The 144,001-nt window shown below is 45.3% G+C and overlaps 2 protein-coding genes across 24 annotated transcripts; one reads left to right on the top strand and one right to left on the bottom strand.

Moving 5' to 3' along the window:
- Window positions 1-5,467: 5,467 nt before the first annotated feature.
- Mx1 (MX dynamin like GTPase 1) lies at window positions 5,468-31,221 on the top strand. Of its 22 annotated transcripts, none has more exons than XR_015632583.1 (15): window positions 5,557-5,703; window positions 7,328-7,398; window positions 9,398-9,581; window positions 16,437-16,629; window positions 18,348-18,485; window positions 19,293-19,447; window positions 19,703-19,841; window positions 21,229-21,427; window positions 22,446-22,524; window positions 23,496-23,592; window positions 23,962-24,103; window positions 25,334-25,498; window positions 26,843-26,919; window positions 27,770-28,009; window positions 29,949-31,221. XR_015632583.1 is itself a non-coding variant. In XM_087575423.1 (15 exons), the coding sequence occupies exons 3-15, from the start codon at window positions 9,504-9,506 to the stop codon at window positions 30,177-30,179; spliced, it is 1,959 nt and encodes a 652-aa protein (XP_087431549.1). In that variant the 5' UTR covers window positions 5,560-5,730; window positions 7,328-7,398; window positions 9,398-9,503; the 3' UTR covers window positions 30,180-31,221.
- Window positions 31,222-35,109: 3,888 nt separating this feature from the next.
- On the bottom strand, window positions 35,110-123,306 carry Bace2 (beta-secretase 2). 2 transcript variants are annotated; one of them, NM_001002802.2, is given in 9 exon segments: window positions 41,402-41,868; window positions 54,023-54,191; window positions 57,335-57,484; window positions 63,188-63,289; window positions 64,389-64,523; window positions 65,716-65,844; window positions 68,972-69,188; window positions 76,073-76,161; window positions 122,981-123,306. In NM_001002802.2, coding segments are annotated over 9 exon segments (1,545 nt in total). In that variant the 5' UTR covers window positions 123,281-123,306; the 3' UTR covers window positions 41,402-41,614.
- Between the last annotated feature and the right edge of the window lie 20,695 nt (window positions 123,307-144,001).

Here is a 144,001-nt window from a genome sequence, read left to right as displayed (position 1 = left end):
CCCAAGTAAGGGAGTGATTTCAAATGCCAGCAGAATGACTTCAAAGCCAGGGCAGCCTGAGCTGGGAAATGGTCTAGTGAATAAAATGCTTGAGCACTGACTGCTTTTTCAAAGGTCCTGAGTTCCATTCCCAGCAACCACATGGTGGCTCACAATCATCTGTGATCTTGGTGCCCTCTTCTGGCGTCCAGGCATATATGCAGGCAGAACACTATACAAAATAAATAAATCTTAAAAAAAAAAAAAAAAAAGGCTGGACATGGTAACACACACATGTAAACCCCACATGGGAGGAGGAACAGGGATTTCCCAGGAGAACACAGGCCAGCTAGTCTAGAAGCAAGCTTTAGTCTCAGTTAAGAAACTTTATCTCAAAAAAATAGGGCTAAGCAGATGGAAACTACTTCCTGTACTGTATAAGCACAACCAGAGTTCAGGTCCCCAGGACCATGTACAGTCCAGTTATGGTGCCATGTATTCCCAGTTATGGTGGGAAGGCAGAGAGCAATGGCATGATAGCTAGCCGGCCTAACTGAAACAGGGAGCTTTGGGCCAGTGTGAGATCCTTTAAAAAAAAAAAACAAAAACAAAAACAAAAAACCTGGAAAGTTATAGAGGAAGACACTAACTTCTGGCCTCCACACATGCACATTTAGATTAATATGCCTATACACCTGTCTCTATACACGAACATAACCAAATACACAAATGTTGGGTGAAGAGGGTTGGAAGAAGATACTTGCCTTCAACATTGGCCTTGCCACATTACACACGTACACACACACACACACACACACACACACACACACACACACACACACACACACAGCGGCAATAAATATAATTGGGAACACCTGGTACCCAGCATACTTGCCACATCAATCTATTCCAATCTCTTGGCAAACAGGTGTATTGATCTCTCCTTGTGATACCAGTATCCAGCTGCCTGGACCCTTCCTATCCAGTGAAGACACAGGAGAGAGCAAAAATTCAGAAGCTCTCTGCCCTGCTCCTGCCTGGATATGTGTTGCCACCCACCCTTCTCCCTCCCTATGCCTCCCTACCTTAAGACTTACCTGGCCAGCTCCACATAGGATACACCAGCTCTCTGCAAGGACACAGTAAGCTGCATGGTCACGGCAGGGAGATGAGTCTCTGTTACCACAGAGGCTGGTGAACATTTAGGAACTACAATGACCCAGTGACCACTGCACATCAAGCAGTCCTCTGGCCCAGGAAAAAACACAGGAGTTTCAGAGATAGACTCCTCAGGGTATCTAGTCTCTACATTGGTTCTTGCAGATCACAGGTAGGATCCTGACCCAGGCTTGACTATAGGCTCTGTTGCTTTCCCCCAAATTCCTATGCTGATGTTCAGTGCCTCAGAATGTGATCTTCCTGCAAGTAGGACTATAGCAGACATGATTAGTTAGGACTTGGCTCTGCTGCAGTACGGCCAGTCCTTCCTGCCTGGCTACTGGCCTCATAAGCAGGGACAGTTCGGGCACAGACCTGTGTGTTAGTACCGTGTGAAGACAGGCAGAGATCCACCGATGCTTCTGTAAGAAGGGGATACCTATGGGTGCCCGTGGGAGAGCCCTGGGCCTGGATCTAGCCTCAGGATGTCAGTAAGAGCCCAGCTCTGCTGTGCTCAGTCTTGGGCATATCTTACTGTGAATCCCAAATCTCTTGGGCACAAATAAGCCCCAAGCACAATTGGACAGACCCCTTTGGGCATTGGTACCTGTATTAGTGAATTGTCTCATTACAACTAAATAACTAACAAGAGCAACGTAAGAGTTTGGCTCTCAGTTTTAGGAATTCAGTCCATCGTGACAAGGAAGTCAGGACCATGGGAGGTGGCTGGTCATATTGCATCTATAGTCAGGAAGCAGAGGGATGGCCACTAGTGCCCCCTCTCAGCCCAAGGAAAGGTATCTCTCATATTCTAGGTGTGCCTTCCTTCCTCAGTTTACTTCATCTAAACACTCCTTTACAGACATGCCCAGAGGCTTGCCCCTTAGCTGATTACAGGTCTAACCAAGATGGTAGTCATTGTTAATCACTGAGTACCCTTTTTTGCCTTCTGGGTAAGAAAGGAGGAAATGGATTTCCATCATATCTCATGATATGACATGTTGACCCCTCCGATTGTCAGGCAACAGGCTCAGGGCATTCCTAGCCAGGCAGGCTTCAGGTCTTTGGCTTGAGGATGCCCAGTCTTTTATCCCACTCTGTGGCAACTCTTTCCACCCTCTGTTGTTCGCTACACAGCACACTGTGGGGAGGAAACTGCAGCATTGACTGTGCAGTCACCACATAAGGTGGTGCCTGGCTCTCAGCTGCATTTGTGTCTGGCCTCAGCACTGAACAGGGGCCCTTGTGTCTTCGGGGGTTCCTGCTCTTACAACAGTTTCTGCTGTGCTTGGAACCCCTCCAGAGGACAAAGAACTAGGCCACACCTTTGCAGCCTCAGCTAGATTCTTTTCTTCACATTTATATCTGATGCTTGTATTTGGTTTTATTCTACTGACTAAAACTGAGAGTTATAGACAGCACATCTACTGTGCTTTTGCCTGATTTCCCATTTCAGGCCTGGACTTACTGGCTATGGCTTGTGTCTGCCTGCAGCATATTTTAGCAGCTTCTATCATTTGCTTCTTAATCATCCCCTTAAGGCCCATGTAGTGGAAACTTGTTCCCAGAGTGACAGTAATGGGAGCTTATAGAACTCCTAGGAGGTAGGCCTAGCAAGAGTTAGTCAGGATATTGGGAATGTCCCCTTGAAGGGGACTGTAGGACTAGGGCCCGGCCCAGTTTCTCGTTGGCCTTGAGGTGAGTGGATTTGCTCTGCCACAGTCTCCCTCTGTGATTCAGAACCATATCACAGGCCCAACCAATGATGCATAGTAGAAAATATTAAAAATCCCGGCTGGAGGTTTCTTCCCTGCCTTTGACCATTTATGTTCTCGGATGAAAGACGCACACAGCCTTTATATTTTTAATATGCCCTAGGCAGCCCAGTATCTGGGTAACTGCCTACCCTCCATGCTATTAGAATCTACCTTCCTATCCATAACCCAAGTTATTGCTATGTTTCATCTGGGCTGCTCTTTCCTCCAGTTGAATGATAACTGGAGCTGGGAAAAGCCAGGTAGGTGGGCAGCGGCCCTGCCTATCTGGTCACTCAGCACATTGGAACAGAGCCCCAGAGGATGCTCAGCTCTCCCTGAGAGTCAACACAGGACAGGCTGATTCATGACAGCTTTCTTGCTACAGCCAGAGCCTGGGGATTCATTCTTAATGTTTGTTGGTGATAGGATTCACATACCAAACAGGAAAAGTGGAAAGAAAGCATTGCCTGGTCCAGTCCTCCAGGTACTCAGGAGGAGGCGGCCCGCAGGAGCCAGCTGGCCTACTGACACCTTGTGCTCTTGGGGCAGCGTCCATTTTATAACATACGAGGCAGGAGGCAGACCGTATAGCTTTAACCTGTGTTTGTTCATCATGTTAAGATTCTGGCTACAGTGGTCCACACAAGAGGAGACCTCTAAATGCCCCCTAGTACTGAGGGCTCTCACCTAGAATTTGATTTTCAATTAAATTCTGCTCTGATATGACCCTCTGGGAGTCCTCAGAGTCCTGACAAACGGAGCTCAACTATGCAATGTAATGCGGACTAATACTTGCATGTCGTTAGCAAAGAATCCTTTGTCATATGTCCTTTCATGGGTCTGCTTTAGCAGAACATCCTCTCTCCTGTGTCTGCTTCAGTGAAATGTTCCTTCATGAGTCTACCTTAGTCTTTCACCTGTGTCCTCTTCGGCAAAACACTCCTTCATGTGTTCACCCCAGAAAAACCCCATCCAACACAACTGACTTTCCAAAGAGCCCTTAAGTTTTCACTTCAGTGTTTACTCTCTGTTGTTGCAGCTTTCAAGAGGCACTGTGCACATGATACTAGAACTCAAGCAAATGAAGACAGAGATGTGAGATGTGTCCATGACCCCATAGACGTACACTGCTAGGATTGTTTGTGGATCTTCCCAAGGGGCAGATGGCCTTAAAGGTGGCTGCTGTGGAGACCCTCACATCAATTACCCTTTCTGAATGTTTGGGTTTTCTTCACCTTGGCAGCTCCTGGTTGCAGGGAACCATGTACTTTTGTCCTCTGCGTGGTGGAGAGAGCTGGAGATTCAGTTCCCGGCCTGGGACCTAGTCTTATCTTATTTAGTTTTCTACTGCCCTGATAACACACCATGACCAAGACAATGTATAAAAGAAAGTGTTTAATTTGGCCTCTGGTTTCAGGCCATGATGGCAGAGTAAAGGAACAGTTGAGAGCTCGTAGCTTCATCCATGAGCACGAGGCAGAGAGTGAGCTAACTCGGAAGCCGAGACGGGAAGATTGCAGTGAGTTTGAGGCCAGCTTGGTCTGCATTGTGAACTCCAAGCCAGCATGAGCTATACTGTGAGACCCTGACTTGAGGAGGACTAGGAACTGAGGGTAGGCATCTTAATTCACCCTCGCTGTCCCTACCTGGTGCTGTTTCCCGGTCTCTTGTACTTGGCAGTCATCGGCTTAAGGACCTTTTTTGTCCTATGTCTAGGGATAGACAAGGGGCATGTGTGAGAAAAGATTTTGGGAGACTGCTTTGTCCTTCCACTGTTAGCATTTTGTCTAAGCTCCGCCCCACAGTTACCTGGCAACAGCCAGGTGTGCCTGACTCACTACAAAAGGGGCTGCTTGCCCCCTCCTCTCTCTCTTGCTTTCTTGATCCCACTCTGTCTTCTCACCCCTTCCATCCTCTTTCCCCATTCCCCTCCCCTCCTCTATGTGCTCATGGCCAACCTTTACTCCTCTCTTCCTCTACTCCCTGCCTCCTCTGCCTTTCTCTGCCTCTACTACCTCTTAACTTCCCTCCCCCATCCCCTGAATAAACTCTATTCTATATTACTGAAGTGGCACCTGTTTTCAGATGCAGCATCCCAGACCTGGACAACACAATGGTCTGCATAGGAGAAGCAGAAAGAAAGGAAGGAAAAACTGATTAGGAACTCTGAAGAGTGGAGCAGATTGGTCAGAGTGGGCACCACTCTCTCCCAGATGGAAGACCCATCTCTACTGACTCTCAGAACCAACTCCAGCTCGCCTGTTAGCATTCTGTCTAAGCTCTGCCCCATAGTTACCTGTCAACAGCCAGACATGGCTGACACTGTAAAAGGGACTGCTCCCCCACCCCTGCTCTCCTGCTCTCTTGCTTCTCTCTTGTTCTTCCCTTCCTGCCCCCCCCCACTCTCTCCCCATTCCCCTCCCCATCTCCATGTGCTCATAGCTGGCCTCTATGTCTCTCTCTCTCTCTCTCTCTCTCTCTCTCTCTCTCTCTCCTTCTCTCTCTTCCTTTCTCTGCCCCTACTACCCTTTTAACTCCCCTCCCCATGCCCTGAATAAATTCTATCCTATACTATACTGAGTGGTTGGTCCCTCAAGGGGGAAGGGATGCCTCAGCATGGGCCCGCAGAGGCACCCACTTCCTCCCTACCCCACCACACCTCGCCACACCTCCATAGAACACATCCCCCACTCCCTTCATCTTTTTATAAACACATCGCCAAGACTCTGATTTTGAAACTCCGTTGTTTGCATCCACCCTGCTATCACATGGAGATCTAATGCTCAGCAGCCTAAACTTCGGAGGATTGGTAAGCCCTCTTCCCCCGCTGGTCAGGGTAAGTGTCCCCACAGTCCCAAAGGAAAAGGTCCTAGAATCAGGGTCAGTGAAAAGCTCCATCCTCAAGGGCAGCACAGGGGTAGCTCTGAGCTCAAGACTCTCTCCTGATGAGTTCTTGAGCTCAATCTCTCTCTTTAACATTCTATAAACACATCAGTACCTCCTGGTGATACCAGTAACCAGGGCTTGGGCCCACCTCTCTTTTGCGCCATGTGTATCCTGGTCTCTTACCCTGGAGCTGGGGTTTAGGTCAGGTCTTGTAACATGCTCCCAATACTGTGGTACATCAGCACGGTCTAAGACTGAGCTTCCAAAGGTGAGCTTGGGGCTACTCTGTAGTTCTTTCAGGCTAGGAATCGGTAAAAAGGCCACCACCCAGCTGGTCCCAGTCCAGCCCAGTCCTTTCCCTAATATGCAGGGTTCCTTTTCCTTGACACATGCCTTCCTGATCCTCCTTCCAGCACTGCTTTCTGGTCACTCATCTGCCCCTCACTCCATTGCTACCTTTCTAAGCTACTACCCCCGATCCTAGATCTATGTCCCTGACTTTTCTTTTCTTTTTTCTTTTTTTCTTTTCTTTTCTTTTTTTTTTTTGACCTGAGTCCTGCAAGATGTTCTCTTTCTCAGCATAGACTGAATTGAATTTCTAAGACCTAAAGAGAAATGAAACTGAAACCAGAGTCTGAAGTGACAGGGAAATGCAAAAGGGAGGGCTAAAAGAGGAAGGAGGGGAAGCAAAGGGCCATTCAAAATAATAGCACAGTACTGGGAGATGTGTGAGGTCACCAAACCTGCCTTCCCCATTCTCCATGCCTTCTTGAGCCGCAGAAACTATGTTTGGTTCTACTCGAAAAAGCCAGCAGCATAGACACAGCACTGGGCACAGGCAGCCTTAGGGCAGAGGTCAAGACCCTGTGACAGGGTCAAAAGAGGACCCTATGACATGGTCTATTCTAAGAGGAGCCTAGTGTCTGTCCTGCCAGTTCCCAGGACAGGCAGCCCAGGGAAAGGGCTGCAGCAAGCCAGTCCAAGGGCTCTGAAAAGGAGAGACTCTTACTTTCCTGAGCTGGGAGAATGTTCTCTCAGGGCTCTTCTCTGGAGAGTAGGGCAAGGTGTAGCAGGCCCCTGGAGGCCAGCACCTGTCACCCTCACCAGCCCTGCAGCAGCACTGTGCTCAGCCCTCTAAACCTATGGTCACAAGGGACCCAGAAGTAGTGGCAGGGTTCCTCAAAGATTCCTGGTATGATTTGTCTCTGACCCTTCCTAGTGCAGCTGGAATAATCCAGTGAAAAGAGAAAGTTAGTGTAGGTTGTGTTAAAACTGAGAGGAGGTCTGGCTGAAGGTGCAGCTCAGAGCTGGGAGGATCCTGAGGGAAAAGAGGCAGCCATCTGAGCTGGTGTCCATATAGACTGTGTTGGTAGGTTGAAACTACAGTATCAATTTCCAGTGCTCAGGACCAAGCCATGGTCCCCTGAGGGTGAGTTTCATTTCTGAGCTCCGTTTCTGTTTCATTTCTGGACTCCATATGTGTATATGGGGTGCGGGTGGGCAGCAAGCTCAGGCCTTTTCACTAAGTTTCTATTCTCCTCTGAAAGGGGCGGAGCCAGCACTGTTTAAAGAGCTCTGAGCTCTGGCAGCTGCACACTCAGTCACCAACCCAGGAGCTGTGAGTATTGCACTGGATTCTGTGGGAGGATAGAGGATACCTTGTAAGGCTCCTTTGCAGACATTGGTGAGCACTGCAGGGCATTTGTTGGTGCTGTTACAATAATGAGGTCAGTGACTGTGTATGATGTGGTGATGGGAAGGCAGTGAGCTCAGGCAATCTCTCTGTTTCAATTCTTGCTGGGGTGGGGTATAGGCAGCTGTTTAAAGACACTGCAGCCAGAAAGCCAAGCATTCTGTCACTAAGCAGGAGACTGGTGAGTATCTAGGGGACACCCTTTAGCTCAGGGCAAGGATGCTTCTGGGTTCCTTGTGGATCCTGGGGGGAACTGTGGGACATTTCTTGTTGCTGTTAAGGTAAGGGGGTCAGTGACAGCACAGGTGGAGCTTCTGGGCTAGACACAGAGCCCCACCCAGCTGCTGATTCTTGGGGAAATTTGAAATAGCTCCCCAAACTGCAATCATCTCTGCCAGGAGGCAGCAGGAGAGGGCGGGTCCCAGGTTCTCCAAGGGTCTGGGGCTAAGACCTAAATGAGAAGTTCCAGATCCCCTGCTGCATGGGCCAGGAGTCTGTGAGAAATCGGGTGGAGGTCTCTTGTTAAGGGTGGGAGGAAGGCAGGTGACCCAGGGGCAGGCTGCTGCAAAGGCTGACAGAGGATCTTCATGGAGAAATGCATCTGTCTACGGTCTTCCCAGTCCATAGACAGGAAGGACCTGCTCTGGGTGAGCTGAAGCCCTACTTCTGCTAAGTGCAGGTGTCCCTCAGATCTCTGATTCTCAAAGGCTCAACTGCAGGGAACATGGAGGGCAGAAATCTTGGAGACGAAAGGGTTCTGTGTCCACTTTAACACCTTGATAGGTCCAGGAAGGCTCCCACTCTTAACATCTTAGAATTGTTCTAGACAGGTATGGTAGTACTGTCTAGGGGTGGCTAGGGGGTCTGACAGAGAAAGGAGCTGGATTCTACCCCCATGCTGTTCCTGCTTCCAACTGGGCTGAGGATATATCCCCAACAAGGGAGCCCTTCCACAGGGAACTTTGTCCAGAATACATGGTATATGGCACAAGAGGACCATTGGCAAATGACCATTGTCTACTATAGAGTGGAAGCAGAGCCAACAACCCCAAGTACAGCAGGAATGGCCACAGGTCTGCCTGGCTAGCCATGCTTAGAACCCAGCATACTTGTGATGCACCTGACCCTGACCTTCCTACGAGGCAGGAACCTCCGTGAAATGTTGTGGGGCTGCCCTGATGGAGTCTATGCAATGGGATCTGCAGAGGGAAAGAGTTAGGAGAAGGCGCAGAAGTGCAGACCCTGTGCATTCACCACTAATAGGGTGGTGCTGAATCCAGGGCCTCTTCCCCTTAACTGGAACAAAATCTAGGTGGGCAGATGAGTTCACTTTAGACTGAAAGTGCAGCTGGTTTCCCTGGGCACTGAGAGGGCAGAAGTAGGTATGACCCCTGAGTTGTTTTGATTCTGGGATCCATCAAGTTCCAAAGGTGACTCAGCAGAGAGTCACCCTCACTTGTAGTTTGTAGACAGAACCCAGTGTATACATAGCAGAGAAGCAAAAACACACAAGATGCCCCAAAATCCTGTTGAAGACTGGTCACATGTAACCCTTTTTCATGGGACACAGGCCCTGGGGACCTGATGGTGTCATAAGACAAACTAGAGCAGCCATGGAACAACAGATGAGGGTCAAGGCACTCTTGATTCTAAAACCTGAGATGCTCTGGAAATAGGAGGCATTTCAAAAACAGGGAAGTAAAAGTTGTGTCTGTGTCTAAAAAATTTCTAGATGGACAGACTCTGTGAGTGGCTTTAGAATCATTCCTCTTTTGTGATTGCCTTCCTAATGTACACACAGAATGCATTCACCTCTTCTAGAAGAGGAAATGATGGATGCCTCAGGGAGCACAGACACCTGTGATGGACAGAGAAGGCTGGGCAGTTTCAGATAGCAATATCTTCCATGTGTTTCTCATTCAAGTGCCTGACCCCAGTGGCAAGGCTTCCAGATTCTTCTGAATCAAACCCTTTATGTCCAACCGAATCCACCTGGAAAACACGCAAGAGTGAGTTCCTAGAACGTCAAAATGAAGGAGCGGACCTCTGCATGCCGTCACGGGACACCACAGAAACATCCTGATACCTCTGAAGAGAGCCAGGCAATGGTGAGCTGCTATTGAAAGCCACTCTCCATCTTTTTTGTTGTTATTGAAGACCAACCTTAGTCCATGGTGATCTAATAGGATGCATGGGATTATTTCTATTGTCTTGTATCTGTTGAGGCCTGTTTTGTGACTGATTATATGGTCAGTTTTGGAGAATGTACCATGAGTTGCTGAGAAGAAGGTATATTCTTTTGTTTTAGGATGAAATGTTCTATAGATATCTCTTAAATCCATTTGGTTCATAACTTCTGTTAGTTTCATCATTTCTCCATTTAGTTTCTATTTCCATTGATGAGAGCGGGGTGTTGAAGTCACATGCTATTATTGTGTGAGGCATAATGTGTGCTTTGAGCTTTAGTAAATTTTCTTTTATGAATGTGGGTCCCCTTGCATTTGGAGCATAGATATTCAGAATTGAGAGTTAATTTTGGTGGATTTTTCCTTTGACGAGTATGAAGTTTCCTGCCTTATCCTTTTTGATAACTTTTGGGTGAAAGTCAATTTTATTTGATATTAGAATGACTACTCCATTCTTGGGACCATTTGCTTGGAAAAATTTTTCCCACTCTTTAACTCTGAGGAAGTGTCTGTCTTTGTCACTGAGGTGCATTTCCTGCATGCAGCAAAATCCTGGGCCCTTTTTATGTATCCGGTCTGTTAGTCTGTGTCTTTTTATTGGGGAATCGAGTCCACTGATGCTGAGAGATATTAGGGACCAATGATTGCTGTTTCCTGTTATTTTTGTTGTTAGAGGTGGAATTATGTTTGTGTGACTATCTTCTTTTGGGTTAGTTGAAGAAAAGATTCCTTTCTTGCTTTTTCTAGGGTATAGTTTCCCACTTTGTGTTGGAGTTTTCTGTCTATTCTCCTTCGTAGAGGTGATTTGTGGAAAGATATTGTGTAAATTTGGTTTTGTCATGGAATATCTTGGTTTCTCCACATACACATGGAAGCTAAACAATGCTCTACTAAATGATAACTTGATCAAGAGAGAGAAATAAATAAAGAAAAACTTTTTAGAATTTAATGAAAATGAAGGCACAACATACCCAAACTAATGGGACACAATGAAAGCTGTGCTAAGAGGAAAACTCATAGCTCTTTAGTGTCTCCAAAAAGAAACTGGAGAAAGCATACACTAGCAGCTTGACAGCGCACCCGAAAGCTCTAGAACAAAAAGAAGCAAATACACCCAAGAGGAGTAGACAGCAGGAATTAATCAAACTCAAGGCTGAAGCCAACTGAGTAGAAACAAAAAGAACTATACAAAGAATCAACAAAACTGGTAGTTGGTTCTTTGAGAAAAGCAACAAGATAGATAAACCCTTAGCCAGACTAGCCAACTGGCACAGAAAGTGTATCCAAATTAACAAAATCAGAAATGAAAAGGGAGACATAACAACAGAAACTGAGGAAGTAAAAAAAAAATCATCAGATCCTACTACAAAAGCCTATACTCAAAAAAACTGGAAAATCTGGGTGAAATGGACAATTTTCTAGACAGATATCAAGTACCAAAGTTAAATTAGGATTAGATAAACCATCTAAACAGTCCCATAACTCTTAAAGAAATAGAAGCAGACATTAAAAGTCTCCCAACACCCCCCCCCCAAAAAAAAGCCCAAGACCAGATGGGTTTAGTGCTGAATTCTATTAGACCTTCATAGAAGACCTGATACCAATACTGTCCAAACTATTCCACTAAATAGAAACAGAAGGAACACTACCCAATTCGTTCTATAAAGCCATGATTACACTTATACCTAAACCACACAAAGACCCAACAAAGAAAGTGAACTTCAGGCCAATTTCCCTTATGAAAATACTCAAGACTCTCACAAACTGAATCCAAGAACACATCAAAAAGATCATCCATCATGATCAAGTAGGCTTCATTCCAGGGATGCAGGGGTGGTTCAATATACAGAAATCCATCAACATAATCCACTATATAAACAAACTCAAGGAAAAAAAAAGGCCACATGATCATCGCAGTAGCTGCTGAGAAAGCATTTGCCAAATTCAACACCCCTTCATGATAAAAGTCTTAGAAAAATCAGGAATTTAAAGCCCATATGTAAACATAGTAAAAGCAATATTCAGCAAACCAGTAGCCAACATCAAATTAAATGGAGAGAAACTTGAAGCAATCCCACTAAAATCAGGAACTAGACAAGGCTGCCCACTCTCTCCCTACCTATTTAATATACTACTTGAGCCAGAGCAATTAGACAACAAAAAGAGGTCAAAGGGATAAAAATTGGAAAAGAAGAAGTCAAAATATCACTATTTGCAGATGATATGGTAGTATACTTAAGTGATCCAAAAAATTCTGCTAGAGAACTCCTATATCTGATAAACAACTTCAGCAAAATGTCTGGGTATAAAATTAACTAAAAAAATCAGTAGCCTGTTTCTACTTAAAGGATAGACAGGCAGAGAAAGAAATTAGTGAAATGATACCCTTTGCAATAGTCACAGATAATATAAAATACTTTGGTGTGACTCTAACCAAGCAAGTGAAAGATCTGTATGACAAGAACTTCAAATCTCTAAAGAAAAATTGAAGAAGATCTCAGAAGATGGAAAGATCTCCCATGCTCATGGATTGGCAGGATTAATATTGTAAAAATGGTCATCTTGCCAAAAGCAATCTACAGTTTCAATGCAATTCCCATCAAAATTCCAACTCAATTCTTTGCAGAGTTAGAAAGAGCAATTTGCAAATTCAGTTGGAATAACAAAAACCCAGGATAGTGAAAACTATTCTCAACAATAAAAGAACTTCCAGGGGAATCACCATCCCTAACCTTCAGCTGTATTACAGAGCAATAGTGATAAAAAGTGTATGGTATTGGTACAGAGACAGGTAGATCAATGGAATAGAATTGAAGACCCAGTAATGAACCCACATATCTATGGTCACTTGATCTTTGACAAAGGCGTGAAAATCATCCAGTGGAAAAAATGACAACATTTTCCATGACAAATGGTTCTGGTTCAACTGTAGATCAGCATGTAGAAGAATGTAAAATGATCCATTCTTATCGCCTTGTACAAAGTTCAAGTCCAAGTGGATCAAAGACCTCCACATAAAACCAGATACACTGAAACTAATAGAAGAGAAAATGGTAAGAGTCTCAAACATATGGGCACAGGGGGAAATTTCCTGAACAGAACACTAATGGCTTATGCTCTAAGATCAAGAATTGACAAATGGGATTTGCAAAGCTTCTGTAAGGCAAACGACACTGTCAATAGGACAAAACAGCAACCAACATTTGGGAAAAGATATTTACCAATCCTACATCCTATTGGGGGTTAATATCCAATATTTACAAAGAACTCAAGAAGTTAGACTCCAGAGAGCCAAATAACTTTTTTAAAAAAATGGGTTACAGAGCTAAACAAAGAATTCTTTTTTTTTTTTTTTTTGTTCTTTTTTTCGGAGCTGGGGACCGAACCCAGGGCCTTGCGCTTCCTAGGCAAGCACTCTACCACTGAGCTAAATCCCCAACCCCTAAACAAAGAATTCTTAACTGAGGAATATCGAATAGCCGAGAAGCACCTGAAGAAATGTTCAATATCCTTAGTCATCGAGGAAATGCAAATCAAAACAACTCAGATTATAAACCTCACACCAGTCAGAATGGGTAAGATCAAACCTCAGGTGACAGCAGATGCTGGTGAGGATGTGGAGAAAGAGAAACACTCCATTGTTGATGGGATTGCAAGCTGGTACAACTACTCTGGAAATCAGTCTGGAGGTTCCTCAGAAAATTGGACATAGTACTATCTGAGGACCCAGCTATAACTCCCCCGGGCATATACCCAAAAGATGCTCTAACATATAACAAAGACACATGCTACACTATATTCATAGCAGCCTTATTTATAATAGCCAGAAGCTGGAAAGAACCCAGATGTCCTTTAACAGAGGAATGGGTACATTTACACAATGGAATATTACTCAGCTACTAAAAACAATGACTTCATGAAATTCTTAGCCAAATGGATGGAACAAGAAAATATCTTCCCGAGTGAGCTAACCCAATCACAAACGAACACACATGGTATGCATTCACTGATAAGTGGATATTAGCCCAAAAGCTTGGACTACCCAAAATACAATTCACAAACTACATGAAGCTCAAGAAGAACTGCATATGTAGCAGAGGATGGCCTTGTTGGGCATCAATGGGAGGCGAGGCCCTTGATCCTGTGAAGACTCAATGCCCCAGTGTAGGTGAATGCCAGGGCAGGGAGGTGGGAAGGAGTGGGTGGGTGGGTGAGGGAGAATCCACACAGAAGCAGGAAGAGTGGAAGGGATAGTGAGTTTCTGGAGGGGAAACCAGGAAAGGGGATAATGTTTAAAATGTAAATAAAAAAATTGAATGAATGAGAAAGTAAGTAGCAAAAAAGAAAGAGAGAAAGAGAAAGGAAGAGAGAGAGAGAGAGAGAGAGAGAGAGAGAGAAAGAGAGAGGAAGGAGGAAGAAAGAAAGAAAGAGAGAGAGAGAGAGAGAGAGAGAGAGAGAGAGAGAGAGAGAGAGAAAGAAAGAAAGAAAGCCACTCTCCATAGCTCATGAGCTGTGTTCACCTGAGAAGAGGGTTCAGCCTGCAGTTATGCCTACATGTGGGAAGCTATAAAGGAGTAAAGGCTGCTGCTTCCCTGATGGATGCATTGTCTTTCTGAGGCAAGATGGAGATCTTGATCAGCTGATTACTTTGCTTGGGCCAAGATGAGAACAACAACCCATCTTTCTCCTTCACTGAATGTTGTTAGTTGGAAACCAGGGGGTTATTAGGGGCTGGCAGAATATTGAGTCCTGGGTGTGATATATTGTACCTGCCTTACAGCCTCCAGCCTTCCCTGAGTTCTTATTGTGATATTTCCTCCCTGGAGAAGCTATGTGGTAGATTTTCATTATTGTTGATTTTTGAGAGGTTTTTAATATATTCAGGTACAAATCTTTGCTCAGATAGATGCTTTATATATATTTTCTCTCTATGACTTGTCTCTGGATTTTTTCAAGCAAGTGTTTAGTTCTCATAAAATTGTGTTTATTAGTAAGTTCTTTTATTAATTTCGCCTTTGCGATTGTATCCTTGAAAGTAGGGCTGTGCTAGCTAATTTGAAGTCAACTTGACCCCAGCTAGAAGCATCTGAGAAGAGGGAACCTCAACTGAGAAAATGCCCTATCAGAGAAGCTGTGGACAAGCTTGCGGTGAACTTTTTAAATTGATGACCGATATGGGAGAGACCAGCTCTCTGTGGGCAATGCAACCCTTTGGGCTAATGGTCCAGGTTTTTGTAAGAAAGAAGGTGAACAAGCCATGGGGAACAATCTAGTAAGCAGCCTACATGGCCTCTGCTTCAGTTTCTGCCTCAAAGTTCCTGCCTTGAGGTCCTGTCCCGCTTAGTGATGGAATGTGAGCTGAGAGTTGAAAGCCTCAGTAACGCCCTTCCTCTCCAAGTTGATTTTGGTTGGTGTTTTATCATTGTAATAACTAAGACAGTTTTTTAACTTTTCCACTAAGGTCTGTGATTAATCATGAGTTTATTTTTATGAGTTAGAGGTGTAAGTCTTTTCTCTTAAGTATATGACAGTTTTGCCGAGCAAAAAGTCCTCCCTTCCCTCACATTACCTTTGCACATTGTCTACACTAGTTTCATGTGGTGACTCTGAGGGTTGTGTGGTCTGATCCACAAATGGCCTGTTCTTTTCTGTGAAACAACAGACCTTCTTGCTGTAGTTTTTCAACATCTTGCGACCAGAGGCTGCCATCCTCCCTCTTTGTGTGTGTTTTTTTTTTTTTTTTCAAAACCATTTTGCTTGTTGGAGCAGAATTTAAGCCATTTATATTTAATATGATATGCTGCTGTCGGTTGAGAACACAGTGTTGTTGTTTTCTTTCTCTGTTAAGTTTCTGTTTCACCTTTTTATTAAACAATATCTATCTATCTATCTATCTATCTATCTATCTATCTATCTATCTATCTATAGTTTGTTTGCTTGTTTTTGATACTGTGTAGCCCTGACTGTCCTGGAATTCACTCTGTAGACCAGGGTGGCCTTAAACCCAGAGAGGTCTACCTGCCTTTGCCTTCTGAGTGCTGTGGTTGGGATTAAAGGGATGTGCCACCACTGACACCACCACACAGCCTAAACACTATATTTTGTGAATGCAGTTTATGCTCTCTGTTTATCGTTTGCTTTTTTGATGTTTATAGCGTACATTTTTAATTTGATAGGCATATGGCACCTCTAAATGATACAATACCACTTAATATGTAGGAGGTATAATTAATAGGAATATGGTTCCATGTGTTCTCAGCTTCCATCCTGTCATGGTCTTTCTTTTCTATTAACCGAACCCCCCACAATGCACTGCTGTTGTCTGTGCTTCGGTATCACTTAAGGATGGTAAATTCAGAAGAAACTAAAGCAGTCACCCTATGTGGAATCCAGTGTTCAGGACTCTTCTCCTGTCATGTTTCCCTTTACACACAGAATGCCTTTCACAGTTCCTGTGGTGCTGGTGTGCTGGGGCTGAATTTGTTAGGGTTTGGATAGCTGAAAAAAACTGTGTATATTTAGTCACTATATGTGTGACTTCATGAAAGCAGCACAGGAGAGAAAAATTAAGAGAAGGCAATAGGTTGTCTCGTTTGGATCCCAAACTAGCCGTCACATTTTGGCTTTGTTACTCAACTCTCCAACTCTCTGTTCTCTCATATGTGTTGTTGTGCTTCATAACAACAGTGGCATCTGTTTAAGTGCTCTATCAGGGGAATGAACTCAGTGGTTATTACTTCCTGCGGAACACGACCTCACCCTTGCTTTCCCCTCTAGGAGTCTGTGGATAACCTCTGCAGTCAGTATGAGGAGAAGGTGCGGCCCTGCATTGACCTCATCGACTCCCTGCGAGCTCTGGGTGTGGAGCAAGACCTGGCCCTGCCTGCCATCGCTGTCATTGGGGACCAGAGTTCAGGGAAGAGCTCTGTGCTGGAAGCACTGTCTGGAGTGGCCCTCCCCAGAGGCAGTGGTGAGAGCTCAGTGACTATTGCTCTGCTAGGCTGTGGGCCCTGGGACTTCAGGGGTAGAAACAGGTCCCCTTCCAGTTCTGGGTACACAGCAAGATGAAGTTTAAGGTGTGGCTTTTCATGGGGTCTTCCTCTTAGGTTTGTGGGCAGACTTTCCTCTGTGCAGTCTTATAGTTTCTTCCTCCTCTCACCAGGGTGCCAGTCTTAGTTGCTAGGACTTCACCCACGGAGCTTCTCAAGCCCATCATCAACCTAAGTTACCTCCTTTCAGGCTCTGTATCCAACAGAGTCACTGTTGATGTCATGGCCGAGCATGTGGAGTAGGGCTTTGAGTTCCTCTCACCAACTCACTGTACATTTGTGGATTGTGTAGAATCTCAGTTTGTAGATGTGACCAAGTATCTGGAAGCATGTGCGTTATGATCTCTTTTCTGAGATCCATCATCCCCAAGGTGCAAAAATGTTGGTGTTCAGGTTAGGGTTGCTCTTTGAGCTTCAAGGCCCAGGAGATCAGTGATGATGCAGGTAAGATGTGACACGCAGGCAGAATCTGCAGAGATTTCTAATAGGGGACTATAAAGCAGCCTGTAAGACATAATAAGTAGGTATGTAAGGGGCTAGTGGGAGATACTTGCATATGAATGGGGATAACATTAAAATGTAAATTAAAAACTCAATAAATGAGAAAGTAAGTAGCAAAAAAGAAAGAAACAAAGGAAGGAAGGAAGGAAAGAAGGAAGGAAGGAAGGGAGGAAGGAAGGGAGGAAGGGAGGAAGGAAGGGAGGAAGGAAAGAAGATGCAGTCTGATGCCTCCTGGGCTCGGGTGTCCTAGTTCGCTTTCTTTTTTTTTTTTTAATTTTTTATTGATATATTTCTTTACATACATTTCAAATGTTATTCCCTTTCCCGGTTTCCTGTCCACAAGCTCCCAGCCACTCCCCCATATGGGTATTTTCCCCATACATCCCCCCTCACTCCCCTCCCCCCATATTCCCCTGCACTGGGGGTCCAACCTTGGCAGGACCAAAGGCTTCCCCTTCCACTGGTGTCCCAACAAGGCTATTCTCTGCTACATATGCAGTTGGAGCCCTGGGTTCGCTTTCTGTTACTGTGACAAAGACCATGACCAAAAGCAACTTGGGAAGAAAAGGGTTTATTTGGCTTTACTTGTCCTGATCACAGTTTATCATGGAAGGAAGCCTGGAGAAGAACTCATGCAAGAACCTAGAAGCAGGAACTAAAGCAGAAGCCATGGAGGGGTGCTGCTTACTGGATTGCTTCTCATGGTTTGCTTAGCCTGCCTTCTTATAGCACCCAGGATAACCTGCTTAGGGGGTGGAACCAATGACAGCCAGCTGCCCACCCTTCTCATGTCAATCATTTGTCAAGACTGGGCCTCATAGGCTTGTCCATGGCCCAGTCTGATGAAGTCATCTTCCCAGATGACTCTAGCTTGTGAGTTGACAAAAAAACAAATAAACACATTGAACAGCACATCACAAGGAAGCAGCAAGCCTCCAACCGTTGGTAGCTTCCAAACCAAAATGTACAAAATAATCTGGTTCCCAATAGGCTTGGGGTAAGCCTGCACTTAAGGCATCAGGCCAACAAGGGTGAGGCCAGAGAGAGTTGTTTTCAGATGAGTGTGTGAGGTGTTGAGGGTCATCCATCCAAGGCCTTTTATGGCAGAGTCCAAGACTGATGTGGCTGTCCCCTTTAGGTATTGTTACCAGGTGTCCTCTGGTGCTGAAATTGAAGCAACTGAAGCAGGGAGAAAAATGGAGCGGCAAGGTCATTTATAAGGACACCGAGATTGAGATCTCACACCCTTCACTGGTAGAAAGGGAAATCAATAAAGGTATTTACATGCATACATTGCTCCTTATTCTGGACAGGGAGCCCCCATAATGTTCACACTCTCTACTTTCTGGGCCTTTCCACATTGGGAGCCTTCCCTCATTTCGACCCATGGGGTCATTTAACTTCATGACCTCATTTAGGGCTTGCGGCCATTGGAATGGATTAACCCTGTTACACATGGCCACTTGTGTTTCCAGCATACATCAGAAGAAAACATCTCAAACACTGTGGCTATTGAGTAGAGTAGGGTGACATTAGCTAAGGTTTTGATGTAAGAGTTTCCACCCTAGCTTCTGTTACTAAGGGCAAGGAGCCAAATGCAAAGTGTAGATAGACAGACACCTGCAGCAAGGGCTCCTCCTGTCCAGGATGAGCTCACTGCCCTATGGATGTCCACTCATGTTTTAGGGATTCCCTGAAATTTTACCTTCCATATGGATTCCCTGGGACATCACTGTCCTCAATGTGCACACGTGACTCTCACTGATAGTGCCAGCAGGGTACAAGGAAGAATGTTCCTCTCTACCCAGAGCAGCTTTCTTACCTCTTGGCAGATAAGAAGCACAAAGAACTCAGGAAGGGGCAGAAATAATATATAAAACACCTGTGGCCTGCAGCTAGCGATCTACTTCTAGTTAGAGCCCATTTTCTTAAGCGTCTGGAACCTTCCAATATAACCTAATCTTTCTATATAGGAAAATCTCAGGGGTAGCAGTTCATATTCAAATTACAATGTGTTTCCCCAAAAGTCTCTGGAATGAGATGTGCTCCTTAAACTGCCATGGGCTTTCTTTTTCATCTTCAGCCCAGAACTTGATTGCTGGGGAAGGGTTGAAGATTAGCTCTGATCTCATTAGCTTGGAGGTTAGCTCTCCACATGTCCCAGACCTGACTCTGATTGACCTTCCTGGTATCACAAGAGTGGCTGTGGGTGACCAGCCTGCAGACATCGAACACAAGGTGAGACTCTAGACACATTGGGCTACATGGGTGCTGGGTTATGTCCAGGGCTATGTCTAAGAGAGACATTGTGGACATGGAAGTAAGACTGGATAGCCAGGCTTTCCCATGACCTCCATGTTTGATGGAGACAAGGAGACAAATGGGTGCTGTCTATGGAGGCCAGGGCCTGAACCCTGAAGCAAGTGATTGGTCAGGACCATCTCATTCTTGATCCTATCTCCACAATTAAGAGTGACTATCTCATTCTTACAGATCAAGAGACTTATCACTGAATACATCCAGAAACAGGAGACCATCAACCTGGTGGTGGTCCCCAGCAATGTGGACATTGCCACCACAGAGGCCCTGAAAATGGCTCAGGAGGTGGACCCTCAAGGGGATAGAACCATAGGTAAGGAAAGTGGGAGATAATGAAGAAATAAAGTTTCATAGATGTGAAAAGCAAAGCTGTAAAAACAAGGTTTTGCGAAATCCATCTGGTGGTCAGGATGCCTATGACAAACTTGTGACCTTTCTGAGAGATACATCTGACGTCAGGTTGCCTAATGTTATGACAAAATTTTAGTGATCAAGATATTGAGGCAATTCTGACTAAGTTAATTAAGACAAAACAATAACAACTGTTCCCCCTACCCCTCCCTGAGGTAGATTCCAAGAACAATCGCAAGATGTCATCCTGACCCTGCTCGACCACCCAGTTCATTCCCCTCTAAGGGATGTGCCAACTTAACCCTTTCCCAGTAATTCTCCAAGGCCAGGTGTAGGGCTGGATGAGGAAAGTGACCAACTGAGCCAAGAACAGCTTCTTGAGTAGGCCAGCCAATACCTGACCATCTCCTTTGTCCTGTGTACCACTAATGAGAATAGGCCAGCTAACCCTGTTGCTGAAGTCTGCCCTCTGAAAGGAATAAAAGTTTTTGAGTTTGGGGTTGCCTCTCCCTGAGTGGATGAGCAACCCCACGTACGTGGATTACAAAACCTTATACCCTCTTGCTATTGCAGTGGTCACTTTGTCAATTTGTGTTCTGTGGGTGCTTCTGTTGTAGAGCCACTTTGGGGTCTTACTACAATAACAATGGTGACTGAGTGCAAGTGAGATACAGCTCCAGGATCCAGATGGACCAAGCTCAGAATCCCACTGAGGCCAGAGAAAGGGACCCCCTCATCTCATCTCCCTGGTAGAAAAGGCCTGAGGAGTCAGAGGTGGACAAGCACAGGGAGGAAATCATATCTGCTGAGACTCATTGGGCCAGGAGCCATGGTAAAGTCCATGGCAGAGTGAAGAATGAATACCTGTAGTTTGGGAGGTGGCCATGGAGAGGTGCTGAGGAGTCTGTAGATGACAGAGGGGCTTTGCTGTCTTCACAAGGTTACATACACAAGTCTTTCTGGGTGGCTTTCCACTTTGCATGGGTTCTCTAGTGACCCTGTCTACCTAAGCCAAAGATGGGTTCTTAGTCAGGGTTGCTATTGCTATGATGAAATACCATGACGTTAAAAACAAGTTGGACAGGAAAGGATTTATTTCAGCTTATACTTCCAGGTAACAGTCCATCACAGGGAAGTCAGGGCAGGGACTCAAATAGGGCAGGAACCTCAAAGGAGAAGCTGATGCAGAGGCCATGGAGGGGTGCTGCTTACTGGCTTGCTCAGCCTGCTTTCTTGTAGAACCCAGGATGGTTCAGGGATGGTACCAGCCACAGTGAGCTGTGTTCACCAACATTAACCACTAGCCCTGGGTCACTGTGTGTCCTCTGATCTCAATGCCTGTCCTTCAGGGATCTTGACCAAGCCCGATCTGGTGGACAGAGGGACTGAAGACAAGGTCGTGGATGTGGTGCGGAACCTCGTGTGCCACCTGAAGAAGGGCTACATGATAGTCAAGTGCAGGGGTCAGCAGGACATCCAGGAGCAGCTGAGCCTGGCTGAGGCTCTTCAGAAGGAGCAAGTCTTCTTCAAGGAACACCCTCAATTCAGGTGCCTCTGCCATACCGTCCCATGTAGTGAAAATTGCTGGTCAAGAGCACACCTGACATGTGGAGAGTGGGGGAGGGAGTGAGGGAGGGAGACAGGCAGAGGGGGGTGGAGGGAGGGAGGGAGGGGGAGAGAGAGAGAGAACATCATGGTGCACATATGGAATCAAAGGACAACGTGTGGAATTGACTTTCTTCTTGGTGAACTAAGATGGAGCCATGATTGAAGTCAGATAGTGTTAGAGGGAGGCACCCCCTAGTGAGCCATCTTGTCAGCCCTTACCAATTGACCGGCGCATTAATTCAACCCAAGTAGGAGTGTGTTGTTACTCATGGAAGAGCAGCACCTCTCTGCTGCCTTATAAGTTCAAGAGTGATCACACTTCTTAGGAACACAGATTTTGGTTCCGGGGGAACAGTGTGGCTTCCTTCCTTCCATCAGCAGCTAATGGCTTTCTTGGGCCAGGTTGTGTCTCTATCCATTTCCTTATCATTTCCCATCACATGTATGTGTAGACATGTACGTCAGTGTATGAAGACTGGGATCTATAGGCATTATGTATATTTTTCATGTTGTGTATTACATGTGCATCTGTACATGTGTAGCCTATATGGAAATGTATACATGTATTAATGTATAGTATACATATGTGTGTTTACTCACATATAACACATGGAAGGATGTGTTGTATACTTGTATGTGTGTTTATGTGTATCACACATAGATGGGGATGTGTGTGCTATAACATATCTGTAGTTGTGTACATGTGTTTTCTGGAGAACAGATTTTACTTTGATTATTACATGAGCTGAGGGGGATCATTGTAGTCCACTGTAGAACTATCCAAGCTGATTCCCCTGCATCATTCAACAAACCCACTTCTAAGTACTCCATGAGCACTAATCTCAAAGTATCCCATTCACTCATAATACCCAAACTGTCCTGGACCCCCCCCCCCACAGCAGGCTGCAGACTTGTTTTCTGGCCAGGTCTGATGGGACCCTCTCTCCTGTTCCCTCAGAGTTCTTCTCGAGGATGGGAAGGCCACAGTGCCCTGCTTGGCAAAGAGACTGACCATGGAGCTCACCTCCCACATCTGTGTAAGCAGGGGCAACTGTGTGTTCCTCCAGCTAAGCCGGGACTGGGACAGTCCTGGGCATACACTCTAGTAGAGATTACCTTTGCACAGACATGTAGTGTTTGGGAATTGGTGACTCCGGCATCAGAATATTTTGTGCTGGTTCCTACTGCTGTCACCCTGAGTTCTGGGTGGCATGACCTCACTATGGAGTTGATCATGGGAGCTTAAAACTCAAGCCAGGTCTTCAGATAGAAGCCTTGCTTGCTCTTCTCTGACCTGGTGGAGTGGGCATCACAAAATGCCTTAGTGTTTCACCTGGGGAGTGAGAATATACTGCATATGTGGATTTAGTTAGTTGTCAAACCTGTTTACTCAGCAATGTTCTTCTTCCTGTAGCCCCCAGGATGGAGGTGGAGATCAGTGCATCTCCCAGGGACCATGACCTTTAGTGACCTTCTATGGGCTTCTTTGATGTAGAAAAAGGTGGCTTCTCATTGAGCTGTCTGCCTCAAGTTGCCTAGGGACAGCAGAACTGTAGAGATTGTGGAAGAAAACTCAAGAGTTGAGGGATCTCATGGTAGTCCAGTTGCTCTTGTTTCAGAGGCTACTAGGAAGTACTCTGTGGGGTCTCTCTGCAGAGAGTTCATGTGTCGCTATGTAAAGAACTGTCCCTGGCTGATTCTTTTAAGTAGAAACCATATATAGTGGGCAACATTATGGAGTTGTATGCCCAGCACTCGTGTACAGGTAGGCCTGGGTGGAAATGGTGTATCTAAAACACTAGTGTGCACCAGAGAAATCTTCAGAGGCTGTCAGAACATCACACATATTCTCTGTGGTGGCATTAAATCGTATCTGCTGAGGCTCATAGCTGAGGAGACACAGAGTGAGGGGATGAGCTGCTTGTGTCACAGCCATGCTTCTGAGTAGGCTTGGGACCTCCTTCACATTCCCAGTCTGTATTGTATGTCTCACTCATTTCTACTTCAGAAATCGCTGCCAATATTGGAAAATCAAATAAATGTGAATCATCAGATTGCGAGTGAGGAGCTGCAGAAGTACGGAGCAGACATACCAGAAGATGACAGTAAGAGGCTGTCCTTTCTGATGAATGTGAGCATTGGTTGTGACTCCCATGGATGATTCCTGCAACAGTGACTATCTCACAGGGATCTCTTGGATCCTCCCTCTCCTAAGACTGACAGAAACACAATCTGTCCAGTAGTATTACTGCAAGGGGCAGAAGCACTGATGGAATCAGGGTGGAGCTCACAGGGACTGTGGAATGTGTTCCAATCACCCACACTGGCAGAAGCCTGCTCCTCCAGGATCCAAAAGGGGAGGGGGAAGGAGAGGTTGGGATTTCCTGACATCAAAGACTTTTCTCCCTATTATGCAATCCTTACGGCATGCATGTTCTCTATCCAACTGGCCTTATATATTACGTCCTTCACAGAAAATCAATGTCTTCAATAAGGATATCCTAAGTTTGGTACAAGCACAAGAAAACATATCATGGGAAGAAAGCCGGCTGTTCACCAAACTGCGAAATGAGTTTCTTGCTTGGAATGATTATATTGAGGAACATTTCAAAAAAAGTGAGTGTTTATTTGGGTTGATATGCTTCATACTTCAGTAACTTGAATTTAATTACTAAAGGTAAAGAAGGTCTTGCCTACAGTTCAAGGTCAAGGCACCAGAAGATGAGGTGCTCTCAAGACTAGCCTGGTCCTTGTATGAGGACGATGGGAACCAGCTTCTTCTGGCTTTTGTTCTGAGAACACACCTCTCCTCTGTGAGGGTGAGGCCAGGATGTCCTGGTCACTTCTTAAAGGCCACCTTCAATGCCAGCCCAGTAGGGATGAAGTTATGAACCTGGAGGACGTGTTACTCCCACAGCAGTGACTCCAGGAAACACCACAGACCTGGGGTTTGGGGGATACTTGGGAGTGTAATGCTGAGGATGAGAATGGGCACGGGAGCCATATTTGCTCTGTTTCAGTTCTAGGCCCCAGGCTACCTTTCCTGGATTCTTAAGAATGTCTAGTGGAAAATGCAGGTTAACTATTATAGTTAACCATGGCTTCTAGAAGGATCTGTGCTCCTTGCGTATGGAGCAGATGCACACGGTGTACATAGGTATATGGAAAGCACAACCGTGACTACAGGGATGGAGAGAGAGAATTGATTAGTGATGAGGGTGGCAGTTCCTTAAGATAAGGTGTCAGAAGCCTGAAGTTTGGGTCATAGCATAGACCTGTGATTTGCTAGAAGTCACTGGCATGTCCACTGTAAATGAGTCCTACTGCCTGCGAAATGCCAGCATTTTCTAAGGGGCTGCCTTCCAGTCTGAGGTAGATAGCACACAGTCAGGACTTCACAAAGGGAGCTTGGGAAGGTCTGCACCTAATATTTGTCTCCCACAAATATCGTTATGGAAATAGGGAGAGAACCCAAGCATTTTGTGTTATGTACACTTGGGTCATCCAGGTGCTTGCCTGCTCATCCCGTGACCCCTTATTCAGAGCACTGTCTTTGCACAGTGTGCTTTGACCCCTCTCTGGTCAATTCCAAATGGAGTCATAAACCCTCACACACAAGGTTGTTTTGTGGTCATTTCTTCTTCTGGTTTTCTCCTCCTGGATCCTGTTTTCACCTTTGCCTCAACTGAGAGAAGTGGCCTTTGACGCTGTTTGCTTATTGTAGTTTCAGAGGAACAGATCAACATTCATTTCATTGAATTTCTTCACTGCTGCTCATCTTCTCAGAACATCTGGAGTGGAGGGTGTTTTTTTTTTTTAATGGATTTTGCAAAACAATTCTTCCAGCCCTAGGTTCTTCTGAGAAACACAGCCAGATGGAAAAATTTGAAAGTCATTATCGTGGCCGGGAACTGCCAGGGTTTGTGGACTATAAGGCATTTGAGAACATTATCAAGAAGGAAGTCAAGGCCCTGGAAGAACCCGCTCTGAACATGCTGCACAGGGTCACTAGTGAGTAGTGTTCTGAGTCACTGAGGAATAATGTTACACAAGGGTACAGAGGAATCCTGCACGGGGTCACTAGGCAGTACTGACAGGGTTGCTGGTGAGTGGTACAGAGGGTTACTGAGAAATGCTGTTATCATACTTAGCATTTTATTTCTGGGGCAGGGGACATTAGCACCTCAGAGCACCTCAGAGCAGTGCTACACCTCAGAGTGGCTCTCTTGGGCTAGTTCTAGGTAGGTGGCAGGTTTTCTGTGCTCCAGATGCCACTGTGGTGTTCAGGAATTCAGTGTGTTCTGACCCTATGGGCACACGGATTCACTGTCAGAAGACAGTCATCTAACTTCCTAGGTCCTTACCTTGATCCTGGAAAGAGCACAGCCAGAGTCTTTCATGTGAGGTGAAGCCGGTCCTTAACCATTGCATGGGTTCTGCCTCAGCTTTCCTCTCCCTGTGTAAGCAGTAGCCCTGCCACCCGGGATCAGTGCCAATTCACTTCTGCTGTCCAGCCGAAGTCCCCTTGAACTTCACGTACTTCCTGCACTGCTGCTCTACTTCCTGGAGTTGGCACAGAGCCCATAAGTCCCAAGAGACTGTCCCTCGATACAGCAGCACTGTCAGAGCCAAGGTTCTCTTGGCTGGCCCTCTGAGTTGGTGATCACAGAACTTGGGAGCAAGCTTCATGGATGCTGTGTATCATGTGGAAATTACAAAGGACCCTCCCATGGCGTTGTATCCATACCAAAGAGCAGTGACCCTCAGAGTAGGTCAGCTGGCAGCCCTTAGCAGATGTCCTTGCAGGGTGTGCCCTGTGTACCATGGCTTAGTCATCTGTGTCAGACTGTGGTTCTCCCAGAGCATCCTGTGGGAGGTTCTGTCAGGTGATCATGTCTACATCTGTCTTCCGTGACATAGAGGCTTTAGTCACTTATATGACAACTTTCACAGACAGAAGTAAATTCTCCAGAGGAAAGGAACTAACGTGCACTTTCTGACTTCTATTAATGGCTTTTGGGCTCCTTTCATGTAGATAACCAGGCACAAAGGGCTCATGGGTAGAAACAAGACAGAGGGAGTGGGTTTTTACAAGGAAGTGCTGTATCTATAATTTGCTAGAAATATCCTTGGAAGCTGATTAGGATAAAGGGGGCATAAGCCATGACAAGAGATAGAGAGATTTCAGACACTTGCATATTTGCTGAGCCACAGAACGTACCCTCCCCTGTCTTCACAAGGGGAGGAGGAAAAGACAGAGAGGGAACATGGTTTTAGCCACATTTACCTTACTTTCCTTCCCAGTCTATATAGATGGTCTTGTCATTATTGAACTTTTTTTTTTTCTTTCATCAGCCATGGTCAAAAATGCCTTCACAAAGGTTTCATCAAACAATTTTGGTGATTTTTTAAACCTCCACAGTACTGCCAAGGTAAATCCAAATACATTTTGTTTTTAAGAGAATAATAAATAAGCGTGATATGGACCAGATTTCTTGGTTGGAGACCTTTCCAACTTTCTTGTGTCTGTTAAGAGAGGTGAAGACTCAAATGTATAGTTTGTGTCTTCAAGACAATGTTACAGGTCTTCTGGTTAAAACAGGTTTGAGAAGGGAAAGAGGGGAGGGAATAAATTCAGAGACCCCAGGTCCAGGAAGCCTTGTCAGGGGGAAGCATGTTTCCATGCTAGAGGAAGTGGCCCTACCTCTACTCTGTACACTTCACTGGAACATGAAGTATAATAAAAGTAGGAGGAACCTGTTTGCCATTCCTTGAGAGATGTTTACTTCTGACCTGGTGCACAGCAAGAGCAGCTTGACAGAGGGTTTGCTCTGGCTTACAGTTTGAGGGTGTACAGTCTGTGATGTCTGTGATGTCAGGGAAGGCTGGATCCTACACTCAGCTCTTTGTCCTTTTTACTTACTCCAGAGCCCCAATCCATCAGATAGCACTGCCCCAATAGGGCAGGTCTTCCCATCTCATTTAAACCTCTCTGAAAATGCCTCTCCTACTCAGAGACTAGTTTCCTGAGTGATTCTAAATTCAATCAGGTTAGCACTGAAGATTGAGCCTCCCATGGGGGGTGCGGAGGGTGGGGAGGGAGACTGACATCTGGCTCAGGCTCCCCCTGGTTCCTACCCTTAGCTGGTAGAATGGCATGGACGAGCTGAGCAAGGGGACCCTGGGGCTGTTCCCAGGTGATGGATGTGCCCGGAAGCCTGTGTTCTTAATATCCGCGATGCCTTTCTTGAAGGTCAATGACTGTTTTTTCTCTCCCTGCAGTCCAAAATTGAAGACATCAGATTTAACCAAGAAAAAGAAGCCGAAAAACTGATCCGACTTCACTTCCAGATGGAACACATTGTCTACTGCCAGGACCAGGCTTACAAGAAAGCCTTGCAGGAGATCAGAGAGAAGGAAGCTGAGAAAGAGAAGTCAACCTTTGGTGCCTTTCAACATAACTCTCCTCGAAAGGAGTTGACTACCACTGAGATGACCCAGCACCTGAATGCCTACTACCAGGTAAATTCTGGAATGCTTCCAGTTGGGCTGCCAGCCCATTCTTTCTCCTTCAGGGTACCTTTCCATATAGGGGTATGTGAGTAAGTTAGTCACAGCAAATTCCTGAGTCCCGGGGGATTCCTTCCTCACCAGGAATGTGGGGCTTTGCAGCTGTTTCAGAGGGGGGAGGGGTGTTACCTCCCAGGGTTAGCTGGCAGTTTCCATAACCCACTTCTACAGTATGAGCCCCAGAGAGACCTGGCTTGGTAGTGGGAATGCTATTTCCCCCCGGACTTGTGTTTGTTGTATTTTAATCAGACTTTGCCTTTCTGGGATTTTAGCAAAGTTCCTAGGATATTCTTGTACCTCTTAAGTTACTTCACATCTTTAGTAATTTTTTTTTCATTTGTTTCTTTTTCTTTTTTTTAAAGGCAAGGTCTCCTTTTACAGCTTAGGCAGCTTTGGAACCCAGTAGCATAGTTCAGGGTGGCCCCAGACTCCTGGTGGCAGGCAGGGGCAGGGGTCCTTCTACCTCAGACTCCCAAGTGCTTCACCACACCTCTAACCTACCTGGACGTCTTAGTTTTCAGCATCAAGCAGGCTCAGGTATTGGCCTGTGTCCTTGGAAAATGTTCTGCCACTCACTTTGAAAGGCTATGTGGCTATGTGTACATCTGCTCTGTATATTAGGCTTTCTAGGTGCTGTGTTGCTTGGTTGGGAGCCTTTCAGTATCAGGGCCAATGTGACCCTTTCAGGGTAGCTCCTGTGTGTCTAGTGTGCCAGGCAGAGCTTGGCTTTCTGGGACCCTATAGCTTACTTAACTTCTTTGCTTTGATTCTGGTAAAGCATGTACAACATAAGCCTTTCCATTTCAACCACTGTATGGTGTCACAATTTAGAGACATTAAAAACCTTTACATTAGCCCTATGGCCTTTCAAGACTTTTCATTTGCCACAAACAACATTGTCTCCACTAAATATTGATTCCAGTTTTCTCCACTCCCAGCCACCACCTTTTTTAGTATCTGCGAGTCTGGCCACTGCAGGGATCTCTTACCAGCACAGGGCATCTGTCCTTCCTGACTGGCTCATTTCTTAGAGCATAGTAGAAAGGTCTCTGCATGTTGTAGCTGAAGTCAGGGGTTTGTGTCTGCAGGTATCAGTCCTTCTTCCCAGCTGTGGCCCTGCTTCCCCTCAAGGTGTCCATGTCTGGGTGGCTGAGGTGCTCATTCCCTCTCCATCCCCTCTTTCCCACTTCCATTTGGAGAAGAGCCACATTCCAGCTTTGATCCTAAGCAGTATGTAATCTTGCAATATGTCCTCAAACTGCCAACTTGGTACTTTGATCTGCCTAACTTCCTTTTACTCCATCTTTTGAGAAGATGAATTGGCTTAACCATCTCCAGAGGGCGGTGATCAGGGTATCTGCATCCCAGGGAAGGAAACTGAGTCTTAGAGAATTGCAGAGCCATCAGTATTGAGTATTTAAGACACTACTCTGATAGGGAGAGTTGGGTATACTGTGTGGCTGGGAGAGAATCCTCTCCCCCAGTTGGAGACTGACTTCCTTCAGGTAGCTAACTCAGGGCTCTGCCTGGGACTTTGTATAACCCTGTTCCCTGCTGCTGAGAAGTCTGAGGCTTTACAAAGACAGATGCTGTCAGCAGAGAGACCTGCCATTTGCAAATGGAGTTGGGCTATCTGTAGACTACCTTCCAGTTCATTTTACCCTTCTTGATTGAAGGCCCATCCACTTGATGTCCAGGGAAGCTAGTTGGGCAAATTCCAGCGTGATACCTCTCTAGGTCATGCTCTGTCTGTATGCTAATGGGGGCTAAGACTGGGCTAGTATTTTGCACCTGTTAGGATATCCATCCTTGGAAATCTGGGTCCTTCTGGAACTCATAGGAGATCTTTCTTTCTACTTTCAACCCCTTGTGACTTGTCCCTTACTTCCAGGAGTGCGGAAGGAACATTGGGAGACAGATCCCTCTGATCATCCAGTACTCCATCCTGCAAACATTTGGGCAGGAAATGGAGAAAGCAATGCTTCAGCTTCTACAGGACACCAGTAAGTGCAACTGGTTCCTGACTGAGCAGAGTGACAGCAGAGAGAAGAAGAAGTTCCTGAAGAGGCGGCTTTTAAGGCTGGATGAGGCTCAGCGGAAGCTTGCCAAATTCTCCAATTAATCAGGCTTGCTATGTGACTTCCCTGGTCACAGCTAGCGTCCCCTGCACAATGACCCTTTAGCTGTTTACCTTATGTTAGTATGTTGCCTTTAGACTGTGGAAGCATGCCCTCTGCAAACTCTGAGGAGACGAAGAGAGGAGCCATGGAGAGTCATTCTACTTCAGCAGTAAGACACGACCCTCTCAAAGCACAGGAGGCTGGCACCTCTCAGGGTCCTTCCTGCTCCTAACTGCCATTTCTTTGTCAGGAGGATGTCCTGGCTGAGTACTTCAGAAGGGATGTCTCCTGGCTTTGTACTGCTCTGCCTGGAGTAGTGCTAGAGGTGTGACAGAGTCCTAGCAGGACAGCTCTTTGTAGGCATAAATTTTTTGCAACCTAATTTTAGCAAGGGTTCAACCTCACTTTTAGCCCACCACCCATCAGAGGTAGTGGGACAGAAAAGTTATTAGGATATGGGGGAAGTGCTCAGCAATAGTTCTTTGGGGGTGAGCTCAACTTTCTTTGGCAGCATAACAAACACCAAATAAGACTCAGAAGTTGCAGATCAGTCCTCTAGGCAGGCAGACACCAGGCACGAACCAGCAGCTGTAGATCAATCTTAAAGAAAGCTCGCCAGCCAGCCTGAGGTAAGGCTGTGGAAGCAGCAAACTTCCTCAGCAACCTCACAAGTAGTTCTTAGGCAAGTTTCTTCTAATGGTAGTGTTACCACAAGTTGAGCCCAACAATGCTATGCAAGGCAAACCATTACATGCACGTTGTTAGTGAAGAATAAGTAGGCAGAGCAAACCAACGCTCAGTTGCTCGTCTCCCAGTGTTTTGTGGGGCCGTATTTATCTCCTTCATCATGGGTCCTTTCACATGTTTGCAATATTAAATCATCCTTTCACCTGTGTCCGCTTCAGGACAACAGTCTTTCACAAGTTTGCTTCAGCAAGACACCCTTTCACCTGTGTGCCCCAGCAAAACATCATTTGACATAACTTTCTAAAGAAACTAGAAGTTTCCACTTCAAGTTCTTCCAATAAAATTCTTGCTAAATGACTCCTGCATGATTTGTATTGTATTTGAGGGGGGACTGAACCCCACAGGATGGGGAGCAGGTAGGAGCAAAGGAAGGTGCACTGAGCCACCCTTCCTGATGGGGGAGAGAGAACAAGGAGATAGATCAAGTGTTTCCAATGGAAGACAATGCGGGCAGTATGAACAGACAAAACAGTGGTGATGCTCACCCGTTCTTAGTTACCAGTGTAGGCTGAGAAATCATAAAGAAATGTTGAGTGTCACATTTAAGCAGAAAACACATGCTGACAGATGCTGAGAGCAGCCACTTTGGGTTTTCCTGCATGAAAAAACAGATCCCCTCTCCTAAGTTCCCATAAGGCAACCGAGTACCACTTTTAAGGTAGCATCTCTGCCACCATGAAGTAGTATGGACTTTGGGAAGAAGCTTATGGCCATAGATGCCAGGCTCAGTTTTGGGTTGCCTGAATGAAGATGTAGAATCGAACAGAGAGGTCAACATGGTGGGAGGGGAAGGCCAGGTGAAACCCTTCTGGGAGTCATGGGAAAGTTGGGTCCCTAGAGTAGAAAGCAAGACAGGGACATGTCATTCTCAGCTTCTATAGCACCTCAGCCCAGCCCTCCCTGCTAAGCAGCCCTGACATTCTCACATTAATAGGAAGCTCCAATATGGCCCCGTACTAGGATTACACACATTAGGGATTAACTAAGAATCACCCATAATGCACTGTGTCACGTTAAAGAAAGAAAAGCACTTCCCCCTGGAGTCATTTAACAGAATGCAAGTCCTGATTTGAGTTCTTCACTTCATGATCCCCAGATCTTCTGCCTTCCATTGTGAGTCTGATTTTGTTCCTGCCTTAGGCTGTCTTATGAACCTGCCTTTATGTCTGTGTGTCTGTCACTGATAAAGGACTTGGCTTTGGATATACTGAACAGCACAAAAACATCATATTTTGAAAGAATGAGGTGCTGCTTTATAGAAATCTTTAACAGCGTTTTACAAGGGACCAAGTTATAGGCTCCAACTGGCTCCAACTGATCCCAAATGAACCAGACAGCAAATAGATTACCAATACCATTGTTTATCAACCAATATCCACAAATGGATATTCATTTTAGAAGGCTTCTTTTAACCTCTGTGTTTTCTGTTTTCAGCAAATGATACATGTCCAGTTCTGGGTCAGGGGCATGGAAAAGCACACAACTCAAGATTATGTAGCTGTTCTGTCACTAGTCTAAAAGGGTCAGACTTTCCCCCTGGGCCAGTGTTCACCTGAACTACCAAGAAAAAAACCCTAAAACACAACTGGCCCAAACTGTGCATTAAGGCAGGGCATAGTCTGTGGACAGTTCTCCTGGAAGTCCTGCCCAGCTTCCCTGTTCCTCGGTAGGCTGTCCCAGGTTACACTTGTCCACAGAAGATGGAATCAGCCAGACCTTTATTGTACAGCAGCTTATAGCTCTTGTCACCTCTTAAAGCAAGACTCCATGTTGGCCTTATCCCTACAGCCATGGTGATTAAAGCAGCACACCATGGTGGTAGCCAAGTTATGGCAATGACTCCACAGGGAGGCTCAGGAGACCCTCACCTGGGACTCTAGCTATGTTTCTCTTCCCCAGATACAAGTGGCCTTGGGAGATGCTAGAGTAGATACTTAGTGAAAGGGTCTCTGAGAGAAGGTCTTCACGATGTAGCTTCTCTGAGATCGAAGTCCACCATGGGGTCTGGTTTGTAGGTGCTGCTGCTATCTGGGTGGTCACCCATGTTACTGTGATTAACTCACTTGTGTTCTATAATCAAGCCCAAGGAACTCTTCATTGGTTTCACAAGCTGGATGCTGCCAAAGTGTACTTTTGACTGTAGCAATCCTCCTGGATCAGTAGGGCTCCTAGTCTGAAGCTCAGACACGCTGACTACATTTTGTTCATTTACATACAGTTTGGATATGCTAAACCTTCATGTTTATGCTCTATGTCACAATTGCATGCTTCAGTCTTGGCCTGAGTGATCTGTCCCACAAAACCAAGCTTCCTGACTCTGCCCGTGTCCTTTCCTGAAGGAGACCATCTTCTTTGTGTCCCTGCCACCACCTCAGGGATTAGAAAATATTTTCAGTGTGTGAGTTTAGAGTTGCTTTGAGGGAGAAATATCTCAGCCCACAGTCTGTTGGTCTCTTTCCTTTAATGTTGTATATCCTGAACATTTTACTTGTTGTGGTTTGGTGTTAGCAAATTAAAAACAAAACAAAACAAAAACTGATCTCCCCCCAAACCTCTTTGATTTTCCATCTCAGTCGCATAAGAGCAACTGCATGGGGATAAGATGATCTAGTAATGAGACAAACTTTAAAGTAAAGTGTGTGTGTGTGTGTGTGTGTGTGTGTTTTCTGTGTATTTGAACTCAGGTCCCTGAGCTCGCATCACGGATCCATCTCTCCAGTTCTGCAAAATGGTGGCTTTATTTGTTTTATTTTGTCTTGTTTTTAATATGGACCATGGTCCATACCTCTGAGAGTAAGAACCTAGACATGTTAAGGCATCCTTCTGTGCCTCAGTTTCCCTCTCAGCATGACAGTCAAACACACACACACACACACACACACACACACACACAGAAGATCTGAAGATAAAACTTGATCTGGAAACCTGAAACAGTCTGGCTGAGACCTGTAAGCAGCAGAGTGGAAGGATAGGCGTTCAACAAACCTGCCTGAGAAAGGCATTTACAGTATCCAAGGACAGGTCTGGCCACAAAGCTTCTCAACAGCTCCACCTAGTGACCGATATGCCAAATCACACCTGCAAAGGCACCCACACATAGGGATGGCAAAAAGCAATTCTCTTGGGACTGTGGTTTCCGAAACAAAACCAATGGGAAGTGTCTCTCTGGTGATCAGAGAGAAGCAACCTGGCTGCTTACCCACTCACTGCTGCCTCCTCCTAATGCAGGTTTTGCTTGTATTTTGAGACAGGGTCTCACATGTAGTCCAGTTAGCCAGGAACTCACAATCATCCTGTCCCAGCCACTGTCCCCCCAACCCCCACTCCCAACCCTCCCCATCCCAGGTCTGAGTATGGGAACATAGCACTGTACCAGCTCAAATGGTGTCTGAACTTGAGAATTTTTTCATTTCCTCTTGTCATGGGTACTGTTAATAGTAGTGTACAGTTATGGAAGAGCCTACACTGTGTTGTCTCCTTGTCACATATAGGGTATGAGTGTCTCTGAGTGGGGGCAGCTGTGCTTTTCTCTGAGTGGCCAGGGCTCAATTGTGGGTATCTTTTTCTATTGTTCTCCATCTTACTTTTTGAGACAGAGTCTCTTACCAAACTTCGAGTTCTCTCTTCCAAACTAAACAGGCTGGCCAGCGAGCCCAGGGAATCCACTTGTCTGTATTACCCCAGCCCTGGTGTAGCTTGGTTTTCCATGGGCACTAGAGATCTGAACTCAGTCTTCTTGCTTTCAAATCGAGTACTTAACCCACTGGGACATCTCCCTAGCCCCTGAAGAACCTATTTTTAAAAATTAAATCACAGTTCTCAGATGGTGTTGTTTGGTTTACTGAGTATTTCACCTGCTTCCAAGAGGGGCCTTCTTTAGGGGCTGGACCACTAAGCCACATCCTTACCACACAGATGGTTATGCACCAGGTCCTGAGGCATGACTGCAGGAGTGCTTCTGAGGTAACTTAGCTAAGCTAAGGGCCACACCAAGGCAAACATGGAGGCCGTGCATCGTTGAGCAGTGCCTGGCAGTTGGTTATCAGGGTCTAGTCCTGCATTGAATCTGGGCCCTCCAATCACTCACTTAACTTTCTTATTTCCCAGAAGTCCGTAGTTCTGTGACCTGCAGGAATTCCAGAGCTGAGACCCAAGAGGCATGAGGTTAAAGAAACAGTTCCGAACCCAAGTAGGAAGTGTTATTTATTCAGACTGAGTCAGACACCTCGCTCCTTTTCAGTGGTATACATCTTAGCAGGATGGACAAGTACAAAAATAAGATTATTTTAGAAAACTCCAGGTTGGAGGGCCCAGAAATCACGTGGGCATTTGTTAGGAGCTGCTTTGTGGCACGAATGCCTCTTTGTTCCGCACACTATTCTAACCACAATTTGATTTGAAATTAGTTCAGTGCCCTAGAAATGGAGGGAGATTCCCCCAAAAAGCAACCATTTAGAAGCATCTTTAGAAATACAATTTACACTCAAGAATCCTGTAGGAAAATAGGAAAAGAAATGTGAGCTACACAAAATACATTGAGCTACACAAAATATGTTGCATAAAACACGACTTCCTGCCTCTTTTAGAGTTCAGTAGATGGCTTGGATCATTTATATGTTTCTTTATATATTTACCCTCAAGGTCTCACCATGTAATTCTGGGTAGTATGGAACTCACAGTGTACACCAGGCACCATGAGTTCTACCTCTGCCTTCCAAGTTCTGGAATTAAAGGCATGTGCCGCCGTGCCTGGTGCATGGCTTAGAGCTCTTCCAGTAGAACCCAAACCTTGTACACAGGAGAAACAGGAGACATGAGTAACCCTTTCAGTGCCTAGAGGAGAGCATCATAAACCTGAAGGGTACGCAACTGTGCAGATGAACAGAGGCAGGAGGTTACTCGTCAAACTCCAACTTTCACTTGCATGTGAGAACCCCACCTACCCCGTGGGTTTGAACTGAGTCATTGCTAAAGAAACCAACCTTCAGCTCCTCGATGGTAAAAATGTGTGATCCTGCAACAAAGGAGGAATCAATGGGACAGCATTTTATACTCCTGGGCCAAAGGACAAGAGTTCACAAAGCTATGAAGACATTTCCCTCCCTCGCTCCCTCCCTCCTTCCTTTTCAGTACCAGGGTTTCGTGAATCCTAGGCAAGAACTATACTATTGAACTCCACTCCTGATCCCAAGAAATTTTTCCTCTTGTGATTTTTTTTTTTTGGTTCTTTTTTTCGGAGCTGGGGACCGAACCCAGGGCCTTGCGCTTGCTAGGCAAGCGCTCTACCGCTGAGCTAAATCCCCAACCCCTCCTCTTGTGATTTTTATTACTGATTAATAAAGCCTTAATTAGCTATGCCAGTTTGTTTTTTAATCTCAGGAGATCACCCAGTGCTCTCTTAATACTTCATTCTTCATTCAGCAGTACCCATCTTGACATGCGAAGCCCCTGTGAGGGTTTTCTTCTCCTGGTAGGATTCCACAGCTTATTTGTCTCAGAAGGTTCTAGTAGTGTTCATACAGAACAAGGAGCAGAAGTCAGCAAGCCCCAGTCCCTGATCTGTGCACCTGTTGTGAATACAAACTATCCAGTTTCCGCCCCACCAAAGAAGACACAGCAGTGTTGAATCAGGTGGGGCTGCACAGAGAGCTCAGGCGCCGTTCTGTTTTTACAGGCACCAATGTGATCGCAGCTGTGCATAGAGAAGGCTGATTGTACCTCTACCAGTTGTAATTATGAAGCATATGGGTAAAGATTCATATTGGCTGTGTGCTCTACTCTGACGTGTGAGGGACACACCATGTGCTACAGCTTAGATCATTCATCCCCAGCTGATCTCACACAAATATTTCTCTCCAGTTGTAAATGAGGGCGTGTGAGCCTGGCCCTTTCCTGACACTGATCATTCCTCAATGGATGATTTAACATCATACTCTTTCTGGTTGCCACCTGGATGCAAATATAAGCCAAGGCTTGATCAAGAAAAACACAAGCCCTAATAGGGATTTGAACTTACAGTCCAGTCGTCATCTACCATCTTCTCTTTAAGAGTAACTACTGTAAAAGTAATAGGGCACAGTTAAATTTAGAAACATTGGGCATCTGGGTGTGACATCTGATACAAAGTCTGAAGGAAGTTTGTGTGGTGAGAGGAAGGAAAAATCACTGTCCTTTGAGTTTGACATTGTGAATTCTTGCTTATTTCTAATGAACCCATTCGTGGCCTTTGTAGACACATGGGTGTCACCAGAACGATCGGCTAGGTTTTCAAAATCTTTAGCAACATAATAATTGCTTCAGTTCACTGTTTTACCCAGTGTAGTTGACCAGACTATAATGCAGATGCCTGGGCTTGACATGCTAACTCTGAATGAGACTGGGTACTTATGTACCCTGAGACCCATGAGACACACTCCTATAAGACGACCAGGGCCACTGTAGACAGGGCACAGATTTGAGGCTAACAGCAGCTTTCAGAGTGGGTGGGTGGTCCAACAAGGCTGGTTATCATGGAACTATCCAGCTCTGACTGTCAAAAGTCCTTCCTGGGTACACAGTCCCCAAAAGAAACTTGGCCAAACCAGTATGGCCCAAGTAACTTTTCTTTGCCCAGTGAACTCCCCAGCACATAGCCTTGAACCTGCAGCCTCAGGCATGGGTCCTGCTCCTGAACTCAAGGAATTCTGGTTTTACTGGAATAGGCATCTTTTAAACAAAACAAATTGTCCTCTGCTGAATGTCTGCTCAGTGGCCAGTGATCAACCTAAGGGCCTCCCTTTGAAGATTCCCAAAACGCAGGCCATGCTTTAAAAAAAAAAAAATGGAGTAAAGTGGTTTGTCTACATTGTGCAGGGATATCCTGGCTGTCCATAACACTAAAACTGCAGACTGAGGTGGGGAACATACCTCTCTCCTGACTCCTTCAGGCCTTGTCCTCCTCTAAGAGGTTAGAATTTATCAACTCCCAGGAATTCTTGACTCTTTGCTGATGGAATTGACCAATCTCTGGCTCAGGCAACATGCAGGCTGCCTGCCTCCCACAAATCCTGAATGTCTACATTGACTTCAGTGCTGAAACATTCTTGAAATTGAGTGGAGGAGAGTTATCGCTCTGTAAAATAAAAATGACACCTTCAACACAGTGGGCCAACTTGAGCATGGAAGAAAGCACGCAGGCGGAAGCATTTCCAGACCACTGACCATGCTTATTCCGGGACTTTGCTCTCCTCGTAGTATGATTCTCTTACCCCCCCCCCCCAAACTGCTCCGCTGTCTAATGGGCAAATAGCTACACATTCAGCTCTGTAATTTTTAAAACAGATTGGAGATGTGCATAATCCTATATGTGTGTTTTTTCCTGTTTCGGATTGCTTCTCCATATTGGAGATTTTTTTTTCTCCTGTGGGTGTGCCTTTAATCAATTTTGGTAAGTTCATGCAAAAGAAAACACACGGGGATGCTGTCCAGTTAATTTGGTTTCCGATAATAAAGATAAATGCGGTGAAACCCAATTATCCTTGTCTGTGGGACAGACTTCTGGGCAACATTCTACTCCCAGGGAGGAAGCTGGAACTCAAATCCCAGCCAGGTGTAGACGCTCCACCAGGTGAGAAGGTGGCAAGGCCAATTTAGCAAATTCCCGCTCTTAATTAAATCATCAAGTAGTCCCTCCCTGCCTCTTAAAGGAGAGAATGGAATCTGCTTTAGAAAAATCTCTTCCTCAAAGTTCCTTGGAGTCCTTATTGCTGATTTCTGGTCATAGTTTTCTTCCCAAATGTATCTCCAACCTAAACCTCTGGGCTTCAGGACCAGTCAGATAAATTTTTTTCCAAAAATTTATATGTTGATATGTTCTGGGAAAAGAATCCCATGGTCATGTGTATGTAGCACACCTGCCTCTTTAACTCCAGGCACTTGTTTGTGGTAAAAGAAGGAGGAGGGGGAGGAGGAGGGAGAGGAGGGGAGGAGGAGAAAGAGAAGAGGGAGGAGGAGGAAGAAGAAGGGAGGAGGAGGAAAAGGAGGGGGAGGGGAGGAGGCAGAAGAAGAAGAGGAAGGGGAAGAAGAAGAAGAAGAAGAAGAAGAAGAAGAAGAAGAAGAAGAAGAAGAAGAAGAAGAAGAAGAAGAAGAAGAAGAAGAAGAAGAAGGAGAAGAAGAAGAAGAAGAAGAAGAAGAAGAAGAAGAAGAAGAAGAAGAAGAAGAAGAAGAAGAAGAAGAAGAAGAAGAGAAGGAGGAGGAGGAGGAGGAAGAGGAAGAGGAGGAAGAGGAAGAGGAAGAGGAAGAGGAAGAGGAAGAGGAAGAAGAAGAAATAATTCCATAGGCCATACCAGGAGACTGGACACAGATCACCAGTGACTCTGAATGAGGGGAGAGAGATCTTCCAGTCCTTTCCTCATTCTATTCAAGGTAAAACTGAGACCCTCAAAAGGCTACTGTTTTGATTCCTGTTCAAGGCAAACATTCTTGACAGTCTGCCAAGTGAAGTATCAATTTGCAGAACTTGAGAAGGTGGGTGTCACCACAGTTTTGACTAAGTATATGCCAGGAAAATGTCCCAAATTCAACCGTCGATTTCATTCTGGTTGCTAAGCTCTGCTTTTGTAATTTAAGTATTCCTGTCAAAATGTCACATCAAGTGGCATCTGAGATACAAAGGTAGACACATTTGATATAAAATACAGAAAGTTCTGGTAATCTTCCCCCTGCCTTGACATCCTGCACTTCAGAAGCCCAGCCCAGTACAGACAATCAGATTTCATGAGTGGGAAGATTGAGCAGTCCTCCTATTTCAGGGATTCAGTGTCCTCACAGTACAGGGAAGGGAGGCAGGGTCTAGGAGAACTTGGTTCTTTTCCACACAAACCTGCCTAGAAGATGGCACTCAATGGAAAAATCAACAGGTGAACAGATCCCACTTCCAGTGATTTCTAACTCTGTAATGAATTTTGAAATTATTCATGCTCAACCAGAGCATGCTCGACACGTCTGTAAGCATTTGAGAACACAAAGCTATCCCTGCTTGGGTTGGATCTTTCTTCTTCAACAGCTCAACTCCTCTCCCATGAGAATTTCACAGAAGGTTCCTCTGGCTGCTGGGTAGTGTTCCAGTTCACTGTGGTATTCCTGGATGGCTCCTGTGTGTCCTTGGCACGGCCATTTATTTCTCAATACAGAGGTGACCGGGGTGAGCAGAACAGATGGCTGCGGCATCCGCACAAAGAACACCAAAGACATTCCTGCTATGCACTCTGGGTGGAATGTTTTATGTCCAACCTATCTTCGTAGCAGGTAGCATTGCAAAGTGAACACTGAACTTGGTATGGGAATGGAGGGGTGTCCACAAGGTGACTTTGTATGTCAATTAACATCCCCTCACAAATAAGTGGCCACATGGAGTAATAGGCTTCCTCCACCTGTTTTTGGCAAAGGCCTCAAATGGCAGAAAGTAAGGTACTGCTGATCTCCCATTGCTAAGGCATTACCACTCCCCCAAATCTCCTCCCCCCAGGAAAGAACCACAGAGTCTTCTGCCAGTCAGGTGCCTTCAGATTGCTTTGGATTGGCACACTTGGTCCCAAGGCATCTTATGAAGGGAAATGCATGGCTTCAAAGGACTCAGAAAAGTGGAAATGACTCCAAGTCACGAGTTTTCCTTCCCTGACAGCTGGTCAGAAGCACAGGCATCTGGCCATGTCTCCATTTCCCAGATCAGTAATTACCAATTTAGTTCCAAAGAAGATTTAGAGAAAAGAAACAATTATGGCAGCAGAGATGAGAGAGTTTGTTTTCCTCATTAAAACATGATTAATTAACTTGAAATCTGAGTAAGTGTGTGTGACCATGGCCAGCTTGGTGACAGAATGTCAAGAGCAGCATGCAGCCCACCACCTGTTCTGCCTCATTGTACAGGCCAGGGCAATAGTGGGAATCAAGCTGCCTGAACTCTACTCAAACTCAGAATACTGGCCAAGCCACACGAGTGGCATCTTTACCTGCGTGCCAAAGAAACTACATTTCATTAGAATGCCAGCCATCTCACTCTACCTAGATGGGCAAAGATCTTCCTGGCAAGGGCTAGTGTGATGTGTGATCTGTGATCTGTGTGTGGATTCTCATTGCTGGGGATCCTGAGACCTACCCAAGGTCCTGCAGTACAGTCGGGTGCAGAAGAAGGCTGAGTGATTCTCTCATCAGGCTCAAGTCTACTTCTCCTGCTAGGATATTGAAAGCCTTCTTACTTGTGCTAGATAGTCTAGGTAGTAGTCTAGGACCAAATACTCTTTAATATGGTCGGTACCAAAAGTTTCCTCTAGACAAGAGAGCGAGCAACCGAATGCACTCATTTTTCCTGAGGTTGAAGAGAAGATAGTAACTAACCACAGCTTGCCTATTTTTTTTCCTTTGGATTGTTTTTGGTTTTGGTGGTACACTGGGCAGTTTGGCATAACCAGTCCCATAAAGCCTGAAGCCTAATGCACTGTTTTGGTTCACAATGAGGTGTTTTTTATTATCATTTCTCTCTGAAGTAGAAAAGACCTGAAAACTTGGAAATCAAGAGTAATCAAGATACAGCGAGTCTGGAAGGCCTTCAGATGCCCGGCTGAAGTTCCAGACTAACAGACAGAGAAGCCAGTTGGAGACATCCCTCTTAGAAGAGCTGAGTTCAAGGCTGCTGGAGTTCAGATGAGGCTCTTCATTTCCAGCGATGTCTGACTAGTGAGGATTCATCGTTAACCACCTCAGGGTCTCGGGGGGCGTGTCGGCAGTGCAGCGGGAACAGCAGCAGGAGGATCAGAACCAGGAGAATGGCTCCACACACACTCATCAGGGCATAGGACACAATCCACAAGATGGGCTCATTCAGAGCCTGTGCTGGAACACAGTTGCTGGCTATGTCTTCCGTGGAAAAGGGCCCAGAAATTTCAGACACTGTGGTACCTGCAATCTCTGAGGAGACAGAAGGAGAAAGGTCACAGCTGTGAGTCAAGAAGTTCTCACTGGCAGTGAGCACCGAGCTCACAGCTGGTTACACTGAGGCCCCGATTGCTCGAGTACCGAGTGTGCACTTAGAGATGGCTCAGGAGCAGCACGCCTTCAGGAGTGAAGACGAAGGAGGAGTAGAAAGAGGGGCAGTTTTCTAATCAGAAAGCTGCCTGGGATGAGTGAGGAAGGGGTCTTTTGGCAAAGTTAATTTGATCCCATGTAATACTTAGTGAGACCAAACAAGTCTTTTTAGTATTTTGTTTGGTTGGTTTTCTTGCAATAGGGTCTCACTCTATAGCCTGGGCTGGCCTGGAACTTGCTATGTAGCCCCAGGCTACCTTTGAACTTATGGCAGTCCTTCTGCTTCAGCCTCTTGAGTGCTAGGATTACACTTGAGCTACCACATGTAGCCCAATTCACTCTTAGTGAATTATCCTAACCACACTGGCTTGGGAGAGTCCACTTACCCCTATCCTATGTTGAATCTGAGAGATCATGAAGCAAAAGCAATCAATTAAAATCATAGGACTTGTGGTATAAATGATGACTCAGAAACATAGGATGCAATGTTGGCTTCTGCTAAAGACTCTGGGGTTGGAATAAGGTCCATGAATGAATCGAAGTGAGACTTCTGAGAGCTTGTGAGAAACCTCCAAGTATACAAGACAAGAGTCTTGTAGTCTCTATTCCTCCATAACATGGGTTGTTCTTGGAATGAGCCTTTGAGCCCCTCCCAGGTATAAATCAGAGTGAGTTTTACCTCAGACTACCTATCATCTTACTCACTATCCTTGATGATGTATGATTGTGTACAGCCCACACTCATGTGACCTTGCCCTTGTGACTGTATACACCTGGGCTTGCCTCTCCTTCCAGGGCTGTAGCAGCCGAAGGCTTTATTTGGGTTCGGGGGAAAGTGGGTTAGGAAGGTCTCCTGATCACTCTCTTAGTCAAGGAATACCACACCACAAAACATTTTCTGTTTTTCTTGTTTGCTTGTTTGTTTTTTGTTTTGATTCAAGCCTCAGGATCTCTAGTCTTGTCAAATATGATCTTTTTCACTTGGGGAAGATAACAAGGTCAAAATGACAGTAGGATGACAGTCTTTAAGGAATACCTTTAAAGGAGGAAGAAATAGCTCATTTCCTTTGCAAAGGTCATACTTTCTGACCTGTATAGATTCCATGACTATAGCTTTTTAAAAAACACTTGAGGGGGAAAAAAAACAAGACAAACTAACCAACCAACTAAACCAACCAACCAGTGAACATAGCCTGCCAACACTCAAGCATGGTGAGATGCAGCCTCAGTTGATCCACACCCCCAGAATTCCCCAGTGGGAGGGAAGGAAAGGGATGTTAGCACACAATACCCAGGGGGCAAGGCCAACCCACCACTTCCTCCTGAAAGTCAGTGTCTCCTGACACACAGCCACATCAGTATCCATCCTGGGTTTTCTTGGTTGAGTTATAGTGCTGGAGTGATGACTCGGTCCCTCATCTAGTAAGCAAAATCTGAAGTGTTTCCTGTCTGCCTCTCTATGGAAAAGTGCCAAGCTCCGCCCTATAATTTCCAAAGACAAATGACTCTACTCCTAGTCAGGAAGATAATGCAAATTTACAGTAGAAACCTTGCAAATAGAGGGAAGGGAAACAGTCATAGAGACGACAGTCAGAAAAATACTAACATTCTTATGTGTAATGTTTTCTATGATAAAATCATTGTCATTAAATCTTAATCCAGCTATTTTGATGACTATCCAAATAACCATATTATGGACACATTGATTGATGTTTAATTTTGATTTTCAATTACATTACTTCTGAGAGGGAGAACTACTAAGGACTGGACATAACAGATCAGTGGCAGTATGCTTTCTGAGCATTCAGGAGGCCCTGAGTTCAGTCCTCAGGATTGCGGCGAGAAAGAAGGGAAAAACTTCATTTGATCATTTGCATTTTCGTTTCTCTGTTCTCAAGGACTTGTAGGACTCTTTCCGATAGTAAAATCTTTCTTATGTTGCAAATGTTGTTGTGAAGCAGGTCATTTGTCTTTCTTCAAATTTACTTTGTAAATGAGATGTGTCAGCCAGTACATGGATGAAAGTAAGCGTGCGCAGTGCGCAGATGGCGATGCAGGAAGGTGGGAAGGAATCCAAAATCACTTGAAACCACTTTTGCTTCCAGCTAAGATGGGGTCACAGGGGCCAGCCTGACCTCCCACTTGAAACAAATGGAACACTGGGTAAAACAATGCTAAAGAAAAAATAAAGGAAGAGTGTCCTGAAATAGATGTATGCCTCTAGGCTGTGGGCTAGAGAGAGATGCATACGTATGTTGCAGAAGTCCAGGGGAACAGTGGCTGTAGGATTTGCAGTACAGGCTCATGCTAAGGAGACAGCTCCACCAGAGGGTCAAGGCCTCCTGGAGCCTTCAACAGGAAGTCTAGCTAACTCTTCATATCCAGGAGTCCTGTCCATGTCATATCCAGACCAGTCCAGAAGAATAATGACATCTCTACTGAAAACATGCAGACCTTTCTCTTGTCAATATTTCCTAAACAACACAGTGTGACACTGAGAAGTATGACGTCATCTAGAGATGATCGAGTGCAGGTGTTACATGGACCTGACACTGAGCAAGGTATGATGTCATCTAGAGATAATGTTCAGATTCTGTGGAGATACCGTGACATCTCATAGAAGGGACCTGACACTGAGGTGGGTGTGATGTCATCTAGAGGTGATGCTTAGATTCTGTGGAGATACTGGGCCATTTCAGAATGGAACTGATACTGTTAGTCTTGACATCATCTAAGGATGATGGACATTTCTTAGAGTCAGTGTGGACAGCTGGCTATCTTATAGAACAGGCTTGGGTAACCCTGAGCATCCTTGGATTTTGGTGCCTCAAGTTTCCTGGATCTCATTCCTTGGGTTCTGAAGGATACTAGCTTGTATCAGAAGCTCAATCCCAGAGGCTGGGTAATGTCTTGTGTTGGATATTAGACTCCCATAGAGAAATCCTGGAAGTGTGGTGGTTTGAATAAGCTTGGCCCAGGGAGTGGCACTATTTGAGGTGTGAACTTGTTGGAGTTGCTATGGACTTGTGGCAGGAAGTGTATCACTGGGAGTGTGGGTTTTAAGACCCTCATACTAGCTGCCTGGAAATCAGACTTCTCCTAGTGGCCTTCAGATGAAGGTCTAGAACTCTCAGATCCTCCTGTACCATGCCTGCCTGGACTCAGGCATGCTCCCTCCTTGATAATAATGGACTGAATCGCTGAACCTGTGAGCCAGTCCCAACTAAATGCTGTCCTTATAAGAGTTCCCTTGGTCATTGTATCTTTTCACAGCAATGAAACCCTAACTAAGACAGGGATGATAAGCATTCAGTCTATAGTGCAGACTACAGCAAGGAGATAGAATACACAATTTATAGTTCACATAGAGAAGAAGGGAAAGCAGGACACAGGCAAGAATTTTAGCCAGAAATGCCAAAGATGAGTTCAGTTGCACACAGGACATTATGGGCTTGATTATCACCATATTTTAATGAGGAAGTCAGAGGAATATTTAACACGATAGAGATACAGAAGATGTTAGAAGACCTAAATCAATCTTCCTGGTACAATATATAACATGGAAACCACACTGGTGTTATTCATGTACATGCACTGTAAACAAAGAGCATCAGGGGCAGAAGAGATGGCTCAGTGGTTAAGACTACTGGTTATTCTTGAAGATAACCTTGGTTCAATAATCAGTGTCCATGTAGTACCTCAAAACCATCTGTAACTTTAGATCCAAGGGAACCAACACTCTCTTTTGGCCTCTGTGGGCAGTACACTCCTGTGCTCATACATATATGCAGATAAAAACACCCCTATATAAAAAAATAAAAATAAATCTTCTAAAAGGACCAACCAAATTAAAGATGTCATAATAGAACAATGTGAACTGACACACACAGAGAACACTGAGAACCAAATAGAGAACCTCAGTGTATATGGATTATCACACACTTCTTATTCATGTTAAAGGGCCAAAGGAAAGAGAAGGGTAGGAGACCAAGAAGAAGAAACAGTAACTAAAAATTTTCAGAACTTATTGTGAACCATATATAAATTCATAGATTGCAGAGACGTGTGCATGTACACACACACACACACACACACACACACACACACACACACTCACTCACTCACAAAAGCACAAAGACACTCCTATCCCCAATAAAGAACTGAGAAGGGCATGGTCAGGTACAGTGGAATAATTAGTGTAGGGTTTGATTCATGCACAATGCATAGGGATGTAAGAATATCATATTGGCTTACTAATATGAACAATTAATTAATACATGCTAGTAACAATTCTAGAAAGGACATCACATGGAGTGCTTAAGAATCAGCCATGCCAGCAGGTCAGGGAACCAACCCCAGAAATCTTCTTCAAGTTGAATGCCTGTATTTGTCTGTATTTTTCATATATATATATATATGTGTGTGTGTGTGTGTGTGTGTGTGTGTGTGTTATATAACAACAACAACCACCCCAAAAGCCCCAAGCACCTCCAAAACAACAACAACAAAACCCCAGAACAAACTCTCAATAAAATCACATTTTCTTCACTGAACATACTGTTACTTTGAAGTCAGAAGATGACCTTATGTGCTAGGTCTTAGAAACCTGTGTGACTGAGGTACCTATTAACATACTAAAGTAGATGCTGGCCCACTGCTCTCCCAACATCCCTCAGTACCTGTGACTCCTCCCAGAACTCCTCCCTGTGCCACCACCATAAACCTCTCCCTCCTGATGGTTTCTCCTCCCCTAGCCTGATCCCTATATAACTCAGCATTTTGGCTTTGTCTGGGCCACCTCTCTTGGTCAGTGGCTCCTCTATTGCTTCCCCTTCCCATTTAGTCTGCCAGCCATGTTCAGCTTGGATTCTTATCTCTGCCTGCGTTCTCCCTTACATCTAAAATCTTCTCCAACTTTAGGACTCATCATGTCTTCCTCCTCCTAACTTTTTCATTCACTCTGCTCCTTTTTAAGAAATTTTTGGAAAAGTACCAATCTCAGCTTGTCAGACATAATGCATTAGTTAGAAACAACCACACACTCACGAGAGCAATGGAGGAAACTGGATTTCAAACTGAGGCTGAGGACTGGGGATGTGACTCGTTTGGTATAGAGCCTGACTAGCATGCAGGAAGCCTAAGGCTCCATGCCAAGCACTGCCCAAGCTGCTATGGTAGTTACATCTGTAACTCCAGCACTAGGGGAAGCAGGAAGATAAGAAGCTGTAGGTCATCCTTGGCCACATGGGGAGGTTGAAGCTAGCCTCAGACCCTTCTCAAAAACAGCAACAATAAGAGCTATGTCTGGTTGCTATTTTCAGGAGCAGCCCTTCACTAGGTGTCTGTGCATTTATTATATACATTAACTGTGCTATGAAGTTGACTTGACTTTGCTATGATGGGTTTATATATGAGAGGTCATTGTTCGCTGTGGGGAGGGGAGTGAATATGCGAGTGGACTCTGTCTTCAGATGTTTGCTCCTTGTCAGGGGCTACCTCATTGAGCTTAACTGCCCTGTCTGCTCTGTGCTTTGACTCTCACTTTCCTCATCTGTAAAATGGGAGTGTAACTGCCCCTATAAGTGACAATGTTGGAAGAATAGGTGAGTTAGCAGATGTTAAGTGTGTACTGTGCGACGTGACAGTCAGCTGTTACTATGTTGTTACTTTAATTCTTTTATCAATGTCTGAGGTTAAAATTTTAATTGTGTTTTTTTTTCTGTTGTCCCCAGAAGACCATGACCTGGTTAATCATGAATGCCTTGGGAGATATATCATTTTACTAAGGATGCTAGTCAGATCCCCTCCCTACATGAGGCATAAAACGAAACCAAGGGCCTTATTAAACTGAAGATCTGTGATCAAGACATCTGCAAATGGCTGCTTCAGGAATATTACTCTGCAGTTAGAAGGGTTGCAGACACATAGCCAGCCCCCTCCCCTCTCTTCTCTCTCCTCCCTCCCTCCTGCAGGAATCTTCCTATCAACCCTCCCACCCCTAATCTGGCATTACAATCAGATTGGGTGCGCACCACTATATCTGCTTTGGACATGGGTGCTAAGGACTGAACTCAGGTCTTCATGCCTGTGTGGCAAGCACTTTACTGGATGAGCCTTCTTGAGCCTGTATTCTCTGCAGTAGGCACAGGCTATTCATAGGGTTTTCATTTGTACAACGTGGAGCCAGTGGTTCTCAGCTTTTGGTGTCTTTGACAATATTCTAAGCAGATAAGTACAGGCGTATCTCCCTCCGAGGCTCGTCTTCACACCACCAGCCCTATTTTTAAACATGAGCTGTACCAGATGATCCACTTTCAACCTGCAGCAAGAAAAACTCCACAGAATGGCTGCCATAATCCACAATGTGTTTCAAGTTGTATGAGCTGAAATCTATATAGCTCTTGGGTGCTAAATGTCTCCATCTATAAAAAGAGACTGATGGTATTTCAGAAGCCCTGGAGGCATTAAGACAGCCGAGCTGTCAATTTAACTCTATCTTTATTATCTGCTTAGCTGAAGACACTTGTACAAGGGAACATGGAGTCAGATGAAGGGGCCCCAGGGCCTAGAATAGGGATAAGCCACAGACTTGGAGGGTCAGTTCTACATTGCTCACAGTATCCAGCTAATTTGCACAGTTCCGTATTGCACAGATTCTCTAGGGTGTGTGAATTGGCATGGACAGCAGAAAAAAAGCTGTCTGAGGAAAGGCTCAGATGGCAAAGGGTGAGTAAGTCTGAGTACCTGGATTTGATTCCTAGAACCAACCAACCAACCAACCAACCAAACAAACAAACAAACAAACAAACAAAGCCCAGTGTGGTGGCACGCTGTTATAATCCCAGTGTTGTGGAAACAGAGACAGGTGGATCCCTGGGGCATGCCCAACAGACAGTGTAGCCTACTTGGTAAGTTCCAGACCAATGAAAGACACTGTCTCAAAGAACAAGGAAAAAAGATACCTGAAGTTGACTTCTGACCTCCATAAGCACAAGAACCCATGTGTACATGTACTAGTATGCACACATGCACACTTACATACAACCTACAGTCTATATATACACACAAAGAAAAGGAGACTGTCTAGGCACTTTCCCCAAGTGACCCAGAGCCATGGCCACCCTGTTGTACTCCAGCTGAAAACAAGTCAGGAAGTCTATAAAGTCAGTCTTGGAGCCTCAGGGATTCTGGTGAAGGGCTTCTGCTCACTGCTCCCCCACTGCAATCCTCAGTGAACTCTATAAACTAAGAGCTGCCCCAAATTATAAAGCCAAAAAAGAGGGTGAGCACTGGGAAATACTGGAGGCTCCCATAACTTTTGCCCCCATCAATTTGGTTGGCTCTGTGGGGAATTTATCACAGACGGAGGCTAAAGTGCAGCTCCTACTATGTATGTAGTTAGTTTGTTCCTGGGGTTCGAAGACTGGGCCTTAGTGCATGTTCTATCACTGAGCTATATTATCAGTATTATTTTTTAAATAGATAGTCTTGCAATGTTATGGAGGCTAACTCCAAACTCCTGGCTGGAGGGATGTCCTTGCCTCAGCTTTACAAAGAGCAAAGACTATGGGTGTGGACCAGTGTGCTCATATCATCCCAGGTTTAAACATGCAGTGGGGCGTAGAAGAGCCATTCCCTGACCTGAGGCTCACACAAGGGCTCATTGTCTTCGTGCCCAGGAAGGATTTATTCTGACACCATTTAGGGTCACAGCCATTTATTTCAGATTGTGGCAGAGACTTGGAACACATGGTCATATCAAATCCACAGAAAGAATGGATTCTATTGATCTATGTGTCTATTTGTATACAATCCCCTTTTCTAACTTACACAGTCCAGGTCTGAAACCAAGGGAATGGTACCACCCACAATGGGCTGGCCTTCCTACCTGAATTAATGTAATCAAGACAATCTCTTACAGAAATGGCAGAGGACAACCCAGAGGCTATCTTGAGGATGCTCTCTTCCCTGGCGACTGTAGGCTGTACCAAACTGACAATGAAAATGAATCATAACCAATTTTATGGTAGACAGAATTCAAGATGCTTTTCCATTTGAGATCCACTTCCTGACATTTAACCACATAGCCCTCTCCTCTACTACACTGCAGAACCAACAGAGCAAGGCATACACAAAGGGACTACCATCAAGTCTGGGGCAAAGAAAGACTTTGGATTATGTCTTAAGGGTTTCATGGCACCCTAAATTGGACCAGTCATTCAGGGAGGGACCAGGTACTACTTTGAGGACACTCAGGCAGGTTGTGGCAATGCTTTCTGGCGACAAAGGAGGGACTCCTGCCAACAACCACATGCGTGAGCTTGGCAGCGATGGCAGCTGACGCCAGATGGCTCCAGGTGATAACCAGATCCTTAGAAACTGCACTAGGAACCACAGTAAAGAGTAGCCAAGTTCAGGAGAAAGCTGTTAGGCAGCAATACAGCACTTGCACCTGTCTGACAAAATAAGACATGTGAGAAGAATCCATGCCATCTACCACAAGCTTGTGAGGAAAATATGATTAAAAGTCTATTAGATCGGACTTTCTGTAAGTGTGCATGCCTTATGCACAGTCAGCCCTTTCTGTCAATGAGTCCGTGAACTCAAGCAGCTTCAGATGGAAAATACTTGAAAAGATGGGCTGGATGCAGTTGGCTGTGCCCTCGTTGTTCCCTGAGCAAGGAAAACAGGAATCATTTACATTGTGTTTGGACTGTATCACGTTGCTAGAGATAGAGAAATGGGTTCAAGTCTGGGTTACCTGTGTACACAGCACCATTTTGCACACAGGACTTGAGTACCAATAGATATTGATACTTGAGAGGCATCCTAGGACCCATCCCCTGAGGGTACTGGGAAGTGAATGAATGCTTTCTAGAATTTAAAATATTGTTAAGAATAACTATAAGTCCATTTCTCACAGCGCTACAGAGCTTGTCTATTGTATCGGCAGCCCCAGGAAAGCAATCACTCTGATAGCAAATAATTTGTGCTGAAGAAGAAACATATACTAGGGTACCTTCTCACAGCTGTGAAATCAAGTGTGTAAGTGCCAAGGCCTTAAAAATATTTTTCAATGTCATATTAAAAAAAAAAAAACCCTTGCATCACAACATCAAAGAGTTCAGAGTGAAATCAGTACAGCTGCACTGCCTCTCTGTGAAACAATGCCAACCCACATCCAGCAGTGGTCTATTCAGATAGCATACCGTTACCACAGCCTGGCAGGTGTTATATGCACTCAATGCCAGCTGCTGCAAGGGTAGCCCCTGGCTTAATAACATTTAATATGGAAACTAGGTTTGTGGAGAAAATGGTTTAGTTCTTAAGATTGCCTTAAAAGAAGTGCAATATTCAGAGTTGAGAATGCTGTGACGTCTCAGGCCACACTGTCACAAGATGGGGAAAGATCTCAGTGGCACTATAACAGTATAAATTATACAGTAAAAACATGAGGAATGGGGGAGCAGCTCAAGCTAGTAAGGTATTCATCATATATGCATGGCGGCCCAAGTCTGATGTCTCAAAGCCCATGTGAAGAAGCTGGGCATGGTGACAGGCACTTGTAATCCTAGAACTGAGGGGCAGGGACAAGAAGATGCAGGGATTTGTGGTCAGGCAGCGCGGGTAAAGTGGTGAGTGCCTGGTCATCAAGAGGCCCTGTTACAAAAAGCAAGGTAGATGGCATCTGGAAGGGCGACAGCTAGGATGTTCTCTGGCCTCCATATGCATGTTCACACATGCACAAGTGTAATGTCAAACTCACACATGCACCTGTATACTGGATCACATCATTCTCTCTCTCTCTCTCTCTCTCTTTCTCTCTCTCTCTCTCTCTCTCTCTCTCTCTCTCTCACACACACACACACACACACACACACACAGTACATATCATGTATGTCTGGGTGACTGTATAGTCTAAGCTATCCTTATAGACCAAATGTAGTGTTTTTTTTTTTTTTAAGATTTATCTATTATATATGAGTACACTGTAGCTGTCTTCAGACACATCACAGATGGTTGTGAGCCACCATGTGGTTGCTGTGATTTGAACTCAGGACCTCAGGAAGAGCAGTCAGTGCTCTTAACCACTGAGCCATCTCTCCAGCCCGTAGTTTTTTCTTTAACACGGTCCTTACATTCATTCTCCAGATGGCTACCACACCTTCAGAGATGCTGGTTCTCTGATATGAACAGCAGCTGTCCTTAAACTTTTGATTGCTTTGTGCTGGTTGATTTTAACTGTCAACTTGATACAACCTACAGCAGCTTTAGGAGAGCATCTCAGTGAGGGATTGCCTAGATCAGCCTGGCTTGGGGGCAGGTCTGTGGGAGATTGTCTTGATTGAGTCAATCGCAGTGAGAAAACCTGCCCATGGTGGGTTTCGCCGTTCCTTAGAAAGGGGATTCTCAACCTGAGAGTGGAGAAAATGTGCTGTGCAGTATCGTGTGTGCATTAATTCATTGTTCTCCACTCAGGACTGTGGATGGGATGGGACTAGCTGCTTCAAGCTCTTGCTGCCTTGACTTCCCCCTCCATGGTGGACTATAACCCGGAATAGAGAGTCAAATAAACTCTGTCTCCTTAAGTTGCTTTTGTTGGGCTATTGTATTACAGCAGCAGGAAAGAAAGCCAAAATAATCTTAAACTTCTGATCCTCTTACCTTCATCTCCCGAGAGCTGAGATTATAAACACATGTCATCACATCCGATTTTATGCTGTCGTTGTGGTAGGGCTTGAGCCAGGGCGTCCTGCATCCTAGGAAGGCTCTTTACCCACATATTGCATTCAACCCCCTTTGACTTTCTGAGGCAGGTTCTTAATCAAATTCACTCAAGGCAAGACTTCTGCCTCAGCCTCCTGGGGGCGGGATTATAAGCATGACCCACTACATTCAGTCCGCAAAGTTTTCTTAGTCCCTTGAAAGGTTAGTTTGAAACCATGCAGTTATCTTGACCACCTTCTCTGAGACAGGCTCTCCTTCTTCTCTGTCCAGTAACTTAATCACATGCCTGAGTCTTCAGTTGCCTCCTCCTGGACAACTTGGACTGCTCACCTAGTCTTTGATGGCAACAGGTATTACGTGAACCCCACCTGGAGCGGGTGCCAATCTGGAGGATGCTGGCAGGTAAGGGGCTTCCTTGTGGAGTCCCACCCAGGCCTCAGCCGGACTCGGCAGAGCATCTCTGAGGTGACTGCTCACACTACTCCTCTCAACATGTTCTATGAGAGAATTATCCCTTTGCCTTATTCTAGGACTCTAAAACACAGCACCCACAGGTCTCTACTTCTTATTTCAGATTCTCATGAATTCTTTCCTTTATTAACTTTGCATCAACAACCAGAACATTATAATTCATGACCTGGGAACACAGTTTAATGATGGACATGTGCTTTGCCTGCTTGAGCCTCTGAGTTCCATTCCCAGAACCCTCAGGATGAAATCAAACTCTAATTCAGCAGCGGGACTCATGGGCACTTTCATTTCCTGCGTGGCAAGAAGTGATTTTCAGTGCAACTACAATAACTAGTACTTTCCCACAGCCTGCTGTGTGACTGAGATAGAAGACAAGCTTTGTGTGGGTTGAGCCTGGTGGTCCAGATCTGCAATCTCTGCTCCATGGGAGGCTGAGGTAGAAGGATCCCAAGTTCAAAGCATTCCTGAGCCACTTACAGAGATGCAGTTTTGAAATTAAGAAAGTTGAGAAGTAAAAGGTTGAGGGTATAGTTCAGCGGTAGATATCACCTTAATATGTGCACACCTCTGGGTTCAACCCCCAGTATATTCTCTCTCTCTCTCTCTCTCTCTCTCTCTCTCTCTCTCTCTCTCTCTCTCATACACTTATGTGGATCATTTCCATTTCATCTTTCAATAAGCCCACGAGTCATTTCGGTGGTTATCGTTCATCTGGTTACTGTAAACGAGCACATGTCAAGTGGTTCAATAGTACCCAGCGAGATACTGAGAGTTCCAGGTCGACATTTACCAAGGCCGCCTTTCTAGGGTGTTCCTATGCCATGCAAGCCACACTTACCTGCACAGGGACTCACTGCAAAGCCCACCCTCCTCTGAGCTCTGTCAAAGACCACGTAGAATCCCTCCATCACGGTGGCACCAATCACCAGCGCATTTGTGGAAGAGGAGATACCAAAACGGTAGCACTCATAATTGAAACCAGCTCCCATCATGGGCTGAATGTAGAGCTGTTCGTTGAAGAAACAAGGGTAAAGACACAGGACAAAGCATGGATTACACAAGAGCATAAAACGGGAGGTCCCACTGTGCCCAGAGGCCCTCCCCTGGTCCCCAAAGATCAAGGGAGACAATGGCACCATTCCAGGCATCTGGGACATGAGATCAAATTGTCTCAATAAACTTTACTTTTCAAAGCTTTTTAAATTTTTAATTACGTATATATGTGCTGTGCATGTTTTGGAGTGTGGGTTTATGCACATGAGTACAGTGCTTTATTCCAGGTCACTGGCTCTTCAGTAGACATCTTGCACTATCAGTCAGTCAGCACTGCCTCAAAGTGAGGAGTTACTCACCTCTTCCTTGTAGTCTAGGGACCTTAGCCTGGAGTAGGGGCTTGGCAAACGTGTGTTACATGAATGTATGAGGTGAAGGTTGGCCAGTGTTCAATGGGGCACACAACATCAAGAGAGGATCCACTTAAATTAGGCAAAGGTGGAGGATATGGTTTTTTTCATAGAGGTTTCCCAAATACATGTACAATGTACCTCTTACCACCTCTGAATGAACAAGCTACACAGAAACAAAAGATTGTGCATCAAATATGAAGCAACTGACAGACATGGGCAAGTGGCCAGATGGGACCCAGAGTGTGTTAGCATCTCTTAGTTGGTCCTTTTGTGTGTCTCTTCCATGAAGAACTCAAGATAATAGACTTGGGAGACAAAAGCAGGCAAACTTCAGTTTAAGGCTAGTCTGGCCTGCACAGTGAGTTCTAGTCCAGGCCAACCAGGGCTGTGTGGTGAGACTCCGCCTAAAATAAATAATTTAAGAATTCCAGATATCTTGGAATCTATAAGAACACTTAATATTAATGACTCTCAGAAAAAAAGGCACTTGGTTACCTTAAACCAAAGTAGCATAAATGGACAGCTGGCAGTGTTCAGACTGAGAGTAAGTACATTTTTAAAGGTATATAAAGAAACCCAGAATTTTCTGTTTGGCCAGAGGCTGTTTTAAATAGCAATAATAATAACAATGATAATGATAATAATAATAATGATAATAAAACAATAATAAATGTGAGCATGTATGTATGTGTGTGTGTGTGCGTGCGTGCGCACGTGCGTATATGTGTACATGGTGCCTGCGTGCTCATGTCTCAAGTCCTGTCCTAAGATTCTGGTGACAGGAACCCTGAATCTGACCTCCCTAGATTTTAGGGAGGGAGAAGGTTAGGCAGAGGCATGCAGCAGAGAAATGATTCCACAGTGCCCCCCTTGTGAGATCAGAAGCAGCTCACCCAGGCCTTTCCCAGTCTGGGGGTCCATCTTGCTCCCTCACAAAGCTAGGGCTCAGGGAAGGAGGATTGGAGAGTGGAGTAGGAGATATGGCTCAGGAAGACACAACTTGCTTTACTGAGCCACTTGGGAAACAAGAGTTCCTGCTGTTACAGGAAGTATGAGGTGCTTACTTCTAACAGTCCAGCTTTATCGATACAAAGACAGAGTAGAAATAGAGCTGTGGTAGACGTCACAGGTGGCCTCAAGTTCTTTACCTTTCCCTGTGGTTATGGCTTGAGGCCGTGTGGTTCCTCACACTGACAGGAGGGAGTGTGTCCCCAGCCCTGGAATCTATGTCCACTCCAGGTTCCTTTGGGTGACATCAGGGAGGGAAAAGGGCTAAGATACCAGAGCTGCCTGGAGAGATTTCCTCTCATGGCAGGAGCCATGTTGCCTTTCCTGGGAAAGGTGCATGAATGTTCTGGGAATGACCTCGAAGCAAGGGCCTTTGAGCTTCTCTCCTACTTAGCAAGGAGTAGTAGGAATGATATCTGGAACAACTGTGTGGGTCTGTGAGTCCTTGGGAGATGGCATCACGATTCCTGCTTACGTAAAAGGTTAAGTAAAAATATGATTGATCGAGATCTTTAAAAAGATTCCTTATTGGATGGTCTCAAAACTAATTGGAATATATGAGGGAAAAGGAAAGGGCTTGGAAATGGTAACTACTTCTTCTGAGGACCTAAACTTGCCAATACATTGTAGTGAGGGAAGCCTCAAAACATACTAAGGGAAGAGAGGGGCCAGAGAGATAGGGCCTTAGGGTCAACAGTAAAGAGTTCATTCTCAGGACAAGTTAGTTCATCCTTAGGATAAGTTAGTAAGTAAAATTTGTTACGCTTTTAAAAGAAATATAAGTTGGATAGATTCGCCTTTGCCTTAGGTAAGAGCTTACTTAAAAGAAGGAAATGGTATGGGTTGATGGAAAAAAATGTTAATTTCTGTTCTTTATGGAAAAGTTGTATAGAGCAGAATCACACTATAAAACTAACACAGGTAATGACATGAAGACATTTTAAAACAGCATGAGCTTATTGAATCAGATGGTGATAAAATACAAAGGTTATATTGCTGTTGAAAGTTTATGTTTTGATTCTATTGTCTTTTACCTTGAAATGCTATGTCTGCTGCCCACCTGCATACAATTCAAACTGAATATGCCTGGCTAGATAGAATCATTTGTCTTGCAATACGATACTTAAATCAGTTGACTCACAATATTCAGGTGTATTTAGCTATGACCTAATCATTTGGATGGTAACACTACACTGCTTAGATATGGGCAAAGGTTAATCACTGACTACAAGGAAACAAGGGAACTCGAAATGAATTTTAATAAGTACTTGTTGAGATTCTTGGATAAGAATTAAAGGAAACTCTGAAACTGAATATGTTTGAATGCATACTCTAAATTTCTGTATAAATAATGATGGCTCAAGCTATTCAGGGCCACTTGCTTGAACTTCAACAGGTGATCAGATTCTCACTTTCTGCTGACTCCATAACTCCTCCCAGGTTACTGAACTCACTGGACATAGACATCGGCATTCTGAGAGCTCCACTATCACCCATGGCATTTGATGATGGAAAGACGGATGGGATTGATATGACAACATGTGAGGTGAGACCATAACATCCCAGGCTCAAGCTAAGACATGCTCCCTCACTGCCTACTAGATAAGGCAGTCTGACAGAGACCAGCAGACCTGTGGTATCAAGCACGGGCAACAAGGTGGTGGCCACAGGTGCCTAGTCATGAGTGAGACTTGATTGTGTGAGTTACACGTGAAGAACACAAACCAGATCTGTACCTGCGGCAGAATGGTGATTCGGAAGGAGCGACTGGCGTTCTCATCTCTCAGGTAGATAGAAATCTTAGGGAAATACGCCCATGGAGTTTCAGAATTTGTCCAGCATGCCAGCTGGGCCCCCGTCCAGAAGCCATCAGAAAACTCTGGAATCTAGACAAAACAGATCCTGTGAGAAGCAGGCACCAGCCTGGTGCATAACAGGAAACAGCTCTCTGCTTCCCTGGTCCCAAGCACTAGACGCCCACAGGGATAAACAACATCTCATTTGGACAGAGTGACAGGGACATCAGTCTTCTGGAAGAGAGATGGTGATGACACAATAATAATTATTAAAGCTGCAAAGGCACCCAGATCACTTCCTGGGATTAGCTCTGATAAATGCTTTGCGAATGACTACTTTAGCCTTCTAACGCACCAACCTGTGTGTGTTACCATGCACGTTACCCTTTCACATTACCAGGGAGGGAACTAAAGCTTATAGAGGTGTGACAGCTCGACCCAGGCCACACAGCAACAAGCCTTTTAAACAAAAAAAACTCTAAAGGTATTTAATATAGTTTCATTTCTGTTACTGTGATAAACTACCCTGATGAAAAGCCACTCAGGGAACAGGGAATTAATCATTCCTCTTACAGTTCAGGTGACAGTTCGTTACAGCCAACATGTGACAGTGGAGGGCGACATGGATGGTCATGTTATACTCACAGTTGAGAGCAGAGAGAAGCTAACTTGTGCTCTCTGGTTGCCCTCACCCAGTTTTTCTCATCTCTTACACAATTTGGGAAGCCCAGGCTAGGGAATAGTTTCACCTACAGTGGGCGGGGTATTCTATTTCAATGAACAATCTAGACTATCTTCACAGACATCCCCACAGGTCAACATGATCTAGACAATTCTTCAACTGCATTTGCCCCTCATGTCTGGTTAATGTCATCAATATGACAGTTAAAACTACCCAATCACAGTGGCCTTCAAGGCACTCTGGTATATTGTCTGCCTGTGGACTCCAGGGGTTCATTTCTGCTAGGTGCTTCCTAGTGCACTGTTCTTAAACATCCCTCCTTAAGACCTCAGTCCAGACCTCACCTCATCCAGAAAGCCTCCCTGACTCCTGGATTAACAAAAGCACACTGCCCCAGTTGTCTCCTACTTAGCCTTTCCCTGAGCCAGCTCATGGTGACAAATCTTGCTTCCTGGTAATGAATGACCTTGTTTTTGAACCTAGAACTTCTCAGAGGAGTGTCCCTCACCTGTGCCTGTGTAGGTCTCAATATGTGTGCCCCCAAACTCTATACAAAGATAGCAATGAGGAACCTGTGGTGGGGAAAGTGACATCCAGAATCAAAAGGCAGCCACCTGTGCTACCCATCAGGGTCTGGAAAAGTGGTGCCACTCACCCACTCCCACCCACAGGGGAATTAACAAGCTCTTGTTCCACCTCAGCCTCAGGTCCTGGCCTGTGCCTGAGTCATATATTGGTGGAAGAAATGTGTCTGACAGAGACATGGGGCACGAGGGTTGGAGTGTCACCAGTGGAGCTTCCCTGACAAGAGCTCAGGGCTGGGAGTGAAAGAGGCAGCAAAGGTGTTGACAGGAACCTGCCCATTGGGTGCCAGGGACAGAAAGAGAGGTGAAGAGGGCTGAGGGGGAAGAGGGGACTGTTGTGAAGCAACAAAGCCTGCATTCCACTTACCCAGGTCTGTACTCAGCAGTACCTCAGATGTGATTAAGTGGGAATTCGTACAGCTCATCTATGCCCTGAGTTCTCTGAGCTCTAGGGAGTGGTGGGGGATTGCTATGTACCCCAGAGTCACTAGCAGATGGCGGTGGGGGATGACAGGCTATTCCTGAGATTGGGAGAAGCCAGGGCCAGGAGCCAGTCCTAAGAAACAGGTGACACCTACATCCTGAACACTGAGTGGGTGCTGTGTACAACAATGGCACATGCTAGGTGCCATCACCCACCCTCTGAGGCACCAAGCCACCTGGTAATCCTCCCACACAGCCAGGGTAGACTTGTCAGGTTTCTATTGCTGGTGCTAATACACTTTGTCTTTTACAGAAGTGATGGATCACCGACTGGACCATAGGACCCTTTCTCTGATGAGCTAGTCAGGATGGAGGACTCATCATCTTGCAGGATCTCACAGAGCTAGGAGTGCCTGGGCCTCGGAGGAATGCCCAGTGTTCCAGTGAAATGCACAGCCAGCTCCCATATTAATGAAGAATGAGTCCCAGAGAGGTCAGGCACGTGTCTAGATGGTACAGGTCAGATCTGGAGGTCCCTGAAAGTCTCCCCAGGGGCTGTCACATTCCAAACTCGGGTCAGTTTTAAAGTTGGAAGACACTTTGTGTAGGTGCCATTTTGATGATCGATTCTACAGCCAAGGAGGTGCTGGGCTGAGATGCCATAGCTGGTGTGATTGGATCTTGGGGCTTCTTTTATACACAGATGTAGAAACCAGTTTTTTTCTACATTCTGCCTGAATAACACACACTGGGGGTCAAGAGCCAGACATTATAGTTTCTTCTAGTCTAGATATAGCCTTTTGCTTAAGTAGGGAGAGACCCAGGCCAAGAGGATAGGCTTCCCTTGAGTCGTGTAGTAAAGGGGACCAATGCCCAGAGGCCCTCCACTGTAAGGCAAAGGACACACACTACTAGAACACGCCCCACCCAAGGCTGACGATCTCCTGCCTTCCCTGATGCAGGTGCTAAGTGAAATCATGGGATAATTTTAGACACAGCAAACAAATGTTGTAAGCTCCTGGCCTCTGTCTCGTGGTTTGCTTAAGTCATGAGATGCTGAGATGAACTCGGGGTATGAGCCGCTCACCCCTCCACATACCTGCCGGGCTGCATTCGAAGGCTGGTTGTAGCTCACTGGCTATTACACACCTGATGCCCTACCCTGGTCCTTGTGAGTCTTGTGAATCCTTTAAAGCTTGGAAGGTAAAACCTGAAGGCGCTCACACTACTCCCGCAGAGGACATACTTATATTTAAGCACTGGGCATATGCTCCTTATTTTAAGTAGGGTCTGATTTTTAGCAAGCATTCTAACTTTACAACATGAAAAGACTGACTTGGCATTTTTTGGGGGTGTAGCAGCTGTTGGCAAAGATAGGGATTTGTTCTGCTTTTGGCATGGCTGCTCTGGACCACTGCCTGACATTGGAAACCAACCCCTGTGCACACACTCTTCCCATAGAGATCCAGGGTTCTGCAATTTAGGGACAGGCTAACAGAGGTTCCTCTAGGGCTTTTTGTTGGAATCTGACACACATCTACGGTTATCTGCTTTTCTGTTAGTGGCTGGGATTTGGCCAACTTGGTCTCCCTCCAGCCCCCTGTCAGTATCATTTGCAGGCTCTGGGCACAAAATGCTCATGTTTGGTCCTCTAGTGAGGACCCTGAGTAGACACGAGAAAGACAAGGGGGACCCACCTCTCTCTGGGCACAGGGAAGTGTTAATATCGTTAAATTATCAGTTACAAAATCTGTCAATGTTGTTTGTACTTTAAGTACACCTGTGATGTTCATTTTCTTGTAATAAGCAAAAATGTTGGGGCAGAGCAATTTGACTTCCTAGTTAGCAGCTGATTGACTCCTCCTTGCTGTTCTGCAAAAAGAATTATCAGCCTAGCAGCCAGCTGGACCATTATCAGCCACATTTCACACAGCCTAAGCCAGGGAAGTTTGAAACAGTTACTGGCAGACTTTTTGTTGTGGTAAGCCTGGGTGAGCTCTAGAAGATCGAAACCATGTCTACCTTGGCCAGGCAAGGAACAGTTCCCCTGGTAGTCTAGAAAAGGTATTGTGTGGAGGCAAGGCAATGATTGGTCCAAACAAATGGCTGCGATTGGTTCAGAACAAATGTCTGTTAGTGGTCAAACAAAAGCTGTGATTGGTCCAAGCACCCCTTGAGCTGTGTAAGCAGGCTGCTCAGGTTCATGCCGAGAAAGGACAGAAGAGGGCAGCACTGGTGACGTGGCAGAGTAAGAGGAACAGCAGCGGACAGCCAGCCGGGCAGCGGGACAGCCAGACAGCGGGGCAGCGGGGTAGCTGGGTAGCTGCTGCTGGAGGTGGGGGCGGGGCTAGGGCAGCGGGGCAGCATGCTGAAATAAATCTGTCCTTCGAGTTTCTTTTGGCCATGCTGTTTTATCACGGCTACAGAAAACCTAAGACCTGTGGAGGCCTATAGTCGATATGAGTGCCTCCCTCGATAGCCCTTCAGTCTACTGAAGAAGGTCTCTTGCTGCACCTGAAATATCAGTTTCAGTTTGTCTATCTAGCCAGCCTGCTCAGAGGAACCTGTCTCTGCCTCCCCAGTGCAGAATTGCAGGAAATCACCATGCCCATGACTCCTTTGACATGGCATCTAGAGCTCTGAATTCTAGTTCTCCTGCTTGCACAGTAGGTGCTTTATCCACTGTGCCATCTCCTCTGTGGTGGTCAGATGCTTCTACACTCCCTGGAATATATATAAATTCTATTTGTCTGCTTCTTTAGTTAACCCTCACTAACACACTGCCCTCAGCAAGATATATTTGTATTTCAGGACACAACCATCAAACAAGTGTTACTTTGGCCAACTAGTTTGTTTTCTTTCTTTTTTTTTTTTTAAAGATTTATTCATTTATTATATACAAGTACACTGTAGCTGTCTTCAGATACACCAGAAGAGGGCATCAGATCTCTTTACAGATGGTTGTGAGCCACCATGTGGTTGCTGGGAATTGAACTCAGGACCTCTGGAAGAGTAATCGGGTGCTCTTAACCGCTGAGCCATCTCTCCAGCCCACTAGTTTGTTTTCTATGAGATGTTTGGATGCCATTCTGGGTGTAAATGAAGAACAATGAGGAAACAGATTTGGGGCTTGCTTCCTTTTAAAGGACACAAATGCAATTGTGCTTTCCTGTTACTTTAGCACACAGTTACATGCTAGGTAAGTTTTTCTACCATTGGCAGTATGGAGGAAGCCGTGGGGGTTCCAAGATTGTAATGGAGGGGGGTCATTCCTATTGTCTCGAGACATCATAGCCCAATGCTTCACTTACAGGTCTGTGGAGGTGATGGTGTGGGCATGCCTACTGGGCTGACAGCTGTGTAAAAGCAGAGTTACAGCAGACACTATGTAACTGGTTTAGGCATTGATGTACCACACCTTTCATGGCTAGTTTGTGTACTTCTTCTTACAGAGTTTACTGCAAAGCCATATGTTATATACTCATTATGTTTCTTATGTTTCATTTATTTTTAAGACTTTATTAATTATTATTATTGTGGAACACTCATGTGTAAACACATACAGAGTGGCCACACATGTGGTATATAATCCATGTGGAGGGGTTGGTTCCCTCTTTCCACCTTTACATAGGAATCCAACTCAGGATGTCAGACTTGGATGACAAGCACCTTTCCCCAGCGAGCCATCTTGTCTACCTTTGTATCTGACGATTAGCCCATATTGCCCAGGTTTGTGTAAGTACACCTCATGATGCCTGCATAACAACAGCATCACTTGGCGATGCTGCCCATAGACCATATGACTGTCATTAAGCAGCATTCCGAAGATGATTTTTTACTTCAGATAAAAAAAAAATCTTGTGCCAACTCGACTATTAGTTAAAACACTGGAAGTATTGCACACTGGGAACCAAACCCTCTGAGGTCAACATGGAGGTGTTGCACATAGATTCCCATCCAAAGGTAACTTGATTAAGTGAGCTTCACAAGCAACAGTCTACCAAACAACCTGCTCTTTAGGATCTTCAGAACACTGAGTAATAGTTCAGAGACTTACAACACACAGCTCCATCCTTGAAAATCCCCAAGTGTCTTGGGACTCACCAGAGATGTGCGTGCCACGGCTTCCACCACTGCATCAAACACCTTCTGGGGCAGGCGCAGGAGTGTGGTGCCGCTGTCCACAATGGCCTTGTCTGCGTTATACTGAAACAGAGAAGGGGGGAAGACACTGAGCAGTGCTGGGCCTCATCCACATACTGAAACCCCATTTCTATCATGCAGCTCAGTGGTGACTAAGCCATTTATACTCTAGAGCTCAGGCATCAGGAGATGTCCATGTAAGACACAGATACTTCATAGATAAGGAATCTGAGGCATTAGAGAGGGACAATCATAACTCATAACCCATGGCTCCCAGACAGAACTTCTTGTCCTCTTGGACCTGCCCAAGTTGCTCTCCTCTCTTGTTGGGCAGAGGGACACTGAACTTTAGAAATTAAAGTGACCCTTTTAAAAGCAACTTCAACAAACTGTTCAAAATTTACTTTTATATTATCAATAGAAAGAAAAGGACAACTCTTAATCGACACTTCCAATTTGCCTTTGGGAAGGATATTTAATAACGACACACATATAATACATGATTTATATTCCATTTCATTTGATCCAAGTCTGGAGTCTTAAGTGGTAACTAAGGTCCTCTAACACTGTAGATTTGTGAACTTTGGACCCAACTCTATAGCACTCGATAGCAATGTAACAGCTGTGTGTAGACCTGCCTAGTGACAGAGTCAAACTTATGCATCTTTAGGAGTCTTCTTCTTGTTAGAGCCGTGTGTGTGTGTGTGTGTGTGTGTGTGTGTGTGTGTGTGTGTGTCTCAGAGTTAAGGAGGATAAAGCTGATGCCAGTTACTTTCCATTTTCTATCCTGATAAAAGTTCTTTTTTTAATAGAGTTGAGGGACCATCTGGCCAAGATCACTGGGGAAGATGAAAATGAAGTTGGACACTGTTATTCACACTCACCATCTGATACTAATTTTTCCAGGAGGTTGGGAGAAGGCTGGTGTGTGTGTGTGTGTGTGTGTGTGTGTGTGTGTGTGTGTGTGTATGCCCTTTTGGACATGTGTGTAATTTACTGATTTGAACTCATCATAGATGAAGGATCTATGTCTTCCTGTAATGATCTTCTGAGTTACCCTGTAATGTGACATACATTTTGAGTTCATACTCAGGTACTGATTAAATACCAAAGCTTTTCCAGCACCTATAGGCAGAATCTAACAGGAATGGAAAATACTCACCTCTCTGCAGTCCAGGTTGAGGCTCTGGCCTCCAATTTCCAATTTCAAGATCTCTATTTGATAGTACCATTCCTCTTTAATTGGGGTATACCAGATATCTCCTTTATACAAACTTGGTTCAATCCCACCCAGGACCTGGGGAAAAACAGTTACTGATGTTAGATGTAAAACCTATGTTACTACATCAATAGCTTCCACAGAGAAAAATTTACTCAGGATAACACATCATCCAAAAAAGTACCTTTAGTTCATTCTGATGTTCAACAGCAGATATTGATGCTTAAAAATTATTCATTTATGGAAGGTGGTGTGTGTGTGTGTGTGTGTGTGTGTGTGTGTGTGTGTGTGTGTGTGTGTACACGCATGCTCATGTCCCACAATACTTTGTCATAGTCTGACAAAGATGCTCCACTGGTATTCCAGGAATACAGCTCCAGCTTTATGATGCTGAGAATTCCCTCAAACAAATATAGTAAAATAGTAAACCATGCTGACTGGCATTGATTTACAGCCTCAAAAGTTGGAGATGAGGGAAACCATGACCACATGATTTCCTAATCAAGATATTGTTTTGCAAAAATAATGGTACCCCACTATCCTAGGCCATCCTGTCTCTTCAGAAGGAGACAACAAAGATGTTTGGGGCACGTGGACTATTAGTTAAAGACAACCACTAGTGCTGATGCTGCTGCAGGGAGAACAGGGACTAGACACATCTCTCAAAGAGGTGCCTTCTTCTGCACCTTGACTTCCCGTGCTGGAAAGCTCAGCCTACATTACCCCTGTGAGGTAAATTGCTCCATTCTATTTCATTCTAAAATTTTTATTGGGTGGTATGTGCCTATGTAGTGGTGGAACAAAGAGAAGGAGTGAAGGGTGAGGGAAGAAGGGAGAGACATAGTGGTCTTGTCTCTGATCAAGTATATGAAATCGTAAGTATGTATGCCTTTCCTAGAGGAGAACTACCTGCTGTACCTCCCCCTTGTCCCTTACTTGCTGGCAAATCTTCCCATGAAAAGCCAGCTGCTCTATATACTCTCATGGAACAATAAAACAGGTGGAGTGAGATTTGGATAAACAATGGGAGTCACATTTCCAGATGGCAAGATCATTAGCCATCTTTTAAAGGTTGTAAGACAAGTCCATTGAATTGTCCTTAAATGCTGTTATGGCTCTTAATATTTAGTAGCAGTTAAGCATTCCCTTTGTTGGGTCCAAACAAGACCTACATTAGACTATGTGTCAAACTGTTCTCATTTGCTTCTAATAAAACAAAAACCCCAACAATTAGTGATTTTTCATCCCTTTAAGACTGAAAGATACCCACAAGACTACCTCCGTTGGTACCAGATCCAGCTACTGGCAATCCAGCCCCGCACATCTGCATGGAGAAAATGTCCGGAATTTTTGCTTGGGCCACCAGGGAATCAAAAAAAGTCTCCAGAGAGCTTGATGGCTGCAGAAAAGTGGGAAAGACGGTTACTACTTCAACCACTGTGAAGACAAGGGTGGCCTGGTACAGCCAGCATCACTCTCCTTTGGGATTCTTGGTCTTTCTACTTAAAGAATCTTCATGGTTAATTAATACACATGCTTGAAACCAGCTGTGATCATTCAGGAGCCTGCCATCTTGCTTCTTCCTGTCTGACATTTGAGGTTCTGTCACAAAAGTCTCCAGGAGCTATTAGGATGCTTCAAGCTGTTTGTCACTATTTCAGGAGAGGAGGTATGTGAACTTGTGGTAGTGGGCTACTGACCTGGGCTCAGATACTTAGAGTAAGAGAAAAGAGTTACTCTAGAACTCCTACCTACCCCTCTCGACCAAGCCACCCAGCATACAAATAACAAAGGTTCTGTGCATGTCCTTCAAGGAAAATGCATCCATATCCCAGCCTCTGATACTCCAGCAATCACAGATGAGCTCCAACAGCCAGGATATTCCCTACTGCAGGATTGCAGACCCTCTTTGTCCAGCACCTCTCCTGCACAGAGCTACATGTTTGGAGGACATCTCTATTTTACAAGAGTGTCCAAGATCAAGGGGTTCTCTGTAAACAGCTCTAGGCTAGGATAGACTAGCGCTGCAGTTGCCATGAAGTACAGATGGGAGATGCCAGGGCTGGCTAATTTTCTGAGGTGCCAGATTTTTTTTTCTTTCATCTAAGACAGAGTTTCACTATGTTGTGTAGGTTGCCCTGGAAGTTCTCTTGTGTTGACCTTGAGAATATCTGGAGTTACAGGTATGCACCACCATGCCCTGAAAGGATAGTCGGTTTTTTTCAGGCAGATGAAGTGCTCAGTTGTGGGGGATGAAAGCCTGCCCATGGCCACTCTGAAGGAATCATTGCTCACTAGCCATGAGAACTTGAAGCTCCATTAGGAATGAGATCGGACCCTCCTCACTTGCTCAATCCAACCCTCTCTGACCACCTGCTCCTTCCGTCTCTGCTCCTATAATGCTACCACGGATTTAGCATCATATCCCCATGTGATCTCTGCAGAGAGGCTGTGTATCTTGGTGGACTGAAAGACAAAGTCCACTGTTGGGTAGTGGGGTTTGTTGGGGCCTCATCTCGGTCCTCTTTCCATTAGCAGCAGAGGATGCATGTTTGTTTCATGTCTGCCCAATCCTGGAACTGGTCCTGACTTTGTTCCCCTCTCTAGCAAATGTGATCACAGTTGCCTGTCTGTTCTGGGGTTTAAGAAGCTCAAGGTCTTTTTGTCTGAAGAAACTGATACATGCAGAGCTCAGACATAGTGTGAATTTATGAACCATTTTCCCTTTAGGCCTGGGCCTTAGAATCAATTGAGGACTAAAAAAAATCTAGAGTTGCTCAGAACCAACCCCAAAGGACCCAGATCCAAGAAGGTATGAAGAGGACCCTGGCATCTGTAGCTTAAGATGCCCCTGGTGGTTGTGATGCATAGGCTTTGGAGAACTACCTGGGACCCACCAGGAGCACCCACATTAGGACTATTACCCAGTCCTTGGCCAGCCACACCATTTCAGAGATAAGACACCTGACCTAGGCCATTCAGCTGGTCCTTAAGATGCAGTTCAGAAGCTAGCTGCCAGTAATCTTGGGATTTCGTGGGTGAAATGATTAAAAGGTCCTGTGGAGAGTCTAGATGCCACCCGAGAAATCCCAAAGTTCTGTTCTCATGAAGCCCTTACATACTATTAATTAAGTTTAATTTGGGATTATTCTTTAGAATAATTAGCATTTAAAGCATCTCATCCTTCATCTCCAACCACTGAAGGATATGATTTGCCCATAGTCACACTCTGAGCAGAAGGGAACTTTCTAACTCAGGATTCATACTAGTCTTCATATCTAGGAAGTCGGCTCACAGTACCAAGTACAAAGGGGCTCTTGAACCAGTCCTGGCTCTGCAGTAGGGTGAGAGTGGCCTGGGGCTCATGTTTCAACTGATGCTAAAGCTCTGCTGTATAAATGGGACACAAGGGCCTCACAGGGTCTGCCTCACATGAACATGAGCTGAGTGAATGGCTACCTTGTGATGTCCCCAGCCTGAGATCTGACAGGCACTTGGTTACCCTTGTTCCTTCTCCAGGAGAAGCCAAGGACCTGCCCACAACACCCCACTGTTAATAGACTGGAGCTGAACACATCTTCTTTAGGGTGGGTGAACAACCTTTTTGGATTGTCCTGGGCCAGACAGGTCCACTGCTCATGTGGCTACATTCTTTCCTGAACTGAGCTAGGGCTCAAGGTGTAGGGCTGAGCCAAGGAGTGGTGCCCAGTGGCAGGGCCAAGGCAGGAGACTCCTTCTGCTTTTCTCAAGTACACACATACCTGTCTGTCTCTCAAAGCCTGTCTGTGAATCCACCTACCTCTGGCAACTGCTTATCCTCTTTTAGTACCCCACTATTTCTTTGTATTGACCCAAGTACAGTATTGGAGATGACCCAATCCTGTCTTGCCTCATCTTGGGAAGGCTCTGATTTTGTGAGCACAATATTCCAATATTTCTTCCTGGCTCTTTCTGTAGGGGCTGGCTATCCTCATGGCATCTGATCATATACCAGTTGCTGGTCTCTCCCCAGAGGTCCCCTGGTGTGACAGGAGAGCAGGATGTTGCTCTCAGTTGGTGGCTTAGTGTCTTCCATAGGTGTCATCTTCATATGATCGTAAGAGCTTAATTACATGTATGTTTCCCTTTAATGTCACCCTCATCAATTGAATTGAATTGACTTGGTAAGGTGTTAGTTCACTAAGAGACAGTCCCAAAAAACAAGGTAAAGTGTGACTGAGGAAATCACCTGATACCAACCTCTGGTTTCCATGTTTTGTGTGATACTCATTACCCCTATCACCTACACACACACACACACACACACACACACACACACACACACACACACGGAGCTAACATTTTATCTTAAAGGAAATGTAAACATGCCTTGAAACTTCATTGTGTGAAGTGTGAACACTTGTCTCTATCAGCTATGTGATTTTTAGTAGTTACCACACAGGACCCCTGTGTCGGTCCCTTTAATGACTGGTTGTCACAGCCTCGTTGCTTCATCTGATTAACTTGAAGAGAAAGACCCGCCTTACCTTGGCCAAGGCAGCATAAGCGAGTCCAAGGATTCCATTCCACTTAATCCCAGGCAAAAAGAAATTCTCAGACTCGAAAATAGTGGCAATATTGACCAAGAAAGAGCTGTTGAAGCCTTTTGGGATGGTGACAAGGTCCTCACCAACAAATCCAGTCCAGCTTCCCTGTGTGTACTTCACCGTGACCTCAAAGCCCTTGGAGTGGTATGTGCTGGAGCTGCAGAAGAAAAGTCAGTGATATTCAGTCTACAAGCCCATGCTGTTTGAGCCTCCTGTTGCCTAGACTTCTCCACCATGACTCTGAGCTAAAGCAAATCTGTTCTCCCTTAAGTTGCTTTTGCCTACAGATTTGGTCACAGCAAAGGAAAAGACACTAAAACAGACTGTAGCCTCACACTGCGAAATAAAATAAACCTTTTTCTTTTTAAATCATAATTGACTTTTTATTTTAAAAAAATCACAGGGAATGATATGTAGCAGATTTTATAAAAGTACTACAGTATCAGATGTTTTATGTCATTTAATTCCAGTGAAGAGCTACCCCATCCCCCTCCCTTTTTTTCTTTTAAGGTGCAAATTCCAAGTGGATGAGGCATGTGTCCTTAAAATAGAAAGTTTCCATCATATAGTCAAATGTCAAAATTACGATTTTTGATAAGTGTATTGCTTTGTGGGTGAGCAAGATGCTATTGGCACATTTTAGGTAAATAAACTTTATTAAAAACTCCGAGGTTATTTCTGTTTAAAACCTTCAAGATAATTCACAGAAAATAAACATATTTATTCAAGTACAGACTGAAAGGCTGGCCATGTAGCTATGGACATTTAAAGGTGCAGCAGCTCTTAAAACAAAACAAACCAAACAAAAATGGACGCGGTGGTGTTACTTGGCATACACGACTGAAATGAATAAAACTGGAGGACCAGTGTTGCTATTCTATGTCCTGTTAGGATCTTAAAAAAAAAAAAAAAGTCACACGCTTGGCTTAGCAGTCCATTTGGTCTTAAAATATTCATAAGTGTGAGAAACGTAAAGAAAAGACATCTGTACACGAACATGAAAAGAAAGCTATCCATTTTTCTTTTGAAATTGCGCTGCTATTTAAAATACTTTCGTAGTCAGAGCCTCCTTTGCAGCTGGCACGGTTTTCCAGGTCTACTTGGCAACCCGGGAAGCACCCCTGGTATTAGTGAGGTAAAAATGGTGGTGATTAAAGACCAAGCTGAAGTCAATAACCCAGCCTTTGAGCTTCACCCACATCTTCTCCTCTTGCGCCTTCAAGCCCACTGCCCACAAGGTTCTCTGCTTCTCCAAGTTCTAGATTGGTTTCACTTTGCCCATCTCTGATAACTTGGACATCATTGGGAGCCTATTGCTGATGGCCTTCCCGCCTGAATGGAAACCATTCAGCTTTGTGTATATCAACAGCAGTATGGTTCCATTAGCACGATAGACTAACCAAAGCAAGAATGGGCAGATACGTTGCTGGGGAGAGCTGCAGCTTGCAAGACCATGTGTACAGTGCAGCCGACTGCCCTTGAAGTCTTCTCACACCTGCTACCATCGGGCATTTGTCACGTCAGTGGGAAAATTCAGACAAAACTCTTGAGGGTGGGCAGATGTGAAAAGAAAAGTGGAGGTAGACAGGCAGGCTGAGCCATGTGGGTCTGTAAGGTCTTTGGGACTTGAGTTTTTGAGGATGGATCAAAAATCGAGTTAAGTGTTGGTACAAGCTCAGATGCTCCAGGCACACAGCAGGAAATGCATCTACAGTGCAAGTCAGTAAGGGAAACAAATGCTGACATCTTAATTCCTGTGATAAGCGGGTCAAGTTCAGAAATGCTTCCAGAAGGGCTTGGCGTAGGAGTCAGCACATCTTTCCTATGAAGGAATGTTCTAGCGTTTGCTTATCTTATAATCTCTGTTGCAGGTACAGAGCAGTAGTGCTGTGTCAAGGGAATAGCCATACACCACACAGAAGCATAAAACTTTACATATATACGTGTGTGAGTGAGTGTGTGTGTGTGTGTGTGTGTGTGTGTGCGTGCATCTCCAGCAGCCAGTCAGATTTGATTCACTGTCCACGTCTATGGACCCCATAAATTAACTAGAGGATCAGCTATCTTCCCCCCATCAGCTTCCTCAAGCTGGGCTTTTAAAGGTGTTTTATTTTCATGCTATCTAGGCTTCAGCATGCTCTTCAGAATAAGAGGCCGAGCGGCATCATAATCCACACATGTTTCTTGGTTTCCTGCTACTGCAGCTGTCTTACAGGGATGCTCCTAGATAATTCGATGCTCCTTGTAGAGAACAGAAAGGCAGCGGGAGTTACAGCGCCAGGGTTTCCGTACATGTTCACACACTTACTAGCTGTATCATTCAGGACCAAACTATAGCATTCTCCGCTTCAGTTCCCCAATATTCTGGTATAAGCCAGGACCTTACTTCTGGAGACTACCTATGCAAAACTAGAAAGGTCAATATGTGACAGTTTAGAACAAAATCCTGGCTCCCAATCAGTCTGCAACAAAACTGCTATGATTAGTATAATTACCAAAGGGCTTCCTTGCTTTCTCCAATCTATAAGCTCTCACTAGAAAACTCAAGGTTGTTCTAGAAAACAGGATGATACCACTGAGACCCCTAAACTTAAAATCTGACTGCCTCCTAAAAAGGGGGCAACCATTCTTGGTAGGGAAAGGTGTTGTCTCATGTCTCTGGGTCAATGGTCTAGTGACCTGGACCAGCACTGTCCAGCAGAACCTGCTCTGAGAACAGGCTGATCTATGTGTGTGTCATCCATTATGGAAGCCACATGCGGCTACTGGAATGGGAAGGTGACAGAAGGCTGGGAACTTTGATTTCACTTCATTTAACATTAATTAACTTAAACAGCTCCACATGATCAGTGGCCACCCTGTAGAAAACATTTTCTGGGAGAATGTGAGAAAAATTATAATTGCAAGCTCACCCTCTTTGGGTCTTCTTTACTGACACTGAAACAGTGGAGGGGAAGCTGGGCAGGATCCTGAGTAACCCTGCGGGTTATTAGCACTTTAAAGTGATCGCCACATCCTCATTTGCTAACACCTTACTTGTCTGACATGGAGTTTCAGTTCTCACTTGGCTTTTCATATTAATCATATCAGGAGAAAACCCTGGATGGGCTTCTCACTTCCAAGGCTTCCATTCCAGATGCTCAGACATGGCAAACAGTCAGGGATGTGGGTGGTCAGAAATGAGTCTGCTCACAGCAATAAAAACATTTTGAGGGAGATTTGGAAGGCATCCTGCCTCTGTTCAGAGAGTTCAGGGAAAGTAGAACTAAAAAGAGAGACCAGCTGAAGCCAAGAACAGAACTTTTGGGCCATCTTACTTCAAGAGAAAGCTGCTGTTGTTGTTTCCAGAGAACAGGAAGCGGTGGAGTTGTTGATTTCAAAAGTGAAGTCCTTGGGTCAGCTCTGGTTCTCCCAAGCCCAGGGAATGCTGAGGGCCCCAAAGGTCTTTTCATAAGACTTCTGTGCACATCACAGGGTTTAGCATTTACTAGTAGGCTTGGCGATTTGATCCATGTGACTTGTCAATAATTTCAGAAGTCAGCAGAGCTGAATGAATGGGAGCCTTGGGTCTGACATGGAGGTTCAAGTTCTCAGGCTCCAAAGAAGCCAGCCCCTGATGGACAGGTCGACCACCGTCTTGAAAAGTTACCTGAGCAACCAAGAAAAAGACCTGTCCCTACTGTATGGAAGACATCTGTGTGCCCCCTAGCTTCCTGAAGGAGACCACCACGTGGTTCTTTGGTTCCCCAATCTCACTCATAGTCATCACGCAGAAAATGAATTGGTTCTTTGCTTCAACATCTCTGTGGGTTTAAATCCAGGTGGAGCATGGGAGTGAGACACTAATAGACAAGCATGCATAGGGTTAAGTGAGGAACATATTGGACCTTTCACCTATCCAGTTGGCTGGAGGCCATTTTATTGTCTGAAAAGAAAATGCATTTGAAAACCATGCGGCCCTTTCCCTTTTGCTGCATAGTTATACACTGGCATTCAACAGCTGCAAAGAGGGCTCATGACGGTGACAAGCCGCACAAATGACTCATAGTGGCCCGTAGTCTTCTACAAATCAAAGAGATCTTTTCAGAGAACCCTGAGCCCAATCTCCAATTACTGAACAATGCTTCAGGAAGTTCAAAACCTTAACATAGGAAGGCTTGGGGTTTATATCAGAGGCTGTCAAACCTAACCAGGAGCCTTATTATAACAAAGAAATCCGAAGGCCAACTCAATACTCAAACATCACAGGGCAGGGCCCACATCTCCACAAAGACATCTTTGTCAGAGATCCAGAAGGAAAGACGCTGTCCTCTGGCTTCCATCAGACTCAGAGGCTGAAAAACCTCACAACGGCCAGTATCAGCAAAGAGTACTAGACAGATGATAATTTATATGGAGAGAACATATTATTTATAATAATTATGTCTCTGCTGACTCTAAGCACAAACAAGTTCCTTCTCCCAGTCCTCACCCAGGAGAAAGCAGTAATGGCAGAGACAGAGCACAGAGGGAAGTCTTGCTTTTTCTAGACCTGGGTGTGTTCTGCTGTTTCTCTTTTTATTTACTTAAAAGCCAGGGAAATAGATCTGAGGTGGCAAAGCTGAGGGGGTGTCTATGCCCTTTTGTGAGCTTGACAGGAAGGAAGGATGACCGGTCACAGCAGCAGCGGAAAGCCCAAGAGTTCGTATTGACTCAGATGAAGGCAGGCCTGGGAGCTCTGCTCACTGCACAGGATAAAGGGGAATTTCTGCCCACCTCCCACACACCTGGCTAAAGGCACAGAGTTCGCCTGAAGGAGGAGGAAAGCAAAACAAGAAAAAGACACGTCCTGCTGGAGCCTGAGTGAGAACTAAGGCTCAATGGCACCACACGCACTGCGGGGGTCTGTGAGAAAGCTGTCATGGCTGTCCACAGCTGACCAATTAGCACAGAGTGATAAGAGTACAGAGCACCAGCAATGGTGACTTTTCTTTACCCTCGAGTGTTTCAACAACTGCATGCATGATCTTGTCAAAGGATTCCTGGGTGCGCTTTGGCCCTAATGGAGCTGGAAATGAAGCTGCCAAGGGGCTGCAGGTAGTTGCCTTGTGGGAGGCCCTTGCATGTGCAGTGCACCGTGTATCTACATCACCCTAATTTATAACAGCTCCAGTTTCCCTGCTCCCTTCTTCTGAATCTTCTGCCAACAGGTGTGTGATTAGGAATGGAATTCTACACTGCTAGGGGTTGGGGGTGGGCTGTGCACCTGCTCCAGATCTGTGAGCTGGGACTTCTTGGCCTGCAAAGCAATGGGTCTGGAAGGGAAGGTGTTTTGGGCCACTGGTAGGTCAGTGACAGGAATGGTATAATCCTAGAAGAGGCAGGGAATCCCTTAAAATCCAGAACCGTCTGCCCACCACAGGGCTTCCTCAGTTCCATGGAATGAGTGTGGGTGGAATGTTATTTGTTTATCTGAGCCTGGGGACCTCCGGGCAGACTTAGCATACATTGGAGCATTACCTAATATGTAAATGGAAGGCATGTAATGTATTATTTTTTTTTCTTTTTCTTTTTTTTCGGAGCTGGGGACCGAACCCAGGGCCTTGTGCTTGCTAGGCAAGCGCTCTACCACTGAGCTAAATCCCCAAACCCATAATGTATTATTTTTAAGCTCATGAGGATTGTTTTTCACCCAAAACACCAGGTAACCAATCTAAGCCAGTTGCCCAAAATGGCCTCGGTGGGGTCTGAGTCCCATAGAGCTCATAATCCGCACACGGGTGTCCAGCATCCTCTACATGTCTCTCATTGGCACACTCATATGATACACTGAGCACCTTACTCTTACCACCCCATTCCTGACCCTCATTTAGGCTGGTGTAGATTTCTCCCAGTACTTGGGACCAGAAGTACTTCAGATTCAGGTTTTCTGGAGTGTTTTCACTGAGATACCAGGGAAAGGGGACCCACGCCTAGATGAAAGCTTCATCTGTGTCATGCATACCTTACACAAGGCCTTAAGGTCACTGCACAAGGTATTTTGGGGCATTTGTGCTGTGACTGACCTGAGGTCGGTCGTGGAACTCAACACTTGCAGGATCACATGGCTGCTCAAGCGTTTCAGGTTTGAGCGTTTGAGGGCACTGCATGGTTTTTGGATCAGATATGCAACCCCTGCATGGTTTATCCCAAACTCGTAAGAATTACATATGGGGTAGTATCATGGCCTTTGATCTTATTACAAGGCATTTAAGGTCTGGAAGCTGGAATTCAGAGAGACTCCTTGTTCCTTCACTTCCCAGGCTACAGGGTTACACAGGAATGATCTGGAGCAACACTGTCCTGTAGTCCAGAGGCTGTGATGGAAGGGAGATGGAGGAATGAATAGAGACAAAGACCAGGGTGAACCATCAGTGTGACTAGGACAAGACAGCAAAAGCACCAAATGCCAACCTGCTGGCACCCGGGCACACACACAGGAACTCCATCCACTCCACACACATGCCATAGAGAAGCTCTTTGTTCTTTGAGGGAGGGGCCAGCACTGATGTACTGAGATGCTATGAGGAGCCACCTGAGGTGCCACAGGCAGTCCCTGCCCTCTCTCCAGCTGTGCAAATAAGAGACCCTGGCGTTCCTGGCACCTAAGTAGAGCCTGAAATGCAGTGGTTGGGACACACGTGGGTGGGCTTCCTCTCCAATGGCTTTCCACACTGTGAAGTGTAGCTTCTGTGTAAACAAGGGATGGGTTACACTTGAAAATCATCAGGTGATTTCCCTGAGGCTATTAGCAGAGCCTGACGTGAATTCCCTGGAAGAAGATGTGCATGTGTTGTGTGCATGCACACACACACACACACACACACACACACACACACACACACTCACATACACACACACACTCACATACACGTTCAGACACACAAACATGCACACGTGAATACAGCTCCTTCGAAATGAGACAGATGGCCTTCTGGCTGTTTTGTTCCAGGACATTCTCAAAGATGCCAATCCAGGCCTCACCACTAGGCTAGCCCCTGCAGCTGTGTGTAAGCCACTCACCTCTCTGAGTCAAAGTAGGTGTCTATGTAGGAGTGTGGGGCACCTGCCACTGCGAAGTTACTGCTTCCGGTGTCCACAAGAATCCGTACCTTTTGTTTTTTTAAGGAGAAAAAAAATTGGAAAGCTTCAAATTATTTGTAGAAGTACCAAGCAGAACAATTTATTAATCAGTAGAAACCAATATCCATACTGATTTAGGGAGAGATGTTAGAAAATGACATTTGAGGTTATATAGGAAACCTGATACAGCCCTGGAAGACACTGCTACGAGAACCAAGTGGGATTTGCCTCAGACTTCTGAATTTGCCTCAGATACCTCAAAAGTCTTCCAGACAGGTTGGTTAAACACAGGGCATTTCGAGTCAGTAATACTGGATACCATGGCCAGTTCTTTAGCCACTTCTGGAATTCTGCACAGCGTCATTCCTGACCGGAAATTTCTTGCTTTTCCAAATATTTCTTGGAGCACCAAGCCCACCGCAGCGTCCTTTCCCCAGGAACCTCCGTGTTATTGGTTTTTACTCCATCTCCCTGCTGAGTCGCTGAAGACACCCTTCACAAGTGCATCCTTACTAAGAATGTATTTTCTTTTCGTGTGTATTTTGCCTGAATGTATTAAACGTGCGCCACACATGTGCTGGTGCCTGTGGGATTCAGAAGAGGGCATCAGAACCCCTGGAACTGGAATTACAGATGTTTGTGGGCTGCTATGTGGATGCTGGGGACTGAACCTGGGTCCTCCGCCAAGAGCAGCCATTGCTGCTAAACGCTGAGCGTTGGCTCCAGCCAACAGGTGTTTCCTTTTCAGCGTCATTAAAGTCTCATTTTGGTATAATGAAGGGACGGTGGGGATAGATGCCTGCAACCCCAACAGTGCAGAGGCAGAGAAGGAGGGTGCTGAGCTGGAGGCTGCCAAGGCAGGCTGCACAGTGAGACCCTGCCTCTTACAAACAAAAGCTCAAATTGCCAGAAGTCTGATGGTGACTACAGGCAGGTTCCATGCCCAAGCCAAGGCATCCCTAAAACCCCAATTACCCCTAAATGTCCCGTTTGTCCTCTTTGCCCTTCTTCCTTAGGAGATGCCAGTTTCTGTCTTCTATTAGAACAGGTAAGTTTCCTTTGTTCTTGAACATTCTGGAACCATGTGGCTTTCTTCTACTTTGGCCCAGCTGTGTTGAGACTCTTACATGCTCTGGAGTTTCTACTCTTCTCTACCACCAGGCTGCAATCCATTGCTTTTCTCTTCCTCTCTTGAGGGAACCGGTGGTGCCCTTATGATAGAGAAGGCTGCCTGGACATTTCTGTCTCTTTGTGGATGTGTTTCTATTTCTCTTGGGAAGGAAACCTGCTGGGTCAATGGGTAGACGCCTTTTAAGTAAAAATAAATGGAGGAGTTCTCAAGCCAAGAGGCACGAGTTGTACCTTAATGGCAATGTGTTATGGTCCATTGGGCCCATTTGCTCCATGCCCTCTCTGAAAGCTGGTGGTCCTATTATCTGTTTCAGCCGTTCTAGTGGGTGTAGAACGCTATCTAATTTGCAGTCCCTGGTGGCCAATGACACTAAGCCCTGTATGTTAATTGTTTGACCCATCTTTCCAGTAAACAATGGCTCCCCAGGGGGTGGAGCGTGCTATCCACCTAGCATCTAACCTCAGTCCAAATATGGACGGTTTAGTAAACAAACACAGATGTTAGAATCAAGCACAGAATAAGCAGTGAAAGTTCTTAAGGTTTGAACATCCCGGTACACAAGCTACAGACAATGCTCTCAGGCAGGCAAGTTTTTAACCCAAGACCTCTAATCAACAACCAGCAAACCCTCAGCTTTGGTCAGGCCCACAACTTTCTATCTCTAACTTGGTTCAGTTTCCCTTAGTCCTCCTGACTCCACCCTTGCTAGGTTTTCCTCCTCCTGGTGATCCTCTCTCTGTTTGGCATTCTTTCAACTCTGTAGAAGTTTCTGTTGTGCCTTCTCTTAGGCCATCAGTGACCTGTGGAGTTCTCTCTTGCTTGGACTGTGCTAACGATCCCCAGGCTTACCTACCACTACCCCTAGGCTTTGGCTTTACTTATCCAACATCTCTACCTGGATTTCTCCCCACCACAGGTGTCAGGTCTAAACTCCTGTTTCTGTAAGTGGAACCATGTTTAGTAATTTGTCAGAGGTGATCAAGTTAAGACGGGATCATTAGGTAGTGTCATAATACAGCCCGGCTGACATTCTCTGTGAGAGAAAACTCTCATTAAGACAGGGACACAGGGGATACCATGTGACAGGAAAGGTAGCATCCAGGAAATAAATATACATAGCCAGAAAGTAATCTGCCAGATCCTCGGGACTTTGTCATTGCTGGTTGTTGACAGCAAGTTAACATAGTCCTGTAACATTTGTTCAGGGTAAATCTTCAGGGAGCTTCCTCTCCCTCCCTACAGTGCCACATGGGTGGTACAAGGGGACCACAGTGGCCCATGCCATTCCCACCTTCTTCCTCAGTCTGCTCACAGCTAGGAACCACCTAGGGCCTGTTAAGTCAGAGCCTGTCAATTTTTTCAATGTGCTGGAATCTGTGCAAATGCCAAGCTTGTCTCTAGGAAACCACACCTCATGTCATGCTAGCCCTGCTGGCCACCAGGTTGACCCATGAACACAGGACCCTGTGTACTTATGTGACATATCACACTGCTTCTTCATAGTAAGTATCTAGCACAATGTAAATTCTATGAAAACAGGTGTATTATTTATGAAACAATGACAAGAAGTCTGTGTGTGGTCAACCCAAACAAAATCTGTGTGTGCACATGTGTACGTGGACACACAAATATAAATAAGAACATGTGGACAGAGGTTGATGGCCGGTGTCCTCTGCAATTGTTTTTTCCTTTAGTTTTTGGGACAGGTTCTCTCACTGAGCTGGGGGGAACTTTGATTTGGCTAGGCTGGCTCGGTTATCAGTTACAGGGATATGCCTGTCTCCACTACCTACCTTCCAAGTGCTGGAGTTATAAATGTGCACTACTGTGCCCAGATTTTCATGTGGGAGTGATGGATCCAAACTTAGGTCCTCATGCCTACATAGGACTTTATCAACTTAGCCATCTCCCTAGTCCCACATTAAAAAAAATGGTGTGTGTGTGTGTGTGTGTATGTGTGTGTCCGTAGAAGCCAGAAGTGTGTATTGGATCCCTTGGAGCTGAAGTTACAGGTTGTTGTAAGCTACTTAACAAAGGTGCTAAGATCTGAGTTTGGCCCATCTGGATGAGCAGCAAGCACACACACACACACACACACACACACACACACACACACGCACACACACATACCATACACACATACACACACACTCACACACATACTATACACACATACACACACACTCACACACATACTATACACACACACACACTCACACACATACTATACACACACACACACACTCACACACTTTGTGGTGGTTTGAATAGCAATGTCCCCCATAGGCTCATAGATTTGAATGCTTAGTCATTAGGAAGTGGTATTACTTGACGTGGGTTAGGAGGTGTGGCCTTAATGAAGAAAATGTGCACTAAGGTGAGCTTTGGGGTTTCAAATGCTCAAACCTACCTAGTTTCTCTCTGCCTGAAGATCATGACAGAATTCTCAGCTGCTCTTGTGTGCCATGTCTGACTGCATGCCACCATGCCTTCTGCCATGATGGCAATGGACTAAACCTCTGAACTATAAGCAAGTCCTAATTAACCGCTTTCCTTTATAAGAGCTGCTGTGGTCACAGTGTCTCTTCACAACAATAGAACACTAAGACACACTTCCCTGTGAGTGTTGCTTCTCTCCTCCCATCATGTGGGTGCCAGGGATTAATCTCAGGCTGTCTTGCTTGGCAACAGGAACTCTTGTCAGTGGAACCATCTCATTGGTTCAGGGGTTTGTTTTTGAGAACTATATTTTCCACTATGGCTGAGTCATCCTACAAGGAAGTAAGTTCATCACCTCCTGCCAGCCTCAGGTCCAAACTCTGTTCACCTAGCCCACATATGGCCAGCTTCTGTGCTGTGTCCTGAGGTCCTTTTAGGGAAGCTCAGACTGTACCCCAGGATGGGCGCCACCTTCTCCTCCCATATGCCCACTGAGGTCTTCACACTGGAATGATGTCTTGCTTGGGTTTGGTAGACTTGGATGACATTTGTGGACTTCTCACATTATGGATATTTTCCAGTGTCTTTCAACACCCAGCACCTGATGAGAAATCCAAGGCCTCTCTTACTGTCCCTCATTACACAGTGCTTTTCTCCCCCCACCCCCGATACCTGAGAAATTCTTCCCTTAGCCCCAAAGCTCCATACAATTTATTGATGCATCTTCGTACAGACAGGCCTGGTTCAGTTCTCCTGAGCTATGGGGCTTAACATTCCATGGGCTTCTGGGAATAACAAATTCCCAGAAACTGGGTGGCATGATAGCGCATGCTCATTCTTATGGTACTGGGAGCCGGACAACCAAAGTGAGATGTAGGACGAGCTCTCCCTAGAAGCTCCTAGTGTGGGAAGTGTCTTTCCTGTCTCTTTGGCTGCTTGTTAGTATCACCAATCCCCAATCTTCACATGGTTAGAACAATGTTTTCCCGTTTGCTCTGCTATGACAGGCTTACTCTAGACACCTGTCGCTCCATCACTTTGTTCATCTTCAAGGTGGCTGTTTCTGAGTCTACTCACTGCCTACAGAACTGGCTTCTGTGATCCATTCTTTGCTAGCTTAAAGAGGACCACAGAAACAGAAGTCATATACGTGGTGCATGTGGAAGCAGCCAGACCCATCCTTGCTTTGAAGGGACTTTGAAATACAGCATGTTTGGCACCAAGGCTACTGGTTACTATCTATGGGTCTTGATTGGGTTTTGCTCTATCAGTTAAGAAACTAAAGCCAGGGAAGTTTCAAGTACAATATATAGCAGTAGGGGAAATCTCAGACACAAAAGCTTTTATTAGGGGTGAGTACATACATACATACACACACACACACACACACACACACACACACACACACACACACACACACAAACCACTCACACATACAGGCATACAGATGGACTCTCTACAGAGGAGAGACGTGGGAATGCAGAATCTGTTTTGTCCCTTGAAGGTTGGGTATGGGGGCGTAAGAGTCTTTGAGGGGTTCCCTTCCCCTAATTTATAGTTTGTCAGTCTGAACAAAAACAGGGAGGCTGATAGGCTCACAATTTGGAGGTAACCATGTCTCAGTCTGGCTTTGACAGACTCACTCTACTGGTATGAGTAAAGGCCCTTCTGACCTTTAGGCCTTTGTTCCAATCAAAAGTATGAGGAAGAAGATAGAATCAATCTCTCTCTCTCTCTCTCTCTCTCTCTCTCTCTCTCTCTCTGCCTATCAGGAACATGTCTTAAGTCCCTTACTCTGACTGACTAGCAGACACCCATCAGTTCTGCTCCCAGCTGACATGTAACCGACAGACCTGAGTGCTCCTGATTCCAGACTATGATATGATGTTTGAAGTTGCTTGGGTAGAAGGGTAGAGTGCTGAAGGACTGAGAGGAAGTAACAAAGCCCTGACACTTGGGATTGTCTGCTGAGGCAGCCAGGGAACGTCAGACCTCTGAAAGAAGAGAGGCTGTTATACAAGAAACAAGTCACCTAAAAACAATAACTGGGGGCAGGGCAGAGAGAAATACTGTTTGTTGATCATTAAGAGTCACAGACAATAAAAGCCACAGATTGCTAGACAAGACTGGTTGTCTCCTATGGCCATTGCTAGGCTACTGCACAGATGTCTCTGGGGTCTCACTGGCAACCATGGACCCAACGGCAGTCAGGAAACGTGTGAGATCCCAGCCTGCCCCAGAGTCCTGTTCTTTCTGTGCTGCCAGGTAGCCTGGTATTCCGAGTTAACCCTGACCTCTCGTGCAGGTCTAGGCCGATGCAAGACTATTGTCTTCAGCACAATGGCCCCAGTGATGGGGGCTTTCTGAGTTGCTACTCCACCCTTTTCCAGGATCTGGAATTCATCGTAGCCTCCGCAGGCTCCTATGAACACGGCTCTTTCATCACCACATCCTTTCTTCTGCCCCCCCCTGCTCTCTGCCCTCCTCCGGTGGAAAGCAGAGCACACAAGCAGGGAGGAAATCAACCCAAACAAAAACTGCCCTGCGATCCCAACCATTTCTTACTGCTGCCCAGGCCTTCTGGGCTACCACGTCTTCCCAGCAAGTTCAGCTCAAGTCCACTTGTTTCAGAGGAAGGATCCCTCCCCCACAGAAAACACCAAGGTGCTTATTCCTAGAGTACGCTGCAGGAGGAGAGAGATTGCTCAGGATAAAGGAGTATGACAGTTTGAATGTAACTCCCCAGTTTGAATGTGCTCCCCCTCCAACTCCCTGCAACTCCAAGCTCATGTGTCTAAAATTTGGTCCCCAGCTGATGGCACTATCTTGGGAAGGTAAGTCCTTTACTGGGTGACCTAAGACCAGTGGAGGCCTTGGAGTTTATAGCACAGCCCAACTTCTGGCCTGAGCTTCCTGCTGTCATGCAACTGTCATGTGACTAGTTGCCTCTTGTTCCCACCATCATGGACCAAACTGCTTTAGGCACCAGGCCTCCCTGCACAAATACAGCCTCTGGCAGACGCATGAACCAGAAAAGGTGACTAATACCTAAGAACTCCAAACTCGTGTGCAATTGGAGCCCTTTGCTCATGTGGCCTCCAGATAGTACCAAACCCCATGACGCTTCAGAAATATTCCACTGTAGCCCTGTCTGTCTGTCACAGGTATCCCTTTTACTATCCTTTCACAGTAAGGGCTCCATTCCCAAGGGCCTGCCTTATTGTTAATACACTTCAGTGTATTAACAATTTTCCAGGTGCCAGCCCCAATATAGGGTACTCTCCCCGACAAAGGCCCACATGAGAACCACGGGAGGCAAGCAGGAGATCGAACAAACTTCACCTTACATTCTATTAGGGCTTAAAGGTTTGGGACTCTGGCCCCATTTCATGTGTTGAGACTTAGCCCTTGGTATCCTTGCATTTAGGAGCAGGGCCTGCAGTAGGTGAATGAGTGAGTGAGTGAGTGAGTGAGTGAGTGAGTGAGTGAGTGGGCAGGAAGAGTCAGGCAGGTGGGTAAGTAGCTTGTGAGTCTGGTACCCATAGGAGGGAGCCTCACAAATGGGATTAGTGTTGCCATAAAGTACTCCGAGTATCTCTCCTTCTGTTGTCTCAAGGTGATGCTTCTACAACCAGGAACCAGGCACCCGAGAAATGGCTGTACGCCACTAAGAAGCACCCAGACTAGGTATTTGTTATTGCAGCCTCCGATGAGAACTGATGTCCCTTAATCAGGGGACCAGAATGGAAAAAATAAGAACAGTTATGAGCACCATGTGAGAAGCCACAGGCTTGCCTCCTGCTGCAAACCAGCATGTGTCTTCCTGCCTGCGCCCCTCCTAATCTTCAGTGATGCATTGGGCAATAATCCCGCAGAGAGCCATTTGCTAATTGCTGCAATAAGGTAAAATGTGGCAGTAAAGGGAAAAACCGGGTGATTCATCCAATTAGTGATGATCCTGAGATTTCTCAGATACCACCGTCTCTTTCCCAGCAGGTTAATAGATACGAAAAGCAGCAGATAATTTAAATAATGGCTCATTTAACACAACGGTTCCTAATTGTATCACTAGCCCATCTGCTGGAGTCTGCCAGGCAGCCACCATGGCAGTACCCACCATGGCCTTCCTGCCCCACGAAAGGGCTGTTTGCCCACACCCGTTTATCAGGGGGATTGCAGGAGCTGATTTCCTTAATCAGGTTCTTCCAAGGCTCACATTCTAGAAATGAATCTCCTAGACTTAAACACATATTAATAAAGAAAAAAAACAATTGCCACATGCCATTTTACTACAACCCAAATTATTAATAATACTATTATTTTTTTAATCAAGAAAGGGGAAAAAAGATAGGTTTCTAAGAGTGTTTTTTTTTCTCCATCTTTATTAAATTGGGTGTTTCTTATTTACATTTCAATTGTTATTATCTTTCCCGGCTTCCAGGCCAACATCCTCCTAACTCCTCCCTCTCCCCTTCTATATGGGTGCTCCCCTTCCCATCCTCCTCCCATTACCACGCTACCCCCAACAATCCCGTTCACTGGGGATTCAGTCTTGGCAGGACCAAGGGCTTCCCCTTCCACTGGTGCCCTTACTAGGATATTCATTGCTACCTATGAGGTCAGAGTCCAGGGTCAGTCCATGTATAGTCTTTAGGTAGTGGCTTAGTCCCTGGAAGCTCTGGTTGCTTGGCATTGTTGTTCATATGGGGTCCCGAGCCCCTTCAAGCTCTTTCAGTCCTTTCTCTGATTCCTTCAACGGGGGTCCCGTTCTCAGTTCTGTGGTTTGCTGCTGGCGAATGCCTATGTATTTGCTGTATTCTGGTTGTGTCTCTCAGGAGAGATCTACATCTGGTTCCTGTCAGCCTGCACTTCTTTGCTTCATCCATCTTGTCTAGTTTGGTGGCTGTATACGTATGGGCCACATGTGAGGCAGGCTCTGAATGGGCGTTCCTTCCTAAGAGTGTTTCTTAATACAAACAGATGCTGCTGAACTCGGCTGAGGCTGGTTGGTTACACAATTTATTCTGGCTGTGCCACACATGATTGGGTGTGGCACTGGGTCATTGGCAGAAAGACTCATATTGAAGGACATGCAGGTCCCTAGCTGCTACCAACTGCCATGTAAGTTGGGGCTCAACTGCAACATTTTTATCTGGGTCCTGCTTTCATGAGGAATGTCTGGCATCAGCAGGTGACGGCTGGCTAAAAACTCTGGAGCAGAGATCGGCACTCAGGATGCAGAAAGCATTTGCCCTCAGAACCTAAGAAGTCACTCAAAGTCTGAGCTCCAAACCCCAGTCCTGAACATGGAGCTACTGCTAACCTTGCAGAAGTGAGGAAATCCACATACCTTCTTGCTCTGGGAGCTATGAGAGGGGAAAACTTTGGGAACAGCCATCCTGGTTATGTAGAGTACAAAAGACAGATTTCTAGGAAAGACAGTCTACACCAACCCCATAGTCCATGCCCCGGAATGAGTCTGCTTTGCAGAATCCACTGACTAACAGACTCATGTTCACTTTCCAGCTCTGGACTCAAGGCACACTCTGCAAGTGTTCTCTAAGCAATTTGGAGTCAATTAGGTCTGGATTTGAACCCCAGCTTAGCGTGCTACTGGCTGTGTAATCTTTGTGGTCCACATACACTCTCCAAGTCTTGGTCCTTGAGAATCACATGAGTGTCTACCGAAGTGCCTTGCTGAACTTTCACGTCTTGAAGACACTAAATGATTGTGTGAGGAATTCTTAACAGAACTGACCTCAGTACCAAGGATGACTGAATTGGGGTATCTACCACACCCCTTCCTCCCTGCTGTGAGGCTGAGGCAGGCAAGACGTCCTCAGTTGGCAGTGACTGGTAGACTCAGACATTTTCCCTTGATACTCAGTCTGGTCCTGTGGTAGGCAGTAGTGGGATGGGTGCCTTAGAACCTCCAGGAGTGACCTGTGTTGGGGGAGCATTTGTCCATGGCTGTATCACAACTGAGTTCCTTCTAGAACATCCATCCAATGACTAGAAATACTGTGGTCACAATGCCTGCTCTTCCTTCCCCACCCTGGTCAGAGCCCCCATCACCCAAATTCCCTGCTAATCTAGCTCTTCACTCTCTCAGCCAACACTTCTTTTAAGCCCATGTGTCTCCTCTATTGTAACTCCAGCATTTCTGTAAGAGTATCTCTTGTCCCCTTCCTTATCCCCACCAAATATCAAGTGGTACCTTCTATCCTGAGCCCTGGACACACAAGTATTCCATAGTACTTATTGAAATGTTGAAGGATGGATGGATGAGTTAATGGGGATAGAACCCACTCCTTTAATGGTAGGTGGCTAAGGGGATATGTAGGATAGAGTGGTGTGGCCATGTCTCCCTCCCAACTTACCAACTATCCCTTACCTGTCCCAGCCTTCAGCACACACACCAGGTTGGGTATTCTTGAAAAAATGAGGAGTCATGAATGGCTGTGGAATTTCTTCTTTGAGTGATAAAACTGTCCTAAAGCTGAGTTGGTGGCTATACAGTTGTGTGTACACACTGAACACCACTGGAACTTAACGTGTAAACTTCATCTAAATCGGTTTTTAAAATATAAAAAATTAACACAAAGTTATAAATTCTCATCTGTGGCTGCTTATATTACAAATGCTAATTATGTTCCCCCAAAAACTGCTTACATGAGAGCTACTGCATGTAGCTTCTGGGAACCTGTTCCCAGCTGGTTCTGATTGGTAAATAAAGATGCCAACAACCAATATCTGAGGAGGACAGACAGACGCAGGAGTTTAGGATTTCCCAGGCTTGGAACCAGGAGCAGAGGAGGAGAGGAGAGAAGCCATTCCTGAGAAGAGTGCAGGACAGGTAGGCATAGCAACCATGTGAAGGAGCTGGGAGAGTGTAGCCCAGAGGGATGCCCAACTGGGTCCAGAGTAGTTAGTATTGAACATGGAATTAGTAAGTAATAACTTAGGATTAACCACATGGAGGTTAAGCAGTGGCCCAGCTATTGTGCTGTTTAAGGCATGTTAAAATATAAAGGCTGTGTGCGTGTGTGTGTGTGTGTGTGTGTGTGTGTGTGTGTGTGTTTCATTCACAAACATACACCATTGGGGCAGGTAGTTAACCAGCCACTGGAATTGATTAATAATTATTTCGACACTCATCTTTACTGATGGACATTGAGGTCCCATGGGTAACTGGACACGTATGTAACTCCTCTCCTTTGAGTGGGAGTAATTATATAAGTTCTACCCCTGCTTTAGGAAGCCTGTGATGGCTAATTTTGGCCATCACCTTGACATATCTAGGAAGTGGGAACCTCGGCTGGAGAACTGCTTCTGTTGTAATGGCCTGTAGATATCTGTGGGACGTTTTATAAATGATGTGGGCAAGCCCTGTCATTACATCAATGATGGAGGGTGAGTGGTACCATCCCTAGTCAGGTACGCCTGGGTTGTTAAGGACAGCTGAGCGAGCCAGGGAACAAGCCAGTACACACCTTCCTCTATCGTTCCTACCTCTGCTCTTCCTTGAGGCCCTGCCCCAACTTCTCTATAATGCAGTGGTTCTTAAGGTTTTACCACCGTGACTGGTTAACATAGTTTCTTGTGTTGTGGCCACCCCCCCCAACCATAAAATTACTTCATTGATGTTTCATAACTGTAATTTTGCTATCGTTATGAACTCTAATGTAAATATCTGAAAGGCAGGATAACTGATATGGTGCCCCTGCGGAGTTTGTGACCCACAGGCTGAGAACTGCTGTTCTAATTGTAACCTGTAAGAATGGAATAAAAACCTTCCCTTCCCAAGATGCTTTTATCATAGCACCTGAGGAACAAACTAGAAAAAAAATTCAACTTTCCACACTTCATTCTCTGAGGTGGTTCTTGGGTGGGCTATCTAAAATGCCTAGTGGAGACTGTGACAGTTTTCACTATGCAAAGAGATAAATAACAGTCCTCTAAGCCTATTGTCCTTAAATATGGCCCCAAAGTTCTCCTCAGCCACCCAGGATGCTGAGAATGAGGGCACAGAACACAGGCTCCATTTGCAATAGACGAGCCTCTGAAGTCCCAGGAGGAGTCCAGTTCATGCTGCCTGACAGGACAGGAAATACCAGGCAGGCTAGGTCCAAACCCCGTCAGCAATGGTCTTTGCTGACATTGATGTCACTTTGCCTCATGGACAGAAAAAGGAAGCCTGGACTAGAAGGAGAGACACTATGAGCAGCCTCATATCCACCCAGCTTCCCAGGTGACCCCTTGTGTGATGAGATGAATGGGGCTAGATGTGACCCTCTGATTGGTCTGTTCCTTATGCTCCTACACAACCCTTCTCTGGGGAGGGAGGACATGAGGCCAGGAGGCTCTGCAGAAGAGAACAAAGGGCCCTTTCTCTAGAGGACCCCTGGGGCTGCAAAACTTCTCTGAGCCTCTGAGGTTACACTCCTTTGTAGGGTATGAGCCTACAGATAAAATGCAGACAGACAGACATTGCCAGTCACGTGTCTGTCACAAGGCTAGTCTGTCACAAGGCTAGACTCGGTTCACCTCCACCAACAAAAACAAGGATCTGTTTCCCACAGAAAAGAAAGTCCTTACTAAACCACTTTGGTATTAAAAAAGACAAAAGGCACTCTGTCCTCAGTTTGGTGGCACTGGGAACAGACATGGTAGTTTCTCGAGCCTTTTCTTTCCAAGATGACAAGCCAGCCCTTCCCAACCTCCAAGAGCATAGTAGACATTTTAGGTGTTTTAGGAGACATTTGTGCCTAGAAATGACCTCCTCTGTCCACTTTTTAAGCACTTAAGCTTCCATTCACACTGTTGAGTTTTTGATTTCTAGGTTTCCTTCACTTTAGACTGATGAGTAAGACTGAAGAGTCACTAGAAGGATACAGGTCACTTTGCTCCAACATTCAAATATTGCCACAGTTTTCAGTAAATGTCACCAAAAGGGAGGCAGAGTACACACGCCAGCCTCTGCAGCAGAAAATTTCAAGTTCCTTTAAAAACATTACTCGTTAAAAAAATTACTCCTTGAACTTATTTTAGGAATTCGTTTTCATTGCAGTAAAATATACAGAACATAAAATCTGCAACCGCTGGCATTTCCATCTACAACCAAGTCCCCTGAAATAACGACTCTGGGACTTCTTATACATAAATAAGTGCCCAGACCAATAGCTTTCACTCCTTTCTGCTAGCTCATAACTCAATTATTTCATTTAAGTCATGCCCCGTGGTTAGTTTCACTTCCTCAGGTTCATGAAACCATCTTTTTCAGAGTTTGGGGTGAATCCCCCCACCCAGCCCACCCCCTGCCTGAATCTATCCCAGAAATCCTTTCTCTGTACAGGAATTTCTATCCCCCTCGCCATTTCCTGCCTAAGTTAACAGGCCAACAACCTTCTATTGACAGGTGATACATTATGCAAGATATTCTTTCAACATTTCCCCCTTTTAGTCCATTAAAAGGCCCTTTCTCTTACAATAATAAACTAAAAACAATAATGACAATTATGAAAACTATCAAGTTCGATTACATTCACAAGGTCCAGTCCATACATTTGGCAACCTTGGAGAAAGTATTCTATCCTATCTTGGTGAGCTCAGAGTTCTGTGCCTAACTCGATTTTTATCATAACTTGCATCACTAACCTAAAACATCTTCGTAGACTTAAGAACGTTTTCTTAAATCCTAAACAAATTAAGCTTAAAAGTGAGACTTTTACGATCTAGTATTCAACTCCACCAGAGACCTAAGAAGGAAGAAATTTACCTGAGGATGCAGGAAGTGCAAAGCAGCTTCCAAATGTATAGAAAGGACAGAGAGACCTTGCTTCCTGAACAGTCTCCAATTTCTCTCTGTTTTTGGAGACTCATCTTGAGCCTCCTGACCCACAATACCTGACAGAATTTTGTGAAGCAAGAAATATGAACGACTGCTTACCCTGTCTTGGAAAAGCTCAGCAATGGACTTCCCTGTGTCCCATTTGTCCAGTTTGGACAGCATACTGTCACAGTTAGAGCAAAGAAAGTTTCTGCCCTGTGGCTGGCTTGCTGCATCTGAAGCAGGCTCCATTTGGAGGTTCTTCAAGGCTCATCATCTCCTTTGAAGTAGAGTTGAGGTACTGCCAGGAGCTGACCCGTCTCATTGTCGTGAGAGCCCTTTTGTTAATAGAACATCCTTAAATGCCAAATCTGAAGATCTTTGAGGATTTTTGAAGACAATCTACCTATAGCATACCTGAATTGTTTGTTTCTGGCTATTTATAATTTTTTCAACCTTGGAAACATATTTCTGTAATAAACTAGACTAGTATTTAACATGACTATAAGTTTGACTGATTAACTATTAACTTGCTTTGCTTAATTTTCCTAAACAGTTTGTAATAGCAGCTTTCAAAAGGGCCAGAACTTACCATTGCGTTTTTAAGACTTATGTAGGTACAAAACCACAAAAAGAGTTGATACATAGTATGTTGTAACCAAACATAACCTTAATTTTGTATCAGTATGCAAAGATCTATACCAATGTAAGTTTTTGGCTAGTATCATCAGCTCTGTAGTTTAAGAGTAGAATCAATAATCTACCCTTTGTATTCCTATTATTCTTTTTTTTTTTTTTTTTTGGAGCTGAGGACCAAACCCAGGGCCTTGCCCTTGCTAGGCAAGCGCTCTACCACTGAGCTAAATATTATTCCTATGTCCCCCTTTTTCTTTTCATTCCTTTCTTTCACTTTCCCCCTAACTTAGAAAAGAAAGGGGGGGCAAGATGGAGGAAGGAAAAAGAAAGAGAAAAAGAAAGAAATCTCTAAATTGAACCTCCCTCATTTTGTTTCTTCCCTGATCAAGGCCATTAGCAACTTGCAGCCAACTCCCCTTTAATGTCAACCAACACCCGCCACTCACTGAAGGACAAAAAACCATCTATCCCGTTCTGGGAATAGGAGTGTCGTTTTCAAAACTGCTTCCTGCTGTCTGGAGCCATTGTTTTCCTTTGCGGGGGCGGGGGGACTAAAACTTGGGACATTGGTAAGTCTTAGGAAAGCTAGCATTTGTCGTCTACTCTCTGCATGCCGAGAAAGTCCAGGGCTTACTGAAGTCCTGACTGGTACACTCTTGGATGCTAGTCATCTTGAAATTGTCTCGGATGCAGAACAGCCTTGACGGAACAGCCTTGAGACAGTCTGAAGTAGGATCAAGCAGGATGTTGGAATAAATATATCTCAGCATCTCAGCATCCTCAAAGGTGAATCTTGTCAGGGCCACCTGGACTTCATGGGTGTCTGTCAATATATAAACTTTCACAAGTAACACATTTCTGCATTGATGTACGTATGAAATGTGCAGTGTGCACAAGTCAGTTAAAGATGATTTCTGCTCTCTGTTCTAGCAGGTAAGGCATCTGTCTTTCTTCATAAGTTAGTTTGGACGGTATAGCCAAACCGCAATATAACTTTCTATCTATGCCATTTGAAAGGATGGCATGATAGGGCAACAGGATTTGTTGGCTACGTGTGGCTGAAGTTCTGGCTGGAGTCCTTTTCATGTCTCAGGCTGTCTCAGAGCTGTTCCTATGTCCAGGGAGCAGCATATAGTTACCTGTTTTATTGTTTTTCTTGATTTCTTTAATGTCTTTCATATCAGCCAGGATATTCAGGAGCCCCCCCACCCCAACCCTGTCAAAATCTTTTTTTTTTAAAATCAGTTTGGAAGGAATCTATAGCTTTTCCCTCTCTGTGGAAACAAATACAAATTCCCTTTCCCAAAGGATCACATTTCTTTCCTTCCATTCTGAGGTTAGGCATCCTTAACATAAACAGGATGATTTAGTCCAGCAGTTTTCCCCATAATATAATGTTTTCAGCAGCTGTGATAGCTGCCTTGTTGAGAGTTAATTTTTAAAGTCAGTAAAGCATTATGTAAACTAGCTTTGAGACATCCGTTCTACGAACATTTCCCTTAAAAAGCCATGTTATATCTCTCCTTAACTGCTTGACCTGTAGGACTGTAAGATATATCTGTAACACATTTTATGCCATAGTGTCTAGAAAATTGTTGTAATCTAATGGCTACACATGTCCATTACCATGTCATCATCAGCTTTAATCTGCAAAGGCATCTCTAAGATAGCCACCAACTTTAATAGTGTGCAATCTCAGAATCTTTCCTTTCCAGAACTCAAGGCAGAAGCCCATTGGAATTCTGAATATGTATCAGTAGCATGGTGTATCAACATGTGCATGTAGCTTAATTCTCCAAACTCTACAAAATGAAACATACAGCCTATTGCATGACTTTGTTGCAACATAACATAAAACATAATTTGTACCCTTAATTTAATATATCACATCTCCATGGATTGCCATTCTAATTCCCCAAGTAACTGTGGAATTTTCTTATCCAGAACTGCCCTTTTTGCTGTTACTGTAAGTACTAGATGGGATTCTTCTGAGGGCTGTTTATCCTGATTTAAAGAATCATCGAACCTCTGTTCTGTGGCCTCTAATCTAACAGTCCATCTTTCAGGCCTTTCCTCATCTACATCTGATCTCTCTCAGGATATAAAAAATTGTAGTTGTTACTGAAAAAAACAATTATTTGTATGCTGATATGCAAAACAAAATCCCATGAGATCCAGATGCATTGTGTCATTGCGTTTTCCATTTCTTAATATAGAAAATACTTTTCTTTTTAATCTCTAGCTCTCTCCTTAGGACTTCCCAGGAATCTTACCAAGTCTGTTGACTTTTCAGCTTTCCCTGCCTTTCCCACGTGTCTGTAGATAGCATCTCTCTGCTGCTCAACTAGCACGTTGCACAGTCTGTTGGTTCCTGGCTCCTGGCTCCTGTGCCTCCTGAGTTGGTCCTTCTTGGCCTAACTCTGGTTGTAGGTGTCTCCAGCGTGGACCTGAATTGGGCCATCTAACTCTCTCTAGCACACTTTTTGACCTTTTCCTGTAACTGTGCTGTGCTTGAGAGAAGCTGTGAGAGTTCCCAACCATGCAGCTCATGGGCCTTTTGCTCACTACTCTCTGCTGGCTTTGCTGTAAAGTGGGTGGTTTCTGTTAAAGGAGCCCCACCTGTGAAATGCACTTGGCTTTGGTTCCCCATATCTATCTAGGAACCTGCTCTGCTTCCGGAGAGGACTTGTTTGTGCCTTCCACCCAGAAATGTTCAGGCTCTAAGTCTGGTTCTTTTTAGATTCATATTTTATGCTCCACATTGGGCACCATTTGTAACTGTAGGTTTCCTGCTACTCCATACCCGAGTTCCCTGAAATAACAACTTGGAGACTTCTTATATATGAATAAATGGCTAGGCCAATAGCTAGCTATTAACTCCATTTCTGCTAGCTCACAGCTCAATTATTTCATTCAAACTACTCTAAGTCATGCCTCGTGGTTAGTTACCTCTCCTTGGGCTCATGTGACCACCTTCCACAGAGTTTGAGGCAAATCTCCCCCCACCCCCACCCCACACACGAAACCCTGCCTGACCCTATCCCAGAACTCCTCTCTGTACTAGAACTCTATCTTCTTACTTCCAGTATAAGTTAATAGGTCACCAGCATTTTATTGGCAGATTATGCTTCCATTGCTTAAGAGATTCTCTCTTTAGCACTTCTTCAGCACTTGTGAGTGTCCAGCCTAGGGCCATGGAACCCTTCCACACTGTGGTCTGTGTGAGCATCACTTCCAGCTCTCTTCAGAGCAGAAGTCTTAATCCTGCAAAACTGAAGCTCTGGATCCCACCCACACCCATCCCGCCAATAGGCACCTTGATATTTTACCTTTATGAGTCTGACTGATCTAGGGAACACATGAGACTGGCTGACTTCACTGAGTACGATGGTCTTGAGGCTCGGGGCTCCCACTCACCCACAATATAGCATGTACCAGAATTCTTTGTGTTCGATCTGGATCTTCACATGCTGTAGAGGCTGAATGCCTGTGTTGCTATGTTGAAATGTTAACCCTCATAATAAATGGGTGAGAAGGGGACCCCGGTGGTCAGTAATAACCAGGGACAGGACCATCATCCTTATAGGAAAACCTCAGGGGGAGTTCTCTTGCCTTCTTCCTGCCATTTCCTCAAGGGTTTGAGAAGTCAGCAGGCAATGACCTGAAAGAAAGTTCTCATCAGAACCTGATGACACTGGCACCTTGGTCTTAAATCTGAGCCTCCAGAACACAGAGACCTGAATTTACGGGTTATGAGAAACCCAGTCTGTAGTATTTTGTTACAGCAACCTGATCCAAGGCATACTGACATTTTTCAATCTACTCCTCCGTCTGTTAGCAGCCAGTTGACCGGCTTCCAACCCTTTGCTACCATGAAATATATACTGCTGTGGACATTGGTATTGAAGTAATTCTTGGAGACCGTGCTTTAGATTCTTTGGTAAGGTCTCAATTTATTTCAGATAAATAGTGAGCTAGCTACCAGGCCCTCACTCATGATGATGAAGGGGATCTGGCGCCCTCTTCCTAGGAGCTATGGCCTTAGGCGAAGATAAAGGGCCAGCCTTCTCTTCATCCATTTTGAATTAGCTATGGGAAGGACTCAAATATACTTTACTTCACATTATCCACTGACCCCCAAGTACAGTTTCCAAGCCCTTTCCTCTACCAGTTGACTCAGCCCCTCCTTCCTCCCTCCCTCTTTCCTTCTTCGTGTGGCATGCAAACCACAGGACAACCTTGGCTATCATTCCTTAGATCCTGTTCATGTTGGTGTTTTTGTTTGTCTGGGACAAGGTCTCTCATGGGCCCAGATTTTGCCAGGTTGGCTAGACTGAATGGCCAGTGAAGCCCAAGGTTCCTCCTGTATGTCTTCCAGAGCTAGATTAGAGGTACGCACCACAATGGCCAGCCTCTTCCAATATTCCCATTTGTATTTAAGGCCAGCCTGCTGATTGGCCTGGAGGGACGGCCTTTCAAAAGTTGATTATATCTATAAAAATACGTCCCAGAATATGTACTACCAGATCACAGAATGGCTATGAGTTCTAAGCGTCACAAATGAATAGGCACTTCTGCCTTACTGCTTATTCGTTCCAGAATGCTAGTGGCAGTTGCTAATCCAGGCTGCCACTAAAGCCCAGGCTCCTCTCTGCATGGAGACTGGTGACCTTGCTTACAGTGGAATCTTTAAAATGCACCTGCCTCCTCTCGTATCTGTCTTTCCTCATGCCTCTTTGCTCAGCCAAACTTGGAATAAGCAACACAGAAAGGCTGCTCTTTCCAATTTGCCTCCCTTTGCCAAATCTAAGCCAGCCACTTAAGCAACGGGCTACTTCTATGTGGCTCAGAAAATGTTTTTCTCCCTCCTTCCTTCCTTCCTTCCTTCCTTCCTTCCTTCCTTCCTTCCTTCCTCCCTCCCTTCCTTCCTTCCTTCCATCCTTCCTCCCTTCCTTCCTTTTTATGGTAAGCTCACAAGAAAAGAAAAAAACAAGTTTAATGAGCATATGGTGATCAAAGATGCCATTTTTTTTCTGCTCAAAGAGCTGTTTTGTTGTTTGTTTGTTTTATATAAATTTCTAAGTAAGTTCTTTTGGGGATAGGTGTGAGGGCTCCATAGGCATCTACCTATCTTTAAGACATCTAGGTACTTTGAAAGAAAACAACCCCAGAGGAGAAATGGTAGGTGTGCCTCTCTTTTGCATACATGCAGGTGAAATACAGACGTCTTCCTAATTATGGTACGGGAAACTTAGATGGGGATCTTCTAGAACATTCTAGAAGTGGGGGAAACAAAAACAATTTAGGGGGAAACACTGCAACATGTAAACATTAGCAATCTGTCAACCGCCCACCCTAGAGAACTCCTACATCACTGACACACACATCTGAGCTCCATCCCTGTGAGCTCCCAGCCGCACTCCAGCTTCAGGCCTTTTCTTGGATGCTGTCCCTTTCTTTCTACCTTCTATCCTTCTCCTTATCATTACTCCCCACTTCCCAACTAGGACAAAACTGTTTACAAGCATGGTGGGATATTCCCTACCTTATCACGTTTTCTCCCCTGACATTGATCTCCAGTCTTGACCCCATTTCTTTGTTCTCCTTGACAGCTACTCTCTGAAGAGAGCTGACTGGGCTCTTAGGTTCCTTACCTTCTCCTTGTCTTTTCACTTGAGCCCAACACCCCATAAAACAGCTCTTTATTCTAACGATTACCCTCAGAGTCTTATACTAGGCACAGGACTCTCTCTGCCTCTGCTCATCATAGGATTGGCGTATCCCAGGGATCCTTTTTTCCCTCTGCTTCCAGGACACTATGACATTCTTGTTTTCCTCTTGTCATCACATTCACATAGCAGGTCTAGAGCAGGGCTGTTCTGTCTGTTTCTCTTCACTGACAGTGTTTCAGGGGGCCAGGACTTCTGCCTATCTGCACAATGTCGTAAGCTCCCTGCCCTGCACAGGCCATGCCGATGTCAAGTGTATACTGGATATTTGTTGAATGTATTTGTTCACATGGGGAACCATAGGAGTTACCTGATCCAGCTTAATTAGTTTATTAAGTATAAAAGTCAAAAAATTGAGAGGAATCTTAGAAGTCATCATTTCATCTTGGCTGATCACAATGATTGGCCCAGAAATTTACAAGAGAGGTATGGAGTCTAACCAGAGAATACAGGTGGCATCTGGGCTGTTAATGGGCTCCCAGGTGAATAGTGTGGCAGCCAGGAGTGAATACCCCTGATGGGACAACTCACACAATGGAGAACTGCTGTCAGTTACCACTGATGGTCTAACCAGGCTTCTATTGATATCCTCTGCAACGGAGTGTGCTTAGCACACCAGACTCACATTTCCTCTTCATCAGTTTAATTTAGCAAGTATTTACCAAGCCCATTCTATGCCAGGAGCCTAACTATTCCTTGGAACAGATGGTTGATAGGAAGGACTTAGTGTCTGTCCTCAGGATACATCTAGTTAACGGTTTCATAGTCCTGATGACCAGATGACCCCACAGTGATTCACTTTTGCTTGGCAGCTTGTAGGTTCAGGACCTCTATATCTGGGGTCAAGGGAGGCAAATTGCACACTCCTTTGAGAACGTGCCAGGTATTGGACCTGTGACAAGGTTTCTTGCCCTTTTACCACCTTGGTTTAGGGTCAGTCTCAGATGGTTAATCTCAATGGTCAACTTGACAAGGTCTAGAACCATCTGGTAGATGGCCTCTGGGTATACCTATGGAAGATTATCTTGATCAGGTGAGTTGAAGTGGGAACCCCATCCATGGTGGGAAGCACCATTCCCTAGGCTAAAATTCTGGATTGTATAGAAAGGATAATGTGAGTTGAACACAAGCACTTATTTCTCTCTGCTTTCTCCATACAAATTCAATGTTACCAGCTGCGTCACATTATACTGGAGGCAAAAAATAAACCCTTTCTCTCTCAGTTGTCTTTGTCAGGATATTTTGTTACTACAATAGGAAAATTAATTAATTTAAGGTCTCTTTGGGGACCTTGAAGCTTCCAGCCTCCAACTCCCTCCACACCCACAAATCAAACCATGAAACTACGGCCACATATTGTGCAAGTTGGTTTCAGTCAGCAACATATAATGTATAACACACTATGTTCCCTAAGAGTATTGAACCCAGATTCTCTGGAAAAGCAGCCAGTGTTCTTAACTGCTGAGACATTCCTTTAGCACCCATTAATTTAATGAGGTATATCAGCTGGGAAATTCCTATCACCTGATGACATGGCTGGTCTCACAATCCATATGCAATCCGTTCCTCCTCTATCAGTGGCAATTATTAGTGCAATCAGATCTACTGCACTCCCGCAATTATGTACACAGTTCATTACTGATTGTGCTAGTAAGCAACCATGTTTCTAGTTTATATAGTTACTTTTTAAAAAAGGGATCTGTTATTTAATTTTATGTTGTAAAGATTTACTTTTATTTTAGCTGTATGGGTGTTTTGTCCACTCCTGTGTCATGCCTAGTGCCCTTGGAGCCTCCAGGTCCCCATGTTCCCATGGCACTGGACTTACAGGAGGTTGTGAGCCACCACTTGAGTGCTGGGAGTTGAACCCAGATCCTCTGGAAGAGCAGCCAGTTTTCTTAACTACTGAGCCATTTCTTCAGCCCCCACGTAATTATTTGAATAAGGTATACATATATGTTTCTGTGCGGGTATGCACAAATGAGTGCAGGTTCTCATGCAAGCCGGGGGCTGGAACCTGTGGAACTGGAGTTGCAGGTGATTGTGAGCCATGTGATGTGGAAACTGAACTTGGGTTCTCTGTAAGAGCTGCGAATACTACTTTAACTATTGAGCCATTTTTCCTAGCTCCACACACACCATTTTAAAACCATCATTTCAGAGTAACAATAAGAGCATTGTAAATGCATGCGGTGTCACATCAGCAGCAGCCTCATGCATCTAATGCTCACCACAGATAACTGACCTACACCATGCGGGTTTGAGTACACACTTGCATGTTCTTACAAGGATGATATTGCCTAGCAACTCTTAGTATCCATGGCCCCACCGTGCTTCGGCTGACATCCTCAGTAAGAGTACATTCATTGAGGAGTAAGGAGTACGTTTCTCAGAACATATCCCAGCTATGAAGTGACACATGATTTCTGTACATGTTAGATAAGCATGATCCTTATCATGACGTATACCCATCGAAGTCATGGCTGATCATCACAAAAACAATTGCATTTAAAAACAGCTAGCCTTAGTTAGTGCTATGAGCTTATAATCCCAGCACTGGGAAGATAGAGACAGGTGGGTCTTTGGGGCTTTCTGGCCAGCCAGCTTGGCCTATTTGGTGATTTCCAAGTCATTTAAAGACCCCCCCCCATCTCAACAAACAACAAAACAAAAGTAGGTGGACAGTGACACCTGAGGTTGTCCTCTGGCTTCTACATGTATGCTTACATATGGCATGTACACCTGTACACAAACATACCCTACACATAGAGTAATTGCTTAGCACTCCAACCCCCTACTCTATTCCATCCAGGGCTGCCAGCAGGCAGCATCCACCCAGAGACTTAAAAACAACTGAATTTTAGTTTTAAGCATAGATGATTACCCTGAAAACCTCTGTGGCTGCTAGTTTGAAAAATGTTGGTTACTGTTTGACATGTTCAGAATTGACTCAAACTTTATCTCCTCTGCCCCCAAGCAGATTTCTTTTAGAAAAGGCCTCAAGTGCAGACTTGGAGAATAAGATTTAGCCACCCAATCTCCTGCAGCCTGATTTATACACAGAAGAACCGCAGGCTGCAGGTGAAGAGGGCATGGGAGTGCTCCGAGTCAGCCACCCCTTATGCCTTTCAGCTCCTGGACAAAGTGGAGATCTGAGGCAGCTGCTCTGTCCTTGTAAACCTTCTCTTCCTGGAGGAGGCTTCTGGGCTGGGAGATCAATGAGTTGCTAAGATGCAGGCGACATTCAGAGCGTCACATCTGAAAGCCTGATGCTTTTAAGTGTTGGGTTTTGTACCAAACACTCCAATCCTTTTTGTTTCAAGTGCTCAGAGCTCAGGCAGCCAGACAGCCCTGACTCCTGGATGATTGGCTATAAAAGAAGCCATAAATTTCAGATTCACCAGAATGTCACGATTTTGCCCCAAGTGGATGTATCTTGATTCGTAAAAAAGAAAAAAAAAACCAAATAACTTTAACTCTATTAAGTTTCTCTTAAAACTTTGCCTGGTGTGATGGGAGCTAAACAGCTCCCAATGTCTAGTGGCTAATGGGTAAGTTTCTGTGCTGTTTAACATGCAGTATGAAGATTTCCTTGTAGCCCAGAGAGGAAGGCTAAATGGGAGGCTGTAGCATAGAAGACATTCCCTCCTCACTCCTGTCAAGGTGAGATGTTGTGGTGGGTAACACTGGGATCCAGATGGCTCCTGCTACAGAAGATGTGAGGGTTCAAGGTTGGGGACAGAGCTAGAGGGGTGACTATAGAACCAAGAGCTTGGACAGAAGTAGGTGTGAGTCTGCTGTAAGACGATGCCACAGATCCAGCTCACACCACCCCAGTGCTATGCTCCCTGGGAGCTGAAGTCTAAGGGACAGGTGGCTCCCCTTGGCTGGTGCATAGCTATCCTCTGCACATCCTAGTATGGTACCCCAACTACTTCTTCTGATAAAGACACCAGGCAGACAGAATCAGGCCCACCCCACTGCCTTCTTTTTACTCTAAAGACTGTCTCTCAACAGTGATACTCTAAAGACTGCTGAATTTAGGGGTCAAAAATCACTCACAGGTTGGGGGGTGGTTAATACAGTAGTATAAGGATATGGCCCTGAGATCTGGCCAACAGCTCGGCTTCCATCAATCCATGACCTCACATACACATGTACACAGGCAGCAGTAAGAGATGGCAGTCAGGAGGAGAGTGGATACGACTATATCCTTCGCTTCTCCGAGTCTCTGAAGCAAGTGAGGTTTGAATTTATGTGACCCAAAGTCTTAGATGAACTTTAGCTGAATTGAGTTTATTCTTATTGTTATCAGGGCAGAGAGCATTCCACTGGAGGCTTCCCGGGAAGTCACCTTAAAGGAAGGAGTGTAGTCAACATATGGAAGTATGTGGGGTAGGGAGTGACTGCCGTTGTTGGGGTTATCCTGCCCCAGTCTTAAGAAGTAGAGTGCACATGGCCTTGCTGGGCAAAGTGAGAGTTCAGAGCTGGAGTGTGGAGCAAACCTGTGCTCATGGAGTGAAATATAGGCCATGAAGTCAGGAAGGAAGGCAATCTGAATCTATCGAACACCAGCTTCTCTCTCTCTGAGCCCAGTCAGAGGCCATAAAGAAAGGGCACCCTACCCGGTCTGGCATGGCTGCGTAAGGGGGGAGTATGACACAGTTCCTGCCCCTGGAGCATCACCAGACCTTTGATCCCCATGACCCCCCATTGTGGTGAGTGCTGTTGGCCTGAATTGATCTGTTGTCTCTTCTATTTTACTTTTAGCCTCTCTTTTGGGGGGATATATTTCCCTTATTACTCAGAGTCAATCATTCCATAGTAAATGAAACACGCAGTTCTCAGAAATGAGGAATGGAGGTGGTCATGCGACTGTGGAGTCTTCTTCTTGGCCTTTAAGGCCATGGGAAAGGATCTAGACAACATAACCACAAAGGCCATAAAAGCTGACATGGTCCTTTGTAGAAATAGTTCATTGCCAGACTTGGCCTTGAATTTGGAATCATGAGAAGATACATGTACCCTCTGGTCTAATGACTATTGCATTAATTAGCCATGGTGAACGTGGGGACATTAAAGATGTGGTCTCCAGAAGAAAAGGAATCTATAGAAAACAAGTAAATGATAGGTGGTTTATTTTATAGGAGAAAGACTTGTACATGATTTAGAAATAAATAGTATTAGAAGAAGAGTATATGAGGCTAGGACAGGAAACAAAGGTCAAGGAATTAAAAGCTGATGTATAAGCATATAAAATGTTAGCATTTTGTTCTCCTGGCTACTTGAAGGATTGAAGACAACACTGCCTAGAGAGATATTAGAAAAAGCTAGCTCCTTTACTTACATACATTTTAAAACTTTGTAAGAAATCATTTTAGCCTTAGCAGTCATCGCCTTTTTGTTTTTACATGAAAATAGTTACTAAGGACTGCTGTCTGCTGTATCAGGAAACCATGAGAGCTGTTCCCAGCTACCCGTAAAGAACAGGCTGTGTAAAACTATGAGGAAATGTGCTTTTGCTTTGTGTTTAGTTTCTGTTTTAAGGAAGCAGAGGTTGGAATTAATGACCTGGGATTCATAGAATTTATGTAAGTTTTAGGATTTCTAAAAATAATTATTAACAATGACCACAGCCCTGATGATGTAGCTTTAGTCAAGAAAAGACTGGGTTCAGGCTCTCTGGTTGGGAGAAGGAAAAAGAATGAGAAGAAGGGAGAAAGCAGAAGAATGAGAGGGAAGAAAGGAGAGGGAAGAAAAGAGAAGACAGAAAAGTGATGAGAATCCTCAGGGAACAGAGAGAGCACCTGAACTGACAGCTTGCATCCACTGCTGACTCTGAGTCATCATTGAATCAGCACTGCTCCCGTTCCTGCCTATCTCAGGACCCTCCTCACGCTGAGGCTGTACCTCGGCGGTACCCCTAGACTCTTCCTCTTAGAATTTGGTTTCCTTGGTCCAGTTGGGAAGCAAACTGTCCCAAGAGACTCCTTACTCCTTGTACAGCTATGGGTGGAGCCCAGTTAAGGTGTCATTTCCATCCAGATATCAAAATAAAATGCCTCAGTCCAGGTGTGGGTAGGGACCTGCACCACACTTATTAGACTCGCTGATGGCTACTGGCAGCATTCTCAGCTACTTTTAGCCACGCCCTCACCTGACTTCCCTAGTTCAGGTTAAGAGAGGCAGGAAGGGCTGTCTTGGGGAGGAGATGAGTTCGTGGTGTGGGAAATGAGCCCATCTCTCCCATTAGTGGGAACAGCTGAGCAGTACCACCAATACTTTGCCTTCCTGAGGCAGTGGGCCTCAGGTCAGTGTCAAGGGTGCGTGATCATCCCTTCTAATTGGAACGACGTAAAATATACTGCTTCGATGCTCAGCGTGGGGATTGCTACTGGGAGCCAGTGAGTCTGTGGAGGAAGGCTTTCAAAGAGACCTTGGTTTGCTCTGGGTCTGACTGGTAGAGGATGTCACTTACGAAGGAGCAGATGCGTCCTTCGAGAGTCATGCTTGAGGGCCTCATCAATCAAAGAACTCATGAATTGATATTTACTGAGTATCTACAACAGTTCAGTACCATGAGCCAAGAGAACCAAGACACACTGACTCCAGTGGGCAACTAGCACTCTCTAACCTTCACAGATAGGTGACTTTGGCAATGTGCCTCAGTGAAAACAGTTTTGCATATTCAACCCCTCTGTGTATGGACCTGTGACCCATGCATGTCCTTCCTCTGAATTATGCTGGCCCAGGTGTGAAACTTATCAAATATGTAACAGCACATTAGTCAGAGCATACACTCGGGATCTCAGCCAGGCAACTGGTTGGTACCTCAGTTTCCTTATCTGCACAGGGGAGATGGTGACTAGCAAGTTGTCACTTCCCTTAGGCCAATTCATCTAGCACATACAGCAGAAGGTAATGTTTTCTTCTAGTATTTAACTTTTCATTATTTGTGTGTGTGTGTGTGTGTGTGTGTGAGAGAGAGAGAGAGAGAGAGAGAGAGAGAGAGAGAGAATGCACGTATGAAGGTCAGAGAACACCCTGCAGAAATTGGTTTCTCTTTCTACCTTGTGGGTCCCAGGGATCAAACTCAGATCAGCTTTATATCAAATGCCTTTGCCCACTACACTATCTTTCTGGCCTTCTATAGTGTCTTTTTGTTTAAAACAACCAAAATCCTTGGGAGATTTTTTATGTATGTAGAAAATTCTGTTTCCAGCCCAGGTTTTAAAAGTGTTTTGGTAGGCAGTAAACTGACATCATTTCATAATAATGGAAATATTTACAGATAATGGCCCAGGACTGCTCACAGCACCAGGTTCTTATAAAAGTAGTTTTTCGAGGTGTAAAAATAGCAGCTTATAGGGACCTGATTGAATTGTGTTTATAATTCCTCCCAGCCTTCTAAACAGAACATTAGTTTTTGACAAGATCAGGCAGCAAATCCGCAACCCTGATTTTCTGAGAGGGAAAACACAGAACTCATATTTCCTCAGAAATCTTATTTTTGAAAATGCAAAGCAAAACAAACAAAAACCAAAAAACAAACAAACAAACAAATGAAGAAAAAGGTCAATTACATGAGGAGGGCTGCACACTGAAGCCAGCTATGAGCTTCAGGCCTTGGTGAACCACAGTCACTGGTGATCTACATGACTGGCAGGTGACCCAACAAGACTGAGTTTATCACAACTCAGCAAAGTCCCATTCCTTATTCTCCCGGGTAAAAAAAACCAAGGCAAACCTCTAATTTACTTCCTGCCTGCAACATGGTCATCACAGTCTCCCTGGACTATATCCAGCTCAACTTTTGAGACCTCTACCCTGGGTCATTTCTTGAACAAGGCTCCTGTACATGCTAGATGTTGCTCTCAGATGAGTAGTGGGATACTTTCCGGCTTCTTTTTCTCAGCAATCATATACATTGCATTCTTGCTCAATTTTATGGGGTTGTCATGTGTCAGTGATCACAGATTGATAAGTGGGTCCCCTCTCGATGAAATGTGAGACTCTTACCACTTTTCATCACCACTGGTGCAATGGTGGAGCGTCATGAATTGCTTTTCGTGTTTTCCCCTGGCATAACCTTAGCATAAAACCCCCAGAAATAGATGTCTAAGGATCTATTCAAAGATAAATGCATATGCAAGTTTTCTAGACACTTTAGAGCTACTTTCCATGGGGTTTGCATTATGGGACATTACAGCAGAAGCTTCTCTTAACCATGCATCTGTCTTCAAACATGTGCTACAAAATCTCTCACGGGGTTTAGCTTTGTAGAAATATACTGAGTTTAGGCATTACAAGTCCAGCCCTATCAACTGCTAAATCTCCTGCTTGGTGTTCCTTCAGTCATTTTATGTTCCTGTAATAGAATCCCTAAAGCTGAGCACTGTGGAAAGAAAAGAAGTCCACTGTGGTCATGGTTCTGGAGGCTGGAAATCCTAGACACACGATGTCAACACCGGGCTTCCTGACAACATGGTAGAAAGGGAACCAGCTGTGCAGCCACCTTTCTCTTCCACCATGGGGATATTCTTTCCTAAGGACCTGCTCACACTCTCAAGAATTAATCCACTGCCAGGAGACCCAGCTTACCCAGTGGGACAAGCTTCAGTTCCTTCATAAAGCCAGTCTCAATCCAATCACTGCCCAACAGGACTTACCTTTGTTGTCACTGGGATTCAGCTTCCACTGGGGGCAACTTAGAGAGGGACCAGCTTCTAATAAAATGGGCCTGATTTGCATCCTGCATCCTGTAGCAGAGAGGAGGTATGGCTAAGTATGCTACTATTCCCCTGCTTTGCTTAGGACTCTGCAGTGATGTCTCCAGCCCTGGAGCAGGGAGGATGGAGATACAGGTGAGGACAATCCTTGGGTGATTTGCAAGGGACATATCCTAGGTGTGGCCTCCTTCCTGTGGGGGCACTCTGGGTTCTTCAGAGCTGTTTTCTCCTCCCCAACCCTCGCTGCTGGCTGCCTCCCACCTGAAGCTTCCATTTGCGGACCAAGCCTTCTTGGACAGGTAGCTCCTTAACCCTCCCTCCTTGGTCAGCAGCGAGTAAGTGTAAACCCCAGATGCTTCCTGTTTCATGTCAGATCAAACATTTTAGACGTGGTAATAAGATACCCTCCTGTAACTTCTCCACTGTAGCCTGCTAGAGCTGAATGTGGCCCTGGAAATTCAGATTTTTAAAAACTCAATCTCAAACTTTTATACGTTAATGGTGTTTGAAGTTGGGAAGCAATTAGAATAAAATGAGGTTATCAGTCTTCAGTGTGACTCTATTATAATAAGAGATTTTGACTGACTGTGATGATTTGTGTATGCTAGGGAATGGCTCTATCAGAAGGTGTGGCCCTGTTGGAATAGGTGTAGCCTTGTTGGAGTAGGTGTGTCACTGTGGGTGTGAGCCTTAAGACCCTTATCCTAGCTGCCTGGAAGTAATTATTCTGCTAGCAGCCTTCAGATGAAGATGTAGAACTCTCAGCTTCGCCTGCATCATGCCTGCCCGGATACCACCATGTTCCTGTATTGATGATAATGGACTGAACCTCTGAAGCTGTAAGCCAGCCTGTAGTAAATGCTGTCCTTATAAGAGTTGCCTTGGTCGTGGTATCTGTGAACAGTAAAACCCAAACAAAGACACTGGCATACTTGCCTTGTGATGACATACAATACCCTCTTCCATATGATAACACAGTAAGGTCTTCACTTGACCTTGGACTTCTCAGACTCCAGAACAACAAGCTACATAACATCCTTCACAAATTACCTGTAGAATTCAGTTATAGCTCATGAACTAAAGGGCTGCCTCAGACAATGTGTAAGCAAACAAGCATGTCTGTGTTCTAGTAAACCTTTATTAATAAAATCGGGCCATGGGCCAGGTTTGCCTGTGGATAGTATTCTGTACCTCAGGTATATATCTTCTCATGATTTCCACAGTCTAGATTCTCAACAGGGTCTATAACATCGATACTGGAAATAAGTATCTTGCTATTAATGCTGCCAAGACAATATAAAATGTGTTTGGGGGGCCATATTTAGGCTATAATTTCAGAATTTAGGAGGCTAATGCAGGAAGATCACCATTAGCCTGAGGCCAACCATGGCTACATAGTACATTATAGGGTAGTCTAAGCTACAGAGTAAGGTTCTAAAAGAATGGGGATTATCTTTCTTTTCTAAAACGTGATAAGTAATAACTACTTGGAATATTTTCTAAACAGAAAACTAGATTTGGAGCGACTTGAGCAAGTGGGGATTAATTTCTCTTCACATGGGAAAGCTTCCAGAGACAGCTAGAATCTGAGAATCTGACCATTATCTCAGATATATGTCCACCTCAACATTCTTGGTGTCTCCTGATCTCTGTCAATAGCTTAGAACTTGACTGCCTGTGATCAAGGTCTTGTGCTTTCATTAAAGCCATAAAGGTTAAGACGGTGAGGTGGGCAGATGGCTCAGCAGGGAAAGGCCACCAAGTCTAAAGACCTGCATTCAATTCCTAGGACCCACATAGGAGAAGGAGAAAGCTGACTTCTACAATTTGTCCTCAGACTTCCACTCACTTGTTCACTATGGTGCAAGTGTGCGCGCGCGCGCATACACACACACACACACACACACACACACACACACACACAGTTAAAAGTATAAAAAAATTAAAAATACTATAAAGAAGCTACACCTGTACTTTGGCCAAGAAAACAATCTTTGATTTCTCTAAATCCCTCAGGAAAGGACCACATGTGTCATTATTTGTATCTCTAATCTGCATCATGAAGGAAACTGCAATGAAATGCTTTGGGTCTGAAGAAGAGATGGGAAGGAATTTGAGTTTGGTTTGTTAATAATATATACAGTCACATCACACAAAGTCCCAGTCACTGCGTGTCTCTAACACTACACATGGGTGTCAATGGAAATGTGTTCTAGACTCCATGTGCACAGTGCTGAGCTTCCAACAACACCCCCACAACCCACTGCTTTACCTTCAGACGGGAACAGAAAGGGAATGATGGGAAGATGTTTGAGAGAGTCCCTCAACTGAGAAAAGGCTCTCAGAGGAGATACATGAAAGGCAGGAAGAACATGTCGAACAAAATCATAATTAATTTCCCCTGAGGAAGAAGGAAAGCAGCTGACACAGAAGTAAGATCCCACAGAAAGCATTTAGGGAAACAGAAAGCGTTGTTGGAAGCTAAAACCATGGTGTAAGTGAAAGCCGAAGCAGACTCAATAGAAACGATTGGGAGCCAGGGTCACCAGACTGGAGAGTTCAATATCAACAGACGGGTCAAGAGGAGCAGAGCTGTCATCTCTGGTGAGTTTCTACACGGGAAAGGCTCACCAGGAAGTATTCTCATAGCGGACAAGAAGCAATGTAAGGGAGGGAGGGTTACAGTCCATGGTGACTGGATCATGAGAGGCTTGGTCACATTATATCCAATCAGGAGGCAGAAAGGTGGGTGCCTGCACTCAGCTTGCTCTCCGTTTTAGTCAGCCCATGACCTCAGCCCATGCAATGGCACCACCCACAGTTAAGGTTGTCTTCCCACATCAATGTTAATCAAATTAAGCATCACACTAAGTTCAGAATTTAAGAAAAGGAATAGGAAACAAAAAAGACCCACCCTACCTAACTCATGATGTATCTGGTACTTTTCTCATTGCTGTGATTAAATGCCCAGCAAAAGAACCTAAAGAAGGAAGGGTTTAATTTGACTTATATTACATTTAGTCACACGGCATTGATAATTAGGAAAAACAATTAGGAAGCAGAGGGAAATAAAGAGTGATGCTCAGGTAGCCCATTTTATCCTTCCATTCACTCTGGGACCCCGGCCCGTGGAACCAAGAAGGTGCTCACACTTTAGTCGTCACATCTCAATCAACCTAACCTACATACTCCCTCACAGCAAGCCCAGAGACTTGTTTCCTGGGTGATCCAGGATCCTTTCAACTTTATAACACTAACCATCACTCATAACAATGTGAACACTAGGTCTGAGATTGTCCCAGAAGTTTCCAGGGGGTAAAGAAAGAAGTGGTACAGTACAAAGTCCCGGGCATCTCGAGTGCGTCGTGCTTGTTGTCCACGTCGGTGTAGACCATGTAGAAGAGCTTCAAATTCAGATGCTATTTGGCCAGATTCCGGGACCCCACAATCCAGCTGCCCTCCTACAGAGTGGAGAGTGGAGGTGCTTATAGAACCGAGGAGACACAGAAAAGAGCAAACTCCTGTATCCTTGGATGTGCAGAGGACCAGTAGCCCCACTCCCTATCCCCCAAAGAGTGCCGTGGGACTGGGTTGGTGAACAAATAGGCTTAAAATAAAGGATCTGTACACTGAGTCTCTACACTTGATGCAAAGACTGGGATCTTTCAATCGGACAGCCAGTTTCATGATTCACAAGCTCAGGACAGCAAGGACACAAGAGGGCCCCCAGTGATGCATCAACTCAGACATGGAGTGAAACAGGAAGTTCATTTCCCGGGTGCGATGTGAGGCTGCCCTCTATCCATACAGACTAGAATATCGCCTACAGCCTGACTACTCCATGCAGCATTGTGGGCTCTACTGTTGGGATCTAGAGAAATCAGAAGGAAGGACAATGGAAGTTCTTTCTTACGCCAAAATGTGTATATATTTATTAATAAAAATAATTTTAAGATACTGTATAGCTTGATGTCAGGAGACATCTAGGATAGGCTAAGTCTTGGAGATGGCCTTCCTGGAGGTGGCTCATCAGTTTTTGCATGGTCTGTGATGGGTGAGCTCTTATACAGCAAGGACTTCATCTCAGGATTGCTTCTTGCAGCTGATATGCCTTTCCTGTCATTATTAAATTAATATAATAATTCTTGGGCTAATTAGCCCATCCTATTGAGGAGCTTTCCTGAAGATCATAAAGATAAACTTTCATGAATTAATGCTGTTTAGATGAATTAATGATTCGATAAAACTCCTGATTTGATTCAAATAATTTTAGGAAGAACATTTAAGAGATGGTTTTAGCTGTTTTGCTAGAAAGATGTAATAAAGTTAGTATCAAGGATAGACCATGTCCACTCCTTGTGGTAGTAAGTAAAGTCTACATAATAAGGAATACAATGAACTTTCATAATTGTACTAAAAAGAGAAATAGGCTTGGGACAAATTTGTGTTCAAGGAAAAGTTCTCAGGTCCCCAGGTGCGCACTATAATAACACAAGGCCATTTGAAACTGTTGCTTTGAATTTGTAAAGAATGAGCTTATAGAGTGAAATACTGCTTTGAACTTAATATCAACGTTCTCTTGTAACTCTCATTTTGTGTAACATTTTATCTATGAGGCAATTTTCTAAGAACTTTTTGTTTATACAAAGGCCAGAGAAAAGAAATAAAGGTGGTGTGGTGGCTTGGGGAGCTCTACCCCATCCATCCACCCATCCATCCATTCATCCATCCATCCACCCATCCATCCATCCATCCATCCATCCATCCATCCACCCAACCATCCATCCACCCATCCATCCATCCATCCATCCATCCACCCATCCATCCATCCACCCATCCATCCATCCATCCAAATGTATATGTCTGTTTGTTTATATGTATGCAGGTAGCATGCATGAAAACTTAATGGAGCTGATTAGACAGACAGTTGGGCCTGACCAGAGTGTGGGTATATGAACGCATATGTGTCTGTCCATATTTGCCTGTGTAAAGGATCTTATTTATTTCCCTTTCCTTCCTCTCAGTTTCCCAGAGTTAACCAGCCTAGCCAGAGAGAGGCTTCTGGCTGCCTGGCAATAAATCATTTACCTAATTCTCCCACTGTTAGGCAAAAAGGTGATAATTCCTCTGAAGCCATCAGCTTCTGGTCCCAGTATAACTAAGAATCAAAGAGAGTAAATATTATTAATACTGAGCAACCTTTACACTCACAAAACCACGTTTTGCGCACACACACACACACACACACACACACACACACACACACACACACACACTCTGCTGATGCTCTGGTCAATCAGTTACCTTCCAGCGAGAAACACCAGCAGCAGGCAGGCTCCCAGCAGCCTGAGGTTTGCAAACGGTCATGCAACCTAGCAATGAAAAGTGTTAGGTGGTTCTATGTTGTGGTAACACCACAGCATGTATCTATACAAACCTACACAATGCAACTTACTACATACCCAGGCACCTTGATGCTACCACTGGTCCAGGGTACACATCTATATGAGCCTATCACTGTACTGAGCGCTGTACTGAGATTTCTAAATCTATCCATATCTAAGTACAAGGATAAGCAAAGGCACTGGCCATGAATTGGGTTTGGAGGACCAAAGTGTGTGTGGAGGAACCAGTGAGTGAGAAGCAAGCAGGCATGGAGGCCTACTGTGTACCTCTTCAGTGTACCACTTCAGTGAATCACTGCCTCAGAGAACTGCTTCAGGATAACACTTGAATGAACCATTCAGAGAAATACCTTGGTGGACCACCTCAGGGAATTTCAGTGAACCACTTCAAGGAACTACCTTGGTGGATGACTTGAGGGAACGTCTTCAGCAAATTGCTCTGGGGTACTGCTTAGGTTAAAGACACCACACACATCAATTACACTGAGCTTGTAGGCCACATTTTTTTTCTTTCTTCAATTACAAATTACCTTGCTAGAATGCTCGTCTCTTTTATTTCATAAACTTTTTAGTTGTCTTTACCTGTGTCTAGTAAAACAGTGTGCTACTACTACACAAAACATTTTCCTTCATTGAATCCTTAGTTTATGTGTTTTTCACTTTTAAGATTTTTTTTATGGGTATGTGGCATCAATGTTTGTATGTGTATGAAAGCATGTGTATGTGTGGTGTTCAGGTGGTGTTTGTGTTCATGTGTGCATGTGCATACAGAGGCCTAAGTTTGATGTAGGATATCATCCCTTAATTGCTCTTTCACTGTTTGCTCTGAGGCAGGGTCTCTCAATCAAACCCAGAGTTATACATCTAGTCTCACTAGACAGCATGTTCTAAGGATCCCCTGCCTCACCTTTCAAGGCCGGAATTACAGACAGGAGACCATGCACACCCAGGATGTATGTGAATTCTGCATAACAAGCACTTTAACCACTGAGCCATACTCCCTATTCTAGTTTTAGACTAAAATATAAAAACCTTTGCAAACCTTTCTGTTAAAAACTAAGACATAAATAGGCAGACTAGGCTAAGCTCGTGTAGGGTCAAGTCCAATACTATCACAACTTGGATCCTAGGAACTAGAATGGCATAGTCTTCTAGAACTCCCACTGAAGAGCTGGCCTGAGGGTGGGTATTATTACCTTTTTATTATATGTAGAATACACATCCTCTAAAATAACATAAGAACATAGTACATCGATAAACCAGTATTAGTGTTTCCCATTACACTTCTAAAGTATGATCACTGTTCCTAATTCCACTGTTCTACCTGTATGATGGCTGGTACACAAGCTTGCTTATACCAGCGTTACCATCAATATGAGAGGAATGCCTTGTGGCAGGACCCCACAATGCCTGTAGTGTCAAGACAATTAGAATTGTTCCACCCCATCATGCTCTGGGCAATCTCCTCTGCATATGTGGTCTGTCTGTTGAGCAAAATGTCCTATATGGCATGACTATACTTAAGAATTTTTGTTGATAAGAGTACAATAAAACTATGATGTGCTAGATTTTTCTGGGCGCAAAAACTACCAGAAATATTTTTTGCTGACTGTGCCCATGGGTCACAGGAAGTGAGTAGACCTGGTACTTCTAGTATCCCAAGCCTTTCCTGTACTGCTATTCGACAATGTGAGGCTTCTCACATTCCAGAGCCTTTGAATGTCTTTATGTGAAGAAGACTTGTCTTTCAAAGGCAGGTTTGTGGTTGTTTTTAGCCTCAAACATAATCTCCCTTCACCCCCCACCCCAACGGCCAACCTTTCTCATTCAGTACCTCACACATCAGACTGTCATCTTCCAGAAAAAGTTCAAAGCAAAGCCCAAACTAGAGTCCACTCCAGTCTGGCCCACAGAGGCATTCAGAATTAGATTCTAGCTGACGTAGGACAGGTGGGCTGAATTATACTTTGTGCATTTGGTGGTGAGCAATATCATTCACAGCATAAGAGACAGGAGTGGGTGGTGGCACCCATTGGCACCCCTGTCTTCAGCCCAGCCTGCTGTATTTACTTGACATTATCTCTCAAAGGCTCCCTGTGGTGGTTTGAATGAAAATGTTCCCTTTAGTTCATTTAACTGGACAGTCCATCCCCAGCCAGTGGCACTGTTATTTTGGTGTGTGTGTGGGATGGTTTAGGAGGTGCAGCCTTGTTAGAGGAAGTGTGTCACTGGAGTGGGGCTTTGAGAGCATGAAGATTCTCACCACTTACAGTTTGCTCTTTCTGCTGTTCCAGCCCACATGCCTGACTGCTGCTATGCCTCCCTACAGTGATGGCAATAGACTTGTATTCTTATGCAACCATAAGCCCAAATAAACCATTCCTTCTATAAGTTGCCTTGGTCATGGTGTTCTATCATAGCAACATAAAGTAACTAATACAGGTCCCATCGGGGGTTGGGCTTCAGCTATTCAGTCCTGATACCATCTCCTGCACCCATAGCTTTCCTAGTATATCCTGGGATCTCCTCAGTAAACCAGGCACACCCATTTCCTGATTCCACACCTGTCCTGAGGGCCCCAAATGAAGAGACCACCAAACAACACTCGATGGGATAAATGGTCTCTACTATGCTGCCTCCCCGGTCACTCAGGTTTTCAATTTCCTTTAAAATTCAGACATTTCCAAGCCATCCATATTTAATAATACCCTCCACAGCTCAGTCCTAGACATGCACACTGTCCATAAGTAATATGGTATAGTGTATGCATGCTCTGTAAGGTGTTTTCTCTCATAAGCCCAACTCCAAATTCTGTTTATAAAGTAGATGAGAGAGGATGAGCTGAAGCAGGGTCTGGGAACACACGCCCATGTGCATACACACACATACACACACACATGCACACGCACACACACAAACATGTATATGAGCATGCACACACACAAACATACACATGTACGCATGCACGCAAGCACACATGCACGCAGCGTGAGGAGGCCACCTGCACCTTCTGGCTCACCCTTGCCCCATGTTCTCCAGGCTAATCCCTCTCATTGTGTCAGACCAGCCCCATCTGCACGTTCTCAGCAGTGTCTTTCCCAAAGCCTTGTTAGCAGTCTTGTTTCTGGGACTTGCGTTCCCAGGCTGCACCTTGGCACAGCATTCTCAAAAATACTGTTTGCTTTCTTTACAATCTGTCTTCCTCACATGAACACGGAGTGTGTAAAAACAAGAACCATCTCTGTGTAGTTAACTGTCAATCCCAGGTCTTAGAACAGGCATCTTGGGTGGTGTTCCCTCTGCTCACTGGAACTTGGATTTCTGGAACTCTTACCCTAGAGCTGATGCTGAACTGAGATCTCAACACATCTGACCACAGCTGATTCTCTTAATAAACACGAAACACATACTTTATCCATACTGTCTTCGTCTTCCTTGACATGTATTAGTAGTAGATTAGTTCCCCTGAGTGTGTGGGCATCCATGTGTTCATACCTGTGTGTGCATGTGCATATGTGTATACACATATGTTCACATGTGTATGCATGTATACACATGTGTCTGCATGCATCTGGAAGCTAGAATAAAACTCTGGTTGTTAGTCCTCAGTTGCTATCACTTTTTTAAAAAAAGATAACTTCTGTATTAGTTTGCTGTGTATTGCTGTGATAAACACCAAGACCAAAAGTAACTTGGGGAGGAAAGGGTTTGTTTGACTTTCATGCCCCATCCCAATTCATCATTGAGGAAAGCTGGGATAGAAATTCGAGCAGGGCAGGAATCTGGAAGCAGGGGCTGAAGCAGAGATCACAGAGGAACACTACTTGTTGGCTTTTTCCTCATGGCTTCCTCATCCTGCTTTCCTTCAGCACCCAGACCACCTGTCCAAGGGTGGCCCCTTCCACACCAATCATTAATTAAAAAGATTCCTCACAGACTTGCCCATAGACCAATCTTCTAGAGGCATTTTCTCAGTTCAGGATCTCCATTTCCAAATGACTATAACCTGTGTCAACTTGACAGAACTAACAAGCTTGTTGGTTGACTAGGTTGGCCCATCACTGAGACCTAGGTATCTGCCTTCTCTGCCTCTCTAACTCTGGGACTATAACCATGCTTCACCGAGCTGGGTCTTTTCACATTCGTTCTGGAGACTGAACTCTTGTCCTCCTGCTTCCAGGCAAGTAAGTTACTGGCTAGTCTATCTCCCTAGAACCCAAGCCCACTTCTTAATTCTGTTTCTTTCTAATCTGCTGTAGGTCATAGCCCCCAGTAAATAACCTTATAAAAATTAAGAACAAACCATTTCCAGTTAAGGCTGGCTATAGCCTAGAACATGATGTTTGTGAAAGCTGCCTTTTCAGGCTGGATTCTCTGCCCTTCTCCATAATGTCTGACACAAGTAGACACCAAAACCGTGAATGACAGGGTGCCCATGATCCATCTAGCTTTTCTCCAACATATTTAGAGGGAGCTGCAAGAGAGATGGGTCAGAGGTCAAGATCCAATATTGCTCTTCCAGGGAACCAGGGCTCGGTTCTCAGAGCTTATACCAGGAGACTCCTAATGCCTATAACTCTATCTCCAAGGGACCTGATGGCCTCTTCTGGACTCTCCCAATTCTCATGTGATCATACATATATGTAGACACACACATACATACACACGAGAAATTAAAAGTGATCTTGAGAAAAAATAAAAAATAAAGGGGTTTGCATGTGTGACAAGGTTTGGGGGAGTCTCAATTTTCCCAGCCAGGACAGCTCTAGAGAGTACAACAGAGCCCAACAGTTAGCACAGCCACCTCTCTGCTTTAGTACAATGAGCAGTCTAACTTGAGAGAATGGGGAGCTCAGTTAATCCACCACAGGTAGCAATTCCATTTGCACTGCTTCTGTGCAGATCCTTGAGCACCTACAACTGTATGTCACAATCCCATGGGAGCAGCACGGTGACCACCGGTAATAGAGCTCCTTTAAGGTCAATGCAGAGGCACAGGGCATCTGCTGGGTTCTGATTAGCTCTTTTTTTTTTTCATTTGGCTTTACTTAGTGGCATATTGGACGTTTCAAGCTTTCTGAATTCACAGTAAAGGCTCTGTGGCAGACGAAGTATTTCAAAAGGCTGCCTTCAGCACAGTGACTCTGAGCAGTGCATCGAAAGGACTTGCATTTCAGGCTTCCCAATTGCCCAATATAAGGACTTTTCTGGAACACAATCTGCCTAAAGCACAGAAATTTCTAAAGTAGACAGAAGGGGAACTACCCAAGAGGTACTTGTCTAGGAAGAGGAGAAGTGGTCACTGTGCGTAAGTCAGAGGAGGTGCTGGCCTCTGCAATGGTCTTCATATAGAGTCCAAGGATAGAATCCAGCATTGGCTGAAGGACATGAGACATGGCAGAACTTCAGGTCTGGTATGGCATTGCACCTAGGAAGCACGGACCCTGTCTCAGAACTCTGCATTGCAGCCAGCTCTTGTGAGCCAGTGGATTCCCAGCAGCAATGATTCCTGTTGTGGTCTGTGAGCCAGAAGCTCTTGTCCCTGCTGACTGGGACACTAGATCTTTCCTTTCTGAAGCTCCCGAATGACTCATCAAAGGTTCTGGTCAATAGAACAGATCATAATTGAGGAGGGTCCAGGCTTCCTTGAAACCTCAGATCACTGTGTTAAATAGCCCAGTTTACAGATTGGGAGACTGAGGCTCAGCCAAGTTAATTAACTTCCTCCCAGCAACCAAAATCCAGAAATAACAGATATGGGCTCAGCACTCAATGTTGAGCATGCCACATCACATAGGCATACTTGCCCCAGAGGGACTTTCAGTGGGAAAAACTCTTTGGCGCCAACTGGGACTTTAGCTTCTAGCAGGGGTAGGCATGACTGACACCTAGAACCTGTTTCCTTCCCATTGCCAAAACCATTGCTCAAGTGGAACCAGTGGTGATCTGCAGTGGAACCAGGAGACTCTCAAGCTAGTGTGAGAGAGAAAGAGATGCTTTTCCCCACTGCAATCATGGCTCCCTGGAATGATGGAGCTGATCCAGGGTATCTATCACCTGCTTCCCCACACCCAATCCTCCTCTCCATCACCCTAACACGGCAGCACCGACATTGTGTGTTTCCCAGAGTGGGTATACAATGTACCAGGTAATAAAAGTCCAACATCCACCCAGAGACCTGCATTGGATGGCACTCTTTAAATCAAGAGCATTGCTTTTATTTACAGTCCAGCATGTCAGCATGATAAGGCACTGCTTCTAAAACATGACCATTTTTGTTTGGGTAGCAACAGTGTCAAGCGTGGGCGAAGGGGAGCTGAATGATGTCCAGTTCACCTGTGTCTCACGCACAGACTGACAGGGTCAGGAAAATGACCCAAAACATGTGTCCTTCACCCTTTCCAGCACTCCACCCACAACCCACAATGTGTCTTCACAGCTCAGAGTTAGAGAAGCCCAGAAAGACCATTTCCTCACAGAAACATTCTGCTCTGCCCGCATCCATAACTTAACCAGTGGCTGGCCAGGGCTGAGCAGCAGAGCAGGGTGACTAGAAGGGAACCAGGCAGACAGCAAGAGAGAAGGCCCACTGTTAGTCAAAAAGGAGATGTGGGCTGGAGAGACGGCTCACAGGGACTAACAGGTTTGTCCTTAAGCCTGATGACTTGAGTTTGATAGCTGGACCCACACTATAGAAGGAGAGACCTGTCTCTGACAATGGTCCTCTGACCTCCACACGTGCCCTGTGGCATGTGCATGTTCCTCCTACAATAAGTACATAAATGTAATAAGTAAGGTGTAAATGAGATGTAGAAACATATACAGGGCCACCCTGTTCTTGCTACCCTCAGCATGGGGAGAAGGCAGGTATTAGCAGTTCCAGGCCATGCAGGGTAGACCCTGTATTCAAAGCCAAAGGCTTGACCCCAGAAGACAAAAGGTAGAAAATAAATCCCATAGCTTGTGACCAGACCCTACAGAGAGTACCCAGGGCTAAGCCAGTATGTAAAATAATGACTATGGTTTGACTTGCAGGGTCACCTCAACTCTCACATTAATTTCCTATGACAATGCAGGAAGAGGTGGGCCCTTGAGGAGTTGGTCTTGGCTCTGTTGTTGTGAGCGCCTGAATGCATTCAGTCGATAAGAATAACAGGTGAAAAGTACCGAGAGGGTGGATCAGCTCCAAATGCCAGTTTGGTTAGGGCCTCTCCATGCCATGTCTCCTTGGGACTCTGCCAACAAGGAGACAGCCCCAGATACAGGCCTTCAACTTTGGTCTAGAAACAGCCAAAATAAACTCCACAACTTGCTCAGTCTGTGGCATCTTGTTATTAGCAACAGAAACCAAACAAAGATATCAACAGCTAATCTTACTTTCTTCCTCTGGTGTTTAGTTAGTGCGAACTGCAAGCATCCTGAAGGAAACAGGAAGGCTGGGCAGCTAACCTCGAAAAACAGGTTAGGCTGACCCACCTCTGACTCAGGAAAGCAGATACTCAGGGTGTGTCAGGAAAGAGCCCTTGGACGGACTTCCCTATCAAACACATCCTGATTCTTGAGGGGTGCCTGATAAGAGCACAAATTTCAACAAGAGTGTTTCTTAACCACAGGGTTTAAAGACTGCTGGTCTTGCAGAAGGTGGGTAGCTCCAATCAAAACACAAATTCCAGACACCCTAGAACAAAGCACCTGACAGGAGACAGGGGAAACATTTATAAGACTCTTCTCCAGTGGGGAAACCAACATGAGAATGCAGAGAGCATCAGAAACCCCCTCCCACTGAGCCTCCTCCAGTTCACTGTCTTATCACAGGCTCCTGACTAGCACAACCCAAACCCCTGTCTGCTCATCAGTCCTAATGAATGTGGCACTTGAAATTCCAACTTGAAATTGTTGACCTCTAACAAGTGGGATCTAAAAATTACAAGCTTAGGAAAGACATGAGAATAAAACTGTATTCCTGCAAGCAGACGCAGTCACCGATTTTGGATGGGGATATGTTCTGAGGTGTGGCATTAGACGATTTTGTGATTGTGCCAATAGCGCAGAGTTATAATGAGATACGCTTACATGGCACGAGTGTTAGTGTTAACGGTCAACGTGACAAGATTCTAGAATCACCTGGGAGATGAGTCTCTGGGCCTGTGGGGACTGCTTTGATTGTATTAACTGAGGTGGGAACCTGCCTACCATGGCTGACACCATTCCCTGGATGGGATCCTAGGAATAAAATGGAGAAGGGGAGTTAAGCAGCAGCTTGCATTTATTGTTTGCTGCATTCTGATTGTGGAAGCAACGAGACCAACTGCTCCAAGCTCCTGCCACCTAGAGTTCCCCTCACAATGGACTATCCTTGAGCTGTGAGCTGGAAACAAACCTTTCTCCCTGATTTTGCTTTCATCAGTCTTCTATTACAGCAACAGGAAAAGTGACTAAGACAGACAGCTGCAGCATCATAGACCATGGGATTTGAAGGGACCACCATTATCTGTACAGCCCAGAGTTGGAACTCCAAGCCCCATAAACCTGTCTGCAATGTGAGTCTTTGTGGATGTAAAGAGGTGATGTAAGGCATTCCAATGACTGGTGTCTTTGTAATGACTGCAGACAGATGCACACAGGGGAAAGAAAGTCAGCAGAGACGGAGGGAGAGGCTGGAACGATACAGCTACAAGTGAAGAACCCCAGAGACCATAAGATGCTAAGGCTAGGAAATGAGGTATCTTCCCCTGGAGCCTCCAGAGGAAACATGGTCTCATCATTGACACCCTAGACTTGGGGCTTCGAACCTTCAGAGCTATAAGGGAACAGATTTCTATTGCCTTAAGCCTCCGGTTCGTGGAGTTTGTTAGGGAAGCAGAAGACACTAATGCAGAGGTAAGAGAACATTAACCACGGGGAGCTGAGGGCTCAGAAAGGAGAAACACTTCTTCAGGTCGTCCATGGTACAAATGCACCTCACTGTCCTCGGGAAGGCGGCTCTTTTCTAAAGTCACTTTAACTGAGACTCGGACAGGGGCCCAAGTTGTAGATGGATCTGATCGGAAGGATGGACCCACCCCTTCATGGCATGACTGTGGAGACGTGGATAAGTCTGTCTGGATAAGTCTGTCTCCATCTTAAAATTAAATCAAATGACTGAACGGTCTCCTCAGGAAGGCATGGAAATCCAACGAGGCTGACTTGGCAGATTGCTGAGGCTGAGGAATAGAGACACAAGGCTCAGTGATGAAAGACCTTTCTAGTGTGGGTTTGATCTGACATCCAAAAAAACCCAAAACCTTTAGTCTGACATTCTGCACTGGATACCCAAGAAGTAAGGCTAGGTGCTGGCGTTGTTTCCTTGAGCTCTGTCTGTCTGTCTTTGGCATCCTCTGATGAATCCTTTTCCTAATGTCCACGGACTCCACATTTTACCTGACGGAATGAGGACAACTACCAAAGCTGAATAACTTGGCAGCAGCTCGTCCAGTGTTCCCTTTCTTCATCATCTTTAACCGTGAGCATATCAGTGACCCCCTGTCCGGCTTCCCTTCACCCGACCGCTTTCCTTTTTCTAGCCTCACTTACTGTGAGCTTCATGTGATTGGGGGACCCCAGTGATTTACTCTTTAAAAAAAAAAAAAGCTCTGAAATTATATAGAGTCTCATTCTGTACTTTCGATTGCCGTGCTAAGAGGTTGATCAATAACCCAGCGCACGTGCCAAAGCACTTTGTTAAATGTTTATATTTGAAGGCGTAAATGTGAACACAGTTTGCCAGTTGTTTCACCTATACCAATGCTGATGACAGAAATCTTCCAACAGAAAGCCCCCAAAGCCTTTTTTGAGACACCATACAGCATATATCTGTGGCCCTTTGCTGTCTTCAGTTGGATTTATTGTGTGAGCATGAGAGTATATTTAAATAGTGTAAATTGCTATAATTATAATAACTTTTGAACACTCTTGTAATTATTAATAAGAGCAAATTGCATGGTTCCAGTGGATGCCGCTCTTCTGTTAGATAGGAGTCACATAATGGTATCAGTGTGTAACCCCGACTCTCATCTCCATGCCAACGTGGGCCTGCCTGCCAGTACAGGGCTCTGAGGCTCTGTCAGGCTGCTGGGCAGCCTCTGACTCCTCACGGAGTCGGTAGGCAGGACAATGGATCCCAGTTCTTAATGAAAGCACACAGGGGTGAGCACACTTCCAATGGCTGGCCTTCCCATAGGGTAGCAGGACTCTGGTGAGCTTTGGTTTACACCTAGACTCCTGTCTAGCATCCTTCCACTCAAGCACTTTCCTGCATCCAACTATTCCTTAAGATAGCCCTTAAGTGTGGCCTTCAAAGGAAAGAGAAAGGGTGATCAGAGTATAGGAAAGACTCTAGGTACAGTCAGACATGCAGTCCCTAATGCCGGAGCACTGGCCAGGGAGCACTGCCTACTAATGGCACATTGTAGCACAAACCAAGGGAAAGCAGATTAAAAACCTGCAGGAATAAACATCATTTGCCTGTGGCTCAAAGCCTAGCTTCTTCAGCCTAATGACCTGGACTCCATTCTCCACCCTCCCTCCTTCTTACCCCATTCTCCTAGCAAGTCATTCAATGTTTCCAAACCTTACCCCTGCCATTCTCAAGGCACATAGCAATGCTAGGACAAAATCTGGGGCTTGTGGTGAATATTTGCACCAAGCAACAGTCAGAGATAGGAGGCCAGTTTAATCCCACCAAGAGCCTGTCTCAAAAATCAAGGTGGATAGCCCCCCTGAGAAATAACACCCAAGTTTGTGACTTCCACGGCAGGCACACACTCGTGCAAATACACTAACATGCATGCATGCCTCAACAGACACCTCCCCCCCACCCCCGCCACAAGTCAGTTAGGATATAAGGGGGTGGTTGTGAGAGAGAACACATCTGTCAGGTTGTTCATCACACACAGAGGTTGAAGACACTATGATTATTAACAACTGAAGAAGTCCTGTTCATTTATCGCTTCCCTCTCTTTCTCTAAGCATTTTACTTGAAGTTTCAGAGAACAAAAAAAGAAATACATGACTGACCCTGTGCCCACTACTAGAGCAGGAACTGTCTTTGGGGTTCTGAAGTCACCTCCCTACTGCTTTTTCTAGCCACCTGCAAACCCCCGCTGGTACCAGAGACAGTGCAGAACAGACTACGAACCAGGTCACCAACACCTAGTGTTTACAATGGAAGCATCCGATGCACAGATTTTGCCATGAGGCAGTTTATCCCGTCATCATGCCAGGGCAACAACACGGAATAGTTCACCCCTGAGGGACGATATATGCAGAAATGATACTTGTTTGTCACAGACCAGCATTCCTTAGAAGCGTGCTATAGTCTAGTTGAGAAATAACCCCAGAAGAACTACTTCCACGGCTGTGCTAAGGATACAAACCTGGGAGCTCCTTACATCCTGGCTAATTAACTAAACTTCATCTCCAAGTTTAAGGTAAAGGCCACTGAATCACCAACAAAGGCAAAGCAAAGGAGAACTTTGTGAGCGAAGTCTTCTCTTCTTTAAAGTTTTGGGGGTTTTTTGTTTTGTTTTTTTTTTCCCCTGGTTCCCCTTTCCCCAGCCCTAGAACTCGAGAACTTTCATCCCTAAGGTAGAAGTTTCCCACATGAGGACTCAGTCAGGGCCTGTGTATAGAAGAAAGAGGCAGGTCTCTCCTGTTCTGTGCAGTCCTGCCAAGGGCAGTTCACAGGATCCCTTTACCCTGAGATCATGCTCACATGGTAGAGGTCTGACTGCTCAGGGGACTCTAAGCTTCCTCAGCTGACACAGGCCCCCCTTCAGCCTACCCTGCAGCCCTTCTGGATTGGGTACACGAGGACCCTGTACAGCAACCGCTGCCAACGTTTTGGGTAAAATAATACACGCTTGAAGGTCTAAACAACTACAGAAGTTATTCTGCAGTTTCTGGTTTTAAAAATTAGCATGGCGCATCTCCTTAAAGTCTTGAATAATTTAATTAGAATTATACAAAAGTCATGAGCATGTTCTATTTATGGGCAATCACATCAGCATGAAAAAAAAAATCCCAACGACAGTGTTAAAAATAAAGTATCTTCATGCGGTGCATTTCACTCATGAGACAACTTGAATTCGAATTGGAGAGGGTCGGATCACTTCTGGGAGGCTTTTGCTTCCCTTGCCAGATTCCGTGCTTGGGAGCCCGTGTGCCCTCGATACACGAAGTGTTAAATGAACATCAGCACAAGGCAGAGAAGAAAGCCGTTTGGACCGCGTTTGTTTTATCTTCGACTCGCTGTGCGCCCGGTGTTTCCCAGCAGCTAATGGCATTCACATTCTCCAACCCCCGCAGGATGCATGCCTTGGCGGGTGCAGGGCTCCCAGAGGCTGGGCAGCCCAGACAGCTTATGAGGAAGCCAGCAAACAAACTCCGAGGAAGGAAGGCGGCTCTGCTGGGCAAAGAAACACTTTGGAACCGGGTGTCTTTTAGCTGAGCTCATGGAGAAATCTCTTTTAAAGGGTACCGCGCCTTGGATACCGTCCAAGAGTCTTTTTAGCAATGAGACAGCACAGACAGAGACGATATCAACTCCAGTGATTTCCTTGCATCTAACAGCACCTTTTTTAAAGACCCCACCCACCCACCCACTCAGTAAGTACTGCTCTTGCTGGAAGGAGGAGTCGCTCCTGGGGACGAACTATGTTACAGGTCCCTTCAGCTGTCAAGCCCCACGGGGTGAAGGAGGGCCACCAAGTTCTGAAACATTTGCTCACACCCCCTGAGCTGTGCTGGGGCAGAGACTGCGCTTCCCGGTGCGTCCCTAGCGCGCGCCTCCGCACCTCACCCGACCCATGCACCTCCCCGACCCTTCTTCTTCCCGGGGAAAGCTACAGCTTTAGGGGCGACATTAAACCACGCGGAGTCAATTCCTAGACACCCCACCACCACATCCTACCTTCTGCGGAGGGGTCCCAATCAGCATCTCCAGGTAGTAGCCGCGGCCAGAGTCCCCCTGAAGATTGTCCACCATAGCCAAGAAGTTGGCGGTAGCCCTGGCAGGCTCCAGTGCGAGGGCCAGGCCATCAGCCCGGGGCAACTCGGGGGTCCCGAGCCCGGGAACAGTTGAGGCTCTGTGGTTCGTGGCCCCGGCCACTTGGAGGGGAAGCGTGAAGGGCGCCGGGGCCAGCACGGGGACCGCGCGCAAGAGCCACTGCGCCAGCAGTGGGAGCAAGAGTGCTCGAAGCAGCGCGCCCATCCCCGCGGCGGGGGCTCGGCGAGTCTGCGAACGCGCGGTTCTGCGGTCCTTGGCCGGCCGGGGCGGGGCGGACGGGGAGGAGGCTGGAGAAGGCGGTGCGGAGTTGAGCAAGTTCTCTGCCGCTGCCCCCTCTGGCGGCCGCCGCCCCGCAGGCCCTGCCCCTCCTCCGTGGCCAAGGTCAAGGATGGGCGCGGGTCGCGCCTCTTCCCAGGGAAACTGGAGTGCAAAATTTCCCCGGAACGTGCCCGGGAGGCCACGGCTAACGGATATGACGAGGCTCAGCCTAGAGCTGCTGGAAAGTTTCGGGAACCCTTAAAGGGGCAGCTAAAGCGCAAACTGGCTTTCTGGCCCTGCGTTCAAGGAGTAAGCAGGGGTCCACTGACCCCTGCAGAGGCAGAACTGCCGGGATGACTTAAGGGTCAGAGCGCAGGGCAAGCAACTGTGAAAGAACGTGCCTCTCCGCTTGTCAAGCGCATCTCCAACAGGGTCTGGCTGCCTCTCCGGGCTTCTCCCACGCGTGGATCTCCCCTTCCAGCTTCTTAGGAGTTAGCTAGTTCTCTGAGTACAATGTAGGCTGGGAGTGCTGGGAGGCTAGGGGAGGCAGGTGAGGGGACTTTGAATTCCTGAGAAGGGGTCTGGGTTATTGCTCATGTCTGCTTGCCCTCCCCAGAACCCAACACCACACGCTGAGGAGGTAGCCTTGGGCCTGATCTTCCTTGCCCTCCTCTTGTCTTTAATGCAGATTCAGTTCTGCTAGGAGCTGAGCTCAGTCTCTCCGGAATCCAGCCAGTCCACCTAGTTAGTGAATTACTATCAGGGTCCCAAATGAGGCTGCCATCCAGCCCTCTCCTTTCATCCACCCGCCAGCTCTCCGCAGATTATCTAATTAATACTTGTTTAGCCAGACACCGAAGCCGCAGAAATGCATTCAAAGGGCTATTTTATTTCAGGCACTGAACGCAGGGGGGACAATTACACCAGCTAAACTCATCGATTTCTGCTGAATCAAGGAACAGAAGAAATCTTTGTGTCTCCTCCAGCTGAATTATGTTGGTTAAAAAAAAGAAGAAGAAGACCATCTTCAAACAGTGAAAAGTAGAAACCAAGCTTCCCTAATACTTGACTAGAACTTCCAGATACAAATGCCTTTGCTTATTCGGTCCTTCCCAGGGTCAGAACCGTATCTCGCTCTACTGGGGACCTTTCTGCCTGAGATCTTCAGCGATTCTGCTTTCTAAATGACTTTGGTTATAAGTTTCATTTTCCCCTCTGAGCTCTATCCAAACTCCACGGAATCCCCAGCCACATGAAGGCAGGCCTGATTGAATCCTGGGATAGAACCTCAATTGTTATTCCCCATAAATCTGCATAGTTATCAAGAGCTCTTACAACGTTTAAATTCAAGGTGGTAAGAAAAAGGCAATTTAAAGTAGGTGGTTATTTACAAACCCTGATGTCCAGTCTTGAGGGGTTGGGGACCACCCAGGCAACTCTCAGCATGACAGCATCCTTTTGGAAGCGGGGGAGGGGGGGGAGCCGGGGGGGGGGGGAATCACGTGACATTGACTCAGGTGCTACGGCATGTATAAGGTGTAAGGTCAATATTAAAGAAAATCTGTATAACTGAAGTCTAATTAATGTTGTGTATTTGAAACTCCCTAGTTCTTGTAGGGTGAATATCCCAAGCTTTTCCTGGTAAAAGAGAGGTATATAAACAACTACATAGAGACAGGATCAAGGGCACATGCCGTTTTAACGAGTGGTAGGGCCATCTTGTCAAGTAAGTACTGGCCAGGCCCTGAAGTGGTAGTACCAGACCCTTGTCTTCATTCTGTGTGGCTTTAGCATTTTCCATCCTCATTGCTGGCTGATGCTGCAGGATGAGAGAGATGATAGCTTTACCTCCAGCTGTTTGCTGGGGAGTGGTCTTTGATGTCTCCTCATGAGGTACCCTTGGTCTTCCTTCCCATTCATTTTTCAGCCTTGAAGAACTTCCAGGTAAAAGCTTTCTTCACACAAGGCTCAGGAGCAGGACCAGGCAGGAAGAGTTGAGTCATAGAGCACCGCACTTCCTGACCTGGGCTGCCTCTGGCATCCCCTGGAGAGAGCTGGCTCTGCTCACTCAGAGCTCTTCTCACACCACAACTTCTCCAGCTTCTGGTTCCAGGACCCAGTTACACTCTTACAAATGGCTGAGGGCCTCGGTATGTCGATCTGTGTTTAATAATCCGTGAATCCGAAATGAGAGACATTAACAATTAAAATAAAAACACACCTGGGTCCAATTGGTAAAGTGCTTACTCTGCAAACACGAGAACCTGAGTTTAATCCCAAGCACCCACTTGTAAATCCAGGCATGGCAACACTTTCCTGTAATTCCAGCAACAGGGAAGGCAGAGAGAAGCAATCCCTGGGGCTCACTAGCCAGCCAGTCTAGTTTAACTGGCAAGTTCCAGGTCCCAGTGAGAGACCTGCCTCAAATGATACAAAGAAAAATGGAGGGCTCCTAGAGTGGTTTGAGTGAGATTGGGCCCCATACGTTCATATGCTTGTTTCCAAGTTGTTGGAGGTGTTCGTTAGGATTAGGAGGTGTGGTCCTGTTGGATGAGGTGTGTCACTGGCTCTGAGGTTTCAAAAACCCACTGTAGACCCTCCCCCCACTTTGCCTGCTGCCTTAGGATCAGATGTAAACTCTCAGCTATTGCTTCTAAGCCCTACAGTGCCTGCCACCACACATGTAATGAGAATGGTGAACTAACCCCTCTGAAAGTGTAGGCAAGCCCCTAAGTTAATGCTTTATCTTAAAAGTTCCCTTGATCATAGTGTCTTTTTACAGCAATAAAATAGTAAATAAAATAACTCCTGGGGACCATTACCCAAGGTTGACCTCTGGCCTCCACAAGTACATGTGAGTGGGCACATACCCAATGATATAAACACAAAATAAAATAACAAATATATCACAGTGACGAATGCCCCCCGGTGTGTGTGTGTGTGTGTGTGTGTGTGTGTGTGTGTGTCTGTGTGTGTCTGTGTGTGTCTGTGTGTGCGTGCGCACGTGTGTATAGTTTGATGTGTATGCACGTCTTCATGTTTGGACACTGTGCACATACATGTGCAGGTCCCACGTTGATGTTGGGAACTATCCTCTATTGATTACTATCTACTTCATTCATTGAGGCAGGCTCTCTATATCAAGCTCAGAGTTCGACCATATGATTTAGTCTAGCTAATCAGCATGCTCTGGGAATGCCCTGTCTCTACCTTGAAAGGCCAGAATTGCAGGCAGACTGCCATACTCACCCACTCTTTTGCCCTTGCTCGGCAAGCATTTTAACCATGGCACTGTCTCTCTGGCCCCAATTCAACATTTTAATGAAGATTGCATCACTGGGGTGAGAGTTTACTGCAAGAAGTGATATTACACATGTAAAATTCTTGATTAATAAAAGACATCAGATCCTCCCAATTATGTCTGTATTCCGTCTGTCTGCCTCTTACATGTCCCAGAGCTCCTGGAAGTCCTAAATCCTCCACTCACTGAAGACTTTCTTACTCTTACCCTATAGGATAGTGGTCTCTCGTCCACTCTACCATATGGCTGGGGCTGCTTGGTGAGGCAGGATTGGGGAAGTTGAGCACACTTTCCCCACGCCACTACTGTGGGGCTGTGGGCAGCCTCAGGACACTGCTCCGGGGGTGGGGAAGCATGGTCTGAGGTGCGGAAACACAGCTGGCTCGAGGGTCTCTGGGCCTGCAAGGAGGCTGGGGCTGTCTGGTTCTCAGGTTCTTGGGCATCCAGGTACCACTGGGATGCCACGGAAGAGCTGAGAATGGAGTCGGGGCCCACAGGCTGGGTCTAGCCCAGGGCCGAGGGGAAAGGAGGGGGAACTCCAGCTGGTCCAACAGGTCCTTGGTTGGACAAGTTAGGCTTGAGCTTAGTGGTGGATGCCTCTGGGAGCGCAGGTAGGCTTTCTTCGGGGGATTAGATAGCAGCTCTGTAGGCGAAGCCCTTCTCTGCGGCTTCCCACAGTAGATCCTGAAAAAAGAGGCAGTCCATGGTTTTAAGACATTTATTGTCATGGCATAAAGTGAATGAGTAAAACCAAACCCCACTTCTCAGAGTGGGCCTGAGATTAAAATACCTTTTGCAGGGAGGAGTGTCTGGAAAGGGACGTTTCATTGGCCAAGCCTCCAGGCCTTTAGGTACCTCATTATAATGGAATTCTGTCTTGGTCACATCCTCTACCTGTGGAGGGGCTTGGGGCCTTACCCTTATGTGATTGATGGCCACAAATCCACATAGCTAGTGACCGGCCTGGTTTCCTAGGAGTCAGGTGAAATGCCTACCATCCCTCAGGGTCTCCGGGTTTCAAACCTCCTCAACGGGGAACCAGGGTGCCTTTCACAGTCCCACATTACCCTGTCTCCTAATTTTCCAGCCACAGTTCTTTGGGCGTGTTTTTGAATGCATGTGGACATATTCACATATGTCTGCTTGTGTGAAAAGAGCAGAGGTCAGTGCCAGGCACCTTCATTAATTTCTCTCCACCTCACATTTTCTTGAAAAAGACTTTTCTCAATAAACATAGAACCTGATGATCAGGTTAGATTGGGCAGGTCAGTAAGGCCCAAGGATCCTCCTGTCTCTACCTCCCCAGTGACAGATTATAAGTGTGGGCTGACTTTTTAAGTGGGTGTTGGGGGGTGAAACTCAGGTCTTCTTGCTTACAAGGTAAACTCTTTACCAAATGAGCTTCTCCCCTGTCCTTATACCTCTGTCTTACCAACTTTGCCTTCCTTCACTCACTTTTCATTTTACAATGTCCACCTACTGAAAACCTGTGGGCTTCCCTAGATAGCTCTCAGCCTGGATTCTCACATGACACTCTTGGGCAGCACCCCACCCACACTGGTGACTGTGCCCTTCCTCGTGACTTTATTAGTATCACCCAGGGAAGTTGCCTTCAGCTCTTCAGCAGACAATTCCATTCAGGTGGCCTGGGGAGGGTATCCAGCACTGTTAGAATTAAAACAAAACAAAACAAAAACAACAAAACAAAAACAAAGAAAGTGGTTGAAAGGAAGGTTTAAACCTGGAAGAAATGAGATGCAAATGTCAGCTGAAGTCTAGGATTGATTCCAAATTCCAGTGTATAGTCCCAGGGCCTTCTATTCTGAAAAAATAAAACTAAAATGGAGATGACCAAGTCTCTGCTGGGAAAGGTACGTGAGTGTAATGCAGGCTTCTCTCCTTATGGCAAGGCCTGAGGTGTTAGGTGCCCAGGTTGCAAAGACTTGTGGAGATATTCACACAGAATCTCCTGGCCTTTCCTGAGGGAATGCTTGGCTCACTTTTGCCTTGCACTGTTATTGAAAGTCTTTACATTCACTCCGTCTGTGACAGACATTTCCCCAGAATCAGAAAAGGAAACCTTGGGCTATGATTTATTCTTGTTTGTCTCTGAAGATTATGGGAATGATATAGATCACCACTCCTCTGTTTGTTAACGATGGTGATGTGGTTAAGTCAACACAAGGCCCAGGTCTGGGCAATCACCTAACACCCACATGATCTTTTCCAATGAAAACTTAGTTCTAACAACAGTTTGCCCATCAACCTGTTCCAAACAAGTTAGTTGATTAACAAAAGGTTAGCAAGGTCTTGCTGGATCATTGGTTCCAAGACCTGATGGGAACATTCAGAGATGAGACAAGCAAGAATGAGGAACTGACTCAGGTTGCTAATTTGTTGAGAGCCCTGGGCGTTAAAGGAATTAGATCTCCTGATCAGAATATGGGGACATGCTAGAGGCCAATAGTCAAACCATAATTTCCTGGGTATGTAATCTATCACCTCTCTGGACTGTTATAACAACTGCTGCCAACCACGGTCTCTTGGTTATGTACTGATGTACTAGGTTAGGTATTAACTGCTTGCTGAAGCCATGTTTTATCTTTCTTATATAGTTCATGGGTTAGCAGGAAACCACAGGGATTGAGTAGGAGGGAGGGGAAAAAGTACCCTGTGCACATTATTATTAAACATAGTTCGTAAAAGTGATTGTACACGAGAAAATGCACTTAAACCGTCTTCAGGCTGTGGGAAAAAAAAATAGCTGTGTAAAAGCGACCTGAGTTGTCTCAGTGCCAGAGTGTGTTTGAACTGCATCTGAGGGCCGAAGCCTTCTTTCCTCTTCTACACATACCTATCCCGTGCATCTTCCCCTTGGGTTCAGAACTCTGCTGGGGTTGGACCCCAGCACCAAACTCTCTTCTTTGTTGTCTACTGGAAAAGTTCCAGGAACTGAGGATTCCTGCTGCTACTCAGATTAGGCTTTTTTTTGTTTGTTTATTTTTTTGTTTTGTTTTGTTTTTTGGTGTTTGTTTGTTTGTTTTTTTAAATACTTCCTCCAAAAGAAACTAGAGAGAAACTGACTTCACAGAGTGAAGTCAGAACCTAGAACACCTTGTCATACCAGAAGGCAGGGCTGCTATCAAAGAGTTCTGAGGTCCTATCACAAGCAGGGTGAAGCTGGGACATTTAAATGTCACGCATAACAGTGACTGCAGTAGCTCCAAACACTTCAATTATGTTAAAATCTGTTTGCTTGGAATGTTCTTTTTAAAGGTACATTGATTAGCGTTGGAGAATGCTAAGGAACCCAACTCATTACATTTAAAAGCTGGCAGAGAAAGGACAAGGATCAAGCATTTGTTTTCTTGATTCCTGTACAAGCTATGTCTCCTTCTAAAGAAAAATATTGGTGAAGGGTGTGTGGCCATGAAAGGCACCCTGGTTCCGGGTTGAGGAGGTTTGAAACCCCGGAAAGGCATTTCGCCTGACACCCAGGAAACCAGGCCGGTCACTAGTCGCAGCCCTCCATAGAATGTGACCATCAGTCACATAAGGGTAAGGCCCCAAGTCCCTTCGCAGGTAGAGGACTTGACTACAGGTCATATAGGCTCAAGACAGATCTCCATTATAATGAGGTACCTAAAGGCCTGGAGGCTTAGCCAATGAACTTTCCTTCCCATACACTCCTCCCTGCAAAAGGTATTTATTCTCAGGCCCACTCTGAGAAGTGGGGTACGGTTTTACTCATCCACTTTCCGCCATGACAATAAAGGTCTTAAAACCATGGACTGCCTCTTTCCATCGGGATCCGTCATGGGGAGCCACAGAGAAGGCCTTCGCCTACAGAGCCACCGTCTAATCTCCAGTAGAAGGCCTTCCTGGACTCCCAGTCACCTCCACCACCAAGCCTGTAGCCTACCACAGTCAAACCATAAGTCAAACTTATCCCCTCGGGACCAGTCCCAGCTCACCCCTCTTTCCCCTTGGCCCCAGGCTAGATCCAGCCCTATGAGCCCCTACTCCATTCTCAGCTCTTCCATAGCATCCCAGCGGCTCCTGGAGGCCCAAGAGCCTGAGAACCAGATAGCCCCAGCCTCCTTGCAGGCCCAGGGACTCCCAAGCCAGCTCCAGCTGTGTCCTGCTCCCAGACTGCGCTTCCCCATCCCCAGAGCGGTGTCCCAGGGCTTCTTACAGTCGGACACCCACCCGGCTGCGTGGGGTAAGCATGGCCAACTTCCGGCATCCTGCCTCCCTGAGTGGCCCCAGCCTTCTAGCAGGACTACAATAACCCTACAATAAACACCAGTTATACTCCTACAAAAGGGCATGTTTCTCATTATTAACATACATTGCCAATAATATGTGAATATGAAATTATATAATTAGAATATTGCCATTTTTTTACCCTGTGATGGGCAACTTTGTCAATAGGCTGTGGCCTAGAATCATCTGTGAAGAGAGTTTCAATGAGAAGTTGTCTACACTGTGTTAACCTCCACAGTGTCTGTAGAGTTTGTCTGAACTGATGTAGGAAGACACAGGGAACTGTTGGTGGCAATGTCCCCTAGGCAGAGGGTTGAGAACAAGTAGGCATTCCTGTGTTTCCTTCTTTCTGTTTCTGACTGTGGATGTGATGTAAAACCTAGCTGATTCAAGTTCTTGCTCTGACTTCCCTGAACTTAAACCTGGAATTGTGCACTAAAAGAAATCCTTTTCTTCTAAGTTTCTTTCAAAAAAATTTTTTTATCATTTAAAAATATGTGTATATGTATGTAGGGTGTGTATGTGTACATGTGAGTGAAGTACTTGAAGAGACCAGAAGAGGGCGTTGGACCTGAATCTAGAGTTGGGAACCTGTGCGTTGAGAACTGAAATGAAGTCCTTTGTGAGAGTAGCGCATACCCTTAACCCTTATGTTGCTTTTTGTCAGAATAGTTTATCATAGCAACAAAAATGAAGCTAGACTAACTCCTGTGAATGAATATATATATATATATATATGTAAATATATAGAGAGAAAGAGAGAGAGGGGAGGCAAATGTGAACATATACAATACTACACATGGTTTGCTCTTACACAAAGAAGAAAGCCTTTGTGTGACCAAGTCAATTTGCCACGAGTTGACAGATGTCTTCCTGGGACCTGAGTCTGGCCAGTTCCCCATGTCCGTAAATAAAGTTTTATGGACACACACCCATACTCGTTTGCTTAAAGGCTTGTAGCAGAGACTATATGGCCCAGAAAGCCTTGAGTATTTACTGTCCACTCATCCACCCTCATGACAATTAAAAGGTCCTTATGCTACTGCCAATCAATTGCAACGTGTGGGCCTTATTTAAACCCGCACGGGAACAAAATGGAAGTTAATTATGAAACGGAAATGTAAACACTAGTAGGAATATAATATGGTATTACTAATAATTTCAGAAATAATAGGTGTGTGAAAGAGTCTTATTCAGCACAAATGGGCATTTACACAATGAGATGGTAAAACAGGGTTTGTTTTCCCATACTGGGTTTGTTGGTAGCATTTTAAGCAAGGTCCGAAGTGTACTGTATCACCGTAGCCATATCCCTGTCAGTCTACCCTTCACTGTTTTCATTTTAAAGAAACTGAGGAATGGCGTTACTATTTGGGGAGCATAGAGAATGGTATTCAGAGCCCAGGGTCCAGTTTGCATAGCCTGCACTCTTCATCCCAGGATAGAGCTCTCATGACCTTTCTGAAGGTCACAGAATGGTCCATACGGAGAAGGTTCCAGAACACTACCTGCATGATGCGTACATAGCAGGAGAGAGGTGCTGGAGGCCCCAGAGAAGGAAGCCATCCTTACCAGTTCAGTACACCCGTCTGTCACTCACTAGAGCTGGACCCATATAGGAGAGTAACTCCCAGAAGCACCTTCCAGCAGAGTGTGCTGGAGCAGTCTGTTTGCCAGACCCCAGCCTGGCTTGTTGTGGTGGAGGGGACTGGGGTGTGGTGAGTCTGGAGAGAGGAGGACCGGTGAGAAAGTGACTGCATTGATAGCAGCCTGTGTCCACTAGTCTGGGCCAGGAGGACAAGATGGCCGTGGACCCAGAAGACAGAGCAAGCACATGGGGTTCAGGAGCCTGAGTCCTCTAACATAGCACGCAGCTGGCTGGGCAGGACTTCCTGCCTAGGAATGCCCCCTAAGGTGTTTACAATGTGAAATGGCTCCCCAGATTATATGATGAAGCACTTGCTCCCAGCCGGTGGCATGTTTAGGAAGAAGGTCCATGTAGAGGACAGAGCCTTGGGGTAGGAGGTAAGACTTGTGGATGGGCCTTGAGCTTAAGCTCAGTCCCATTTCCTCTTCATTCTTCACTTCCTGACTGCAGTTGTAATATGACCAGTGTGCTCCTGTGCCTGCCACCATGACTACCCAACCTGCTGTGGTGTCTTCCCCACAATGAAGAAGTGTGTCAGCTCTAACTGAAATATACCCCACTTGAGTTGCTTAGGTCAGTAATTTTTTTTGCAGCACCAAGGATAATCATTGACACATGTGGTCTACAGATACCTGACTAGATTCCTTCTGCATACACGTTGCTGGTCGTGGTCACTGTCAGAGCGATGCCACCAACCATGCCTTCTTTCTTCCTCAAATCATGGGAGACACGGCATGCAGTTACTAGTGTCACAGGAGGACACTGAGGTATAGGGTTGGTGACTGAGATCACACTGAGTAATGACCAGTTGAATCTGAACTCGGGGAAGGTGGCTTCTAATGCACACGTTCTCTTCCTAAACCTGCTATCTGCTTATGATGGATCTGAGGAGATGACTCGGAGGACAAAATGCTTGCTGTGCAAATTTGAGTATCTGGGTTCAGATCCCTAGTACCCAGGTAAAATTCTGGGCATGCTAGCACAGACCTGCAACACCAGGAGGCCAGGATAAGCAAATGCTGGGAAGGGGTGTAGCAGTTTGCTTGTCAGTCAGTCTACCTTGGTAAGAGACCATACTCTGCATCCAAACACTAAGGCTGAGGGCCAGGGAGGTGGCTCAGGTAAGAGGGATTTCTCTGCCAGCATGAAGACCTGAGTTCAAATCCTCAGCACTCGTGTTTTAAGGAAGGCCGATGTGTACCATCTTGATACAACCTAAGTGACTTGGCAAGAGGGAACCTGAACTGAGGAATTACCCAGATCAGATTGGCCTGTGGCTCTCTGTGAGTAATTAATTGTCTTCATTGATTGTTGGTGTAGGAAGGCACAGCCAGTGTGGGCCATACCATCCCTAGGTGGTGGAGGTGGGGGTGGGGTCTTGGGTTATCTAAGAAAGGTAGTTAAGCAACTCGTAGGGAACAAGTCAGTAAGCACTGTTCCTCCAGGCTGTCTGCTTCAGTTCCTGCCCTGAATTCCCTCAGTGATGGACTGTTCTGTGGAAGAGTAGGATGAAATAACTATTCCCTCTTCAAATTGCTTTTGATCATCACAGTGTTTGTCAGAAACAGAAAGCAAACTAAGACAGCCAGGTATTACTGGGCATGCCTGTAACCCTATCACTGGGGGGAAGGGGGTAGAGACAGGCAGATTCTGAGAGCTTGCTGATCAACTTGTCTGGCCAAGAAAAGATGAGCTTCAAGTTCAGCAAGAGACCTGGCAATAAGCAATACAGAGAGATGGATAAAGACTCTTGCTATCTTGCTTGGACCTCCACATATGTGTACATGAGTGCACATACCTCAGACTCGCTTGTACACACACACGCCAAACCACATACACACACATACACACACCACACCCCACACAAACACACACACCACACACACACACACACACACACATACACACACCATACCATACCCCACACAAACACACACACCACACATACATACACACACCACACCCCACACAAACACACACACCACACATACACACACACATACACACACCATACCCCACACAAACACACACACCACACACACACACACACATACACACACCATACCCCACACAAACACACACACCATACATACATACACACACCACACCCCACACATACACACACCATACCCCACACAAACACACACACCACACATACACACACACACATACACACACCATACCCCACACAAACACACACACCACACATACACACACATACACACACCACACCACACAAAACAAACACACCACACATACACACACATACATACACCACATACATATACATACACTACACCATACATCACAACACATACATATACACACACACCACACATACACACACATTCACACACTACACCACACACATATACACATACATGCATACACACATATACATATATAGCCACACCACATATTTACACACACCATACCACACACATATACAGAAGCCACATACATATACATATATATATACACACACATATACATATGCCACACCACACACATACACACATACATATGTATACCATTCATACACATACACCACACACTTATATATGCCAAGTATACACACATACATACAACATTCACATACACACATATACACACACTATACCACATACTTACACACATGTAGCACATACATACACCATTCACACACACACACATATATATATGTATATATACCATACCACATATATACTTACATACACACATACATACACTATTCACATACACACGCACATCACACATACATACATATATACATATACTATACCCCACATACACCACATACATACACCATTCACATACATATATTCACACTATTCACACACACACAAAGGCACATTTGCAGATACAGGGAAGTAAAGGTTTAACCTAGCCTCCCATTTTAACTTTCCCTATGCATTTAAGATATATTTCTATTAACAAAATGAATATACACTTTCAGAATGCATTGATATTATAGGGCAGGCATAAGCTCAGCCACCTTGGGCAAATTAATCTGGAGAGGTGTGCTGCTATAGTCACTGAGATTCTTTTTTTTTTCTTCCTTTTTTCTTCTTTTGATTTGGTGAAGTAAGGTCATGGGGTAGTCACTCAACAAATAAATACTACCCTGCCTTAAAAAGGTTACCTCAGGCTTAAGGCCACTGGAATGCATGTGCGTAAGCTGTGGGCACCTCTCCTGGTTGTTTTTCTTCCTCCTGCCTCCTTTCCAGGATTGTCCTGAATGTTCTCACCCTCACCATCACCCTGACAGCAGTTTGCACCCCTTCTACAGGCAGAGAATCACTTGATGATGATCTCACTGGTGAGAGAGTGGAATCCTCCACAAGTCAGGTTCTTCGGAAAGCCCTGTCATCACTGACTCTGAACACTGACTTAAGTAAGAAGGAAGATGCCTTAGTGATCCTTGGTGGGTCGTCATTGGCAGACTGACTGAGCAGGGCAGCTTCTTTTGTGGACTGAATTATTTAGGTCATTGTCTAAAGGTCTCAATCACTTCCTTTTCCTGTGGAATCCCAAAGATACATTCCTTCTGGCTCCTACAGAAGTACTTAAGTGGAGACTGCTTGGACTTTGGAACTCTCCTTTGAGTGGGTTGATGATCATGTTGGGGTGGTGGTGAAGATGACAGGAGGCCTTAGGCAGCAGTGAGAACCTGAGTGTGCTTAGCCCTACTCTGCCTGTTTCCTTGGCTGAATCAACATGGCCTTTAGATCCCAGCAGCAACAAGAGACTAAGGCTGGGTGGGTGAACCGGTAGCTACTCAGTCATTCCCACAGCGGGATGCCTCAGAAACGTAGTCCACCCTACTTCTGTAAGCTCATGTGCCCAGGGTCACACATGAGTTCTAGGGGCAACCAGAAACCCTTGAGTTGATTCACAGCTGTGCATTTTCACTACACCTCAGGGACAGTATGAGGGCTATTCCTGCCCTCCAATCCACTCCCTATTCTTTCCCAAAGACCACTGAGCAGGCAACAGACGCCCACACTAACTGCAGTGTCTATCAATATCAGCTTTCAATTATCCACATGTGTAGACAATGTGAAAACACAAGACACACCAGGAAAGCTGGCTGCACGAAGACCGTGGGCTGAGAGGGTGGTGGAGAACCTCACTCATAATTCCATATGTTTCCCTGAGGGAAATTTTGTAAGATTGTGTCAAGGAAATGAGAACTTGTATTGTTAAAATAAAGTGAGCAATTGAAGCTCAAAAGAATCATTGGAGATTAAAAATAAAAACAACGATAACACAATTTCTGAGCATAAAAGACAAACCCAGTGAGGCCGTAAAGGACAGGAAGGATGGAGGTAAAATCTGTGGTGATGGATTAGTGGTTCTGTGTAATTCAATTCAGGAAATTATTGTAGCCCAGGGCCAAAAAGGCAAAGAGATAGAAATGATGGAAGAGTGTACTTAGGAAAAGGAAGGTCTGAGAGAATGTCCTTTCCTGTTGCAGGACGCAATGGAGAGAACATAGAGACAGTGTTAAAGTTAGGATCAACCAGGCAAGATTACTTTGAGGTTAAGACATATAATTAAGTTTCACCAAATGCCAGGAAATTTTCAGAAAGGACACATAAGAATTCCAAAGACAAGGTCTGAGGTGTAGGTCGTGGTAGACACCTTGCCTGTACACACAAAGTCCTGGAATCTAACCCCAGAACCTCCTGTAAAAGGAAAAAGAGATATTGCTGCACTCACACGCATGCTTGCATTTCAGTTGGTCTGGACATCTTTCCGGAAGACTATACGTCAGAGGTCGGGAGATCTAAACTAAAGAGGAGGCAACCTGGAATTTTGCACAGCTGAACTCTCTCTCCTGTGGGCAAGAAAGAGGGAAATACATTTGTTACAAAAACAAATACCTTAAAAATAACAGAAAGAATATCCCAGATTGCTTCAAGTAGGTCTTTTAGTAGGCATTGCGGATGAACACGAGGGGACAAAAATGAAGAGTTAGAGCTACCTCCCATTGCCCTGCCTGGGTAAGGGTAGTGATTGTAACCAGAATTTAGCTGTGAGGGACTCTCCATGCCACACAGTAAGGACTGAATCCTGATATCCTTGCTGTGTGCTCTCCCATAGAATATGACACCTCCTCACAGCTTAGCTTCCTCTGCTAGAATGGGAGGGAAGGACTACTTCCTGCGTCACCAAGTGATACAAACATGTCAGTTACCTCACATAAAACTCCCATGCTTTAATTACGAGCCAAAAGGTATTGCTTAAATTAATAACTTTGTTATTCTTAGTGATTTCAAGCTCTTGTTAGTAAACTCATCAGAAGCTCTTCTCCCAGCAGAGAGAAGATTCCAAGAGCCTTCTGATGGGAGCCACTCCTGAGTAGCAGTGGTCAGGTTGGTCTGGACAGAATGTTTGTCTGCTTTTCTTCCAGAGACACTGAGAAGACCCTTCTCCTCAGATGGATATGGGCTCGTGCCCAAGCACCCCAAAAAGTACCCAACAAAATGTGAATTGAAGTTTCTGTCTGTGGTGAAGGGTCTATAGAAGGATTGGCCTATCACAGCAAAAAGAGGGAGAGGAGGGGAGATAGCAGGAGATAAAACTGTCATTAGCTGCCTTTAATCTCCTTGATTTATGACTATCTATCACACTTTTGTGTCTGAACTAACTAACATCCCTTTGACTATCGGGCAAAAGCTTTGGAAACTGTTTCACCAACCCCAAATCTAGGAATGCTGTCAGGTAGCAACAAGGGATACCATGCAGACTTCCTGCTTTGCCACAACTGCCTCTCTGAGCACCACCACCTTCTCACATTTGATAAATGCATCAACTTCTGACTTCCTTTTGCTCTGTGACCATCAAAGTTCATAGACGCAGAGGAAGGTCTTTCCCTGAATCCGTATTCTTGAGACATGGCTGTACTTGACTCATACTAAACTCTCTCTCTCTCTCTTTTTTTTTTTTCCGGAGCTGGGGACCGAACCCAGGGCCTTGCGCTTCCTAGGCAAGCGCTCTACCACTGAGCTAAATCCCCAACCCCTAAACTCTCTCATATTCTCTTTGAGGTGAAAGTTGTATTTCATATTAACCAGTAATAGTGACCTCAGTAAATGTTCCTCTTGGGAGAGGTGAGCTGGATGGAGATGCATTCACTGTGCAGTAGCAAGGGTTTTCTTTTTGAGTTGTAAACATAGAATTAGAATTACAAGCTAGCACTTCTGTTCTTGGCCATTTGAGATCCTGTAAAGAACCTCAACCCCAATATGACAGAGACAGAATAAGGCCTGAAGGTGTTTATCCACAGACTTGGAGCCCATTGTTCTAGTCTCAGTGACACTCAGGAGAGCTGGAGGGGCTGACCCCATTCTGGGTATTTCTAGACACTGGAACTGGTGTAGCGAGGCTTGTATTGGAAGCTTCCAGCAAAGACAGCACTAGAATTCTTGTTGGGAAGGGGAGCCAGGTAGTTATAAAGCTGATGAGCCACCCATACTGGGTATCTTGCTTAATTCTCAAGACATAAGCAATGGGTGTTTTTCTCCACATTTTAAAGTGAAACTTTGGAGACCAAAGATTTTAATCCTCCTGGCAGGGCCATTGTATCTAACAACCAGTGTAGATATTTTGTGCACTGTATAAAGATTATCCTTGTATTATTCAAATGATGATTTTTCTACCCCCTCCCCGATATCCTGTTATAATCTAGACATGGCATTATAATATTGTTTTTAAGTGTCTCTTGTCCCAAGTTTGTGTAAACATTGCTCCCCATTTATTTTCTGACTTGTTAATAAAATCTGATTAGCTAATGGCTGGGGGAAAAAGAGAATAGGGCCGGACTTCCACCAGCCAGGGAAGGGGGTGGAGGAATAGGAGAGAAGATTCAACATAAGGAAGGCAACTGGAAGAGACATGGAAAAACACACTTGAATTCCAGAGAGCCAGACCAATACTAAAATGCAAGTATCTCGGGGGTTAGAATAGATCATTGATTACCCAGTTATTGTGCTGTAAAGCTCATCAAATAAATTTTATAGGCTCTGTCTCAATCATTTGGGAACTAGCAGGGATAAAGAAAAACTATAACTTTTAAAAATGCATTTACAAACTAGGAAAATGAATCTCAGAATCTCGGTGTAACCAGAAGATACACTGCCACATGGTTCCTTGGATTTTTGCTTTATTGTTGTTTCTAGATTTTTGTTGTTGTTTTGTCAAAGTCATTTGCTGTTGAATGAAAATTGTGTTCCGCCTCCACTCTTCCTAAGGTGGGAGAAAATGGTTTCCACATTCATGTGTTCACTCTCCCTAAAGCTGAAGAACACACGGTTTCTATGTTCATGTATTCACTCTCCCTAAGACTGAACAACACGGTTTCCATGTTCATGTATCCACTCTTCCCAAGGCTGGAGAACACAGTATTCACGGAGACATGAGTGAAGGCTTGCCTTATTGCCTCTGAGAGGTTAGTGGCTTAGCCCTCATGAGCATAGTGCTCTGGTCACAAACTTGCTTTATATCTTGTTGGGAATATCACGGCTACTCGGATTTTATTTTTTTTAAATTCTATTTGTGGATATTGAGTTGGTGTTTTGATCTTGAATATGTTAGCTTGTTTTCTTGGATCTGTGTATCAACAGTAGACACTGAACTTGATAGACGTGGAGTCTAAACTCTGGGCATGATATGGGCCTGAATCATCCAAAACACAACCTAGGGCATGAAAATATTTGATCTCAATCATAGCACAAAGTTGGTGAATTCTAGCCCTCATTTGCCCAGAGTCATTAGCAATCATAAATGTTGGGAAGGACCACTGTACCTCACCCCTGCCCTCTCTATCTGGGTTTTCATTTTCCTTAGTTCTCTCTGTCTCTGTCTCTCTGTCTCTCTGTCTCTGTCTCTCTGTCTCTGTCTCTCTGTCTCTGTCACACACACACACACACACACACACACACACACACACAAACCTGTTGTTTCCTCTTTTTCTTTAAGCTTCTTATTGTTGGGATATTAGGGATCTTTTCTGGATCATTATCAGCTTTCTGTCACTAAGACAACTGACTTTCAAGAAGAAAAGGTTCATTTGAGCTCATTTCTTTGTAGGCTTCAGCCTGTGGTTGCTTGGCCTTATTGTATTAGGGCTGAAGTAAAACATCACTTTGGGAGTGTGGAGGAGACAAACCACTCAGCCATGACTAGGGAACACAAAAAAGAGCAACAGGTTGAGGTTCTACAGTTTCTTTTTCCGGTACATTCCCAAGGACCTAAGACCTACCAGTCTGTAGTCTCTGAAGGTCCCACCTGATGTTCCAGTGGTGCAGCATGAGGACCAAACCCTCAACACACAAAAACACTTAAGATTCAAGTGGCAGGCTCTTTTCACTCTCTAGGGAGTAACAGTCACTCTCTAGGGAGTTCAGCTGTTACAGAATCACATAGTAAACTATTTCCTCAGATTTGAGTGCTGGCTCAGATTTTTGAACACTCAACACTCTTCTACCCTTTACCTCTTGATAACTGGGATTTCTACATCTCAAATCAACATGACCAAAGTGGGGTCTCTGCCTCCATAGTCTTCCTCACCTTAGCCAATACCACCCCCATCTTCTTTGGTACCATAGTTAGCTTAATTGTCAACTTGACACAACTTAGAAGTGTCTGGGAATCCCCAATGAGGGATTGTCTATATTGTGAGTATGTCCACGGGAGACTGCATTACTGCACCATTTCCTGGTGGGGTCCTGAACTGTGTAAGAATGAAGAAGTTGAGCTGAGTACAAGCAAGCAAGCATTCATGCGTGCATTCATTTCTCTGTTATTGAATGTGACTGTATGTGACCAGTTGTTAATAGTTCTTGTCACCTTGACCTCCCTGCTATGATGAATTATTTATTACCTAAAGTAACACCCTCAAGTTGCTTTCTGTCAGGGTGTTTTATCACAGCAAAAGAAATAAAACTAGAACTAGTTGTCACAGGGACCTGACAAACATGCTATACCTTGCCATCCTCTGTTCAAAATCCTGTAATAGTTCCCATGAAACATGTTTACGGAGACCTTCTGTGGCTTGGAAGAGCCCTCTGTTCTCCCTCCTTTCCCTTCAGGTCTTGTTCCTTGGGACTTGAGCCTTCAATTGTTCTCCAGAATAATCAGGTGGGTCTTTTCTTGGGGGTTTATTCCTTAGGTCTCAGATTAATAAATACCACAAATATAAATTGTATTACAAATTTAAAAGTCCCACTAGCTTTACCAATGCAAGCACTTTAAAAGTTTGGTCTCTTAAAATTTAAAATCTCTTTTTAAAAATTCAAAGTCCCTCTATCTGTGGGCTTTTATAAAAAAAAAAAAAAGAAAAGAAAATTGACTAGATACTTCCTTACTTCAAAAGAGAAGAATGAGGGCACAGTCACAATCTGAAGACAGCAAAAATATAACAGTGCAAATAATTCAGTGTTCAATATCTGGGATTCACTCACTATCTTCTGGCTTCCCCCAGGGAGCTGGCATCACTTCTCAAACGCTGCCCTCTGCCACACACACAACTTGCCTGTTGAGCTTGGGAAATCTCTGCTCCACTGCTACTGCTGTTCTTGGTGGCCATCCCATCATACTTCCATCTCCAAAATGCTAGATATTCTGTGGCTATACTTTTATCAATAGCATCTTCTCGGATCTCTTCATGGTCCGAGCTTCAACTTCTCTCCAAGAGCCCTTTAATGTTGGGGCTTCAGCTGCTGCTGAGGCAACACTTTCTCCAATAGTTCCTGCTGGCCTCACGGGGCCAATACTTAGCTTTTGACCTCATGAAGCCTTCAAAACCAGTATTACCTGCATGGCCCTTACATTACCAAGTTCAACACCATCAGGAGTTAAGCCTTGGCAGCTTTTGAGGCACAGTTTCTGTGTGCTGACTCTGAGAAAACACTTCCCAGAAGACTTCGCCTCAGTGATGCCCTAGCTGACCAGCACCCATTGTTTCTGCAAAGCAGAAGTTTTACTTTAGTGGTTCTGGTCTCTGGTAATCACAGCTGATTTGTCAGCCACAGTTAATTGGAGCCACAGAATCTTAATTCAAAATGACAAATGAACCCCGATTAGAGTGTTTTCTCTTCCCTATAAGATTTCACAAGCCTGGCCTCCATCATCTGAACTGTTCTCAACATTCTTATCTTCTAAGTTTCTATGTATCAGCTTTGAGCTCTCAACACTCAGTGTTGTTTGTTTGCTTGTTTGTTTGTTTGTTTGGTTGGTTTAGTGAATATATATTTTTATTCTGTAACCACATACACACACTTCTTTTTTAGAAAAATGGATATTTTATTTATCTACATTTCAAATGTTGTCCCCTTTCCCAGTTTCCCCTCTGGAAACCCCCTATCCCATTCCCTATCCCCCCTGCTTCTATGAGGGTACTCCCCCACTCACCTACCCACTCCTACCTCCCTGCCCTAGCATTTCCCTACACTGGGGCACCGAGCCTTGACAGGGCCAAGGGCTTCTCCTCCCCTTGATGCCCAACAAAGCCATCCTCTGTTACATATACGGCTGGAGCCATGGGTCCGTCTATGTGTACTCTGGTTGGTGATTTAGTCCCTGGGAGCTCTGGGGGTTCTAGTTGGTTGATATTGTTATTCTTCCTATGGGTTGCAAACCCCGTCAGTTCCTTCAGTCCTTCCCCTATCTCCTCCATTGGGGTCCCTGTGATCAGGTCAAAGGTTGGCTGGGAGCATCCACTTCTGTATTTGTCAGGCTCTGGCAGAGCCTCTCAGGAGACAGCTGTATCAGGCTCCTGTCAGCATGCACTTCTTGGCATCCGCAATAGTGTCTGGGTTTGATGTCTGTATATGGGATGGATCCCTAGGGCAGTCTCAGGATGGCCTTTCCTCAGTCTCTGCTCCAAATTTTCTTTCTGTATTTCCTCCCTTGAGTATTTTGTTTCTCCTTCTAAGAAGGGCTGAAGCATCCATATTTTGGTGTTCCTCCTTCTTGAGCTTCTTGTGGTCTGTGGATTGTATCTTGGGTATTCTGAGCTTTTGAACTAATATCCACTTATCAGTGAGTGCATACCATGTGTGTTCTTTTGTGATCTGCCCAAGAATTTCATGGAGTCATTGTTTTTAATAGCTGAGCAGACTCCATTGTGTAAATGTACCACATTTTCTGTATCCATTCCTCTGTTGAAGGACATCTGGGTTCTTTCCAGCTTCTGGCTATTATAAATAAGGCTGCTATGAACATAGTGGAGCATGTGTCCTTGTTATAGGTTGGGGCATCTTTTGGGTATATGCCCAGGAGTGGTATAGCTGGGTCGTTAGGTAAGGTTTTTGTTTGTTTGTTTGTTTGTTTGTTTGTTTGTTTTTTGCCAAAGTTCCAAAGTCCCTCCACCATCCTCACCCCCAACAACATGGTCAGGTCTGTCACAGCAGTACCCTCCTATCTGGTTCCAATTGTCCTAGTCAGA

This window comes from Rattus norvegicus, chromosome 11 (assembly GCF_021556685.1).
Source record: "Rattus norvegicus strain SHRSP/BbbUtx chromosome 11, alternate assembly SHRSP_T2T, whole genome shotgun sequence".
Lineage (NCBI taxonomy): Eukaryota > Metazoa > Chordata > Mammalia > Rodentia > Muridae > Rattus > Rattus norvegicus.
The sequence above is the reverse complement of the archived record's forward strand: the minus strand, read 5'-3'. Positions and strand labels throughout refer to the sequence as shown.

Bases quoted from the DNA above. Each gene is read 5' to 3' on its own strand.
- Bace2 (XM_087575892.1), bottom strand. From the start codon at position 65,775: ATGCAGATGTGCGGGGCTGGATTGCCAGTAGCTGGATCTGGTACCAAC. The intron at 64,524-65,715 runs GTGGGTATCTTT...GTTTTTCCCCAG, and splicing joins GTACCAACGGAGGTAGTCTT to GTCCTGGGTGGGATTGAACC. The intron at 63,290-64,388 runs GTGAGTATTTTC...TCTCTGTTTCAG, and splicing joins TCAACCTGGACTGCAGAGAG to TATAACGCAGACAAGGCCAT.
- Mx1 (XM_087575423.1), top strand. From the start codon at position 9,504: ATGAAGGAGCGGACCTCTGCATGCCGTCACGGGACACCACAGAAACAT. The intron at 19,842-21,228 runs GTAAGGAAAGTG...CCTGTCCTTCAG, and splicing joins TCAAGGGGATAGAACCATAG to GGATCTTGACCAAGCCCGAT. The intron at 23,619-23,961 runs GTGAGCATTGGT...CGTCCTTCACAG, and splicing joins GGCTGTCCTTTCTGATGAAT to AAAATCAATGTCTTCAATAA.